At 60.2% G+C, this 101,196-nt stretch overlaps 1 protein-coding gene across 3 annotated transcripts; it reads left to right on the top strand.

Moving 5' to 3' along the window:
• Positions 1-20,366: 20,366 nt before the first annotated feature.
• On the top strand, positions 20,367-90,020 carry SKI (SKI proto-oncogene). 3 transcript variants are annotated; one of them, XM_045898880.3, is made up of 7 exons: positions 20,367-21,412; positions 83,177-83,296; positions 83,409-83,524; positions 84,046-84,314; positions 84,408-84,709; positions 85,787-85,957; positions 86,802-90,020. In XM_045898880.3, the coding sequence occupies exons 1-7, from the start codon at positions 20,444-20,446 to the stop codon at positions 86,988-86,990; spliced, it is 2,136 nt and encodes a 711-aa protein (XP_045754836.1). In that variant the 5' UTR covers positions 20,367-20,443; the 3' UTR covers positions 86,991-90,020. The 3 variants fall into 3 exon arrangements, with proteins under 3 accessions (XP_045754836.1, XP_045754834.1, XP_045754833.1); XM_045898878.3 differs by having other exon boundaries at positions 20,369-21,412; positions 84,046-84,308; positions 85,787-86,017; XM_045898877.3 differs by having other exon boundaries at positions 20,369-21,412; positions 85,787-86,017.
• The last annotated feature ends 11,176 nt before the right edge of the window (positions 90,021-101,196 follow it).

Genomic DNA, 101,196 nt, shown 5'->3' with positions numbered 1-101,196 from the left:
CCCGAGACTGGGAATTGTAGGCTGGGTGTTTTCTGCCTTCCCAGGAGGGTGAGCCGACACTCTGCCCCCAGAGCGTCCCAAGAACCTCAGGGAGTGCCAGCCCAGAGGAACCCAGACTGAACTAGTCAGCCAACCCTGAGGGTGAACCAGGGGTGGAGGGGATGGAAGTCAAGCAGAGACCAAGCTTTGGGGATACTGGGGGTTAAACAGCGTTGAATGAAATTCCGTGTCTGCTGGGAACCTGCGACTGTGACCCAGTTTGGAAGCCAGGTTTTCGTAGATGGAATCTGGTTAAGATGAGGCCATATTGGATTAGGGTGGGCCCGCGATCCGGTCGGACTAATGTCCTCCTAAGAAGAGGGGCGCTTGCACACAGAGCCACGAAAACACAGAGGCAGGGCTGGAGCCGTGCAGCTGGGAGTCCAGAAAGCCGGAAAGGGCAGTAAAGACCCTCCCCAGGGCCTTCCGAGGGAGCAGGGAGCGTGGCCCTGCCCACACCTTCAGTTTGGACTTCTGGCCTCCGGTTTCTGTGGTTTCAGGCGGCCAGTCTCAGATCATTCGTGCAGCAGGCCCAGGACGCTCTCCAAGCCGCCAGCACCAAGTTCGGTCTGGTCATCACGGCGGGGAGGGGAGCAGCTGGGCATCCCGAACCCCCCCACCCCTGGTCCTGCCAACCACCCCGCAAAGCAGAGAGTGTGGCCCAGAGCAGAGCCAGCTCAGCTTCAAACCCATGGCTTTCCTAGGAAGGGCCCAGGATGGGCGACCCTGGGCCGGAGCCCCTCCGGGACAGCCTGGCTTCTCGGCTCCATGGGGGCAGCTCTGCCCATCGGCTGCCTGCTTAGGGCAGATCTCTGGCTGGAGCCTCGACTTCCTGAGATGCCAGGAGGTCCCTGTGCCTTCCAGGCCCCGGACCGGGACCGCAGCCCCCAGGAGCCCCGGCTGTGTCACCCCCATGTCTGTGTGTGAGAGCTCGGACCTGGAGAGGTCCCATCCCCTCCCCTGGAGGTCCTTGGGCTGGCTGCCCGCGCACCTGCTGTGGCCCACAGTGCGGGGTGGGGGTGGGGGGCTCTCCGTCAGAGGAGCTGTTGGGCCCCAGCCTTCCCTCCTGCCCCCTCTCCCTCCTCACTCTCCCTGCTCCTCCCCTTCCCTTCCGCCTCTTCCCTCTCCTCCTCCCCTCTCCTCTGCCCTCCTCCTTTCTCCCTCTTCCTCTCCCTCCTCCCTCACCCCCTCCTCCCCTTTCCCCTCTGTCTCCCTCCTCCCCTTCTCTTCTTTTCCTTCCCCTTCTGTCCCTTTCCCCTAGTTCTCCCCCTCCTTCCTTTCTCCCCCCCAACCCTAACCCTCCTCCTCTGCCCCCTTCTCTCTTTGAGGGCACAGAAGCCTGGGCCCCATGTGGAGACACAGAGGCTGGGTCAGGGGTCAGTGGACTTTTATTTGACCTCTCTGGCAATAACAGGTAGAGGTCTTTGGGGGCAGGGGTGGGGGGCACAGGCGGGGAGAGCTGCCTCTCTCCTACCCCACCCCCAGGAGTTATGGACCTGGAGTAATTTCACTGGCCTCTGGGTCTTACTGGGACCCTTTGGCCAACCAGAAGGCCAGGCTGCAACCAGGGGTCACAGGGTCATCAGCCTGCAGCACAATGAGGGACACCAGTCCCAGCACAGGGTCTGTGTCTCCCCTTTCCACTTGCCAGGTTTGGGGCAGGAAGCTGGTAGGGACATAGCCGGTTTTTGTCTGGTTGGGGGAACCGGGCTGGCGTTCTGACCCGAGAGAGACCCTTGGCTTCACCCTCCAGGAGGCAGGAGCAGCGGGAACCTCCCCAGGGCCCACCCACCCGCGGGGCTTCTCCTGCTGCCCACCCCTCAGGCCAGAAGACAGCCCAGCTTCCCGGGGATCCCGTCTGAGGCCTGCAGGGGCCGTGTGGCTGGTGGGAGCCTGTGGACTCCCCAAGCAGGGGGTGGGCACCCAGGCAGGCAGCTGCCCCAAGCCCCCTTGAGCCACTGAGATGGGCCTGCCCTCTGTCCTGCTGCTCAGTCACCCCTCGCCCCTGCCTGGGGGCCTCCAGCCCCTAAGCCGCTCTGCAGACCTCAGTGGAGGAGGCGTGGGGGAGGGGTCCCGGCCAGAGCAGCGGCCCCTGGAGACAGCCAGCCCCCCAGTCCCCGAGGCACCTTTGGGCCCATCTGGCCACTCAGAAGTAGGAGGAGGGACTGGTTGGAAAAACCCAGAGGGGAGGGGGCGGAGGGAGGGGCCTGCGGAGGGAGAAGGGCGCTGGGGTCTGGAATGTGGGACCTGTTTGGGGTTGTTCTTGGGACTCGAGGATGGCACAGGCGGCACCCCCACTCCACTCCAGGGAGTCCCCCACCCCCACCCCGCCCCCAGTCAGAGCTGGAAGGACGGACAGAACCAGCTGGACCACCGCAGAGGCCGGGCCAGGCAGCCCCTCTCCTCCCACGCTGCTTCCCTCGTTTCCCCAGGGAATGCTGGGGCTTCCGTCGCCCAGACTCTCCTCACGCACACGGCTGGTCAGGTCTCTGCCGCTGGTCACCCCACCCAGGCCAGGGCAGCTGCGCCCGGCGGTCCGGCGGCCGCGGCAGACGGGGTCACCCTTGCGGGGGCCGGCTTGCCCTGGCACAGTCCACCCCTTCAGGGAGGGGACGGCGGCCCGCTGGGGTCTGAGCAGCCCTGTCCTCCCAGCGGTGGGGCTGGTGGGCCCAAGGCCCTGCCTGAGGTGGAAGTGGGGACAGGTCCCTGCTTTCTCAGAGCCCTGCCAGGTGGCAGAGCATGAGGCTGTGGCAGGGCTGGGTGGGCGAGAGCTGCTGGGCCTGTCCTCAGTGAGCCGCTTCCCCCGCACCCTGCCCTGTGAGCAGCCACACTGAGGGGCCTGGGATCTCAGGCCATGCTCACATCCGGGGCCCAGCCCGATCCAGCCCCATTTACAGACAGGCCCGCCGTGGCCCGGGGCCATCTGTCCCTGTGTCCTAGACCACAAGACCGTGAGCACAGAGCTGACGCTTGAACCCAGCCCTCCGTCACTGCTGCCTGGGCTCCAGGTCTCGCTGACTCAGGGGCAGCCAGGGCCCTTGCATAGGACAGGTTGAGGTCACAGCGTGAAGGGAAGCGTGGGGTGCTCTGAGTACCCAGGAGACCCAGCCCAAGGCTGGGCAGACCCCAAGGCCCACTCCTGTTTGGGGGCTCCTGAGCTTCGGAGGTCCCCCTGCCACCCCCCAGACCCTTAAGGGGTGACTATCCCCCCCGGCTCTGCGCCCACCCCCAGTGGCCCTCTCATCTGCCGCAGTCAGCCGCCTGAGGCCCTCGCCGGCAGCCCCAGCTGCCCAGGGTCTACTGACTTGCAGCCCACGAACGTGGCTGACGATCCTCCGGCACGCCCGGCCCTGGGGGTGGGGGGCACTCCTCCTGCGAGTCTGTGCTGGCTGGGGCTGCAGTCTGCAACAGAAGACCCTGAAAGGAGTCGAACTAGCACAAGCAGCCCCGAATCTCCTTCTTGAGGGGCTGCCCCACTGGGATGTGCGCTAGGATGGTCAGTCCCCCCGAGGAGCAGCTTCTCTTCCCCACGGAACGAGAGCATCTGGCTTGGGGGGGGCGGGGGGGGCAGAACAAGGAAAAAGCCACCAAGCCCAGTGGCCAGGGAGATGCTGCCGAGGTCCTGGTCCGCCAGGGCTTTAGGCCATGGGGCCCCTGTGGGGACAAAAAGAGGCCCCGGAGGCCTGTCACTGCCCAGCAGTCTCACGGAGGGCCCCAGCCCCAGGCCCCCCGAACGCCCAGCGGGCCCAGGAGTGGGTGGGCGCATGGCAAGGTGACAGCGGGGGTGGGTTCCTGCTGCCCTTGTCCCCACTGCCCCGCGGTTTGGGGAATAGCGGGGATGGATCTGTTTGCCCCTGGCCACTGACGCCCTGTGGCCAGGAGTCTGTGACATCAGCCTGGGCCACACCACTTCCGCCGCCGCCCCGGCTGTCACCTGCAGGCCCTGGCCTCTCTCTGCTGGTCACTTGTCCCTGACCTGCCTCCTGACGCGCCCCTTCTCAGACCTGCCCTTGCCATCCCGGCCTTTGCTGCCCCAGGTCGCTGGGTATTTACAGCAGCCCCGGGAAAGCGTGAAAGGAGGTGGGTGCGGTTCATTGTAACAGTGGGGGTCGTTGTAACCCAACATGCCCAAAACATCACGTTTCGACAAGGAACTCACATACAGATGATTAGCATGTTGTCGCCCCTTCTCCGGTTCACATGAGACGCCTAAATCCAGTGTGTGCTTGGCACATGGAGCGCAGCTCCCATCGGCCACGTTGCAAACGCTCAGGGGCCACGTGTGGTGGGGGGTGGCTGTGGACGGGGGGGGGGCAGCGGCATGAGGAGCCTGAGGAGGCTCTTGCCACGTGCCCACTGGAGCCCGTAGTCTCCCTCCGGGCATTTTCTGCCACATCGAGGCTGCAGGCTCCAGCGAGGGTCTCCTGACTGTCCCCCAAATACCGTATCAACGTGCGGGGATGCTTGCCCCCCATCTCGGCCTTCTGTACCCCACCTGCTGGTGGGCCTGGGCCCTGGAAACGCCGTCCTACAGGAAACACGGGAGTCCTGCTGGCCTCAGTTTCTCCAGAACTTCTCAGCCTGGCTGAGAGCTGGCGCCATGGGAAGGGGTGCGGAGCCCAGCTGTCCCGGTCGGTGTGGGTTGCTGTCTCAGACCGCGGGGGCTTGTGCCCCACAGAAACGTCTTTCTCACATTCCGGAGGCTGCAAGTCTGAGACCAGGGGGCTGGCAGGGACGGTGAGGTGGGGATCCTCTCCTGGGCGACATGAGATGAACTTCTTGCTGTGTCCTCACATGGAGGGAGGGCCAAGGGAGCTCTCTGGGGTCCCTTCTGTAAGGGCAGTGATCCCACTGTGGGGCTCCCCCTTATAACCTACTCACCTCCCACAGTCCTTACTTCCCCAGTTTTGGAGTAGGCTTGGACATGTGCGTTTTAGGGGATGCACACATGCCGACCATCTAGCCGGCTTGGCCCCAGGTACTCTGCCACCTCCCACTCAAGCTGGGAGCAGGACCCCTAGGTCCAGGCGTTGATGCGCAGTCACACGCACATTGTGGAGGGAATATCCTTATTCTGTCCAGGCCCTTTGCCAAGCTCACAAGGCAGGTCACGAATTCAGAAATCTCAAGGAGAAAGTTCAAAGCGAAACAGTTTATCTTTAGTGAAAGGACAGTGGCCGAGGTGGGAAAGGGGCTCCCTTTGAGCATCTTCTATCAACTGGTATTACTCGGTGAGGGCGAGCCCCCCACTCCACCTGGTGCTGGGGGGCCCACCCAGCAGGTATTCAGGCCCCCCAGGGGTAGAGCCAATCAGAAAAAACTCTGAGGTTGGGGAAGGGTGGATTTTTCCCTGGGAAAATGCATATTTGTGGGAAATACATTATCTTAGATTTGCTAAATGGGTGAGGGGTGGGGGCAGCTTCTCACCTGGCGTGAGGATCTGGGCCCTGAGCGCAGGGCAGTGTTCTGGTGGGGGAGACAGGCAGACCTCATGGAACATGGGGACCCAGGGTGGAACAGAAGGCCTCTCCCCTTGGCCATTCGGAGTGGAGCCCTCCCCCAGCACCCCTCAACCTTCTGAGGTGTGGCTGGCGGACCCCTGGAGCCGGGAGACTGCAGGGCGGGAGTTCGGGGGGCCCTGTCCTGGCTGCGGCCCCGCCCTCCTGCGCCCCCGACGCCCGGGGCTTCATCCTCGCTCCCTGTGTTCAGGCCTCAGCACTGCGGGGGCTGAACAGCCACAGATGGGGTGTGTGTGTTCGTGTGTTCACACGTATGTGTGTCCTTGTGTGTGTGTGTCTGCATGTGTGACGCGATGTATGTACATGTCTTGTGCTCTCTTCCCCAGACCTGGATCCCAAGGTTCCTCCTGACCAGGGTGTTTCCCACAGGGGAAACGGAGGCTGGAGGGGCTCAGCTACGTGTCCAGTATGTGTCTTCCAGCCATTTGGCCTCCAAGCTCCTGCTCCCATGGGCTGGGCGCTGTGGTGGGGCGCAGGCTCTCAGGGCAGGTGTCCGGGGGAGCCTCCCTGGTGAGAGCCAGCCCTCAGACCCACCTCCTGCCCCCCTTCCTCCCTCTCAACTGTGCCCTCTCTCCCTGCCTTTCTCCCTCTACCCTTCCTGGCAAGCAGATTGCAATCCAAACTTGTTGTTAACTTCTCCCCTGCAGCCCTTCCAAGTTAAACATTACTCACGGAGATGAGAGCCGCTGGGCAGCGCTCGGCCTGTGGAAGTCTGTGGAAGGTGCTGGGCCGAGGCCAGTGCCAGGCCTGTGGCCACAGGACCCTCCCTGCGGTGTCTGTGGGGCTGCAGGAGGGGGTGCTGAGGAGGTGGCAGGCTGGGCAACCTGCACCCTGTACCCACATCCCTCTAGCTGCTCACCCAACTTTGAAGGTCAGGGGCAGGGCCGTGGGCAGGGGGTCCCTGGGCCAGGTGGGGAGGGGCTGCCCGGGACCACCGAGGGGCTAGGCTCGGGCCAGGTGAGGGCCCTCCTCTTGGCTGTCTTTCCAGCTCCGTGCCAGGCTGGGGGCAGGACTGGGGACAAAATGTTCAGAAGAGCCGTCTCGGCTGCTTTGAATCGATTCTCTGTACCCAGGCCTCAGTTCCCAGCAGCAAAGTGGAGGCAGGGGGTGCTGTTTGCTGAACTTCCCTCCCATTCACCCCACCCACAGCTGTTCTGCCCCAGCCTGTCAGTGATGGGGCTGTGGTGCTGGAGGCCTCTCAGGCTCAGAGCAGTGCCACCCAAGACCCTGTCGTCCCCTGGAGGAGCTAAGCTGGGGGTGAACAGCAGGCTTCGTGTCATCTAAGGGCCCACCCCAGCCCTCCTCCTTACTCCCCTGCTCTGCCCCTTCCACATGGACCCTGACCCGAGCTCCTGCCTCCGGGCCTTTGCACCTGTGGTTCTCTACCCAGAATGCTCACCTCTTACCCATTTTAGGACTCTGCTGAAGTGGACCTCATAAGGAGTCTCCTCTTGACTCGGCATCCTGCCCACCTCACTCTGGTCCATTCTTTGTAAGAGTACATGTTGCATCTCATATAGACCATACGGAAATTTCATTTTCCGTGGTCTCCCATGAAACTGTAAGCACTTGAGGACAAGAACTTTCTCCTGCTCCTCTCCCAATAAACGCAGGTAGGTCCTGGATAAACTTGGTGGAAGAAATCAATTCCACATCCACACCTGGCACGGGGCCTCCCCTGTGGACACCATTGCCCCTGGGGGCCAGAGCCCCCTGACCGGCACCTGGATCTCAGCCTGGGCAGGACACGTCTGGCTGACCAGAGCTCAGCCCAGGGGCCTCCCGTGGGGCCTGGCAGGGGCCCAAATGCTCGGGTCAGGAGGAATGGGTAGGGGCAGTGGTGGCCCCAGGAGCCTGTGCGTTACATAAACCTGCAAGGGGGAAGAGCAGAGCCACACAAAGTCCGGGCACGGCTGCCTGCAGGTGCTGGGGTGCCCTCACCCCACTGTTCCAGGGCCACGAGCTGCTCATCTCGAGTTTCACACCCTTCACGTGAAGTCTGCTCTCCTGCCCTCCCTGTCCAACAGTGCCCCAGACCCAGGGTCCCCCTGCCTGTCCTCCGTCTGGACAGAGCCTGCTGGAATAGGTGTTTTGCTGGACGAGCCTCATCCACCTCCCACTTCGGGGGACAGGGCAGCCTGGAAGGGTCTCCAGGCCTCCCCCGGCTCCGCGCCCCGGGACGGGCCGTAGGACGGCGAGCCCCTGCGGGCGGGGTGGGCCAAAGGCCCACCTGCACAGCCAGCTGCACCCTCCACACGGCTTTCCGCGAGTGTGTCTGTGTGGGGCTCTGGAGACAGGGCCGCCCACCTGTCTGCCTCGTGCCCGGGCCTGCGAGCGTGCCTGCCCACGTCAGACAGGGGCGAGTTGGGGCTTCGTCCCTCCGATGGAGCAGGAGGGCAGGAATGTGAGCCTCGAAAACACCTTCCAGTACCGTTTCTGGGAGGAGAGACGGTGGATAACAACACAGGGATGTTGGCAGGATGGAGTGTGGCCTAGGCCAGGGGCTGCACCGCCCCCCAATGCCCCCTCTGCTTCGCCTACTCCACTCCCTTCTTTGAACCCCAAGGCCCGTGTCTGCTTTCAGGGAGGGGGGAGGCTGCTGGGGGTAGGGCTGGGGTTTATTTTGTTGTGGCCCCTTGGGGTGATGGGGAAGAGCAGACTCTGCTTAGGGATGGGACCCCGGCATCCCGGCAGGCAGGTGGCAGGCCCGCCCAAGCCCGTGGGCTGCTGGCCCGGAGGGAGAGAAAGGTCCTGGCCCCAGCAGGGGGTGGTACCCCCAGGCAGAGCTTCCCACCCCCGCAGGCCACCAAGGATACTTCCAGCCACTTCCACTGGGGAGAAAGTGAGTCCCCAGCGCAAACGAAGCAAGCCCCCGGGGTGAGGTGCTTCTCCAGGTGGGTGCCCACGACTCAGGTAGCCCACACTCCCACCCGGTCCCAAGCGCCCTCGTACTGGGTCGGGGCTGATGACAGACCCCACGCTGGGTGTTACAGGGACGGCTGGGTAGAGTGTGGCCCAGACAGACACAGCCTGGTGACCAACTGTCGGGGGCCTGGGCCCCGGAGAGCAGGCCCCAGCCCCCAGTGCAGCTGCCCGATCAGGACCCAAGTGTGGAGTGTGTGGCCTACGACAGGCCTGGACAGGGCGGCCCCCATGCGGGAGGGGGCCGGATGCCCACGGGCACAGCCGCGGGGCTCAGCGGACCAGGCCACAGGCCCTCTCGGCACTCCAGCCACCTCCGAGGCCCTCCGCCATGGTCACTGGTTTCTGATGAGGGAGCCACAGGGGCTTCCCAGGCCAGACAGGCGGCTGCCCCGGCAGCCAGCAAGGCCTGGCGCCGGCCTGCCCCTGCCTCCCCAGCAGCTAGGGCCCACGGCAGCTCCCACAGGGCAGCCAGCATGGCAGGGAGCCTGGAGCAGGAGGGAGGGCCGCCCCTGGGCCTGTGCCCTCTGCCACGGGGCTCCAGCAAGGCCACGCCATGGGAGGGCCAGGGCCGTGGCCACGGAGGCCCCCCCTTCCACCGCCGCCACCGGGCCAGCAGGGGACGGGAGAGGCCTGCGGCCAGGGGGGTGGGGGTGGGGGTGGCGGGGGGTGGCAGGGGGGGCTCGGCCTGGGGCGCCCAGGAGGCGTGAGCCGGGGTCCAGCGCGGCAGCGCCTGGGGGCCTGGGCGGCAGGAAGGGGAAAGGTGACGTCATTGCCGCCTGGAATCTGCTGTTTGGAGGCGTCGCCATGGAGACCGGAAGGCTGGGGCGGGTAAAAATAGCAAACCCAAGAGGGTGTGCGTTCCAAGAACTCGAGTCTCTGAAAAGAAAGGAGCCGTGGTCTTGTTTCTCGCGGGGACAGAGGCCCTGGGGCGGGGGCCGGGGAGGGGCCGCGGCGTTTCCGGCTCCCCGTGTCCCCGCCGCTCTGGGAGCTTTGTCCCCAAGCATGGTGCGGGGAGCGACAGGCTCAAGGCACGGCCATCTGGAAGTCCCAAGCACGCGGGTTCCCTGCAGGCGGGGGCAGGGGACGATTAGCTGGGGACTCGGCTTGGCTGGGTTTCCTCCCGACTTTTCCTTCGAGGCAAGAGGAAGCGGAGGGCTTCCCACCCCATCCAGGCCCAACCCCGGGGCCCCTGGCCAGCAGCCCCCAACGGGGCAGAGAGCTCAGGGCACCCCAGTCCCCCCCAAGCCACCGGCCCCCGATTCTCCTTACAGGTGGGGCCGTGCCCTGCCCTGCTCCTAGCCAGGCCGGGAGAGGGCTTGGCCACCCCTGAAATGCCCGGCACATCCTGCCTGCATGTCCCTTCAGCTGTGTCCTCTGGGGGTCCACCGTGCCCTCATGGGTCACCCTCAGTCCCAGTCACAGAAATGAGGCAGGGGGTCCAAGGTCCCCGGGCCCCTCTCCTCCAACAGCTGAGGATAGAGAGTCCTGGGAGGAGCCCCTGCAGCCGCGACGGGCTCCCTGGGCTGGCGCCCACCTCCAGGAAACATAGCTCTCCTCTGGGCCGTTCCCCGGGGGGCCTCTGTCCTGACCAAAGTGAAATCTGGTTGTTGCTCCTCCCAAGAGCACAAGTCCTGGCTGAAATGTGTCTGGGCTTCGGGTCATGGCTGACCCAGGTGTCCTCAGAGGAGCCAAGAACACTGGGCAGTGGGTGCCAATGGGGGCGACTCCCAATCCAGAGAGACAGGAAAGCCCGTGCTCCCCCTGGGGGCAACGACAAATGTTGCCCTGGGGAAATCCCTTCCTTTATTCCTGAGGCTGGGGCGGGGCTGGGCTGGCACCCACTGCCCTCCAGGGTGCCATGGCAGAAGGACCTGCAGTCTCTTCTCTGCAGAAGACAGGCTTGTTCTCAGAGGGGTGTGGGCTGGGACCGGGGCTGGGCAGCCCCTCCCCCTGCATGGGGCGAGGGGGCCCTGGGAACATGGGGGTCTCCGCTCTTAGGCCCAGACCCCCTTGGCTGGTGGTGGTTGGTGGCTGGAGCAGGAGAGGGGAAATGGAGCCCCGTGCAGGGGGAGCTCATTCCCCCAAGAAATAGCTCACATGCCTTATGTAATGAGTGAGCTCACTCCAAGGCCTGCCAGGAATGACGGCAGGAGGGCGGGAGGGGGCCTGCTCAGGGAACCAAGTGTGTCTCTGATTTACAATTTACAATTTTCAGGGAGAGAAGCCTGCAGCCTTGCCTCCAGGAGAGAGGGGCCCCGGGCCCTGGGGCCCAGGGTGGGAGATGACAGGCCTGGGTCCTCCTGGTGTGGGAGGAGGCCCAGCAGGGGCCCGGTGCTGTGGCCAGGCCTGGGGTGCAGGCCCTGCTCCCCCCACCAGTCAGGTGCTGACAGAACCCCCGTAAGTCATCTAAAATTCTCTCGGGAGCATCTCAGGGAGCCTTGGAGGAGTGGGCACTCTGCCCTCGCCCTCCTGCACTCCCTCCTCGTCATGGGACGATGCTGCTTGGAGGATGTCTTCCTGTTTCTTCCTTCCCTGCCGGAGGCCCAGCCCCTCCCCACCGCATGGTCCCTCACCTTTGGTGTGTGGCCCCCCCGCCTCCTCTACGCTGGCTCGAACCCTAGAGCCAGCCCAGCCGCTCTGTCTCCTGGAGGGGCTACCTCGGGCCCGGGGAGTAGAGGCTGTAAGGTAGCTGCAGGGGGCCCTGGTGCTTCTTGGGGCTTGGGGGTCACGAGCTCAGTGCCTCTCAGCCAAGAGGGAGTTGGGGGTCACCGGCCACACCAGTGGCTCATCTCATCAGACTCTGTCGGTGGGTCAGTTAGTTCACCAAGATGTAATGAGCGCTGTCCACTCGCCGCTCGCTGCTAGAGTGACAGAGCCCCCGACAGGCGGAGGGCAGAGAGCACCAGGCAAGAGGAGGCTGGCTCCAGGGCCCCAGCGGGGGGCACAGGGGGGCTGAGGACAGTGCTGGGAGCCCAGGAAGTATGGCCGGAAGGACAGGAAGGGGGCGGCTGGAAGGGCCGTGGGCCCACGAGAGGGAAGATGGGGCTATGTCCTGGTGCTGTGGGGAGGGGCAGATGCGGGAGAGAGGGGACGTCGTCATTGGTGGGTGTGGGGGCCCAGGAGGTGGGACTCCCTCTGCATGACGGGAAGGTGGGCTCCGTGCCTTACCCAGCTGCTGGGCAGTAAAGTGGCTGTCTGGAGGGACGGGCCTGCATGCAGGGGCTCCTTGCTGCCCCTCCCTGGATGCTGGGATCACTGGGGTCTGGCCCTCAGAGCGCCCACCGGCCCCTGCCTGCTTATCACAGCCTACCCGTCCAAACCCTGCAGCAGGCTCCCACCCCCTGACCACATGGCGTCCCGGGCAACTCCCAGGCGGCCCTGAGCCTCATCGGGCTCTGTTTTGACAGGGGGACTGTAGCACCCCCCGCCCAGTGCTGGGAGGGAGCCATACTTGAGTGGGCTCACAGCCTCTGGCACCCAGATCCCACCTCTTCTGACCACATGGCCCTTCTGTTGTAACCAGCAGTGTGGCTGCTCCAGCCCCTGGAGGACCATCTTTGGAAGGTGCTGGTGGAAAACTTCATGCAGGCAAGAACTTGCCCTTCCTGCCCCATCGGGTTCCCCATACCCACCTGGTGGCACTCAGCAATGTCTGTAGGACAGAGATAGCGGGGGATGGGGTGGGTGGGGGAGGGTCCTTGAAGACCACTGGAGATGTCCAGGCCCTGGCCTGGCCCTGACTTCCCCGCCTCCCTGCAGCCCTGGGCCCCCACCCCTCACGGTTTACGTGGAGGATGGAGGCTCAGACTGTGGGTCGTGAGGCGGCCACCCTGTGTTCGGTGCGGTGTGGCCAGAGCCCTGGGCAGCCCATGCCCAGCAAGGTGCACATTCCAGAGCAGCACAAGATGCTTCAGGGGACAGGGTCCTGTAGGCGGGGGTGGGGCCGCAGGGCAGACCGCCCACACAGGCTCTCTGTGCACCCCCCCAGGCTAAGTCCTCTCTGGACTGCCCCACCAGCTGAGGACACATGCCCAGAGCCAGGCTAGCAAGCCCCTGAGCTCGGAGCCCTGGCGGGAGGTGTGGGGGGGGTTGGGTGTCTGCTTCCCTCCCTCATTCCTGCTCAACTCTCCTGCTGTTGCTGCTCAGCCTCCAAGGTGCTCTGTGCTGGCCGAGCTCTTCCTCCCAGGAGAGGGGGTTCCAGAACCAGCCTTGCCTCTCCAACCTGCCTCCTGGGGCCTGGGCCAGGCCCCCTTCCCCCCCGCCAAGTGTGGGCCCAGAGGTGGGAGCTAGCAGCCACCTGGCTCCCAGGCAGGACTGCCCAATGCCCTGCCCAGGCTCCCAGGAGCCCCATCCAGTTTCATCCAGCAGCTCCGGCCAAGTCTGCCATGGTGGGGGGCTGCCAAGGTGACAGAGCCGTGGAGCCCCGGGATAGTTGTTTGGCATGGGAAAGGTACCCCGCTTTTCCCTCCTCCCACCTCCAGGAAGACAAGGGCAGCTCCTGGGCAGCGGACAGGCGCATGGGGGTGTTGCCCACAGAGGGAGATGAGCAGGATTTAGGGGCACAGGGTGAGGCATTCAGCCCCTGCAGCAGTGTTCTGGGCTCACCTTCTCATTCCCAATGGCAACCAGAGTGGGACTCCCATGTCCCATGCTCAGGCGCTCTGCTCAGCTTCCCAGGTGCCACCTTGGTTGACCCCCATAAGGCTGGTCCTAACTGCATGCTGGGACCTATGTGTGACCCTGTGCAGACCCTGGGCCCCACAGGGAAGGCAGACACACACCCTCAGCCATGTGGGATGAATGGGCCATGAGGCTGACCCCACAGAAGGTCCTATAGGGAATGGGGTGGAGGGATCCTTCCTTGCCAGTATAGTCCAGAAGATAGAACAGGGAAGGTCAACAAAGCCAAAAGCAGCTTCTTTGGAAAACTAGAAAAGTGCAGGTCGGCACAAAGAAGAAATTAAAAATATCTATAGTTCCCTCACTTGGCAAAAACTATTATCTTGTTTTCTGATATAGGAACTGAAGGCTATAAAAGTCTAAGTACCATGTCAGCTGCATCCAGGAATTTCGACTGACACTGTTTTCATTATCATTTCACTTTAAAACATTTTGTAATTCCTATTTTAATTCCTTCTTTAATCAATGACTTATTCAAAGTATGTTCTTTAATGTCCCAAACTGTGGCATTTTGTGGAGGGAATGTGAATTCATTTTTCTTTGTTACTTATTTTCAGAGTTCTGACTTGTTTGCTTTAATTCTTACCAAAGAAAGACAGATACATAGATAAAAGGAACAGAAAGAATCCAGAAGGTTAGGATACTTTCAACAAGTCTGTAGTGGTCCCTGAGCCCCCCTCCAGACTCTGGGTTCAATGGCCTGGTGTCAGCCTCTCTCAAGTCTTTCATCTGTTTCTTGTCTGATTTTTCTCCACATTTTAAAATTATGTGCTCTTGCTTTTTTTAAAACCAGTTTTAGACATTATGGGCTATCACTGGGGGAGCTCTCACCTGCATCCTTTGCTCCCATCTACTTTCTTTTCTTTCATCTTCCCAAGTGAGCTATTTCATAATTTTTCATATTTCATAATTACATAAAAATATTTCATAATTACTATTGTAATTATGTAAATGCTGTTCACTGTTGATCCAAGTAGTGAACTCTGTTTAGATTTTTTTCTTTGTTTTTCCTGGAGTTAATATTTGCCTTTATGTTTTCACATGCTGAGTTTTCTCTGTGCCTATAGGTAATCCCTCCTACATCTTCTGACAGGCACTCCATACAGTTTTTGATCTAGTTGAATGCATCCTATCTTCCATTGGTTCTGTGTTTTCCTGGCACTCTCTTTCCAGTCCAGGCTGGTTTCTCCCTGGATGCTGCCTCTAGGCTGGTGAGCAGAGTCTTGAAGTCCCCTTCATAGAGTGGACAGCTGCTTCTTTTTTTTTTTTTTTTTTAAAGATTTTATTTATTCATTTGAGACACAGAGATACAGAGAGAGAGAAAGAGAGAGAGAGAGAGCATGAGCAGGGAGAGAGGCAGAGGGAGAGGGAGAAGCAGGCTCCCTGTTGAGCCAGGAGCCCGAATGTGGGGCTCGATCCCAGGATCCTGGGATCATGACCTGAGCCGAAGGCAGACGCTTAACCATCTGAGCCACCCAGGCGCCCTGGACAGCTGCTTCTTAACTTGTGTTGTCATGACTCGTTCCAACTCCCATTTCAGAAAGGGCCTGTGACCTCAACTCTGTCCCACGTTGGCCTAAACTCTCAGCCCACAGTGGGTGTAAGGCCAGCTCCAAGCCTCATGTAGGCTGCTTGGTCTCCACTCTACTTGCCACCGTGGTTCATGTTTCCAGCTCTGCAGAGCTTCCTTTCCTGTGCATTTTCACGGAACATTTAAAGAGCATGCCTATATTCTCTGACATACTTTTGTGTTGCACTGGGAAGGGCTCCAGCTCCTCTGCCCTCTTGGTTGAAGTTGCAGCCTATGCTCTTGGTGTCCTGCTAGTGTCCCCTCAAGCCTCACTCCACAGGCACAATGGTAAGACTTTTAGCTGCCTCAGGCTAGAGCCTGCTCCACTGGGCAGCCCAAGCTAAGCAGGGCTGAAAAGAGAATTTTTTTTTTTTAAAGATTTTATTTATTCATTTATTTGAGAGAGTGAGAGAGAGAGAGCACATGAGAGGGGGGAAGGTCACAGGGAAAAGCAGACTCCCCGCTGAGCAGGGAGCCTGATGCGGGACTCGATCCTGGGACTCCAGGATCATGGCCTGAGACGAAGGCAGTCGCTTAACCAACTGAGCCACCCAGGCGCCCCTGAAAAGAGAATTTAAGCTTCCTTCCCATAACATTCTTAAAATATATTTTGTATTTTCTAGCAATCTCAAACTTACAGAAAAGTTGTAAGACTAGTACAGGAACCGCCCCCCCCCCCCCCCCCTGACCTCCCGCAACCCTGGAGCATTTGCAATGGCTGACCTGATTCTCTATCACACACCAAAACAAGGATGTTCTTTGACATAACCATAGTACCTCGTCCAAAGCAGGGTCACTGTCATCTAGTCTTAGACCACATTCAAGACTTTCTGGTTGTCCCAATAATGTCCTTTGTAGTAACAAGATCCAGCCCAGGGCCACATGTCACACTGAGTCATCATCTTTTTAGTCTCCAAAGGTCCAGGACATTCCTTGGCCTTTCCCTGACTGCTGAGACCCTGACACCTTTAAAGGTTCTGGGCCCATCCTTCTGTATAGTCCCTCCACGTGGGTGTCTGAGTTTCTGTCCTGATCAGAGGCAGGTTATGCTTCTTTGGCAGGAGAATCACAGAAGTGATGTATGGTCTGCCCATCCTGCCCTGTCAGTGCTGCAGGACTGCGATTGATCTGAGTGATGGTGTCCACTTAGATTCCTTGGTTACAGTGGTGTTCACCAGTATCTCCCCTGGGAACCTGCTCTTCTTCCCCTTGTGATTAATGGGAACCTTGTGTGAGGAACTTGAAAACTAGGCAAGTAGCCTATTTCTCATCAAACTTTCAACTTACAAATACATTTATTTTGGGCGCCTGGGTGGCTCAGTCGTTAAGCGTCTGCCTTCGGCTCAGGTCATGATCCCAGGGTCCTGGGATCGAGCCCCGCATTGGGCTCCCTGCTCCGCGGGAAGCCTGCTTCTCCCTCTCCCACTCCCCCTGCTTGTGTTCCTGCTCTCACTATGTCTCTCTCTGTCAAATAAATAAATAAAATCTTTAAAAAAACCCAACCAAACAAACAAAAAAAACAAATACATTTATTTTAATAAGTATCTAAATATGCATGGACTTGTGGTTTCCTATTTTATTCCATGATTACAGCTCATGCCTGTAATTATGACCTCTGATTTGCCAGTGGGGGGCCCCTTTGAGCTGGCACACATCCTTCTGATATGTCTCTGTTATGCTTTGAGCCCTTCACGACTTCCGGACACAGGAAGGCGTTCCAGGATTGTCCTGCACTCTCCCTGCCTGAGCCCCGAGACCAACCGTCTTGCCAAAGAACTCTGGTTCCTGCTAGTGGGGGATGGAATTTAGAAACCAGGATGCAGGTTCTCTGTGTGCTCACTGCTGCTGGGGTGTCACTCCTCTAAGACCCTCTCACCAGACAGAGCAAGGAATTATACGGATGTTTGTACAAACATATTTACATCTATAGTTTTTCTCTTTGTTTATAAATATTAAAACTTGTGGGTTCACACTGGTATTGCTAATTCCAATTCAATATGCACAATTTGTTCATCCCTCTCCACATCTTTAATTCCCATCTCTAACGGTGAGAAACCTGACTCCCGTGACCCCTCAAACCTCCACAGGACCCGAATGATCTTGCTTCTTTACTAGCAGATGCGTCAATCCTTTACTGGTCTTTGGACAAGAGATGGAAGTCATGTGGGTAGAACTTGCTCTCTCCCCTTGTTGGTGCCAGTGCTTAGCTCTGTGCCTGCAGGGGTACGAGCTTCACAAATGTGAACACGCATGAGCTGCTGCCCACAACCATCAGCCGGGGGGGGGGGGTGGCACACAGGTGTAGTGGGCCCCTGCCCCTGCCCTCTGATGTGGCTGTGCCTGTGGCCTGGACCTTCTACCTGCCAGCCTGGTGCCTGGCCAGTGGCAGGGGGACAAGCAGAGGAGTGAGCCACCCCACCGTCTAGCTGCAGGAGTGCATTGGAGGTTGGAGGGAGGAAGGACAGCAGGGTTGAGACCCCCCACTGGGCCAGGGAGAAGACAGGGGGCCTGGTTGGCTGTCTAGGCATGGCTAGCCTGGCCCTTGGTGGGTGAGGGGGGCTTGATTGCTCCAGAGACTCCAACATCTTTTGGGGTGGAGGCCTCAAAGTCCACTGAGAAGGAGAAGTTTTATAGGCAATCCAGTCCCTTCCTGCTTCTCAGGGCCCTTCGCTGCTCACCAGTCCCCTACCACATGCGCCCTGCAGCTCTGGAAAAATGTTGCCCTCTCCCCCTCCCTGGGACCCCTCTCCAGAGCCCTACAAAGCCAGAGGATGTAGAGGGAAGTGGCCCATTGGATCCAGGCACCACCCATCAAGGGGACCACCGGCTCCGGGCCCCCGTGGGAGTGCCTGCTTAGCCAACAGAGCCAGGAGAAATTCTGTGCTTGGCTGGAAACCCTTCCCAGCCAGCCCTCTGGTGCTCCAACCACCTCCTTTGGATTACAGGTTGCCTGCGCTGTATGGTATTCAAGTCCACATAGAAGGAACTAACCGTCTCAGGGCGCATTATAAATAAACTTTTTTGGTCTAAATGTGGGCCAAGAGAATGATACCCCAAAACAAATAAGGAGTCCCTTTTGTTTGGTTTTTAAATACCCCTTCTGAGTTTTATGTTTGCACACAGAAAGAAGCCTCCTGTCGGGGCTCAGAGAGAAGAGTGGGAGGGACAGCCCTAGGACACAGGTGAGCGGAGAGGAAGGTTCGTGCCCATGGAGGGGAGCGGTTGGGTTTTCAGACACAGAGCACTGCACCCTGAATCTCAAGCCCATCCTGGGTGTCTCCCTGTGCCTGCAGCCATGCAGGGGGTGGGGTTGCTGCCCATCCTCGCTGCCTCTCCTCAGGGGCAACATGGGCCTGTAGAGATGCCTGGTCAGCCCCCCAGGGCAGGCGCCACCCCCTAGGAGCTCTGGACTGGGGCCAGGTTCAGCCTCCACGGGGGAGGCAGGAGCAGGGGGTGAGAAGCTGAAGTCAACTGAAGGGCACCCAGGCTGAAGTGGGCACGGTCCTCTCACCTCTGCCCTGCGCTGTGGGTGTTCCTCACGTCACCCAGTGCCCAGGCTGGCTTGGGTGCCCTTGTCCTGTGGAGGAAAAGGTGCCACTGCCTAGCTTGGCTGGACTGTCCTTCTGCATTCGGGTTGAGCAGACAGAACCCTCCCTTTGATTTTGAGTCCCCACCCCCTAGGCCTCAGCTAAGACGCTGCCTCATCTGGGGGCTACCTAGCCAGTCCGACTTTGAGCCCCTGGTCTTCTCCCACCCTGCACTTTCTGGCTGCTCTCTCCCCCAGGACGCAGCCAGTTCCTGGAAGGACACACAGCGCGGTGTCTCCCCAGCTCTGCCCCAGACGCCCTCCCGACGTGTAAGTGGCTCTCCCGCCAGGGTGGGGGCTGCAGCATAAGGGTCAGGCCACCTGCCCAGGCAGGAAGGGGCCAGGTTCCCGAGGACCCCCCAGGCTTGGCCCTGGCCGTGACCTGGCCCATGGGCACAGCGCACAGTCCCCAGACGGGGCTGTCTCTCTCAGGCACAAAGGCCCTGCCCCGTGGAGCTGGCAGTCCCGCACTGGCGCTGGTGGCCCTGCTGGCCGTGCGCGGCGACCGGGGCGCGGGGTCACGGGGTGGTCGGGGCAGCTCGGTCAATCGGGGGCGGGGGGCCGATGCGCCGCCCCTGCACGGGTAGGGGCCCTGGGACGCGATGCATTGTGTGTGTGCCGGTGCGGGGTCCCCTCGGGGGCAATCCTAACGTAGTGAGTGACCCCCTTGGCGTCCCCGTCATTCTATGGAACCCGGGTCGTGCTATGTGGCGTCCCTGTCGTGTGCGGGGCTCCCCATGGCCGCGTGGCGTGGCGTCCGCGTCCTGCCGGGTCCGCGAGGTGCGCGGTGCCGGCTGCGTAAGCCCCCGTCCTGCCCGCCCCTCCGCGAGTCTGCGGTCGTGGCGGGGCCGCGTGTGGGTTTCTGGGCCCCGGCGGCGGCGGCGGCGGCGGCGGCGGAACGGGCGCCTTCCCCGCCGCGCAGGAAGCGGCCTCGGCCGGAAGGGGGGGGCCCCGGGCGCCGCCGCTGCCCCCGCCGAGCGCCCTTCCGGCGGGCTGGCCGAGCGGAGCCGAGCGGAGCCGAGCGGGGCCGAGAGGGGCCGAGAGGGGCCGAGTCCGGGGCGGGCGGGGCCGAGCGGAGCCGAGTCGCGGCCGAGCGGAGCCGAGTCCCCGGCGGACGGGCCCGAGCCCCGGGCGGGGCGGTGGCGGGGCGGGGGGAGCGCGCGTTCTTGGAAGAGCCAGGCCGGGAGGCGGTCGCATTCCTGGCCGGCGCTCGGCTGAGGCGGACGCGCGGCTCCAGACGGCGCGAGGGGCGGGGCGGCGGCGCGGGGCGGGGCGGCGCGGGGCGGGGCGGCGGCGTGAGCTCAGCGCTCCGCGCTCAGTCCGAGCCGGAGCGAGCCGCCGGGAGGATGTGCGCCGAGCCCCGCGCCTCCGCCGCCGCCGCCGCCGCCGCCGCCGCCGCCGCGCTCTGAGGGCCGCCGCCACAGGCGCTCCCGCCGTCCCGGAAGCCGCGCGCGCGCAGGCGGGCGGGCGGGCCGCGGAGCCCGGCGCGGGCGGCGGGGTGGGCGCGGGCCGGGCCGGGGCGGCCGGCGGCGGGCGCGACGCGGCCGGCCAGCGCCGCCGGGACGAGCCGGGCGGGCGCCGCGCGGTGGGAGGAGCGGGGCGGCGGCGGCGGCGCGCCGCGCGAGGACGGCCCGGCGGGCCCCGCGCCCGCGCCCCCGCTCCTCCCGGGCCCCTCGGCCTCGGCCGCCGCGGCGATTCGCGCCTCGCGGCGCCGGCACCTGCCCGCGCGCCCCCCGCGAGCCCCGGGCCCGCGAGCGTTGGCGTTGGCGTTGGCGGCGCGCGCAGGGGCATGCCCCGCGCCTAGGGCCCGGGGGGCGCGCGGGGGGCGCGCGGGGGGCCCGGGCGGCGGCGGCGGCGGCGGCGGGCGCGGCGCGGGGCGCGTGGATGTGGCGCCGGGCCCGGGTGCCGGCGGGCTCCAGCGGCGGGACCCCTTCGCCCCGCCCGCCTACCCCTTCGCGCCCCCGGGCGAGGCCGAGGCCGCGGCCGTGATCGGCCGGGAGCCGGCGGCGGGGGGGGGGCCGGGGCCGGGGCCGGGGGCGCCGCCGGGGCGCGCGGGGCGGCGGCGGGGGCCGCGGGGGCCCGGGCGCGCGGGAGCGGGAGCGGCCCGGGGAGCCGGAGCGCACCATGGAGGCGGCGGCGGGCGGCCGCGGCGGCTTCCAGCCGCACCCGGGGCTGCAGAAGACGCTGGAGCAGTTCCACCTGAGCTCTATGAGCTCGCTGGGCGGCCCGGCCGCCTTCTCGGCGCGCTGGGCGCAGGAGGCCTACAAGAAGGAGAGCGCCAAGGAGGCGAGCGCGGCTGCGGTGCCGGCGCCGGTGCCCGCGGCCGCGGAGCCGCCGCCCGTGCTGCACCTGCCAGCCATCCAGCCGCCGCCGCCCGTGCTCCCCGGGCCCTTCTTCATGCCGTCCGACCGCTCCACCGAGCGCTGCGAGACCGTGCTGGAGGGCGAGACCATCTCGTGCTTCGTGGTGGGCGGCGAGAAGCGCCTGTGCCTGCCGCAGATCCTCAACTCGGTGCTGCGCGACTTCTCGCTGCAGCAGATCAACTCGGTGTGCGACGAGCTGCACATCTACTGCTCGCGCTGCACGGCGGACCAGCTGGAGATCCTCAAAGTCATGGGCATTCTGCCCTTCTCGGCGCCCTCGTGCGGGCTCATCACCAAGACGGACGCCGAGCGCCTGTGCAACGCGCTGCTCTACGGCGGCGCCTACCCGCCGCCCTGCAAGAAGGAGTTGGCCGCCAGTCTGGCGCTGGGCCTGGAGCTCAGCGAGCGCAGCGTGCGTGTGTACCACGAGTGCTTCGGCAAGTGTAAGGGGCTGCTGGTGCCCGAGCTCTACAGCAGCCCGAGTGCCGCCTGCATCCAGTGCCTCGACTGCCGCCTCATGTATCCCCCGCACAAGTTCGTGGTGCACTCCCACAAGGCGCTGGAGAACCGGACCTGCCACTGGGGCTTCGACTCGGCCAACTGGCGGGCCTACATCCTGCTGAGCCAGGACTACACAGGCAAGGAGGAACAGGCGCGCCTTGGCCGCTGCCTGGACGACGTGAAGGAGAAGTTCGACTATGGCAACAAGTACAAGCGGCGGGTGCCCCGGGTGAGTGTCCCGTTGGCTGTGGGAGTGGGAGGACCCTGGGTGTGCTGGGCCCCAGGGCCTGGAAGCTGGGGGGCCCTCCTGGGCCATGGGCTCTGTCTGTGCAGTTTGGGGCTTGTCTCGGATTTGGATCTATTTCAGGGAAGTTCAGGGTAGCATCGTCATCCCCACCGACAGTGTAGGAAGGTTCTCTGGCTCGACCCCTGTGATGAGCCAGCTTGCTTGGCGTGGGTGGCCCCAGTGGTCGGGGCGGGGGGGGGGGGTGGCTGGCTTGGTGGGTGGAGAAGCCTTCCTGATGTCCACAGCCATTGCGCTGATGGGCCGGGAAGGGCAGCCTTCAGCACTCAAACAGTCTTGCTCCGAGTCCTGGGAAGTTAGATCTGGGCTGGGCCCAGGCTGCAGCCTCAGGCCTAGGTCTTCCTCGGGGGCGGTGAGGAGGTGTGCAGACCGAGGCCTCCCCCCCCACCCCCTGCCGACAGAGGGGTTCTTGCCGGTGGTCCTCAGCAGACAGAACTGGACCCGGTGGGGCCTGTTTGTGCCTTGAAGCCTTGGGAGACAGCCTCAAAAACAAAGCCAGGTGTCCAGGCCACGGTGGCAGGGGGCCGAGACTCGGCGACTCCAGCTCAGTGTGTTTCCCTGCGCCTGCCAGGGTGTGAATCCCAGAGTCCCCCAGTGTGGGGGCAGGGGCCGCTTGGCCCTGGGCTTGGGGCCTGGTCAGCGGGCACCTGGGGCCCTGAGTAGGAGTAGCTCATGGCCTGTGATTTGTTTTGGACACGCCCGTTTCCTTGTCTCCCTCTTTCTGAAACGCTGCCGGGCGGGGGAGGGCCGCTGGCCCAGGCTCTGTTGTTTGCCAGGCGAGGATGTGTGTGATCCTGCTGGGTAGCTGGCTGGGTGGCTCCCAGGCCACTGGACCCTGAGGCCGTCCACTGGGGTCCTCACCAACTTTTCATGGTGTCTTCCCCTCCCCAAGTATTTGTAACTTTTATTTTAAATATCCAGGCTTATTAAATTGCATACACAGAATGCTGCATTGGCTCAGCTATTCTGAGGAGGCCTAATTAATTCAGCTACTGCATCAAACTTTTTTTTCTAAATCTGTGAATAGATGCTCCCGCCCGGTTTTATCCGGGCGCCCCTCCAGAGGAGTGTCAGAGTCTCGGTGAGCAGAGGAGGGGCTGGGGATGTGGGGGCCTGTTGCCTGTGCTCGGAGGGGGCTGCTGTGTGTGCGCGTGCACATGCTTTCGGTGGCATTTCTGCCCTCAGCTGTGTCGCTGCCCAGGTGGCAAGCTGTCTGCAGACTGTGGGGCAGGGGTTGGGCGGGAGGGATGGTCTGAGTAGGGGAGGATGCTGCAGGAAAGGCCCAAGCCTTTGATTTCAGATGATTTGGTGGTGGGTGGCGAGATGGGCACCCTGTGGGAACCGGGGGCTTTTCTGTTTGGGGTGCCCGTACCTTCCACGGCCACTGTGGCCTGCAGCTTGTGGCCGAGCCGTGGCAGGCCACTTACCTCCAGCACAGGTGGCAGAGGACCTTGTGTGGCAGGGTGTGTCTGTGTCGGTGTCTGAGTCGGGCGTGAGGGGTGTGTGGTGGGGGCTGGCCCTTTGTCACAGCCGTAGACCCGGGCCCGGCTTCTCTCGGAGCAGGCGCCGTGGTTGTGGGCGCGGCCGTCCTCCAGCTCAGGGAAGGCCCAGCCTGAGCGCTCAGGCCCAAGCACTGCCTAGGGAGAAGCAGGACTGGTCCCTGCAGTCCGGAAAGCAGAGGCCAGAGCCTGTTTCTGCTCCGGCCTTTTCAGCAGATGATCAGGGCCGCCCTTTCTCCTTCAGTGCCTTCCCTGATGCTGCTCTAAATCTCATTGACTGATGAGACAAAAATTTCCCCCGTGACGAGGAAAAGCTGCTCATCGTAAGTGGGTGGGGTCTCCAGGCCCGAGTGTCAGCCAGCCCGTCCTCGTGGTGGTGACCTGGCCTGCGCGCCCGGCCCCAGGCTTCCTTGAGCTCTCGAGTGCTCTCCTGCTGGCTCTGCCACCTCGTGGGGCGCTTCCGTTGCCAGTTTTTTCTGCTTGTCCTGTTCTTGGGGCTCTGCCTGCTTCCTTGGCTCTGTGACCACGCAGTTGGGAGTCCTGGGGTGCATCGTTCTCTTTAAATCTCCTAGCAGAGCCATGTGCTCGTCTGTCTACATGCCGAGGGCACCACGTGAGGCAGGTATCAGCTCAGGGTGGGCGGAGATCCCCAGCTGCCCAGAGCCCACTTGCTCCGGATGGAGCTGCCTGGGAAGACCCCCCCCATCTGCGCCCCCCCCCCCCCCGAGCCCTGCCTATCTCTCATTGCTCCTTGCACTTGCCTTTGACAGTTTATTCATGGAATCGATCTTGAATTTTTTCAGTTGTTTGTTAGGTTAGTTTAACATTTTTGATTTACTAAGGATGAGGACAGCAGGGAACAAAGAATGTGCTGGAATCCTCTGTGTAGGGCCACGGCTCCCCTAGGGCCTTGGGTTCTGGTGAGGCCACGGGAGCTGGAGCGCGTTCCAGGCTGTGGAGCTGAAGTGCTGCCCCAGTCTCCTGCCAGCCAGAGACCAGTCAGCACTCTGTTGCCACCTCGGCCAGGAGGGGCCTCCGGAGTGCTGGGGCGCCGCCTCTGAGCCCCTTCCCCCCAGGCTGCTGTCCTGCAGTGGGCCAGTCCAGCTGTGGAACCCCATGGGGCTGCTCCCGTAGCCTCATTACATCTCTCCTGGCTGTGTGACCTCGAGCCAGTTGCTTAGCCTCCTGTCTCTGTGTTTCCTCGTGTGAAATGGGGACTGTAGCAAGCGGTGTGATGGTGACGTTTTATTTCTTGAGGGTGTTCAGGTGTCCAGTGTCAGGTGGGGTGGGGATGTGTCATTTTGTTGCTGGGGGAACACGTGGCCAGGAGGTGGGGACTCAGAGCCTTCTCCACTCTTGTTCTGCCCACTCGGCTCTGTCCCTTCCTCTTGGGCTTGTCTCATGGTATTTGGACTAAAGTGGGCCAGTTGTCCGGCCGTGTAGATTGCCGGCAGAGGGGGACATCCGTGCTGCCGGCTTGGCTGCTGCTTGGGGCCTGGCTCCTCACCCCGCAGGACGGCTCCTTGCTGGGTCACCAGGTGTTTCCCTTTTGGGCCGACCACAGGGCGGTGCTCTGCCTCCCCGGGGCCCGCGCTCCAGAAACTGGTTCCGTTCCTTGGAACTGCTGTTTGTTCTGCGGGGTGTCCTGATTCTCGGGTTGGAGAGCCTGGCCTGGGTTTGTTTATCGTACCCTTGTCTTTCAGACACCCGAGTTCTCAGAGGGGGCTTGTTGTGTGGGCCGTTTTGCTCCAGGGGCCCGGTGTGGCGTGAGTGCCCACGACTGGATTTGTCTGAATTCCTGACATTGGAACAGTTTTCTTCATGTCATCTGAAACTTTCCCCTGGTCACAGGGCAGTGTTTTCTCAAAGCAGAGACCCGGCCGGCAGCACTGGGGGCATGGAGTCTTGTGGCCCCTGTGGGGGAGTGACTGCAGCTTTTAAGTCCACAGGCCAGGAAGGGGGTTCCATCCTGTGGACACTCCCCTAGTGAGATGTGGTTTGCTCTTTTAAGCTGAAATTATCTTGGGAAGGAATACTATCAAGAATGTTCCATCAGGCTGGACACAGACTCTGACCTGCATGCTTCACCTGGGACCCCTCTTTCATGGGGGGACTGGCTTTACCCTGATGCCATCTGTTGTGCCTGCAGAGATTTAGAGGGTCAGTTGTCCCTTTGTCCCCTTGTTTTGCTGTAGGCTTTCGTGGGGTTCCATGGTGATTTCCTGGTTCCAGACGTTTGGCTGAGAAAGTGGGGTGCCATCTCAGGTGATGCTCTGAGACAAAGTTCCTGGACGGGCCTTGGCCTCCCCCCGCCCCGGCCATGCAGAAGGATGGGGTCTGCGAGTCGGTCTGGTCGCCAGGTGAAGGCCGCAGAGTGAAGGTTGGGGAGTCTTCTCAAATGGGGGATACGACAGCTTGAACAAGGCCTCCGGTTTCTCGCTACGCCCTGTAGTGGGGCCGTGCGAGAGTGAGTAGGGCCTCCCTGCTGGCCGGGTGCCTCGGCCTGGCTGCATGTGCAGAGCCGTGTCTGGATGGTCCTCCAGGTGTGGGCTGCCTGCCCATCTGTCTGTCTGCTCCTCTGTTGGCTGTCCTGCCACTTTCCAGGACCCCTCTTTGGAGCTGGGCCAGGCCCCTAGCCTCTTGGGGTTTCCTCAGGGCGGCAGCTGGCCGGGGGCAGCAGGGTCATTGGGTGACCTTCGCCTCTGTTCCTGCTCCCTCACCGGGGTCCCCCAGTCAGCACAGGGCTTCGGGAGTAGGGTCACGGACTCTCCGCGTCTCGGTTTCTCAGCCTTCCCTGCAGCCGGTTTGTGTAATGTGTGTCTGAGATGTCGGGCGAGGGCAGACAGGCCAGGAGCAGGAGGAAGTCTGGGGGAGTGTGACCGAGCCCCGCCCCACAGCCCTGGCTGCGGGGAGCTGCGGGGGGGGGGGGGCGGGGGAGGTGGTGCTTCCGGGGCCAGCCCTGGCTGTCTGGCGGGAGGTGACTGCGGGAGGTGGCGGGAGGTGGCTGAGGCCGGCGGCCGGACTCTTCGTGGCCCGGAGACTGTTACACAAGCAGCAATTATGTGTCTCTTTCTAAGGATTGCGAAAGTCGGGGAGGATTTCTCCACTGGAAGAATTATGCAAGTTTCAACTGAAATGTTTTTAAAAAGTTTCTTTGTTTTGAGTCAAAATATAGAGGCTGAATTATTTCCTTCAGGTCTGTGAGAGCTGCAGTGGGAGAAGGCCTCCATTCTTGCTCAGGCCCTCACCCTCCTGGTTTGCTGTCCCTGAGGAAATGGGAAACCAGGGAAAGGCGGGGGGGGGGGGCATTGGGATGGAGCCCGGGCGTGGTCTGGGGGCCATGCCCATTGCTCCCCACTTTCTGTTTACTGACCGTCTCAGGTGTGGGGGGCGGATCAGAATTGCAAAGAAGGGACTGGAAGTCATTTCCTGGGGGTGTGGGGCCGTGTGGCGGGTGGCTCCTCCCTGCATGGCCTCGCGTGGTCTGGAGCAGGTTTCGGGTGGTGTCGGGTTACCCGTGGGAATGCAGTGGCATGGTGGCAGGGATCTCAGGGGGCTACGTATGTGGTCCCGTTGCGTGTGCGAGCGCAGCAGAGGTCCTCGCCCTGCCCCACCTCTCCGAGGCTGCCCTCTCCCCCAGTAGACCAGGTGCAGTGTGTCCAGGCAAACTCGGGTCATGCTCAGGAAGCCTCTAGCCTGTTCCCAGGGCTGGTGGTGGGGTCAACAATAGTTCTTAACGCTGCTCTTCTGGGAATAGAGGGTACGATTCTAGAGGACAGACTGGATGCCCGTTTTGCTGCATTAGACTTACTGTGTTTCTAGGCAAAGTCATGCAAGAGGCTCAGCGAGGTGGGGTGGTCTTCCTGGTCACAGAGCTTGGGAGCTGGTTTGAGAGGGGGCGGGGGGAGGGTTTTTTACTTCTGGGACTGGCCACTTCTTGTGTCTCCTTATTTACTGATGTGAAGGACTGGACTCAGGCATGAAATCGAAATGAGGTGGTGGGGATGAGAGGAACATCGGAAGAAGGACCAGAGTGGCTGGGGCACCTGCAGGTGGGGAGAGCCTTCTGGCTGTGTGCGGGCCTGCTGGTGACCGCGGTGCCCGTTTCCTGCAGTGCGGCCTGTGTGCTGCCCTGGTCTTTGCTAGAAATTCTTGTTCCTTTGGGTAATCCTTGTGTCTTCCGTGCTGGTGAAACAGATGGGAGGCTTCAGGAGGAGTCTTGGCATGAGCCTGTGAAACAACTGAGGTTGTCTTGGTATGCGGCGTTTGTGTTTTATCTGATGTAACTGTTTTGACTTGGAAGGAATCAAAGGACGCGACGACTTCTTGATTTTGCAGCTCTAGGTAGTGATTCAGGAAGTCTCCGCGTGAGCCTCTGGGCCGCGCAGTGCGCAGTGGTCGGGCCTTCCCCCGGTCTTGGTTCTCTGGGCTACCCTTGTTGCGGTGGGCCTGGGATTGGTGTGTTTGTGGTTGTGCTGTCAGCCTCATGGAGGGGGCAGGTTGTCACGGCTGAGTCCCCAGTTCCGGGCCCGGAACAAATACTCCTTGAATGATTCACGGAGGCATGAAATCACTAGTTGTTGGGGGTTTCTGGGCAGCTCTGCTCTTGACAGGTCGAAAAGGAAAGGTGTAGGAGCTTTCTCAGGAGCAGAGTTACGTCCCTTAGGTGTCATTCGTCCTGGTCGTGTTGTGTGTTTTGAAGAAGGTGGCTTGCTTAGGCTTATGGGGGGTGCTTTAAACCCGGTTTGAGCCCAGAGGCTTGGCCACTGCTTTGGAACGAAGGTATTCTCGGCTCTGGAGCTGGACGAGCCTGGCCGTGGTGCCCGCCTTGATTGGGCTTCCGCTGGGATATTAGCTGGCTATTCTGAAAAGAGACAAGCATGTCTTGTTGAGAATAGGCTTCCCGTGGGACCCCCTGTGTTGCTTGGTGCAGAGGAACCCCGCTGTGGTGGGGGGAGCGGCAGGCGCGTCAGCCCCAGGGCTGCTGTGGCTAGGGCAGCCCCGGCCAGGGGCTCATCCTGCCCTGACTAAGGTTAGCCAAGTCGTGGGGGCCTGAGGTCCCAGGGTGCCAGTGGGGCTCTGGTGTGGCCCTTCTTCTCCTGGCCCGACCCCTGAGCCCCCAAGTGAGGTGGCAAGTGGGGGTGACAATCACACGATGGTAGCTCAGTCGTGTGTCCCAGCCCCTGGGTCTGACCCTGTGGGACGGGGTGGCGTGAAAGAATGGGGCTGAGCCCGCTGGGAGCACATGAGACGTGGGGGTGCAGGTGGTGGATGTGTTTTGGGGTCCTATGCCAGCTGTCAGGTTGTTCCTCTGTCCCAGACCTGCCTGGAGCCTGGGCCTGGTGGCATGTTCTCTTCTGCACCCTACTCTCCCCAGCTGGGCTGTGCAGCTTGTGGGGGGAAGACTGAAGGTCTGTCTTTCATGTGCAGGAAAGGACGCCCAGTGCTGCCCCAGCCCCACACTCTGGGGGAGCACAGCCACGCCTAGCGCCGGTAAGACCAGCGGGCTGCCTGGGTCTGAGGCTGGGGCTGTCTGGATGACCTGTGAGTCCCTGTTATTGGGGGGCCCGGTCTGCATTCCATTCCCTTGGGAGCAGAACCAGCTTCTCATGCCCTGTCCACGTCTGTCTGCGGTCAGCTGTTCTTTTTGTGATCCCAGCCCACGGTGCCAGTCTGTGGCTCTAGCCTGACTGGTAGGTGAGGCCTCCACGGGACAGGCGAGCTGGCACCAGGCCGTGCCCCCTTCCCCACCTCAAGTGTGCTCACTTTTCACACCCGTCACGGAGTTTGCTCTTGGAGCTGCTTCTGTGGGTGGCATTCGTGGTTCTTGGGGCGCTCGTGGTGGTGCTCCCTCCTTCCGCTGAGCCGTGGCTGTTCGGGCACCCCTCATGCTGTCTGCCCATCCCTGTGGATGCCTGCTTCTAATTTCCTGACGTTCTCCTTTTGAACCCCCTCACCGCTGCGCTGAAACCATCAGAACAAGAAGTGCCTGTTGCCTCTGCAGACCCCTGTGTGGTCCAGCCGTGGGGACGAGGGCAATGGTTTGTGGTCTTTACGTAGGCTCTGCGCTGAAGGTGACACAGAAACCCCTGTTTGAAAGACCCATGGCCCTCTCATCTGCCTGGGCCTCACGGTGCCCAGTCTGGATCCCTAAGCTGCCCTGGTCAACCGAGGTTTCTGTGAGTCGTGCTGATGTCGACGTCTGTCCTCCCCTGGGCCCCAGCGCTGGTTGGGCCCCCGGGCATAGGGAGCTGTGTGTTTCTTGAATGGGAGGGCTGGCACTCGGTGAGCACGCAGAGGAACCAGGGAAGAAGGGGGCAGTCAGCCATGCTGCCGGCAAAGCTGGGAACCCTCTCCCTGGAGGAAGGGACAGGTGAACACATCCCACACGTGGTTCTGGAATCTGCTGGGGGCTCCCCGCTGGGGAGGTCGAGGCAGAGGCACTGGGTAGTAGTGAGGTGCTGTCATCAGCCCCGGCCGCGGTGGGATCTCCATGCAACTCTCCTCCCTCCCCCCCGGGGCGGGGGTGCTGGGCCGCAGCGAGGGAGTGCAGGCTGGCCAGCCCTGGCGGGGGTGGGTGGCCCCAAGCCTCGTGTCGAGTCTGTGCGGTGTCGGGCTGCAGCGCCAGTTGCCTGGCTGGACGCGGGCGGGCGGCCGAGTGTGGACGCGTGTGTGCGGTGGGGGCTGCTGGCCCCGCCTCACCTGCTGCCTCCCTGCTTCCTGGCGTTACAACTGTGTTGCCCAAACCATTAAAAAAATTGTGCTCCCAAGTTGAATGATATGCAAATGTAGTCAATTAAGCGAGGGGATTTTAATTAGCAGTTTAAGTTCATGTGTGAAGTGCCTTGCCTTAATTACTTGACAGTTTTGTTGTAAATTTGCTAAGTTTTTTTTGCAGAACTATCAAAACTGTGATTTTTTTTTTTTTTAACATTCTTGTATGCAGTAAGTGTCGCCCAGCCTGCCTGACCTTAGCCGATTTTGCCTCAATTTAGGAAGCTCTTTAAGCTGTAAGAGCAAGGTAAGCCCATGGGTTGCCTCAGTGTGGCTCGACGACATGTCCCGTGTTTCCTGGAGCTCGGGCTGGCCGTGGTCGTCCAGGAGCCCTTGGCAACACCCAGGGCCGGGGCAACGTGCCTGGTCCTGGAACGGAGGTCTGGAAGGCTCTTGACTGAGGGGACCACAGAGGACCAGCGGCTACAGGCCTCTGCGCCTCGACGGGCCTGCAAACTATGAGCCTGGGTCCCCGCATGGCCGAAGTGCACACCCTGGTCCCTGACGCCTGCCGAAGGCCCCGGGGAATTCTGAACTTTGAAGCTCCTTCCTGGCTCTGCAGCAGGAAGGTTTCCCTCCTGCACAGCCCCCCTCCCCCACCCCCCAAACCAGAGTGTGGTGCCCACCCTGTGGGCTCAGCCAGGGCTGGCCTAGCGTCCATTTGCTGCCGCTGGGTGGGGGGGGGGGGGTCAGCGCACGTGTCCCTTCCTGCTGGGTTTGTGTTGGAATTTCCTCCTGTTTATGGGAGAACTTGCTTAATTTCCTTGTCACTGCTGTTGAGATGGTCTCGTTACTGTGGTATTCAGAGCACTCCTAGATTTAATTACCTGATTGGACTTGATGTCTCTTGTGCAGATAGGCTTTTTATTTTCTCACTTAAACATTTGTATTTGAATTGTGATTTCTTTGGTAGATCTGTTTTCTCTCAGTCTCTGACAAAGGCTTGTGTCTCGGTTCCCTCTCTGATCCCTGGCGGCTGAGGACGACAGCGGGGACCTAGCCAGGCAGCCCCACAACATGGCCTGCTCTCCCTGTGGCCCCAGCCTTTTGGAACCTTGGCCAGTGTGGCCCTGTTGGCAGGTGTGAGGGGCCGGAGGGCTGCGGGGGGGGGTTCAGGCAGCACCAGGGGCGCTGGGCGAGGGGAGCGCAGAAGCTTGGTGGCGCCCCGGATGCTGGGGCCTCAGCCGTTGTTGCTGAAAGTCGGCTGGACGTGTGGAGCAGGGGCCCAGGGAGGCTACATGGATCCCGTCCTGTGTCTCCCAGCACCGTGATGGCGGGAGTTCCCTGTCCCTGTCCCCTGACGTGGGGTCAGTGGGGGGTGCGTTTCTTCCTGCGTCATTAGGACGTATGTGTGGATTTGTGAAAACATACTGTTAAGATGGGAAATTTCAAGCTGACACTGAAATCGGGAGACTGGTTCTCGGAGCCCACAGGCCCAGCCCAGCAGTTCCTGGCGTCTTACTTGTTCCATTTCATCTGACTTCTCCCTCCTTGTTTGTGCTATGGGGCTGTCATTCTTTTCTAAAGCAAATCCCAGCATCTATTTCATAGTTCAGCATTTCAGTATCTAACGTATCCAGAGTTGTGGAAAGTCTTGACCTTGGTGCGGTTGGCGTACCCGGCGGTCGTGAGAACTCCTTCCTGCCCGTGTTCAGATCCCCGCTGTCTCAGAAATGGCTCTTCTGTGGTTGCTTTGCAGGATCCAGGGCCACCTTGCTTGTGGCGACGGGCCTTCCATGCACGCGTGCCCCTGTGTGCATGTGTGCGTGCCCGGGTTTGCGCCTGCACAGCCAGAGCATTTGCAAGTGCTCTGTGGTATTGAGGGCTCTGGAGTTCACCTCTGGGGCACGCACTGTGCGTGACTCCAAGTGGTGCTTTAGGGAGCATCTTGTCACTGATGCTTCACAGAAGCCTCGTGCGGCAACGTGGACGAGCAAGGAATGCTGGTGTCTGCAGGCTGGCGCCCGCGTTGTCCCCACCCACACCCAGGTGAGGAAATGCACTGTGCCCGAGTGCCCCCAGGGATGTCCTCCTCACGGCCTCCCGTGTCCGGGCCCGTGTCCGTGCGTAGCTGGCACGGCCCCATCAGTACTCTCATCTCTGCAGGGCTCTCACCCGGTGCCCTTGTCACTCCTGTGTGCCACCTCATTGCTGTGTGTCCTGTTCCCATTCTTGGGTTAGTGGACCTTCTGGCTTCCCTTGTGGATGCCCATGAATGATCACTGCAGCTTGTTGTTGGCCCACGTGTGTGCGTGTGTCTGGAGCGTGGGCTGGGGTGGAAGGACTGAGTCAGAGGGCGTCTGGACCACGCTGAACAGGTTCCTGACGTGGCTTCACTGACTGACCAGCCCCCTGCAGGGAGGGCAGCTCCTCTGTCCCGTTATGGCTGAGGTCTGCTCCCACTGTAAGTGCATCTGCTTGGGCACTTGTGAGGTTGGGTGGGGGTGAGTTTCTTATAGAAGAGTCTGCGGATCAAAGGGGGCACGCACACACGACATCCACATCTCTCTCTCTTCTGCATTGTGAATCCCGACTGAGGGGCGACTCTGGGACGTGTTCTGACCATTTCCGTACTCCAGCACTGGGAAGGCGTAGGGCCTTTTCAAGGGTTCTTTTTTCCTTAAGATTTATTTGTTTATTTATTTGAGAGAGCACGAATGAGAGGCTGAGGGAGAAGCAGACTCCCTCCTGAGCAGGGAGCCCGACGTGGGGCTCGATCCCAGGACCCTGGGATTATGACCTGAGCCGAAGGCAGATGCTTCATTGACTGAGCCACCCAGGCACCCCTCAAGGGTTCTTGATTTTACTTGTTACTGAAATTCTTTTTCTACACGGCTCACCAGTTCACATGCCCACAGAATTAAACACGTGCCCATTTTCCTACCCCCTCACACGTTTGGTTACTGTCATTCAGGATGTTTCTGTGTAACTTGAAAGGTGAAAATCTCGTTCGATTTTTTTCTAGTGGCATTGGCTATTGTGTTATTATTCTTAGTATTTCTGTAATTTGCCTTGTGTGTTTGTCTTGTTAAGATAAAACCTACATACCATAAAACTTGCTATCTTCGCCATTTTTTTTCAAGTAAGCTCTACAGCCAACATGGGGCTTGAACTTATAACCTGAGCTCAAGAGTTGAATGCTCTACCAACCAAACCAGCCAGATGCTCCCCTTAAGTTTTTAAGTGCACAGTTCAGGGGCGTAAGTACGTCCCCATCGTTGTATGACCATCACTATCATCCATTTGTAGAACCTTCCCATCTTCCCAAACCGAGAGTCTGTCCCCATGAAACACTCACTCCCCCTCCCCGCTTCCAGCCCCTGGTGCCCACCCTTCTCTCTGTCCCCGAATCTGACTTCTTTAGGGACCTCTTAGAAGTGGAATCCTATAGGATTTGTCCTTTTCTTTCTGGTTTATTTCATCAAGGTCCATCAAAGATGGACTAGGTGTTAGCATTTCCTTTCTTTTTAAGGCTGAGAACCATTCCATTGTATGAATGGACCACATTTTTGTTTATCCATTCAGATGGTGATGAATACTTTGGTTGCTTCCATCTTTTAGCTCTTGTGAAAATGTGGCTTTGAACGTGGGTGTGCAGATATCTCTTTGAGCCCCTGCTTTCAACTTTTGGGCATATGCCCCAAAGTAGAATTGCTGCATCTTCCCGTAATTGTTTTCATTGTTTGAGGAACCGCCGTCCTGTTTTCTACGGTGGCTGCACCATCTTACGCTCTTACCCACCGTACACGAGGATTTCAGTTTCTGCACATCCTTGCTAAGGATGTTGATGTTTGTGTTTTTTGTGTTTTTGAGAAAGTAGCCATCCTGATGAGCGTCAGGTGGCCTCTCATGGTCCTGCTGATTTGCATTTCCCGGATGCTGAGTGATGGTGAATGTCATGTATGCTTATTGGCCGTGTGGATGTCATCTTTGGAGAAATGTCTGTTCAAGTCCTTTGTCCTTTTTTGAGTCGGGCTGTTTGTTCACGTGTAGGAGTTGTTTCTGTGTTCTGGATATTAATCCTGTCACACTGTGGTAAGCGGTGCTCTGGTATCCTGTCTCCTGTATGTAGTGGGCTCCACCAGCCCTCTGTTGGTACGTCAGAGGCAGGAACATCTCTGTGCTGGAGATCCATCTTTTTTTAAGTAGGCTCTCCACACCAAGTGTGGAGCCCAATGTGGGCCCTGAACTCACGAACCTGAGATCCAGATCTGAGCTGAGACCACGAGTCGGATGCTCAACCGACTGAGCCACCCAGGTGCCCCTTTCCTCTCTTTCTTAAGTTTGCACCCTGCCAGTTTCTGTAGAAAGTTCTTGAAGACAGAAGTGGATTCACTGGGGTGCCTGGGTGGCTCAGTTGATTAAGTGTCTGCCTTCGACTCAGGTCATGATTCCAGGGTGCTGGGATCGAGCCCTGCGTCGGGCTCCTTGCTTAGCGGGGAGTCTGCTTCTCCCTCTCCCTCTGCCGCTCCCCCTGCTTGTGTGCATGCGCACGCGTGTTCTCTCTCTCTCTGTCAAATAAATAAATGAAATCTTTAAGGAAAAAAAAGAAATGGATTCACTGAAAGTGATGCCTCTCACCAAAGATCTGCCTTTCTTTTAATCTCATCAGCAAGTGTGGGTGGCATAAGGGACCCAGAGTGAAGAGACACCAGACAGCTTGGGGACAGCTCAAAGCCCGATGGCTTGACCCTGACTTTCCCCAGAGAGTAGGAGAAAAGAAGCCTGGGGCTGCTTTTGGGTGGCAGGATGAAGGGAGATAGGCACCTGAGCGCCCAGAGTGGGCTCAGGGAGTGTGCATGTTGGCTCTGCGGCCAAGGCCAGCTCAGCTTTAGAAGAGTTGGCAGCTTGAGGAGCACATGTCCGAGACTGTCAGCCACTTTGCTTCCTCTCTCCACCTGTGAATGTCATTTCCCATGAGGCTGGTGGTCGTCTACGTGTGGCTCTCGGTCCTCTCACTCGGACTTTGAGGTCCAGGCCTGTTCTTGGCCATGGTTTGCACTAGTTTGCTTCCATGGGTTCCAGGAGGCTGGGGGTGACAGGTGGCCTGGGGGATGCTGGTCCTTCACACGGGCGACACGCTGTTGTGTCCTGGCACCTCGTGGGGAGGTGAGTGTGTGTACGTGACCATGGCTGTGAGGCTGACGGGGTGGCCGCGTCCCATCTCCCGGGTCCGGTGGGCCTGGCCCGCTGCCTCTTTGGGCATTGGCCCTGGAGGTCCTGGAGTGGCTCCAGGGGCCTGGGAGCTTATCTCAGCCGGGACACGCGGTGCCCCCGCTGTCCGTGTCCCCATCCCTGGGGCTGTCCTGACCGAGCCAGTGACTCAGCTGCCAGCAGCCGTTCCCGTTATTTGGTTCCCCCATGGCCCGGTTGGCCTTCTGTGTCTGGAGCACGCTTGGAGCTGGGACCTGAGGTTCCTGGTCCAGGTGGCAGTTCTGCCTTTTTGTCTGTGTTAAGGAGGGCAGGGGCGCTCTGGAAGGGGGAGGATCCTTGACTTTTGTTTTGCAAATACTACTGGGGCCCCCACGTGCTGGATGCTGGTCAAAAGGAAGGCCTGGCAGCGGGAGCCTGGGGGGGGGGGGGCCTGTGACCTCTGTCAGTGAGGGTGGCTCTTTGTGTTTGGGTTAAAGAAAAACAGAGTTGGAGACCTCCCTGAGGCTGCTTGTCTGCCTCGTGTGCGGCTCCCTGTGAAGCAGTTGCCACTGTCCCCGAGTCTGACGTTATCCACCCCGTTTTCTTTCCTTACCTTCTCTGTGCAAGCAGGAGTCACTGAAGCTTTTTGGTATTTCTGGTCAAGTAGGAGTTTCTAGAAGTTCGGAGAGAGAGAGAGCTTCATGGGTGGTCCCTGGGCCCAGGTCCTGGCTTGGCCACGTCCTTACTCTGGCGTCCTGGGTCATGCCACTTCCCTGGGCCTCAGTTTACCCTTCTGTAGTGGGTGATGAGGGTGCGTGCTGTGCAGATTTGCACCTTCCAGTTCTTCCCAAAGCCAGGGCATCTGACGGGAGGCAGCCGGGCCTGACAGGCTGTCCCAGGAGCCCAGTCAGGGCCGCATGCGGGCACACGAAGGCTGGTGTGGTGGCTCTCCTCACAGCTGGCCGGGCCAGTCGGATGGACACCGGCAGGCGCTGTGAGCAGAACACACAGGGTGCGCCAGGCGTGGAGGCTCCCTGTGCCCTCAGTGGGCACATCTGTGTACCGGAGCCTGTGCTGTCCATCGTTGATAACCCCTGCTGGCTGTGCTCCTCCCTGGGCTTCCGGGGGGCAGCGTTCCCTGTGGGACATGCGATGGAGTGTCTGACCTGGGCCTCTGTGTGGCCGAGTCCACATGATCCCTAACTCACCTGCTGGGATGCTGGGAGCCACCCCTGTCCTTGGAGCCAAGGGGGCGCAGGCTGAGGATGTCCCAGGCTCCTGGGCGCTGTGCGGTTGAGGGTCGCTGCTCACAGACGTGCCCCAGGCAGTGTCTGGTGGTAGGCTTGTAACCAGGTCGATCTTTGGATGACTTCCGGCTGGAGGGAAGGCCAGAGTCCTGTTACAGAGCAAGTCTGGAAGGGTGTGTCTGTCTGCCTTCCTTTCTTCCTTCCCTCCTTTAAGCTTTTATTTATTTGCCAGAGAGATCTCGAGAGAGAGTGAGAGCATGAGCAGGGGGGATGGGCAGAGGGAAAAGCAGATGAAGAGCAGGGAGCCCGATGCAGGACTCGATCCCAGGGCCCTGGGATCCTGACCTGAGCTCAAGGCAGAAGCTTCACCGACTGAGCCACCCAGGCATCCCAGGATGTGTTTTTCAAGTGGGACAGCCTTTGATAATTCTTCAAACAGTGATTTCGGTAACTGAGCCAACCGTGGTAGCCTCATCCACAGCCTTGATCTGAACCAGGTAAAATTGACCTCAGAGCAATTTTTTTTTTTAAGTGGGCTCTACACCCCACTCAGGACTTGAACTCATGACCCCAAGATCCAGAGTTGCAAAAGCTCTACTGACTGAGCCAGCCAGGCGCCCCGGCCCCAGAGCAGTTCTTCCCTGGAAAGGTGAGGTTTCTCAGAAAACGAAAACGAGGCCGTGAGTAGAGAACCAGCTTTGGGAGCCGCGGTGCCCTGTCCTGCTCATGCGGGGTGAAGAGCTGGTAGAACGGACGTCTGCAGGCGTCATGCACCTTAGCTGCAGGCTAGGGTCTTGGGGTCTTGGTTCCATGCTTGACAGGCCTGGCTGGACCGAGAGTGCTTCTCTCAGTCTTCCTGCCGCCGTTGGTCCAGGCCCACAGGCACGTCGGATTCCTGCGTGGTTGTACCAGGGAGCTGGACTGGAATTTGGTACCCGTTTTTATAACCGGGGTTTGTTACAGTTCCAGAGACCTGGGATTTTTAGGGCTAGGTGTCACGTCATGTTGCTGTTCCACTGCAGATGCATCTGGCTGCCGCTGAGCGGGCTCAGGTGTTGAGGGAGTTCGTTGTCTTGCACAGCCCACGGCTCAAACGTGGCACCTGCTGGGCCGTCCTGAAGGTGCCTGACGTCCCTCCTCGGCACGTGCCCTCCCGTGTTCCTATGCATCCTCCAGTTACGGGTGGCCGAGGGAGGAGCAGAGACCAGCCTGTCTGTAAGCCTGCTGCTTTTCCTTGGCCTAGGACTTTTGTTTTTTTTTAAGATTTTATTTATTTGACAGTGAGAGACACAGCAAGGGAGGGAACACAGGCGGGGGGAGGGGAGAGGGAGAAGCAGGCTTCCCACCAAGCAGGGAGCCCGATGACGACTCAGGACTCCCAGGACCCTGGGATCACGACCTGAGCCGAAGGCAGCCGCTTAACCGACTGAGCCACCCAGGCGCCCTGGCTTAGGACTTTTTATTCTGAACAATCTTCAGACCTCCAGTGGAGTCATGAGAGCAGCGCTCACCAGGGTTCGCGAGTGTGGACACCTTGCCGTGTTGGCACACCCTCTCATTGGCGAGCGTGCGTCTTCGGTGTTCGTTTTTTGCACATGATGGCCTTGTAGTGTTAGCACAGCTTGGCGACCACCACGGAGCAGCCCGCAGCCCCATCCTGCCCAGGACCCACCGGGATGCACCTCTCTCCCCGGGCTGCTTCTCTTCGGGGTCCCTCCCCTACCTTTGGTCCTTCGTGACATGGGTGCATTGGGAGGGCCTGGGGGCCATCCTGTGGGTTATGCCTCTACTTCCAGTACCTGGCATGCCCCCTGGTTGGATGCAGGGCCAGCATTTTGGGTGGGAGCCTGGTGGGGCCACTACATCCTCCCCAGTGCGTTGTGGCTGGAGGCCAGACGGTGCACGGCAGGCCGGGAACTTTGATCGTGCTCGTGGGTGGGGTCCGCCTTTCCCCTCCGTAGTTAATAAGTAATTCACGGAGGACTTTGGACCTTGTCAGCATCTGCTGTGATGAACTTTCTCCCAGCAGGGTCAGCGTCCCTGCCCCATCCCGCTGACCCAGTTACGGTGGTCCCTGCGCCTGCTTCTCCCGGAGCGCCTCCCTTCCCCTCTTCCTGCCATTGAGTGTCTGTCTGTCCTAACTCAGTCTGTTACAGGGTTGCAGTCCATTCTTGTCATTATTCTCTTGACTAAATTGCCCCTCTTTTGGCCACCCACTGGGACTCAGTCCCTCCTGATGTCTTTTTCCTGAGACCCCCTCACGCTGTCACCCCCCCGTGGCAGCGTGTGCGGCTTGCGCATTCCTGAACTGGGTCCTGAGAGAACCAGGTCAGCAGGGTGGGTCAGACGCACAGAGACCCGTCCCCGGATGTGGACACGTCTTTCTCCCAGCCAGAGCCTCTGGTGAGTGTGGGGTTGGGTCACCACAGGGCAGATGTAGATGGCAGAGGATTTTTCTGCACGTGGACGTTGGCCATTTTTCCACATCTCTTTGCCATAGGTCATTTATAGAAACTGAGCCGCTTCCTTCCGTTCAGTGGTTTTCTCTGGCTCCTGGCTCTGGGGGCCTCCCACGAGGTGGTGTCTGTTGACATTTCCCTGTCCCTGCATCTGTGTGTCTGTCAGCTGTGCCCGGGAAGGCCATGGCACGTGGTCACCCACATTCTTCCTTGCTCAGAATGTTCTCCTGTGCTCACTCCCTGTGCTGGGAGACTTCCCTGGAGGCCTGGCCACCGGTCTGTGTTGTCCCTTGTGGTGAGTGGGGGCAGGAGGGAAAGGAAGCCAGGGCCAGGCCGTGGCCTCCTTCAGGTGCTTGTCCCCTTATTTTGGGTTGGAATGAGAGGATTGAAACTGTTCTTATGTCCTTTTTTTCTTTAATCTTTGTATTATTTATTTGAGGGCACAAGTGGCTGAGGAGGGGCAGAGGGAGAGGGAGAGAGAGTCTGTAGCAGACTCCCTGCTGAGCGCGGAGCCCGACATGGGACTTGATCTCACGACCCTGAGACTGACCTGAGCCGACATCAGGAGTCAGACACTTAATGGACTGAGCCCCCCAGGTGCCCCTTTATCTCCAGCCTTAAAACAAATCTTACCTTCACCTCAAATTTCTGGAAGCCCTGCAAGGTTAAAAAGCAGACAAAGAAAGGTTTCATTTTCAGCTGCCCTGAGAAGGATGAGCGTGTTTTTAGAGTAAGGGCCCCTGCGCTAGGGTGGGGGTGGCCAGCCCCCGCCCATGCCAGCACACTTGGCCTCCCGGGCGCAGCCTGTGCCCCGGGCCACAGGCTCGCGGTCAGCAAGAGTGGGTGTGGTGGTGTGCCAGGGTCACCCCAGGCCTCCTGGGCTCAGGTCCTCTTGGAGGAGGCTCCTGAGGCAGTGTCTGGACTTGGGTTTTTCCTGTACCCTTTGTTTATGCCCCAGGGGCCAGGCTTTGAGGAAACAGTGTGTAAACCTGAATTCTCCCAAACCCTCCTGCACATGCGCGCGTGCGCGCACACTCTCTCACACTCCGTTCCGGAGGCTTTGGCTTCTGCCCGGGGCCTCGCTTTCGTTGACGTGTTCCACCGTGTGTGTGTGTGTACCACCCGACTCCGTGCTCCACAGCCCGGCAGCGGGGGACAGAGGTAGGAGCGGGCCTTCTTGGAGGGGTAAGGAGAGGGCACCCGCGGTCTGCAAGGACCGGGACGGGGGCCTTGTCTGGGAGGGAGTGGCTGGCCCCCCAGGGCGTTCCCAGACCTGATGCTGTTAGCTGATGTCCCACCCCCCTGTCAGGGTCTGTGTGCTGTGTGTTGCCCAGAGGCCTCCCTTCAGATGCTTGCGGGGCTGCGGACTGGAGCCCGAGCCTAAGTGGGAAGGAACCCCACAGCTTCAGGTGGCAGTAAGGGTGGTGGAGGGTGGGTGACGTGGCAGCAAAGGCCTTGGCCGGGCTTAGTGCTGGTGATCCCTGCACATTATGGACCAGAGTAGACATCACGGACAGAGTGCTTACTGTTGAGGAAGGTTCTCCATTTTTCTAGATACTTCGTATTCGTGAGTCATGCCTACCCTCTTGGTCCACGTTGAGGGGTTTGCTCTGACTGAGGAATCATCCCAGGCCCCCCACGCACCACATCACGGGCTTCCATTTTGCTGACGTGGCCTTGCCCTCGCTGAGGGAGGTCACCCCACCGCTCTGCAGTCTGGGAAAGGCCTCTCCCGGAGGTGCTGAGAGCAAAGACAGCGGACCCTTCTTTGGGCCTCAGAGACCCTGGCTATGACAGGAGGCCAGGGTCACCTTGCGCGTCCTTTGGGGCTGTGGTCCTGTAGTGTTGGAGTGCCTTCACTGGCCTGGAGCAGTGCTGAGCAGTGCTGAGCTGTGCTGTGTGTTCTTTGTCTCAGACATCCCAGCTGCATTCGTCAGTGGCCTCTGGGTGGGCCCAGGGGGACCGCTGATTCTCTGGGTCCTTTGGGTCCATGCTTGTTCATCTCCAGATGATTCTGAAGTCTGGAAAGTCTGCCATATAGATTAGGCCGTAGCCTCGCTGGATGTGCTTGCTTGGAGTGCTGGCAGTCTGGGCCTCGGTCCCTCCCACTGCCGCACAGGGCCTTGTCCTCTGCCCGGCACCTCTGCCCCGAGACGAGCCACAGGGAGCCTGGTGACGGAGGGATCGCAGATATGGGTGCGACGGAAGAGGCCTTCCTGCTTCACCCCGGAGCGCAGCAGTGCCCCTCCCTGGGGACTGCATCTCCTTTGTCATGGGTGCTTGGGGGATGCCTGCCCCACCGTGGGCCATCTCATCGCCTCCCTGTCCCTTGAGTGGCCCTGCAGTGACGCTGCCTCACCCAGGAACGACCAGACAGAAAGCTCAAGACCCCATTTAGATCTTTATCTGGCTGCTTTTTTTTTTTCTTTTTTTAAGATTTTATTTGACAGAGAGAGACAGTGAGAGAGGGAACACAAGCAGGGGGAGGGGGAGTGGGAGAGGGAGAAGCAGGCTTCCCGCCGAGCAGGGAGCCCGATGCGGGGCTCGATCCCAGGACCCTGGGACCATGACCTGAGTTGAAGGCAGACGCTTAACGACTGAGCCACCCAGGCCCCCTGGCTGCTTTTCATTTTAATGTACTTGGCCCTCAGTCTGGACATGTTGAACACGCACCCACTGGCCGTCAGGCTGCCGTTTTGTGCGCACCCGGCTGTCACTGCTGCCTCTGGGGGTGGGCTCTGGGGACCAGGGGGTGGGAGCAGACTTGGAATCTGCTCTGTGCTTCCTACACACCTGCGGCAGCTCTCCTTCCTCCAGATGCCCGTTCCCGTCTGTGGGGCTACCCAGCACGGCCCGCTTTGTTGAGTGACAGAGACGGGGGCGGGCGCCCCTGCTCCCTGGGCGGGGTGATGCCAACTCCGCGTGCCTGCTGTCTTCACCTTTTGTTGCTGCCTAAGGAATCCGTGGACAAGGTCTACAGCTAAAGGGTGAATGGCACAAACCCAGCATCCCCATCCCGTCCTCTCCACTTGGCCTCGGGCAGGGACTTCCTGTTGCTCACTGTTTATCCCGTTGACCTCCTGTTTCTGTCACCTGCACCGCCACGTCCCTAGTCCTGCCTCGGCTGCTAGTCCCCTGCAGCCCGTCCCCGCCACTCCCCGGGCCTGCCCACATCATCGTGGCTCATGTCTCATGAACCCAAACTTTGTGCTTACTCTATGACTATGTGGTCGTGTTCACCCCGATCTGGCATCCGATGCCTGCCCTCGCTGCCTGTCGGCCCCACCCCGGGGCCCTTGTTCTGACCTCACTTCCTCTCTGCTCTGGGCCCTGGACTTGGTCGCCTCTGTTTCCTGCTCGCTGGCTGGCGTGTTTTGCCTCTGGCCTTGGCCACCTGGCTGGCCCCCAGTGCTGAACTTGGTGTGTGGCCCGCCTCTCTGCTGTCCTCTGGCTCCCAGTGCCTGGAGGGTGGGTGAAGGGGGCCTGATCCGGGCATCGGTGTGGTCCTGTGCAGGCCCCATGCACCCTTGTCCCCAGGAGGCCAGCCCCCGCTTGGGGTTGAGCTCCAGGTGTCTCTGGGGCGCTGCCCTCTGGGGTGCCTCGGGCTGTCCGGGCCTGGCACGGCCTCGGTCCTTCTCATTCTCCGTCTCTGGTGTCGCTCTCCAGGGCTTTCCTCCGCTTTATTGCCAAACTCTGTTTTCTTGTCTACTTTCAGGTTTTGTGATTTCATTTGTAATTTCTAAGATGGGCTTTGTTTTTGTTTCTTTTGTAACCGCTTTCACCTGTTCTTATGTCATGGCTCATGGCTGTATGGTCTCGTCTCCCGCCCCCGGGGATGCCAATGCTGCTTTCCTCTGAAATCCTACTTCTCTCCGTGCTTGATGCCTGACTGCTCCTCATGTGGACTTGCAGGCGGTCCCCGGTTTTGCTCCCTTAAAATCTCCCATCCACCTCCTCTGGCATCCGGCATCTTCACACCCCGAGCTTTCCCTTTTGGTTCCTGGAGCTCTTTCTCAGCAGCTCTCTGGCCTCAGCCTGCCCTCCTCCTCCTCGCCACCTCCCACCCTCCCACAGGCTCAGGGTTCACAAGCTTCCTCCTTCATTGAAGAGCAGGGGTTTAGACAGCTTTTTTATATTTAAGATTTTATTTTTAAGCAAATCTGCACCCAGCGTGGGGCTCGAACTCACAACCCTGATATCAAGAGTCGCACGCTCTACCTTCAGAGCCGGCCAGGCACCTCTTGGTGATTTTTGAGAGAATGGGGTCGAAGCATTTTTGTACCTCCATCTTAAAACTGGTTTTCTTTCCTCAAATGATGCATTTTAATTATTTTATTTTCTTGATGTGTTTTCTGGATTTGCAGAAGGTCTTGGCATTTTGAGCATTGAGGAAGGAAGGGCATAAAGAGTTGCTTTGAAAAGGAAAATAGAGTAATGCCGGTGATTTGTGATTTTACCCAGAAGTAACCCTCAGATAACCAGGATTTATTTTCTTGGAATGTCTTATTTCATGCTTGTGTGTGTACATGCGTGTGAGTGCATGTTCACAGACGATTCACTGTCCTGGAAGGTCCTCAGTGTCTGTGGCTGAGTATGGTCTTGACTGATATTTGGAAGAATGACTCAGATCCCCTTAGTGTAAGATTTAATCATCCCCAAGGAATGACAGAGTTCCAGATTCTGTTGAGTGGAATGCAGAGTGAAGGAAGAGTATGAGCTAAGACATTCTAGAACTGTTTTTTTTAAGGCAGGTTGAAAACTCTTTGTCAAGAAGTGAAAGAACCAGCAACGGCCCTTTAGTAATAGAGGTTTGTCAGGAGGAGTCTTTCTCTTGAGTGCTCTTAGTCAGTAGACTTTGTTTTATCAGACGGCCCAAAGGCCCGGGGCTGCCTTCTCTGGGGAGTGTGGTCTGTAGCTTTCTGTTAAACATTTGCTTTGGTTTCTTCGTTCTTGGCTCTGGATCAGTCCCTCACTCTTGGTGGTTTTCTAAGCCAGTAGTTTCTTAAACTTGAACTTCAGAATTCTTAAGAATGACTAGCTTCCTGGTCTCATGCCTGAAGTGTCCGATTCCTAGGTCTGAGATAGGCCCTGAGCATTTGCACTTCTGGTAAGGTCCCAGGTGATGTTGCTGCACTGTGGGGAACCCCTTGGGAGAACCCCTGATCTGCAGTGCTGCCTGCTCTGGCCCTAGGCCAAAGCCAGCCCCCACCCAAGTTTGCAAATAAAGTTTTATTAGCTCTCAGCCACGCCCATTTTTGTTCACGTTGCTTGTGGCTGCTTTTGTGGTATAGCAGCAGCTTTGAGTAGTTGTGAGTGAGAGCGCATGGCCCTCAAAGCTAAAAATACTTAGGATTTGGCCCTTTACAGGAAAAGCTTGCCAATTCCTGATCTAGAGAAATTATTTTAATGCAGTGCTACTGTATTTTTGTGAATTTTTAAGGGAAGGAAAAGGATATGTTTGGGATCAACCGTAGAAGAAATAGTGGCCTTATCCTGCTAGTTTACATTTGTCGTTGACCCGTGGAAATTGCTTAAGACCATAGAACAAATGAATCCTGGATTATAAAGGGTCTGGTTGGGATAACTGCTGTATAGTTATTTTTTAAAACAGCTTTTTAAGGGTACACTAAACATAATAAGCCGCACGTAATTAAAGTGTGCAGCGTGATGATCTTGACACACGTGTACCCGTGGAGAACCGTAACTAGAGTCACGATAAGGAGCCTGTTCTGCATCCATCAATTGTCCCCGTGTCTGTCGCTGTTTCCTCCCTCTGGCCCCTCCCCACCCCCACCCCCCCGTAGCCACTGTCACTAGAGATGAATTTGTCTTCTCTGGAGCTTTATATAAATGACATTTCTCTGTGTGTGGTTTTTTTTTGGGGGGGGGGGTCTGGTTTCTTCCACTCAGCAGAATTATTCTGAGGTTCTTCTGTGTAGTTGTGTGTGTTTGTTTAACTGCTGGGTAGCGTTCCGTTGCCTGGATTTGCTACGTGGTGTTCATGCGTCCACCTGTCAAGGTGCATGGATCATTTCCAGGTCTCGGCTGCCCTGGGTCCTCTGCCTTTCCATGTGCATTTTAGAATCAGTTTGTTGTTTTTATGAAGAAAAATCTTGCTAAATTTTGATTAGGATTGCTGTGGGTATACAGATGGATCTGGGAAGAACTGACAGCAGTACTGAGTTTTCCAAACCATGGTCAGAGTGCTCCACTCCATTTAAGTTGTTTGAAAGTTCCCTCTGTAATATTCCATGGCTTTCAGGGCACAGGCCTTGATGCCTTTTGTCACGTTTATTGGATTCTCTCCAGGTTTTCCTTGTTTGGCCTTACTGTCAGTAGTACTGCTCTTTATTTTTTATGTTTTTGTTCTTTTATAGTTTTAAGTTTTTATTTCAATTCCAGTTAGGTGTGATAGTAGTTTCACATAGTACTGCCCTTTTTTTTTTTTTTTAAGATTTTATTTGTTTACGTGAGAGAGAGTGAGAGTGAACAGGAGCAGGGGGAGCAGCAGAGGGAGAGGGGGAGGGAGAAGCGGAGCCCTGCTGAGCAAGGAGCCTGATGCGGGGCTCGATCCCAGAACCCTGGATCATGACCTGAGCTGAAACCAAGAGTCGGAGGCTTAACTCAACCGCGCCACCCAAGCACCCCTGCTGCCTGATTTTAGATGCCAAATAAACTTCCATTCCTCGGACACGTCTCCCTTGGTCGCAGTGTATTATCCTTTTATTGTTGTTGTTATCGTTCTCGTTAGGATTTTTAAGGTAAGCTTTGTGCAGAGATCAAGAGTTGCATGCTCTGCCGACTGAGCCCGCCAGGAGCCGCGATATATTGTCCTTTTATAATATTATTGAGATTGACTTAGTAAAATTTTGTTTGTGATTTTTGCATTTAATATTCATGAGGGCTATTGGTCTGTGGTTTTTTATTTTTATTTTTTGTTCTTGTAATGTTTTTTGTCTAGTTTTAGTATCAGAGGAATGTTGGATTCATAGAATTATTTGGGAAGTATTCCCTCTTGCATTTTCTGAAAGACATTTCTTTTAAAGATACCTGGAAGCACTTAACCGTGGAGGCCCGTCCCCGTCTGGAGGGCTTTATGGGAGGGTTTAACGAGGCAGGGCTGCCCCTGCTGCCTGTTCTTGCCCGAGAGTCTGCTTGTGTGTGAGTGATTGCTCGCTCTGAGTTGTCAGCTTTGTTTGATGAGGTCATTCATGATGTTCCCTTATTTTTTCTAAACAGCTGCAGAAATCGGTGCCACCTCTCACGGTCCTGATGCTGACCATTTCTTCTTCTTTTCCTGATAAATCTGGCTAGAGGCTTATCAGTTTTACTGATTTCAGAGAACCAGTTTTGGTTTCACTGATTTTCTCTGTTATTTTTCTGTTTCCTACTTCATTGATTTCTGTCTTGATCTTTATAGTTTCTTTCCTTTGGCTTGCTTTGGGTTGAATTGGTCCTTTTTCTAGTTTCATAAGTAGGAAGCTGACTCATTTATTTAAGACTTTTCTTTTCTTTTTTTTTTTTTTTAAAGATTTTATTTATTCATTTGAGAGGGAGAGAATGACAGAGAGAGAAAGAGAGAGCACATGAGAGGGAGGAAGGTCAGAGGGAGAAGCAGACTCCCTGCTGAGCAGGGAGCCCGATGTGGGACTCGATCCCGGGACTCCAGGATCATGACCTGAGCTGAAGGCAGTCGCTTAACCAACTGAGCCACCCAGGTGCCCCTAAGACTTTTCTTGTTTTCAGATACAAATATTTGGTTTGGTTTTCTCCTAGGTCCTGTTCTAGGGATTTCACACAGATTCTGTTATGCTGTGTTTCCATTTTCATTCAGTTCAAATACTTTATAATTGCCTTTTGATTTTTTTCTTTGATATATGGGTTGTTTAGAAGTGTGTCAGTTTGCAAATACTTGGGAATTCTCCAGAGATCTTTTTATTACTGATTTCTAGCTGAATTCCACCTCGGTCAGAGGACACACTCTGTGATGTGGACCCTTTTAAACCTATTGAGACTTGTATTCAGCCCAGAATATGGTCTGTCTTGGTGAATGTTCTCTGTGCACTTGAGAACGACCTTTGTTGGGTGGGCAGCTCTGTAAACACTGGTTAGGTCAGGGTGGTGATGGGGGTGGTGTATCTTTGCCGATTTTCTGTTTATTGCTCTGTCCAGTTTGGGTGGAAAAGGGTTGACATCTTCTAGTGTAATTGTAGATTTGTCTCCATGCAGTCATATCAGTTTTTGCCTCATGTATTTTGTAGCTTTGTTATTTGGGGCATTGATGTTTACGCTTTTTCTGTTTGATTACTTGACATTTTATTGATATAATCTTCCACATTGTCCCTGGTTAATATTCTTTGCTCTGAAATCCACTTTGTCTGATATTAATATAGCTATTCCAATTTCATTTGGACATTTGTGAGCATGGCATATCTGTTTCCATCCTTTTTTTTTTTTTTAAAGCTTTTATAGTAATCGCCACACCCAGTGTGGGGCTCAAGCTCATGACCCCAGGACCAAGAGTTAGTTGCACGCCCCCCCAGACTGTGCCAGCCAGCTGCCCCTCTTTCTATCCTTTTACTTTAACCTGGGTCCTTATTTTTATTTTATTTCATTTCATTTTATTTCATGTATGTGTGTCTTTATTTATTTATTTATTTAGGTATTTTTCTCTGCCTTTTGATTGGGGAGTTCACATGACTGACATTTAATGTGATTATTGATAAGATTAGGTTTCGGTCTTTCATCTTTTTTTTTTTTTAAAGATTTTATTTATTTGAGAGAGAGAGTGAGAGAGAGAGAGAGAGAGAGAGAGCACAAGAGGGGGGAGCAGGAGAGGGAGAAGCAGACTCCCTGCTGAGCAGGTAGCCTGATGTGGGACTCGATCCCAGGACTCCAGGATCATGACCTGAGCTGAAGGCAGTCGCTTAACCAACTGAGCCACCCAGGCGCCTTGGGTCTTTCATCTTGCTGTCTGTTTCTGCTTGTTGCATTTATTTGTAGCTTTCTTTCTTTCTTTTTTTTTTTAAAGATTTTATTTATTTATTTGCCAGAGAGAGAGAGAGAAAGCACAAGCAGGGGGAGCGGCAGGCAGAGGGAGAAGCAGACTCCCCACTGAGCAGGGAGCCTGATGTGGGGTTCGATCTCAGGACCCTGGGATCACGACCTGAGCTGAAGGCAGATGCTTAACCAACTGAGCCCCCCCCCCCCCCGGCGCCCCTCGTAACTTTGTTTTTAACAGTTTCCTGCTCTCTTTCATTGAATCAAATGCTGTTTATGATCCCATTACCAGCCCTCGCTGGCTTGTTTGCTGTATTCACGATTCCTCTGGGGTTTAGTGGACACAGGGACATGGTGGTGCGCATCTCCTCTGCCCCCACCCCCCTGCAGTGCTCTGTCTGGAGGAGTATAGGCTTGCATTACCACGCAGGGGGATCGGCCAGTGCTCGGGAGCTCTGTAAGGCATCCTTTCGGTCTGTGCTTCTTAAAGGTGTTTAAGTGATAAGAAAAAAGTTCTCTCATTTACCTGTATAGTTAACAGCTCTGGTACCCTGTATTCCTCTGTGTAGACGAAGATTTCCATCTGGTGGCGTTTTCCTTCTGCCTGAAAGATGTCCTTTAATTTCTTTGGTAGTGTGGGTCTGCTGGTGATGAGTTTTTGTGTGTTTAAAACCTCTTTATTTTCCTTTCATTTCTGAAAGATATTTGCAGTGGGTATAGAATTCCAGATTGTCAGTTTTTCTTTCTTTGATACTTTAAAGAAGCTGACATGCTATGGTCCTGGTTTCTCTTTATATGACGTCTTTTAAGATTTTTTCTTTGTCACTAGTTTTGAGCATGTTGATTTTGATGTACTTTATTGTAGTTTTCTTTAAATTGCACGTGTTTGGGGGGGTTATTGAGACTTTTGGGTTTATTGTTTTTCTTTGGAAAACTGCCTTCCTTCCTCCCTTTCTTCCTTTTTTGTTAAGCAGGCTCCATGCCCACTGTGGAGCCCAGTGCAGGGCTTGAACACATGAGCCTGAGATCAAGACCTGAGGTGAGACCAAGAGTCAGACACTCAACTGACTGAGCCATCCAGGTGCCCCAGCTAGCCACTATTTCTAAGACTCTCCTCTCCCCCAGCTCTTGGCACCTGGCTTACACTTGAAGTAGCACTCCCAGCTCACAGGTGTTCTTCTCATTCTTTTGTGCCCCTTTTTTCCTCAGGTACTTTCTCTTGCTGTGTGTTCAAGCTTGAGAGTCTTCTGCACATCTCCACTGCCACCCCGCCTAGTGGAGCGTGCGTCTCCACAAGTGTGACTTGGGACGTATCTTCCACATCTCTCTTTAACTTGCCAAACGTGTGGAATACAGCTTTAAGAATGGTTTTAATGGGGGCGCCTGGGTGGCTTAGTCGTTAAGCGTCTGCCTTTGGCTCAGGGCCTGATCCCAGGGTCCTGGGATCGAGTCCCGCATCGGGCTCCCTGCTCAGGGAGAAGCCTGCTTCTCCCTCTCCCGCTCCCCCTGCTTGAGTTCCCTCTCTCGCTGTGTCTTTCTCTGTCAAATAAATAAATAAATAAAATCTTAAAAAAAAAAAAAAAGAATGGTTTTAATGTCCATTGTGAATTCTTACGTCTATGTCCGTTCTGGTCAGTTTTAGTGGATGATTCTCATTATGGTTCATATTTTCCTGCTTCTTTGGCTGCACACATTTTGAAATTTATGTCTGGGTGCTGAATGTTTCTGTGTTCCTCATAAATCTTCTGGAGCTTTGTCCTGAGGTGCGGCTAAGTTACTTGGTGATCGTTTGATCCTTACAGGTCTTTTTTGATTTGTTAGGTGGGTCCAGAGCAGTGCCCCTTTTGGGGCTGACTGTTCCCCAGACTGTACAAAACCTTTCTGAGTGTACAGGACCCCATGAATTCAGAGCTTTCCCAGCCTGCCTGGTGGGAACAGGGCTGCTCCCATTTGGGTGCAGGCCCCAGGTCCTGCTCCCACTAATCCTCTCAGTGCTTCTTTCCTGGCCTCATGCACCGTCCTGGCACACATGTGCTCCTCTGTGCTTACAGACATGGTGCCTCTCTGCTACTCTCCCCTACCGCGTGTGTCCCTGGACAGCCAGCTCCGTCTCCCCGACTTAGTCACTGGGCCCGCCCGGAAACCCTCCAGGCCGTAAGCTGGGCTGGCGGGGACTCACTGCGGTTGCTTCTGTATCTGGGGGTCACTGTGCTTGGTCGCTGGAGGGTGGGTAGCTCCTGGGCCTTGTCTGGGTTTTGGCTCCGGGGGCTCCTGAGATGGTGGAGGGGTCATTGGCCCCTTTGACGCCATCTTGGCTGCAGATGGGTCCTCTCATCTCAGTGTGGTTGTTACCCAGCTAAAGTCGACTTTCTGCTTCAGACGCTCTCTTCATAAGTGACATTGGAAACAGATAAAAATAAGAGTTGCTGTTCTCTTGCTCGGTGCGGACATCTGCAGCATGGGTGGGGGGGGGGCTCCCCTGCGCAGGCAGAGGCTTCTGGTGTGTCCCTCTAGGACTGACTGCTGCAGAAATAAAAAATAACTCGACTTTGAATGACAGATCCTTGGGGGTAATCTTCACTGTAGGAAGGAAGGTGAGCAAATCAAGCTTGGAGGTAGAAGGTTTTAAAAAATCGCTGAATTGTGCTGACTGGCATGTCCATTGTGAGCAGATATGTTTTCCTTTTTGCAATAATTTTGGCTGCATTAAATTCGTTTTGTTAACATCTTCATTACTGCCTTTTCAATTTTAGTCGGAATTGATTATGAACAAAGTACTATGATTTTGACTATTCAGACTAGCAGCTGCAGCAAGCCGGCGCTTAACCGGTTTGGTAACAGGCTCGTGTCCATGAGCTCTTGGTGGCACCTGCAAGACCAGGGTTGGTGTCCGCGAGTTCTTGGTGACACCTGCAAGCACAGACAGCGCTAACAGTTGAGGAGCTGGCTATTGGGGAAAGGGTCTCAACCCTCCCCTTGAAGTGCCACTCAAGGTTCAGCTTGAGCAGAGTTAGAATGGACTATTTTGGCTTGTTTATACAAATTTATGGACAGTGTGATGCCCCTACGAGTGAGGAGGTGGCAGGTTTGTGACACTGCTCAGGGTGGGGCAGAGCAGTAAGGATGACCTGGGTTCCCTTGCATGAGCAACGTGGTGTTGAAATACCACATCCATTTAGAGCCTTCTCTTAGGGCTGAAGGCATGGTTAGTCATGGCTTGGGGTCTTGGCCAGGCCTGAGGGTGGTGCTGTGTTCTCATGAGCTGCCTCGGGGAAGGGGGCTCTCGGGACCACAGGTCAGCGCTGCTCTGCGCTCATCTGAAAGGCGTTGGGTGCGTGGAACAGGTACTGGGCTGGAGCACCGGAGAAAGGCTTGTTCTGAGGAGGGGACTACCCATCTCAGACCCTGCGCCTGAGCGGCACCAGGGACATGATGGCCTGGGCATCCTGGTGCCAGGTTGAATTGTGGACTTGGTCCTCCCAGACAGTTCTCGGTCGCAGGTCTCCAGTCCTGCTGCCGGTGAGCGGGTTCTCTGAGTGAGCGGAAGCACCTCTCACTGCTGAGGACTTGATGGAAGCCTCTCGCGTTGATTTATGCTCAGAGCTTCTATCAGAGGCCACTTCAGGCTGGAAATTCTACTGAGCAGCCTGGGCGGGCCCCAGCTGTGGTCTGTTCCGTGCTCTGTGGCCGGCTCCATGCCCTGTGGTCCGCTCCGTGCCCTGTGGTTCGCTCCGGGCTCTGTGGTTGCTGTTCTGGCACAAAGGGGATGGGGGCCGCCCTGGCTGCGTGGACGAGGCCTTGCAGGTTCAATGACTGCCACACCCTGCCGCTGCCCCTCAGTGGACATCGCTCACTCCTAGAAACTCTGTCCCAGGGCCCCGCCACTGAGGACCCTTCTCAGGGCGCCCCACAGAGCTGCTGTCCCTCCCCCAGGTACGCCCCTCCCCCAGGTACGCTGGACAGCCCCCATCCTGGACCTTCCGGCACGGGGCTGCTGCCCACAGGACACGCTGTTTGGTCTCAGGCCCAGGAAGCTGTACCATGTTGTCTATACTGACGTTCTGGGTCTTTCCCGGAGCCTCGCTGCTTTTGGACAGCTGTAGCCAGGTACTGGATCCGTGCCTTGAGTGCGCACACCTGAGTGTTGAGCGAGGGGGCCGGGGCTCCTGCTGGGAGTCAGGGCCTTGACCACTGAAGGTACCTGAGTGTGGAACAGTGTCCAGCATGTGGGGTGGGGAGAGGCCCTGGCTGCGTCTCGGCTGCTGAGGGGCGTTTTGCTTTCTGCGTGGGCTCTTTGCTGCCGCAGCAGGACCCTCACGGGTTGGGTACGCGGGGCCCTTGCCCAGCTCCCCCGGGCAGTGCCGGTGAGGCCAGGGACGCTGCAGAAGACGGAGAAAGCAGGCAGGGCCCAAGACTCTGGCCCAGTGTCCACCCACCCATCGGGAGTCGCAGAGCCCAGGTTGCTCAGAGAGGACCATCCTGAACCACATTTGATTTGGTTTTGGAGGTGGGGGTGAGTTTTCCTGCTGGCTTCACAGCGTGGTTCTCTCCCTGGCCGTGGGGTGTTTCACCTGATTTGCTTGAGGGGGGCTGCAGCGCAGAGGGGCTGAGGGGCCCTGCCTCAGCTCGGGGAGGGCAAGCAGGGGGCGTGGGGGCCCTGCCCACCCTGGTGCTCCCAACCTGGAATCTGCTCCGGAGCCTGCCCTGTTGGGCTGTAGGCCGTGTGTGGGGAGCCGGCCTGAGTTCTGTGGTGGTGGGGGTCCACCCACCACTCAGGACTGTGACCTGCTTGTTGCTGGCTCCGACGTCCCTGCCACCCTGGGGCCTTGGTGTGGCTGCGCTGTTGGGGATTGCAGGAGCGCACGCACCGGACGTCCTGTGGGCCTGGGCCTGCCGTGACGTCCATCACGTACCTCTGGCCGGCACAGCCCTCACAGGCTGCTGCCAGTAAATCCTGAGGAGGCCACGTAGAGCCGCGGGGGCGGGGAGGCAGGCTGGGGCAGGCCTGGCGAGGGTCTGGGGGGCTTCGGTGCTTTGTGAGAGGGCCTGGATGCGAGGTTCTGCTCCCAGTGCCCCGAGGGACTGTCGAGGATAGTGGTGGAGTTGATGGTGACGTGGAAGTGAAGGGGAGCTTGGGGGGAGTGCGGGGCACCCGCACTTGGCTGTGTGACAACAACGCAGGGGGGTCATCCTGTGGAGGAAGGAGGCTGTGGGCCCGCGCCCGCCCCCGGAGGGTTGGGGGGTGATGGCGGTGGCGCCCTCACCAGGAGACAGCGGGTTTGTCCTGCTGGCGAGCGCTGCTCGGGGCACAGAGGCTGGCGGCTGGCTCGCCTCGGTTTTCCTCCTTGCCTGTGCCAACTGGGGAGTGGCCATGATCATGGGCGTGTGAATCCGTGAAGACCCACCCGTGTCCCTGCATGTCCCCCTCCCGTGGGGGACGCATCCTGGGCTGGCGGTCACCACTCCAGAGTGGGGGCAGTGGCTATCTCACTGCAGGGGGGCCCACTGGGGTCGGGTGCCGGGTCATCGGCTAGTTGGCTGTCATTTGGGACCTCTGCTTCTTTGGTTTCGGGTTCTTTCTGGTTTTCAGCATGAGCAGGTCTGAGAGATGCCGGTCACTCTGCCCGATGCCAAGGGCTGGATGCAGCCTGCTGACCTGCAGCGGCCCCCCGGGAATGGGGGTGTGGCCGTAGGTCCTGGGCTCTGTCCCCATTTACGAGAGGTCAGGCGGTCACAGAGGGTGAGGAGGCCTGTGGGCCCAGGGCCTCCATCTGGTGATTGTAAAACGGGCAATACACATTTTTGGAGGGGGGATGGTGGAGGAACACACTGCTGATGGTGTCAGGGGCCACCCCCTTCCCTCATCCCCCCCCCCCCCCTCCGGCAGACACCTTTGTAGCCCTTTTCTCCTGATGTCTGTGCTGAGGGGTGAAAAGTTCAGGCTGTCCCGTCTCCAAGGGGAGCTGGGGTGGGGCAGAGCCCATGCCCGCTTTCCCTCCTTCAGGTCCCTGAATTCTGAGGGTCACGGGGCAGGGCTGGTCTGACTGGGGGAGACCCTTGAGCTGATGGCGCAGACCAGCTTGCACCCTGTGGGGGTCTCGGCTGGGTCAGCTGTGGGGCCAGGCCTGGGACAGACAAGTTCACCTGCGCTCCCTCTTGCGTGCCATCCCTGGGCGGGGCCGTGGGGACCCTGGGGACTGCAGCAGGGTCACTGTCCACTGCCCCGTGCTCTAGGCCCTGGGGTCAGGCTCGCCCTCATGCTGCCCCCTTCCCTGCCAGTTTTCCCCGACTGATCCAGGTGGATGGCACCGGACCCCCAGAAGTCTGCTGGGGCTTTGGGGGAGCTTTGGGGAGATGTCCTCCTTCCTGGGGGGTGGGGCTGCATGCAGCCTCAAAGCCTCGTGGGGTTGGCTTTCCTTACAGGAGGGCCTGTGTGGTGTCCCATTGCCCATGACCGCTTGGGGGTGAAGGGTTAGTTTGGGGACTTGCCCCACACGCTGCCACCGCTGTAGCTGAGGGCTCTGTGCTCTCTCCCTGCCCTTCACTGACCCAGACAATCCCTTGATGTCGAGCGGCGCCTGCCCCACAGAAACCTTCGTTCCTTGGAGCGTGCCACTGCTGGGGCGCACCTCGGCACTCCTGCAGGCCCCCGGGGCAGGGATGCAGCCCCTGTCCCTGAGGGGCTCATAGGTGGTTGCCTGGCCCTCGGGAACTCGGGGACCCTGGGGCACCTCTCCCCTTATCCTGGCTGGCTGCTGCAGGGCCAGGAGGAGCTGAGGACAGATGTCTTAGCTGGTGAGGCTGATGTGGGGGGAAGGGCTGCCTGGCCAGGTTGCTAGAAAGCCACTTCTTGAAAAAGGACCTGGTCCCCAAAACAACAGGCAGTATTCCCTGGTTCAGGGAGGCTGGGGGTGGGGGGCGGGTCATGCCTGTCCTGATGACTTGTTTCTTTTTCTCCAGGGGGCAGTGGCCCCACGGGCAGGTGCAGGGCCATCTGAGCTGAGGGGCCTGGGGAGGGTGGCCTGGCTGTGGGGGCGCCCCGCCCCCAGCCCCCTTGTAGGCCCTGCAGAGGGCCAGGTCGAAAGGTCACTGCCCTGGTTTTTGTTGCCGCCTCTCGAGTTCCCACGACCCTCGCCCTCAGCACAGACGGGCAAGGCTTGGAGCTTTGACAGGGCCTTTCAGGGGATGAAAAACATGCCAAAAGGTCAGAATTGCAAGCCACCAAGGTGAAATGTTTCAGTAGCTTGAAAATGGCATCAGAAGTTGAGAACACACACATACAGGCCTGGGTTTCAGGCAGGTGGAGACCAGGGCTGCTTGGGGCAGCAGCCTCCTCCCAGAGCGGAGTGCTCCGCAGAGAAACAGGGCAGGCGGCTGTTGGTGGGACGGGCTGTGCGCCTGGGGCTGGGTGTGCCGCTGAGGGCCACCAGCCCGGAGCCTGGCGTCTGGGAGCGTTTGGGCCAGCGTCACCGCTTACACCGGCTCAGGCACGGGGACGTCCTTTGTGACTTAAAAAAAACCTTACTGCTGGTGAGTTAGTTTGCGTTTCTGCCTGTGCCCCAGAAGCCCTTAAATTGGACACTGCCTCGTCTTGTCAGTGTTGTCCTTGCTGTAATTGTGTGTTTTATCAAAACCAAGACTTCCCTGTTGCTGTTTGGACGTGTGGCCTGCAGGCTTGGCGTCTCCTTTCTGCCCGCCCTCTATTGTCCACGGTCCCGGCCCCTGGAGCAGGTAGGCTGCTTCTGCCTGCAGGCTGCCAGCCGGTGCCGTGCCCTCCGTCTGACCAGCAGCCCTGGACTCCAGGGGCCCCCCACCCCGCCACGGGGCGCTGTGGCCCAGCCTGGCCTTACTAGAGATGCTTCCTCCCAGGGGGCGGGGCGGGGTCTTGAATCAGGGACTACCCGTGGTAGTAAGAGTGAGCACGGCCGGGGAGCACCTGAAAACACAGGCTGCTTGTCCTTTCCGCCAGGAAGTCATTTGTTACGTCGCCAGCAGCCCCGAAGCCCAGATGTCTGTCCCAGGTTTGCTCTTTCTCAGCTGACCCCTAGGGCCATCTGGCCCTTTACTGGTTCCAGTTGCAGGTCCACGGCATGCACCTGGGACTAAGGTTCAGTGGGCTCTGCGCCTCAGGCTGGTGGGCGCTGGTCTCCTTATTGGCCCCACTTTTCCATTTGCGTCATTCTAGTAGATTATGGGGTGTGTTGGTGTAGACGGGCGTGAGCCTGGCTTCTTGTGCTCGTGTTGTGGGTGAGACGCAGCCAACGCACAGACCCGTCTGTGGGATGCGGGACAGCCAGGCGGGAGCAGGCTGCCTGTCCCTCTCTGCTGCCTGCAGTGGGGTCTAGGGCTGGCGGCTCCCTGCAGGCATCGGGCTGCTGGCCGCCTGCGCCTGGCACTCCTGAGGCTGGGGTGCACGAGGGGTGACAACACGGTTCCTGCAGACCTTTCTCCCTGGGCGGTGGGTGGCTGGCCGAGCTGAGTGCAGGCTTGGCGGCCAGGCCTGCTCTGGGCAGTCGTCCTTCTGTGGCCAGGTGCCCTGGGAAGGAGGCTCAAATGAAGGCATACGTGGTGTGGTGAGGAGGTGGCTGGGTGTGGCGCTTGTGGCGACCTCGTGACCCTGGTCCCTCAGGCATGGCGTCCTGAGGGCCGAGGCCTGGTCTGGCCCTGTGCCGTGACTCCCAGTAGGCCCCTGACCCTGGGATACCTGCAGGGCAGAAAGGCTGAGGGGATGGCAGTTGGGGCAGGGTGTGCAGGGATCGGGGAGCAGTGCTTCGACTCCGCACCCCCCTGGCGCACCCTTTGCCCAGAGGAGAGAAGTGGAGGCGGTGGGGCCTGGCTCTGGAGGAGCACTCCAGCCACTTGCCTGCAGAGCTCCGTGCCGGCTCCTGGTCCCTGGAAGGGGCTTTCGCAGCTTCTCACTGTGTGGGGCCTGGTGGCTGGGAGAGAGGGGCTGGTTAGGCCCTAACGATGGGGGTCACCGCAGAGGCTGGCCTGGGCGCTCCATGCTCCAGAGAGGGGAGCGCACAGCCACGGGAAGGAGGAGGGGCAGGGGTTCTGGGGCTCTAGTAAGGGAGGCATGCTCGGCGTCCTGAAGGGGACCCTCCTATGGATTGCCTTGGGGTCATTCTCCAGACTCGGGTGTATTTGGCAGTGGTGGGTGGCCTTCTGGTGCTCAAGGTAACAAGAGCGTTCTGGAAGGGCCGGACAGACTCACGGCCTGGGCAGGGGCAGTCATCTTCCCTCCTTCCTTCCTGCAGCTCAGCACCACCGCCCCCCGACCCCGTCCCCCCCGGCTCTGTGTTCTGTCCTTGCGTTTTCTGTGTTTGTCAGGAATGGGAGATTGTTCACAGGCTGAAGTGCTGAAGTATTTGGGGAAACCGCCCTCACATCTCTGTTCTGGTTTCTTCTCTGAACTCAGAGTGTTTCTGCTATGAAGCTTGTGAGCACTTCCCCGTGATGTGGCGCAGATGGGTGCCACGCACTCCCGTCCCTCCGTTTGCCCACGTGACGCCAGGGGTTCTGTGCCCACGCTGTGGCTGTGTGTGTTCTGGCATGTGGACAGCCTGTGTGTGCCCCCCGGGCCACCTGGCTCGGGTCCATCCCGCCCCACGGCGGGCAGCCCCTCTGAGGCCAGCGCAGGGGCCCAGCAGGTGTGTCGTGGGGCTGGAAGGTTCCCTGTGAGAGAGGCCGGCTCCCCGGGCAGCGCAGGCCTCTGACTCCTGTTGCCATGTCTGTTTTTTGTTAGTTTAAAAAAAAACTCCAGTTAACATACAGTGTGATGTTGTGTCCTGTGTGCAGAATAGTGCTTTAGCGCTTCTCTACAACCCTGGTGCTCCTCACAAGCACTTCTTTCAGCCCCATCCCACACACCCTCCTCCGATGACCGCCAGTGCATTCTCTGCAGTAAGTCTGTTTCTTGGTTTGTCTTTCTCTCTTTTACCCATTTGCTTGTTTTTGTCTGTTAAACTCCACATACGAGTAAAATCATACGGTGGTGGTTTTTCTGTGACTTATTTTGCTTAGCATAATACTCTCTAGTTCCGTTCACGTCATCGCAAATGGCAAGATCTCATTCTTGTTGATGGCTGAGTAATACTCCATTGCGTACAGACCACGTCTTTATCGAGGGACACCTGGGTTGCTTCCACATCTTGGCTACTGTAAATAATGCTGCAATAAACATACGGGTGCTTACATCTTTTCAAATTAGTGTTTTTGTATCTTTGGGTAAATACCCTGCAGTGGAATCCCTGATCACGGGGTAGCTCTATTTTTAACTGTTCACAGAACCTCCACACTGTTTTCCACAGTGGCCGCACCAGCTTGCATTCCCACCAACAGTGCATGCAGGAGGGTCCCCCTTTTTCCATATCCTCGCCAACGTCTGTTGTTTCTTGTGATGTTCGTCTGAGCCATTCCCACAGGTGAGGTGGTATCTTGTCGTGGCTGTGATTTGTCCTTTGCTTTCTGATGGCGCAAGGTCCCTCCTGGGTCAGATACCTCTCACCCACCTGGGCAGGAGGAGCTGTGTGGGAGACGCCAAGGGTCTTTCCAGCCAGCCGGGATCATTTGGGGGCCCCACCTGTGAAAGGGGCCATAAGAGATGGTGACTGGCCTGGGGCAGGGTTAGGAATCCAGTGTTGGGGTATGAGAGAGGTTTGGGGCCCTTGATATGCAGAGCAGTGGGAAGGACACTCACTTGGTCTTGGGCGGATAGCTCTGCCGATTCCCCACTTGTGAGGCTGTGCTTCCTGTCACCACAAAGCTCCCCGTGTGTTTTCCCACGAGGAGGATGCCCCTGCCACCTTGGAGCCCAGTGGAGGTGGGCTCTTTGGAGACAGGCGTGGTGGGATGAGGGGTACACAGCGGCCTCCCGGCCTGCATTCAGGCTGCGGTCTGAGCTTGCATTCTCAGGTTGGGGGGCTCCTTCTCCCTGTGATCTTGGAAGGGTCTGGCCAGGATGCTTGGGCAGCTCTGCCTTTGGTCTCAGCCCCCCTGAGCCCTGGGGCGGGAGAGGGGTGTGGAGGGCTCGGTTTTTCCATGACCGTTCTACTGGATCTTTAAATGTTGGCCGGAAGCTGCCGAGGGGGCCTGGCCTGGCCTGGCTTGGGGTGGGGGCGGGCCTGTGAAGCCACAGCCTGCCCTTTCCCTGGTTCTGTGGAAGAGTCCTGTGCGCGCACGCGCGCGCGCACACACACACACACACACACACACCAGTCCCCCGGGACACCATGGCTCCCCCCACACACACACACACCAGTCCCCCGGGACACCATGGCTCCCGGCCATGCCTTTTGCGCCTGGCCTGCCCTGATGGCCTGTGCATGAATTTTGCAGGTCCCATGTGCCCGGGAGGAAATTGGGGCTGGGTCCTGGGGGGAGGCAGCCTCTCTGCACTCCTGGTATCCTCTTGGGGCGTGCAGACCCTGGGATTGAACAGTTTCATCTTGTTCATCTTGCTGTTTCAGGCTTTCCTCTCTGAGCCTGGGGACGTTGTCCTGTGAGAACCTTCATCCACAGGAGCCCCCCAAAGCCTCCTGCCCACAGCCCAGGCACAAGGCCAGGGTCCCATGTTCCCCCCGTTGAGCTTCCTAGAGGTGGTGTTGCCCTACCCTGCCCCTGCGCTGGGTTACCAGTGTTTTTGGGACCAGGTGCCCTGCCCCCAGCACCAGGACCCTTCTCGGCTCTCTCTGAAGGTCCCCTGCTGCAGTCAGAGATCCTCTAAAGAAAGGAGGCTGTGCAGGTGGTCTGGACCCCAGAGGGAGGTCGGCAGCCTAGAGGCCACCTGCTTCTGCAGCCTAGGGGTTCTGGGGTGAGAAGTGTGGGAGCAGTGGCCTGGGTGGGGTCTGCCCTGGAGGGGTGCTGTGGTGTCCTGTGTGGAACACCTTGAGCAGGGCGGCCTGAGGCCAGGAGGCGGAAGGCCGGTAAGGCGGCTGCCTCTGCTGGTTTTGTGTGGAAAGGATGAAGACCTCTTCCTGCAGCTTCTTAACATGTTCATGACCCCGGCCTTTGAGGGTTTTCTCTTTTGTTCTGAAATTTGGGGGGGTCCTGGGGCCCGTCTCCCCTGGTGTGTATGTAATGGGTGTTCTTTGCTTCCCTGGTAAGGAGCGGTGTGGGGGTGATTGAAACACAGGGAGACTCCATCAAAGGGATGGGGGCGGGGGGCAAGACCAAGTGCCCAGCGTGGCCTGTGCTTCTCTCCCTCCGGTGAGTGAAGTCTGGAGGCAGGAGCTCTGGGCAGATTGACGCTGCTGGTGTCCTTGCCCCCCGTCCCTGTTACTGGCTCCCTGCCGCTCCTTGCCGCTCCCTGCCTCGTGGCCCAAAGTGGCTGCTCCAGCCAAGTCTTTGCACTCAATACACCCGTAGGCCCCTGCTCTCGAGACGGGGTGCAGTCTGTGGCTGCACCTTGTTGCATAGAGGCTGGCGGTGCAGTCCGCTAAGCTGGGCAGCAGTGGGCTGTCTGCAGGTCTGGCCACGTTGGCTCGGGCGCTAGGTTCGGTTGGTCCTTGCCAGGAGGCTGTGAAGTTTAGCAGCTGACACAGGGGCCCTGGGGCCAGACTGGTGGCCTTTGTGGGGGCCATTCGCGAATCTGCATTTCTAAACCTGATGTGAAGGCAAGTCCCGGTGGAGAAATCCCTATGTGGTCCCTCACTGGGACGAAAATGTGTCCCTTCACGTGTGTCTCTCCCTCCAGCCGTGCTTTGTCCTCAGAGCAGTGGGCCTCTCCTTCCTGCTCCAGAGATGGATGTGCTGGGCTCCGTAGGCTTGAGGCAAATTGGGAAGGGACTGAGCAGAAGGCCGGGGTCCTGGGGAGCAAGGTCAGCAAGTGTGAGATAAGCTGTAGGTTTTCCACGTCCAGAGTCCTAGCCGCCGGCCACCATGTGGCTCTAGTTGATTAGTTCTTGATAGATGCACAGTTGACGTCCCAGCAGACGCGCCAGTCGGGGGGGATGGCCCCCAGCCGTGTCCCTCTTCTGCACCTGCTGACTGGGTGCAGGTGTGTTCAGGGAGTGGGCGTCCATGGAGCTCGGCCCTGGCCTTGGGGTGGGGACCCGGATTTGTCTAAGCCAGACTGAGCTGGACTTCCTGTAACAGCTGGGTACATCCAGCTGTCCCAGGGAGAAACCAGCCAGGCCTCCCCAGGGATTGGGCACCCACTGGAGGGGCAGTGCTGGTCGGGCTCCCAAGGGCTGTGTTCCCAGGTCCTCGGACCAGGAGGCGGTCACCACGGTTGCAGCCATTGCCTTGACCCCCCGGGAGCTCAGGCCCCAGGGGCTGAGGTGCCTTGAGACACCCAGGGCCTCATGGCAGCATTTGGGGAGGGTGCCTTCGGCACGGCGTCCTGTGGCCCTGGCGGCAGTTGGGAGAAGGCACTTCCACCTTCTCCTGGAGCCTGCTTATGCTCAGGACGGCCTGGCTGGCCTGGCCTCCCACCTACTCGCACTGCAGATGTTTCTTGAGCAGTTGCCATGGGCCTAGTGTCCTTGAGGCCCCAGGGCTACTCTAGGGGCTTCCTCCTAGCCCAGCAGGGAGCTGAGATGCTGAGGGAGGCTGGCAGCGCCCCCTGGACCCCCCCCCCCCCGGTTCCATGACCGTGTGGGGTGACTTAGTGGCCAATGATTAGACAGTCACCTGAAGTCCTGCCCACCTGGCTCTCTGTGTCCCAGAGGGTCACCCCAAAACCAGGCATGCATTTCAGCCATTGTCCTGAAATCCCTGCCTCCTGCCTACTTGGACGCCTGTCCACCCACCTGTCTGCCTGCCCATGCAGTGTTCCTCCGGCATCTTTATGGGGAGTGTGGGCCTGGTGGATGCTCTAGCAGAAGGGAAACTGGTTTGGAGAGCAGAACCGCCCCCCCTTCTGCCCCATCGGCCTGTGAGCACTTTCTCTGGGCGCTCTGTCCTCTATCTCCCCCATTTGTAGTCCTGTGCGCCTGGGGGTACACCCGGCCCCCTCCCTGTTCTTGCTGCCTTCTCTTCTCTGGGCTTGCCAAGAATGTTGGGAAATTGGGGGGGGTACAGGAAATGCCTCCTTCCCTCTGAGGACAGCTCCAGCTGCAAGTGGAGGGAGCTGGGGGAGGGGCACGGGCCAGTGGAAAGTTGTCCCCCCGCCAAGGCAAACCCGCAGTCCCAGCCCGGCAGACAGAAGGGCTCTTTCTCCCTAATTCTGGTCCATTGTGAGTGTCCTGGGAGGGAGACCAAGGGCCTGCACGTCCTGCTCTCCCTGCTTCCCTGCAGCTCTCCTGAGAGAAGTGAGCTATTTCAAGTGGGGTCTTTTAAGAAGCAAATGAAGCGGTGAGCCCACCCCAGTCCCTAGCCGTCTGTGTTCTCGGTCATTGAGGGGCCGCGTCCAGTGTCACGAGGCCACTTCCCACCCCACAGCCCCTTCCCAGGGAAGCTGCCCGTCATGTCACCAGAAGAGGGGCCTGGGTATTGTCCCCCATCTTCATTGTAAGAGCCTGACTTCCTGTCCTCCGTGCTCGCTCGGGTTCCCCGCCTCTGAACCACCTCCGTGCTTTTGGGTGCGTGGCCTTTCTTGGTGGCCTGTAGAAAGGGCTCATCCTAGGAGCGTGCTGGAGGCTGGGTACCGCCTGGCACCTCACGCAGACGCCTTCAGATACACTCGGTCTGCAAGACAGCCTGGAAGACACGCTACAGCGCGAATATTTAAGGACAAAAACGGGAGCCCCTGATGAGTCTAATGAGTGTAATTGGATCATTGGAACACAGCCTCAGAGGAAGTGAGGGTCAGGGCTCAGGTGGGGCCAGGGTGGGCCCCCATCCCTGCAGTGACCTTGGCCACAGTGAGCAGAGCGGGCCACGGACGTGGTGCTGGGGTCAGCCTCGGCTGTCTGTGGTAGGTGTGGCTTTCCAACACCGTGGCAACCCTTGTTTTCCATGAGCCCACCAGCTTTAACACTGTCCCCCGCCCTCCACCCTTTATTCCAGGGTCTGTGGAGCGGCTGCCGGTCACCCTCATCCTCTGCTGATGAGAAGGTGTGGGAGGGCTCCTGGCCTTGTTCTCTGGCTGGGCTGGTGCTCTGCCAAGTTGTTTCCTGGGAGACCCCACCCTTCGCCATATTGTCTTTGGCTTCCTGCGGTCAGGGGGCAGCTGCCAGGCTAGGGTTGGCCAGTGGGGCGGTGGGTGGTCAGGTGCCAGGCCAGGTTCCCCAGTGCAGGGATGTCGTCTGGACGCTGGCCTGGCAGCCTCGGCTGGGACCTTGGTGCCCCTGAGCCCAGGCTGCCTCCATCTGCCAGGCCTGCGTCCTCTCTTGCGGGGACCGGGGGCTGGAAGCCTGTCCTTGGACCCTCAGGAAGAGAGCCTGGGGGTCTTGGGCCTACTGGCCAGTTTGCGCATTGTGAACAATTCTGCAGTTTAGGGAGGTGTCGTGTTTTAGACACTGTGGTTCCTGTTGTATGGGGGGCCGGGTTTGGAGATAGTGGTTTCCGGAACGCCGCCACATTCCCTCTGCCCTTGGCGGCTCTGAGGCAGCAGAGCCTGGTCACCCCAGTTTTCAGAGGAAGAAGCCGGTGTGGCCAGAATCCTTTGCCCAGGGCCCCTGGCCAAGGCCGCTGTGACGCACATCGTCCTGGCTCTCCCCCGGGTCCCTCTGGGCCCGTTGTGACCCACACAGCTACCTCTCTGGCCGCGAGCAGCGCGGGCCCAGGGCCTGTCCGAGCCTCCTGTCCCCTGCCCGGCTCCACCCACCTGGCAGTGACCGAACCTCAGCAGGAGGGGCTGGATGCCCCTGGAGACCTGGCTCCCAGCTTGCCAGGGTGTGAGAGTGACGCGTGCATTTGGCAGTGTGCCGTTTGTTTCCTGGGGAGAATCCGCATTGTTGGGGACCCATTCTGGTGGCTCTGCCTTTCTGGGCGCCGGCCTGAGCCCTGGAGCTGTGGTGCCGGCTTCTGGGCTCCGGCTGCCCGTGTCCCCATTCAGAACACACTCCTCTCTGCGGCCCCGTGAGCCTTCCTTCAGCCCGGTGCTGGGACACACCAGTGCCAACTCTGCGGGTCCTTGGCCAGCCTCCCTGCCACAGCCCGGAAGTGGAGGCGGCCCTGTGGTCCGGGAGCGCCCCCGTCCCCTCAGCCTGTTGTGTCGGTTTCTATGGAGAGAAAACAAGGCGGGCGCTGCTGGGGGGCGGGGGGGGGGGGCGGGAGGCCGAGGCGCTGAGGAAGCAAAACACTGCCGGCGTGGGGGCGGGGCTGGCCTCGCGTTTCCACTTCCTGGCCGGGAAGGTGAAAGTGCGCCAGAGCCGCCCTGAAGGCCAGACCCGCTCCTGGAGGCGGAGGCGCGCTGGGCCTCTCCTCCACACTGCGGCCTCCTCGGCCTCCTCCGCCGCCTGCCCTGGGGGGGACCAGCCCTGGGGGGAGGGAACCTGCCCTGGGGTAGGGGGAGAGACTCGGGGCAGCTGCAGAGTGGAGGGCAGCCACCCAGGAACCCCTGTCGTGTTGGCAGGACTGTCCGGCTGGGCGGAGACCGTTAACAAGGGCTGGGGCCTGGTGCACCGTGGTAATGAGCAGGCCAGGGTCTGTCTGCCTTGCTGCACACGCTTCCCCTCAGAGCCTACCTCCCACCCTGCCTCAGCCTCCTTGCTTGGCTCTGGGTCACCCTGCTTTGCTCGGGGTCATTTGCATGTTCGGGTATGACAGCCACTGTGAAGGTAAGGGCCCCGAGGCTGTGTCACCCTGCTCGTCTTCCCTTCTCAGAGCCCCTTCAGGGCCCAGGCCCCAGGCCCCCAAGCAGCACCTCCCTTGCAGGGGGCAGCCCCTTGAGAGCAAGACCTGCAGGCAGGCAAGGTCTCCTTCTGACCCGAACTCATGCTGCGAGATACCTCCCCTTTCATTCCCTTCCACCCTGAGAGGTCTGGAGGTGGAGAGGTGGCATGGACGTGGCCGTCCTCTGGGGGCATGTTGGCATGACAGGCTGTGTCCCCAGGCTGAGGGTGGGGTCAGTGCCCAGGGTGAACTGTAGAGGTGGCCAGTGTAGAGAGGGGAGTTTAAGGGTGATGTCCGTGCGTTTCTTTACAAATGCACCCCCAAATTAGGCCTTCCTGATGATCAAAAGAATCAAGAAACTATTTTGCTTTTAATTTGAAGTGGGAGCCCAGAAGCCCTTTTTGATCTTGCCAATGTGTAGTTTTATTCCTTTGTGGACCTACTGGAATATTCTTGAATCTTGGGCAGTTTGGTGACGTGTGTTGCCCTCCCACGCCCATTCAGAGATGGTGGGGAGTCGTGTTCATGGAAACATGGCCTTGGGTGTAGCAGAGCTGGGCTGCTGTGGGCGGGTGTGGTCTCTGCCCCCCCAGGCTGTGTGGCTTTGCTGAGCGCTCTCTCCAGTGAGTACCATCTTCCCTGACATTGGCTGGGGTTTTTTGCATGCGTTGCAAGGTGTTAACAGGTGGGCTTAAAACTCTTCCTTTGGAAGATTTTGTTCTCTAACAGATTAGCAAATGGCCTTCCCGTCCCGTGTCTGGTGTGAGGGGAGGTCCAGCTGCGAGGCTCTTGGCTGGGACGCCTCTCGGGTGACAGTTGCAGGTGCTTGTGGGTCCGCTGGAGTCTGCCCTCTGTGGGAAGCCTTTGCCTGGCTTCCTCAGGGACCACGTGTGGCTGCGGCTGAGGTGGCGTGACTGCAGGGTCCACAGCGGAGGTGTCAGTCAAGGAGGGTGCCGGGCCCTGGTTCTGGGAGGCACGAGGAAAGTGCGGAAGCCACTAAAATGCAAACATTTCCCTTTTCTGCAGTCTTTCAACTTGCCATGGTGGTTTTTATTGCTATTTAATGGCATTTCAAGTAAGAAAAAATGGGAAATTTAAATTCCTGCCCCAAGTTGTACTGTTCATTTTTATATTGTGCGGTGCCAGTTTTAAATGCAAATGCAAGAGCGTCTCACTCGGATGCAAGGCCACTGGAATCACACGGTTTGCATTTTGTGCCTCGAACAAACGTATGTGTTTCCTTCTTACCCGGAACAGTGGAAACACAGCACAAGCTGACTCGGCTGTTTCTTGGTCACTTCCTGCGATGCGCACGTTCCACCAGCCCCCTCCTGTGGGGAGCGGGCTGAGGGAAAAGAACTGGGTCCTTGTCCCCCCCAACACGTTCAGCTGGGCCGAGTGCTCCAGTCGGGCCCTGGGCTGTGGCTGTAGGGTGGTCAGGGGAGCCTCCTGGGGCTGGGAGTGCCGTGCTCCTCCTGGGTCCTCACTCCTCCCCTTTACCTTCCTTGAGTCTCCCTGGCTCCATGCACGCTCCATTGTCCCATCAGACTTCACTTATAAATAACATTTTCCCGAAGATGAGATTATCAAGAATTCTAGGACGGCGACCGCAGAGCATTAAACCACGTGTGCACCCTGCACGCCCACGGAGCCAGCCTGGGGAATATCTTCCTTTTGGATTAAAAAGTCAGAGAGCAGAGGCCCAGCTTGCGAGCGCCCAGAGGGCAGGCCTCCTCAGACCCCCTTCCCACCATCCTCCTTCCTCCAGAGCTGCTGTGGAGGTCAGATGTCCTCCAGGGGCTCTCAGCTCCTTGTGCAAGGGTTGGGCTCTGGGGGGCCTGGTACACTTTCCTGTTCTGTGTGGAGACAGACTGCATGTCCTCTCGCCAGTGGACACCACTTGGGGATATTTTTATTTCAATTTTGAAGACTGAAAAGTGTTGGTCCTTCGCAGGAAAAGTTCCCTTGTCTGGGAGAAATGGAAATCTCCCAGTGTGGGCAGTTGAGGCTCTGTGCCCATGGGCCCCACCTTGAGGTGGGTCGCTGGGGCTGCTCCCCATGGACGGCCGGCGTCATAAGGCGGGGCCTGAGCCCCCCTCCCCTCCACGGGGCATCTCCCCCGAGTGCGCGCGTGTGTGTGTGTGTGTGCACGCGGGGGACTACGGGCCTCCTCGGGGCGCGGGGGGTGGGGGGGCAGCTGGGGAGGTTGTTTTGGAGCAGAGATGCCTCCCTCCTCCCTCTCTCCCGCTACCTTTCTTAGAGCCCCTGCTCTTGGCGGTTTGCGGGATGGATTGCCTGCAAGGTCAGCCCTGAAATGCAGGTCCGGTTGGGGGGTGCCTGGAGGCCACTGTTGCCCTTGTGTGTCTCCCGGGGTGCCTGGGGTGCTCGGAGTGGAAGGTGTGGGGCTGGGGCCTGTGGCGCCCTGTGTGTCTTCCAACTACCCCCAGGGGGCCTCTCCCACCATCGCACAGGCTAGCAGCGGCTCTTCCGTGCTGCTTTGATGGAGTTGGGGTCACAGCAGGGCCCTCGGGACTCAGGTGATAGCCAGCCGGGATCTGGGACCCGGAGGCGGGAGTTTGGGGCCCTAGGTCCTCCGAGCAGCTCTGCACCGGTATCAGGCACACGTGCCGATGGCGGCCGCCCTGCTGCGCTGGGGGTGCCTCCGCCGTCGCCTCTAGGATGCCAGCCGCCAGGCCCCCCCCTCCCCCGCCTGGGCCCCCACGCTGGCCCTCCCGCGGCTCTGTCATAATTGAGCTGCTATGCATAATTCATCGAGGGCGCTGAGCCTTGGAGCCTTTGTGCGTGGGAAGAGGGGCTGAGCGGATGGGCGGCTTTCTTTGCAAGGAGGCCTGGCAGGCTTGGGCTTGCTAGCTCTCTGGTCCCAGCTGCTCCTCCTGCAGGAATGGGTGATGGGGTGCGAGAGCACCCAGACAAGTGTGGGGTCGGTGTCCTCTGGGGTAGGAAACTGAGGTCGGGCCACGTGACAGTGCTCGACCACCTCTCGTGGTCCTGTTTACCTGCTGATTTCTTCCTCTGAGATTAAACTCCTCTGCCAGGCACCTGGGTGGCTCAGTTGGTTAAGCGTCTGCCTTCGGCTCAGGTCATGATACCAGGGTCCTGGGATCGAGCCCCGCATCGGGCTCCCTGCTCCGCGGGAAGCCTGCTTCTCCCTCTCCCACTCTACCTGCTTGTGTTTCCTCTTTCACTGTCAAATAAAATCTTTAAAAAAAATAAAGACCTCAGCTCTGCGCCTGGCCAAGGCTCCGGGGGGTGCACCCGTGTCCCAGACCTGTGGCTGGCTTTGGATTCAGAGTTTCAAGGAGCGAGAAGGCCTTTTACTGGAAGGCGGCCAGAGGCAGGAGGCCCCCCGGTCCCAGAGGCCTGTGGGTGTGGCTGTTGGCTGGGTCTGAGGCTTCAGCGGCATCTGGGTCCACCCCTCGGCCAGCATCGGGGTTGATGTTCTGTGGGGGAATGGGGGAGGTCTCTCTTCCCAGGGCCACCAGGGACCCCGTCCCTGCCAGCCCTACTGGATTTGTGGTTGGAAGAAGTTTCTTTTGGCATTTTGCTCTGCAAAAGGCCCCCTAAGCCCCTGGCGTTGGGGCAGAGCTGACAGGATCCCCCTTGTTTCAGAGTGCGTCACCTGCACCCCGTATCGACTTCCAAAGTACCCCCTTGCCCGGTGCCTTTTCTCGGAGGCCTTCCACCTCTGACAGATGACCAGTCACACAACAGCCCACACGACACATGCACACACCCCGTGTGCCTGCACGTGCTCTGAGCACAAGGTCAGGTGATGGGGGCATGTGGGAGGGACCCCGCAGGTTTAAGGAGAGCAGCTGAGGGCTGCCTGGGGTCCCCACCGTAGGCAGGGTGTGCAGCTCCCCGAAGGTCAGAGGGTCACCAGGACCTGCAGGCGGGCGCTGTCCACATGGGAGGCGCTGGAGACCGCACAGAGGTGGTGAGGAGGCCAGCACCATGGGAGCCCATGCACCTCCTGATGGCAGGTGTGGGAGGCAAGAGCAGGGGCCAGCTGTGTGGGCCCGGGGGGGTCAGGAGGCGGGAAGCAGGTGGCCACTTCCTGGTGCCTCTCTCTACCTGTTTCTGGCTGCATGAGAGGAGCAGAAACTGCAGGCTCTTGCTGGCACATCAGAGGGAGAGCCCAGCCCAGGGCAGCCAGGTGTGGCAGTCAGCCGGGGTGTCTGCAGGAATGTTCCCGGTCAGCTGCCGGCCATGCTGCCCGTGGCCCTCCCTCCGAAGAGCAGTGCCCCTTCCTGGGCCAGGCCCGTTAGGGCCCCTGAGTCTTGCCAGTTCTTTGTGTGGAGGCTTGTGGGGGAGGAGGGGTGGCCGTCCTTCCAGAGGGGCCTTCATGGGGCAGGGGCCTGCCGTCCGGTTCTTGGCCAGCCGGTTGTCCGGAGTGGAACTGCGGCGGCCCGCACTGTGGCCTGCGCTGCTCTGAGCAGTGCTGCTGACGCCGGACGGGTGAGGGCGCGTTTGTCATCTCTGGCCGGGGCTGGAAGCGAACTGTGACAGCTGGACAACGAGAGAAAGACCGTCCTGCTCCCCACTTCTCCAAAACACAAGAGTACCATCGATTCCCAAAACAGCTTCATTGTTCTGGGAGTTCTGTTTTGTTGTTTTAGTGCTTTTTAACAGTTACTTGCCAGTGACTGTCAAGGAAGGGAAAGATTCTGTTCCACCCCACGTTGTCCCTTTGGGGACTTCCCACACATTTTCTGATGCTGAAAGTAAGGTTTTGCAGGGGCATGGGAGGCCTTGGTATCCAGAGGGTTGGTGGCGAATCCATGGGATGGGGTCAGGGTGGACATCCAGTGTCTGCAGTGAAACCCATTCTCAGTCTTGGGTCTAGTGGACACCTCTGATCGGGGCCCCAGACCCCCTGGCCCGGTGGAGACGAGCCTCTCCCTCTCCTCCTGAGGGTGGCTGGGCCACAGGAATCATGTATGTGTCCCCACCCCCAGAGTCTGCAGAAGGGCTGGGGGGTGGGCCACCCCAACCCTCCCCCTTACACCCTCTGCTTTCGAGGGGTTTTTTGTGTTTGACAGACAGGCTGGTAGGTGATCTCCAAGCCCAGTGATGCAGCCAACCCCAGGGGGCTTGTCCTTTTGGGAGCTGGAGCCTGAAGTGTCCTTCCACTATGGTGTGCAGGCCAGGAGTGGCAAAGGTCGGGGGAACTTGGGGAAGGAAGGTGAGTGTCAGAGCCCTGGCTCAGGAGCATCGTTGGCCTCTCATGAGGTCTGATTCTTGGGCGAGAGGGCATGAGACCCAATAGTCCATGACTACGTGTCCTTAGAGAAGACTTGACTTACTCTCAACAGTGTGGAAGTAACAGAGAAGATGACCTACTTAAATTTTTTTTAAAGATCAAGGTGAATCTTTAAAATTGCTATTTTCACTTCATTTTGGGGTTTGGCGTTGTCTTGCAAATTTAATCTGCTTTCTCTGTACCACAATAATCAGAAATAGGTTAATTTAAGCATAATATGAAACATGAATTATCCTGTGGAAAATATTAATGGTACTTACAAAAATAGCTGTGCGGTTTCTAGAACTGTAAAATCTTCAGGAACGGTCCCTAATGCAGGGCTTCGGCTGATTTAGGGTGGCTCTGAGCTGGGGATTTAGAGTCTACCTGTAGGAGACAGCTGGACTCTGTCACAGAGCATCTAGCATCCCCAGTTAGAGGACGCTGGGGACCGGAGGCCCTGCCCCTGCTGGGGCCGTGCAGAGTCTCAGGCTCATGGGAAGGAGGACGCTGTTTGTGCTTTCCTGCTGGGCCTCTCACTGGGCGGGGGGCTCAACTCCCTGCCCTGGGGGCTGCTCCTGCCTGTTGTCACCATCACCAGGGCCCAGCATGCCCCACAGTGGGGAGGGGGCGCGGTGTTCAAGCCACTTGGGCCTTGTCCTTGTGCTCAAGAATGTGCAGACCCCCATCTGAGGGTGGGAGGAAGGAAGCCCCTGCTGCCTGCCCTGGGCAGTGAGAGTGGGGGGGCGGGGCGGGGGGGGGCGGGGCGTGGAACGACACATTCGTTCCAGAGGCTTTCAGGACCTAGCTTCCGTTGTGGGGATTTGCCACATCAGACACTGAAGCTGAGGCCTCATGGCCCAAGAAATGGGGCGTACACTTGAACTTGTCGGTGGTGGCATGACCTTGAATCTGAACCTGAAAGGTCAAGCTGCCATTCTGGTCCCTCCTCTGCCTCACCTCTGAAACCTGAAGGCTTGCTTCTCACCAAATCCAGAAGGTTCTTGGCCACTGTCTCCGAAGGTTCTTGGCCACTGTCTCCCTACTCTCTCCTTCTGGAATTCCTCCTCTCCTCTTTCACGTCTGTTACCCTCTCTCGTGTGTTCATCTCATTTTCCTCTGCATTGCATTTGAATAATTTCCTTAAGAACTGTTTTTATTCTGGAAAGTTCTGCTTTTTTTCCCAATCTGCGTGATCTTTTTTGATGTCTTACTCTTTTCTCACATTTTTTTCTGTATGTGTTTACTCATTTTGAGCTAGGTCTCTTTTAGCATTTGTACCCGTTGCTCTGTTGGATGAGGCCCTGGGGTCTGGCCCGCTGCCTGCGTGCAGGGCCTGGGGGTGTGTGCTTGGTGCGGCCCCCCTGACTCTGCTCCTCTCAGCTTCCACTGTGGGCTCTGAGAGGTCCGTGTAGGTCCGTGGTTACGTAACAGGTTCTCTGCATCCCCGGAGTGGGGGGCGGGGATCCTTGACCCCTGGTGGCCATGGCAGGCCTCCCTGGGTCAGCATGGCTGACACGGCACGTGGTTTCCCTCCCCTTTGGTCCCGGTCCCTTGGGCTTTTCCTTTGGAACTCAGCTCCTGTCAGGGATGCTGGACAGCCTTTTGCGTTGTGTGGGGTGGTTGTGGAGGACGACACCTGGCCTCCCGACGCGGGCTGAGAAGCAGACGTGGCAGGTGCCCCTCTACCCCGACCTGTTCTTCAGGGGTCACGGCCTGACAGCGTCGCGGGGTGGGCTGCTTTGAAGGCCTGATGACATTTCCGTGAAAAGTTTTCACCTCTAAATTTATGGTCTTGGCTATTTTCTGCCGACCCACTACATGAGTGAAATTACGACATGAACACTTGGGCTGTTGGGCCCTCTCTTCGAGTGTCACAGGGAGACCTCCAGCACGGCCACTGGCCCTGCCCTGTGCACTCCCCAGAGTCCCGGCCTGAAACCTGCCGTCTTTGCTCTGGAGGATGAAACCCACAGGTTCGCGCTCCCGGGGCCGTGGCCGCCTGCATGAGGTTGGTGAGACCAAAGGTTCCGGGTCACCTGGAACCTGTGGACCACCTAAATGCTGGGTCCTGCCTGCCCCAGTTCTAAACCTGCAGTGGGTTTCTAACTTGGACATATCACGTAGTGGTTGAGTTCTGTGTTAAAATCTGCCAAACCATGAGAAAGAATTGCTTTTTAATTTAGTCTCTAAGTTAGGAAATAGATGCATGTATTCAGACCCCTAGATGTGGTTTTTCTATGACATCTCTACCTGTTAAAAGTGCTCACTTGTGCTCAGACACAATGGTGCTGATTTGTGAGAACTCCTCCCACTTGCCTTTCCAGGGCCTCAGTCTGGGGGGCACAGGCTGGCTCTCTCAGTGGAGAGTCCCTGAGGTTGGGGGGGCAGGGGTTGCTTTGTCTTCTGAGTGGTTCATGAGACAGTGGTGGGGCTACAGATGATGCCAAAGTCGATCCTGCTGAACAGGGTGCCCCCCCGCCAGGTGCCACGGTCAGGGATCAGACGAGCGAGTGTCAGAGCATGCGTACTGGTGGGGAAGGGGAAGGGCCTAGATGCTGACACGATGGCTTGAGAGTAGGGATCTTGGGTCGGTGCAGGGGGCACGGGCATGTTCGCCCAGGCCCGGCGCTGTGGGAGGTGGTGGTCTCAAGCAGCACCACCTGCCCCCATCTGTGAACTGGCACCAGGTTGAGAGAGCCAGCTGGGGTAGGCCTCCTGTGGTGCCCACTGCCCAGGACACCGGACCACAGGACTTAGGGAGGTGGGGGCCAGGCGGGCCTCAGGAACCACACGGACGCCCCCCTGCCCTGAGCCCGTGTGTTTGCATACAGCCACCCCGCCCCCCAACCTTGGCCGGGGCCACGTCGTCACCCTGGAATTGCCCTGGCTGCCCAGCTGGGCACTGAGGCCTCGCCCAGGGCTGACATAGGATGCCTGTCCCTTGCCTGGCATGGAGTGGCTTCTAGGAGCCCGTGTCCCCATGTCTCCCCCGAGCCAGCTGCTCTTCACACTCTCCTCCCCTCCCGAGGGCTGCCTACACTCCTGGCGGCTCAGCCCTCCCCCACCCCCACGCTGCTGGCCAGTGTCTTGGCACCAGTGGGAGCCAAGCTCAGTGGGAGCAGGCTGGGGTCTGTGCCAGGCCAGGCCCCGCCCATCGTGGAGTCCTTGCCGCCGCTCACCCCACAGCTTAGACCGGGGCGTCTTGTGGCCCGGGATGGGGCCAGACCGGAACATTCCCTGACCTTTGACGGGGCGCTCCTTATGGGTTTTGTGTGTGAAACCTGACCCTCCGAGGGAGCCTCGTGGTATTTGGTGGTGGTGCTGAAGAACCCACTAGTCCGTGTGTCTCACCGCGAGGGGCCGCTTGGTGGCTCAGGTACCCACCTGCGCCCTGCTGGAGGCAGCTCTGGACCGCTCAGGCGGCTCGCTTCCCTGGTTTTATAACTTTGCTTTCAAATAATTATGGTGTAATTGGGCTTTCTCTCATAATTGGAGAAACTGGAGAAAGTGGGTATGGGCCTATGATCACAGGTCAGTGGTTTTAAAAACACGTAATGAAGTTTACAATACTGTATTATGAATAGGACTGTAATCCTGTATGAAGCCTCTTTGCCGGGAAAGCTTTGTAACGGTTCACGTGTCAGCGGATCGGTGAGGCTACCAGAAGGCGGTCCTATCGCTGCTTCGTTACCAGCACGTGGAGTTACACCCGTAAATATGTACGAATTTATTTTTCACGCCATCTTTTCATTTTTGACGTCCGTGTTAGTAATGTGCACCATCTCCGGTGTTTCCTATCGTCCGTACGAGACAGCATTGGCGTATGTACCGAGGGACAGTTCGTCTTGTAAACAGACCCAGAGGGACAGATACGGTCCTGCAGGTGTATTTTCTCTTTCTTTTGATTTTCTCTGTAACACTTTGTTTTCTGTAGCTTACTTTGTTGTGAGAATACAATGTATGTAACACACAGAACATGCAAAATGTGTGTGGATCAACTCCCTCTGTGACTGGCAAGGCCTCTGGTCAGCAGTGGCTATTAGTCATTAAGTTTTGGGGTGCCCACTGTGGGGGGGGCTGGTGCCCCTCACCCCTGCATTGTTCGGGGTCAGCTGTTCAGATGTCTGGGTCCCTCTTCTCAGTTCTGGGTCGTGACTGAGGAGCGGCCTCCCTTCCAGGACGGCTGCACTGTTTCCATCCCCTCCCACGTGCTTGAGGCCCCTGGCCCCCCTACCTCCCAGGGTGGCGCCTCACCTCGTGGTTGGTGGTTGTGTGATTTTGGTTCTGTCTGATCACAGCCATCCTGGTAGGTGTGAAGTGGTCTCTTGCTGCGGTTTTGAAGTGCGTTTCCCTGCTGTTGAGGGGCGCGGCCTCCTCGGGTCTAGCCCCGCCCTTCGCCCCTTGTCATAACTGAGGTTCTGTTGACTTGCACTGATGCAGGTCCCTGCGCGGATGCCCGATCTGCACGTTGTTCCTCCCAGTCGTGGTTGTCTTTCCACATTCTTGCCTCCTCTGAAGCACAGGAAGGTCTCGACTTGGATGAGTTCCCACTTTCCTCCTTGAGCGTTTGCTCCTCGCGGCAGTGTGGGTCGTCGCGGCAGCCGGGGTGGTGCCCGTGGCCCCGGCCCCGTAGACGCTGAGTGTTCGAGTTTGCTCTGTGATGGTATGAGGAAGCACTTGTTGGTAGAGAAGGCGCCCACAAGCAGTCTTCGCCCTGACAGGCCTGAGGGGGGCCCCCCACGGGAATGCTGGTTCTTGCGGCGCGGGCGGCCCCCACTTGGAGAGCATGGCGAGCACACGTGAGAACACACGCGAGGCTTGGGTCATCTCCCTTCAAGGAGCCACTGTTCAGCCACGTAGGAAGCAAGCCAGTGGTGGGAGCGGCGCTAGAATAGGGGCTTAGAGAGGGGCCAGACCGGCAGCAGGGTCTCAGGCCACACTTGGCCACATTTGCCTGGGACTCGTGGCCCTCGGGAGGGTCGGCACAGGCTGTGGCCCTCGTGGTGGCCCTTCTTTCCATTGGAAGAACTCGGGTGTGTGGGTGACCCCACGAGGGCACGCTGGTCCCCAGGGGTGCCACCCCCCAGTGCTGTCACGTCGGCCCCTGGAGGAGGTCGCTAGTGCGGCCGGCCAGTGACCTCACTCCCAGGCCTCAGCCTCTGCGGGACACACAGGTGCCATCTCTCATGTTGGCCTCGCCACTTCGCAGAAATCCTTCCCCTGAAATCAGAACAGCTTTGGATGTTTGATGAACCGCTCTCCCTAGCTCCTGGCGTGGACCGGTCTCGACTCCCTGACTGTGCCGACGAGTGCTGGTCCGGTCGGAGGCCGGCGGGGCCGGCACAGGATAGGGGGTGCAGGGCAGGTGTGTTCTGCAGGAGAGCACGTACACCCAGCTCTGTGAGCTTCGGGGGGCCCAGGCTCATCTCCTGGAACTCGTGGCTGCTCCGTGCCGTTCACTTGTCCAGAGTGGGAGCGGCTCCGTGCAGAGGCTGGTGGTCCTCCCAGTACCCGACTGCTTTCCCGGCGGCCATCTCAGCCGGACACGGCCGTGCTGCTCGCAGGGCTGCTGCAGCAAACCCTGGCTTCGCGCGGGCGCCCGGTTCGCGGGGGGCTGAGGCCGAGTGCCGGGGGCAGGCCGCGCTTGGCTCCGCGTTGCAGTTGCCCTGGTGCGGGAAGTGGTGGGGGGCGTTGCTCCAGGCCCTCCTCCACGTGCCCTGGGTGGGTTAGGTTTCGCCTTCACTCGTGGGCCGGGACGTGGCATCTCTGGCGTGGCCGCGGCGGTGGCCTGGGCAGAGGTGGGACGTCTGTTGGCCTGGCAGCCCCTTTGCCAGCTGCTCTGTCATTGGAGCCCCGTGCTGTGCTTCCTTACCAGTGAGACTGTTGGAGGTCTGATCGGTCAGCCTCAGGGTCAGGCTGCCTGAGGGCCAGGCAGCAGGGTCTCAGGAATGGATTGATGCTCCCACTGAAGGGGGCCCTGTATTTGCTGATAAACAAGCAAGAAGGAGTCCCCCCTGTGGCCGCCTTTTCCACCATCTGGCTGTATCCTCCTTGGTGTCTAGGCCTTTTTCAGGGACCCCACCCCCTTTCTGGGAACCCTCTGCCATCTCCCTGCAGAGCCGGCGCCATGGGTCTTTGTGTGAGGGTGCTCACAGATCCGGGTCCTGCTCCAGGACCAGCACCCCTGGCTGGCTTGGACAGCTGTCTCTGTGGGTGTGTGGAACTGGGAAGATCCACCTCTGAGGCTGGGCCTCAGAACCCAGGTTCAGATGCTGCTTCTCTCTCTGGGGCCCGGGTGGCCTCCCCCAACCAAAACACCCTGCTGGGAACATGACTGTGGCCTTCCAGGGCTCCTGTTCTGTGGGGGACAGACTGGGGGATTCTTCTGGCACCAGCCAGCTGGTCTCTTGGACCAAGGCACGTAGCTGACCAAGATCTTGTAGGACTTGCTTGAATCTCCTAAGACTAAGAGGATGTGAAGACCAAAGTGGTGGAGTCCAGTCCCTCTTCCTCATGCCACACCCCTCAGCCACGCATGCGCCCCCAGCCTTGACACCACGAGAACTTCATCTGTGCTCATTCCGGAGCTTGACGACCGTGACCCCCCCGTGTGGCTAAAGCTGCCTGCTCCGCGCCAGGCCAGCAGGACCCCTTGGGGGGCACTGGGCTGGCGTGGAGGCTGGTGTCTGGTGGTGTTTTGTTTTGCTTTTGGGTGTAAAAACCGTCTCTGTAAAGTTTGATTCAGACCCCTTGTCTGGAAGTTTCAAAGCAGGGACCCATCAGCACCAGATTGGCCGTGAGAGGGAAAGGGGCTTTGGTTCAAGACCTGTTGTTTGGCTTCTAATTAGTAATTAATTGGTAATTAGGCATTAACAGCCGAGTAGATGAGCAGTGTGGAGAGCACGAGGCCGAGGCCCAGCAGCTGGGCACTGCCCAGAGTGACTGTCCCTGTCTTGGGAGCCCCTAGTGGACAAGGCGATGGGGTTTGCCCCTGCTCTCCTGTGTGGCCCAATCTGTGGCATCCCTCCGTGGGCCTGTGAGGGAGTGGGGCTGGGCTCTGCTGAGGTGCGAGGGCCAAGGCCACGGGGGAGGGGGCAGGGGGGGCTGCTGCAAGGCTCTCGGCCCCCTGACCATGGAGCTGTCAGCTGTAGGGCATGTAGACCTATAGACCGGGCTCAGCCTGCTGTGGGGTCACTCATGGCCACTCCTGCCCAGCTGCCAATGACCCACCGTCTGGGTGTGGCCAAGATGCCGCGCTCCCTGTGGAGGATGCGTATGGTTGGAGGCCCCGAGTAGCTACAGGATCTGCTAAGTCCACCCCCACCGTGACGTCTGAAAGGGGTTCACGTGCTCCTGAGCCCTGGGGAGCCTCTCCTAGGTCTGGGTCATTGGTCCTTTGTCCTCCTTGGACTCTTTGCAAAGGTCTGGCCCACAGTGATCTGGGGGTCTTGGGAGGATAGGATTCTGCTCTTCGTCCCACCTGTGACTTTGAAATTCTCTTTCCTGATCCCTGGGGAATTGACCAGAATTCAGCCCCAGACCGCCTGCATATTGGGCAGAAGAGGGTCTCAGATGGGTCTTCCTGATGTTTTCTGCCCTGGCGTTTGGCTGAGGGCTGTGGTTCTGTTGTCATCAGCTTGTGCTGGGGCAGCTGGTGCTGCTCCCCGGCTCAGCTCTCCTGTCCCCGGCCGGGGGCCCCGGCCTCGACCTGGTTGCTGCTGCTTGGGCACACACGCCCGGAGAGGCTTTCTGGCCCCAGGGGCTATGCCTGACCCTCACCTGGGCCTGGTGCTGCTGGGGGAGGCAGATTGCTGCTGCTGAGCCCCTCCCTGGCTCCCAGCCTCGGCCCAGCCACTGCAGGCTCAGGGACCCGGGCTCTTTTCCTCTGTCTGGATGCCCCCCGGCTTTGCCGAACCTCAGTGGGGATCCAGAGCTCTGGGCCTGCGGACGTGCACAGTGACTGGCCGCAGTGAGGACGCTGGTCTTCTGTCCAGGGCCACACTCCCCCGTCAGTGCCCAGGCATCTTGCTGGGCGGGCACACTCACCTTTTTCTCCAGCCATGGTGCTCAGCACTGTTGGGCCACAGGGGACTTGGGTGGCAGTTGATGTCAGCCCCGCTGTGTGGCGCTCGGGGCTGCACATGTCCCTGGCTTTAGTCCACGGGGCCAGAGCGGGCGGAGCACCTTAGTGTAGTAAGAAAACAGAACCAACACAGTTCTCATCTGCTGGGGGGGTGGCCCTCGCTGTGCCCGGTTGTACGTGCGCTCCCAGGTACCAGTGACCTTTGTATCTGTGAGCAGCCTGCACGACCGAGCTGAGTGTGCGCTGGCCTGGTGCCACGTGCCAGGGGTGCCCAGACAGGGCACGGGGAGAGAGGGGCCTGGTGGGGGACGTCGCAGAGAAGGGTGGGGGAGCCGGAGGTGGCTGCCACTGCCGGCCAGCCCTCAGCAGACGTTTGCTTTGGGACCTCGGCTCGCCTGGCAGAGCTGGTGCCCCTGGTTCTGTGAGCGTCCGTAGCCCCAGTTCTAATGACAGAGTCTTCGGACCGTCATGTTCAGTCCTCAGCCCAAGGCCCACATGTCCCCCAAGTGCGCGTGGATGAAGTTTGGGGTCCGTGGACCTGGGTGCAGAAGGTGCCTGTATTCCCACCGACTTAGAGGGACCTCTTCCTCCTGCGGGTCTGCCACCCAGGGCGGCGCCCGTCCCCCCCGTGTGAGCTCAGCGCCGCCGTGGCAGGTGTGGGGGTGCACCCCCGTTGCAGCTGGCTCTGTGTGCACACGGCGTCTGGTACGTCCGTGCACGCAAGGTGCTGGCACACGGTGCAGACCTGCCCGGCCTCGCTCTCCCGGACCGGTGCTCTCCATGCGCGTCCTGTGCTCGCGGCTGGGTGTCCCTCCTTTGGGCCGTCTGGGTCTGCGACGCGTGGCTGTGTGCCCAGCCGGCCTCTGGCTCCGCCTGGCAGGTGGGTGGGAGCTGCCCCCCTTCACTGCCAGTGTCACCCCGAACCGATTCCCTGGAGCAGCCAGAGCTCCGTGCCGAAGTTGGGGTGTGGGCCTGGGCCTCGGGCCAGTGCCATTAGCCAGCATCTGGAACATCTTTTCTTCCCCACTCTGTTCCCCCATGTACGGTTTTTCTTTCTGTTAGGTGTCCGGGGCGGTGCACAAGGAACCGTGCATGAGAGGTGGCGGGGCAGGCCCTAGGGACCTCTCCTGGGTTCATCCCAGGGCAGTCTTGGGAGGCGGAGTGGTAATGAGCTCATTCCCCCAAGAAAATGTGGGGTACTGCCAGTGGCCTCTCTCCCAGGAGTCTTGCATCTAGGGGTTCCCAGCTGCCAGGTCAGGGCCCACACCCAGGCCTGCTGCCCTGCTGCTGGGACATGGGGTTCTCAGCAGAGCGTGGGGGAAGGGACTCAGAAGGCCAAGGTAAGCCGCTGGTCTCTGAGCCCAGAGCCCTCCTTCCACCCTGCCCTGCTTCTTGGCCTTGGCATAGGCTGTCCCTCTATGCGTTTGGGGCTCAGGCACAGAATGAAGTATGTCCTTTGTGAGCACGAGGCCCCAGGGCTGATGCCAGAAGCTGCCCCGGCTCCTGGTGGCCGCTGGCCGTCTCGTCTACCCGGCTTTTCCCTGCACTGGCCTTGGGTGGTGGCCACAGCCCCAGCAACCACCCTGCCCCCCACTCCCCTTGTATCTGATGGAGCCTCTGACATGACGGGGCCCCGCGGCCCAGCTCGATAGAAAGGTCCCATGGGAAAGTCACTCCTGCGTCATACCCCCACATCCTTGCAAACCTCCCGAGGCCCCTGGGCAGAACCTCATCGCGGAGTGTCCTCTCTGCTCTGTGGGGTGCACACTCAGCTGCTGGAAAGCCCTGGGTGGGCGCCCGGGTGGTCTGCAGCTAGCTCTTTTTCTTTTTCTTTTTTTAGAAACATTTATTTTTAAAAATTGTGTTGAGGGCGCCTGGGTGGCTCAGTTGGTTAAGCGACTGCCTTCGGCTCAGGTCATGATCCTGGAGTCCCGGGATCGAGTCCCGCGTCGGGCTCCCTGCTCGGCGGGGAGCCTGTTTCTCCCTCTGACCCTCCCCCCTCTCATGTGCTCTCTCTCTCTCATTCTCTCTGTCTCAAATAAATAAATAAAATCTTTAAAAAAAAAAATCGTGTTGAGATAGAGACAATGTAAAAATGTACATTGTGAGCATGTGAAGCGTACAGGTCGGGAGCAGTAAGTACATTCAGTTTTGTGCAACCATCACTTCCAGCCATCATGGAATTTTTTTCACCTTGTAAAACTGAAACATAACTTCCATTCCTACCTCCCTTCAGCTCCTGACAAACACAATATTTGTTTGAACTTACTAGTTTCAGAGGTAGAGATCAGTGATCATCAGTTGCATATAACAGCCTGTGCTCATCACATCACGTGCCCTTCCCAGTGCCCATCCCCCAGTGACCCCGTCCCCCCACCCATCCCCCCTCCACCAACCCTCAGTTTGTTCCCTAGAGTTAAGCAGCGTCTCGTATGGTTTGTCTCCCTCTCTGATTTCGTCTGGTTTCATTTTTCCCTCCCTTCCCCTATGATCCTCTGTCTTGTTTCTCAAATTCCATGTATCAGTGAAATTCTGTGGTATTTGTCCTTCTCAGAGAGACTTATTTCGCTCAGCATGATACTCTCGAGCTCCGTCCACGTGGTTGCAGATGGAAGATGTCATTGTTGTTGATGGCTGAGTAGTAGTCCAGCGTGTATAGACCACGTCTTCTGTGTCCGTTCATGTGTCCATGGACGTCTGGGCTCCTGCCACAGTTTGGCGGTGGTGGACGCCGCGCTCAGCCCTTCAGCAGAGTGGCTGCTTCGAGGCTGGCAGGGGTCCCAGAGGCTGTGCGTGTGCTGCGCGGGGGCGTGCGCGTGGGGGGGCACACTTGTGCGTAGTGCCACATGCTTTCGCCCTTGTGTGGGGCGACGCTCTTCTCTGCTGGAGCCCCACGGTGAGTGTCTGCGGGGAGTGGTGTGGCCTGCTGTGGTAGCCGTCCACGCGGTGCGGGACCCTCGGCAGGCTCTTGGCCTGAGGCTCGGGGGAGTAGGCCCAGAAACCCGCTGCCTCCTTGAGGGTCGTGGGCCCCCATGATCCAGCTCGGAGGCCTTGAGAAGGATCAGAAACCAGAAGTGACTGTCTTGACCTGCTTGCTGATCTCTTGTGGAATGGGGATGCCACGGGCTGTTGCTGGGGCTCAAGTGGGCCCTGCTAGGAACAGTGGCCTTCCAGGCCCTGAGAAGCATGTCCTGCCAGGGCTTTAGATCGCTCTCAGGTGAGAGGGAGCAGCAAACCTCCCTCAGGGCCTGTGTCCATGTCCTGGCGAGGCTCCCCTGCTGGCCCCTTCCTGCTGCTCTCAGAAGGTTCTGCTCATGGGGTTTGTCCTGCTATAGGACTCTCAAACGCGTTACTCCAGCTGCCCGAAGACCCATCCCCATCCTAGGGTTGACAAGCTTGGGGTGGGGGGCGGGAGCGTGGGGGAGGCTCAGGCCCTTTCTCCAGAACTCACAGGCTCGGTTTAGTGCTCCGTCTTTGCAGGCCAGGTCCCTGACTGGGGGCAGCCTCACTCCCCCACCACACGGATGGGTGCCACAGCCAGCCACCATGTGGGGGGGGGGTGACCCTACAGCCTGAGTCGCGTGCACCCCCCAGGAGTCTTCCTGAACCTGCGGGAGCCGGTGCCAGGCCTGTGGCTTTTCTCTTGGTGAGAACTCAGCTTGTTTCCTCTCCTCCCTGCTTCCTATCTGCTCAGACAGGAAGCTCCACCCCTGCTGGCGTAACCGCCCCCCCCACCCCATTGCCCGGCCGCCAGCCCCCCGCTCACCCGCTTGCAGGAGGTGTCCAGGCCGCGCGGGCAGACGTCACCGGACGCTCTCCCCTAAAAAGCACCAACAAACGGGTCTTTCTTTCCTGAATGATGGTTTCATGCCTGAGCAGACCGTCCACAGTCGTCTGTGGGTACCCCCCGAAGCGCCTTCTGGAGCTGGGCATGGGTCTCTGAGCTGCAGGGCTCCGGGCCTCAGGGCAGCTGCTTCTCTGTGAAGACAGAGGCTAGTGTACCCTGGACAGGGTCTGAGGTCCTAGTATTTCCTCCCTGGGTCCCGAGGGCTGCCTACGTCCCAGAGTCCTCGACCCTGCGTTTGTCCCCCGAGAGGGGCTGCCATGGGGTGGGGTGCGGTGGGGTGGGGTGGGGCCCCGTGAACACGCGTGCATACGGACATGTGCCAGGCTTGGTCGGGCCCTCTGCCCAGGATCCCGTCTGTCCTGTCTCTGGAATTTTGTGATGACGGCCCTGGGAAGTGAGGCACCTCCATTGACCACTTGCCTCTCTGCTCTCTTCCCCTCCCAGGAAGCCCGTGTCCCCCCAAGGGGCCAGGTCTGTGACACAGTATTTTCTCCCAAGTGTTCCTGGAGGTGGGAGGAGCCTTTCTTCTCTCCCCCCACCCCCCATGACTGGCCTCCCCTCCAAGGCTTCCCAGCTGCCAGCAGAGCGCCCCCCGCATCTGCTCCCTCCTCCTGAGGTCAGGCCGGGGGCAGTGACAGGGCATCGTCCTGTTGGCCCCTGGCCCTAGGTGGGTGATTGCGCGATGGCCTGTGTGTGGCCCCCAGCACAGCTGCCCTGGGCGGGGGCGGGGCACTGTCCATCCCCCAAAGGCGGTTCTGTTTTCTCGGGAAGAGACCCTGTCTGCCTCAGGATCCTGCGCCATTGGGTTGGGGGACTTTGTTCTCCTGACGCCAGTTCTGGAGGCCACTCTGACTAGTGTCCCGCAGACACAACTTGGGGCCCCTGGGACGCTGGAGGAGAACACGAGCGTGGCCTTGGTCCTGAAGCCCTGGGCACTTGGTGGAGGGGGTCGTCTCTCTCTCGCTCTCTCTCGCTTTTTAAAGATTTTATTATTTGAAAGAGAAGGAGAGACGGTGAGCGAGTACGGCAGGGAGGAGAGGGAGAAGCGGTCTCCCTGCTGAGCAGGGATCCCGATGCGGGGCTCGATCCCAGGCAGGCGCTTCGCCGACTGAGCCACCCAGGCACCCCAAGAGGGTCGTCTCTTATTTGGAGAATGCCTTTCTCCTGAGATCTTGCCAGACGGATGCTCTGGCTGACAGCTAGTTGTCGGTTCTGCTTGGTGGAACCCAGAACTTTGGGGACCTGGGTGGAACCCCCTGATGGAGGGCACCACACTTAGCCAATGAGCCTGCCCGCTGGGCTGCCCCTTCCCCGTCCTGGCATGACCACGGCGGGGAGGCCAGAGTCCACGGCTCCTGTCAGCCATTTTGGCACCAAGTCGGCAGCGCACAGACGGAGGGGCTGGGGCAAGGGGCTGTCCCCTCGAGTCCCCGCCTGGAGCTTGGCCTGGGCGCCCTAGCCTGGGCCTTCTGCAGCGGTGGGGTGAGGTCCCAGCGTGGCAGCCCCACGGAGCACTCGGGGAAGTGGCTTGTCCTGCCCTGGGGTCAGGGTCTGTGCGTCACTGTACGCACCTCGTGCACGGTCGGGTCTGCTGGCTGGAGACCTTGCCCAGAGCGCGGATCTCTCCAGAGGCGCCAGCAACAACTTTTGTGTTTCCCACAGGTCTCCTCCGAGCCCCCGGCCTCCATCCGGAAAACAGATGACGCCCCCTCCCAACTCCCTACGTCTTCTGAGAAGGACAAACAGTCTGGCTGGCTGCGGACCCTGGCCAGCTCCAGCAAGGTTGTGTGGGGAGTGGCGGGGCGGGGGTGGGCTGAGCACGTCTGCGGGGTGGGGCGGCTGTCACTGAGGCTCCACACCCCAGCCTCTCACACCCGCGCCTCTCTTCCCGCAGAGCCTTGGCTGCGTTCACCCTCGCCAGCGCCTCTCCGCTTTCCGACCCTGGTCCCCTGCGGTGTCCACGAGTGACAAAGAGCTCTCCCCGCACCTCCCGGCCCTGATTCGAGACAGGTGGGTGCCTGCCATGCTGGCGGCCAGTGGTCAACACAGGCCTAGGGACGTGGGGCCGGGGTTGGGTTCTGCCCCCAGGTGTCTGTAGTCATCTGCTGGGTGAGACCTTTCCTTTACGGGGTTGCCTAGAGTCTCTCAAAGTGGACACGATCCAAGAGAGGCTGTCGCTCTGCGCGTCTCAGGACGGGCCTCCCCCCGTCCGCGGGGCGCTCCTTCGGTGGCCTGAGTGCACAGTGAGGCGGGCTCTGCGTGGGCGGGATGAAGTGCCCGGAGCTGTGGGGCCGCATGGCCAAGGGAGCGGCCGGGGAGGCCGGCCACAGTCACCACGGTGCTGTGGTCCTTTAGACGGTGTCAGGTGCGGCCAGCTACCCCGCAGCTGCTGGCTTGCATCTCCTCCTTCACACTTTCCAGGGGGCAGGTCCCCCGAGGAGCCTTCATGTGCTGGCCACGGTGGGAGGGGGGCTTGGGGGGGAGGGGCAGACGCCTGTGGCCCCAATGCCCCCCCCCGCCGTGCCCCGCAGCTTTTACTCCTACAAGAGCTTCGAGACGGGCGTGGCCCCCAACGTGGCCCTGGCACCGCCGGCCCAGCAGAAGGTTGTGAGCAGCCCGCCATGCGCCACCGTGGTCTCCCGGGCCCCTGAGCCTCTGGCCACCTGCCTCCAGCCACGGAAGCGGAAGCTGACTGTGGACACCCCCGGAGCCCCGGAGACGCCAGTGCCCGTGGCCGCCCCAGAGGATGACAAGGACTCGGAGGCTGAGGTGGAAGTGGAGAGCAGGGAGGACTGTACGTGTGAGTCGGGGTCCTTGCCCGCCCCTGGCACGGTGCTTCACGGTGGTGTGCTGAGCACCCTGGTGACCTCCACTTCCGTCTGTGTTTCCGCAGTCACCTCCTCCCTGTCCTCGCTCTCCTCCCCATCCCTTACCTCATCCAGCTCCGCCAAGGACCTGAGCTCCCCCAGTGTGCACGCCCCGCCCGCCGCGCCCGCCGCCCCCGAGGCCGCGGCCCCTGCCGACACCGCGAGCGGCGGCCTGGAGGCCGAGTTGGAGCATCTGCGGCAGGCCCTGGAGGGCGGCCTGGACACCAAGGAAGCCAAAGAGAAGTTCCTGCACGAGGTGGTGAAGATGCGCGTGAAGCAGGAGGAGAAGCTGAGCGCCGCGCTGCAGGCCAAGCGCAGCCTCCACCAGGTGAGGCCGCCACGCCCCCGCCCCCGCCCCCGCCCTGGCTCTCCCTGCTTGACGCGCCCTGCCCCCGGCTCGGGCCCTCGCGGGGCTGGCCTGTCCGTCGGGGGGCGGCGGAGGCTGGGCTGCTCTCAGCGGGGAGCCCGGGCCGGTTGTGGGTCCTTGGCGTGCCCGCAGCAGCATGGCCTGGTGTGTGCAGGACGCGGCTCTGAGGGCCCCTTCCCCGCACGTGGGGTTGTCTGAGGTGCAGCGGGCAGGTGCTGTGCGGCGAGTGTGCAGGCCGGACCGGGGGGCTCCAGGACAAGCTCACACGGCCTGTGCATGCACGCTGGCTTCTGGCTGATTCCACGGAAGTGACTGCTTCCTTTTGAAGAGGGGGCTAGAGGCCTGAGGGTGTCTGGGCCCCGCCTGCATCCGCCTCCCACCTCAGTGGGGGCACGCCGCAGGGCCAGCCCCCAGGCCCTCGGGCTGTGGCGTCCTCCACGCCACCTTTCCTCCCAGGTGGGGGAGGCCCAGAGTTGGCAAGGTCGGGCAGGGCGGCGCCTCCACAGTGGGGCTGTGCGGCCTCGCCGAGGCCCGCCCGGTGTTGGCTGAGTTCACCCTCTGCGGCTGGCGTCTGGCAGCTTCGCACGTGGGCTCCTAGCACGGCACAGCCTTGCCATCCTGAGCGCTGCGGGGTTTCAGACGTCTCCCCTAAGTGTGTGTCAAGCGCTCGCTCAGGACGCCCTTTCCCTGGTTCTGGGTGGAGGTGTGATTTCACACGTGCATCCCCCTGAGCGCGTCTGCAGCTGGGGCGGTCGTCACTGAGGACGGGCGGAGGCCGAGGCGCTGAGGAGGGCGGCCCGGGAGCCCGAGCCGGGGCTCTGCCTCGAGGCGGTCCCGCGGGCTCTGTGAGCCGGGCTGAAGCTTGCGCGGCGCCGCCACCCCCTCAGGCCGTAGGCTGGGGAGCGCTGGGCCGTGGGACCCTGTGGGGACGGGAAGGCAGGTGGCAGCCTGTGCGGAGGCGGCGGGCAGGGGCGGCCGGGAGGGGGCACGGGCTGGATGGTGACCCCGGCCTGCGGGGTGTGCTGCCCGCCCGCCCAGGAGCTGGAGTTTCTGCGTGTGGCCAAGAAGGAGAAGCTGCGGGAAGCCACGGAGGCCAAGCGCAACCTGCGGAAGGAGATCGAGCGCCTCCGGGCCGAGAACGAGAAGAAGATGAGAGAGGCCAACGAGTCCCGGCTGCGCCTGAGGCGGGAGCTGGAGCAGGCGCGTCAGGTGCGGGTGTGCGACAAGGGCTGCGAGGCCGGCCGCCTGCGCGCCAAGTACTCGGCCCAGGTACGGGCGGGGACTTGGTGGCGGGTCTGTGGGGCACCACTTGGGGGCAGGACCCCGGGCCTGGCAGGGGGAGGGGGGCACGAAACACCGCCTGCGTCCGGACTCAGCTGTGTGGCAGGTCCCGGGTCTGGGCGGGAAGTGGCCGGTGCTCTGTTGGCAGCTCCGGGACGCACTGCAAGCTCGGGGGGCCGTGGGGGCCCAGCAGGCTGACCTGAGCACTGCACACTGTCCTGGGCTTCGGCGGTCCGTCCTCCACAGGGGGGCGGTCCCCTGGCCAGTCAGGACCACCGCGCGGGAGTTCCGCACGACTGTTTCCCTCCTGGCCATGCCCTTCCGTGGTGGCTTTGCTTGAGGAGCCAGCTGGGAGCCAGCCCCGGGGGTGCAGACGAGCCCCCATGCAGCCCCAGCTTCTCCTGTCCTGGGGCCGGGGCCGCAGCCCGCCCACCGTGTGCGGTTATGAAAGTCTCAGCACAGCCCGATCAGCCGTCCTGCCCGGCCCAGAGTCCTGGATAAGGGGCCAGAGGGCACCGAAGCCCCTCCTCCTCCGGCTTTGCTTCTGCTTTGAGGGCCTGGCCTGGGCCGCAGGCTCTCGAGGGAAAGTCTGGCCTCAGGAGGTCAACAGGGCACCCCCAGGCCGCTGCTCTTGGGGCGCGTGCCATGTCCGGACGCGGGCCATGCTGCCGCCCGAGAGGCTCTCCCAGGCTCTGCTCGCTGCCTGCCTCTCTGGAAGGAGGCTGGGCCGGGCCGGGGAGCGGGGGCCGCTAACGCCCGGCGTCCCTTTCAGATCGAGGACCTGCAGGTGAAGCTGCAGCACGCGGAAGCGGACCGCGAGCAGCTACGGGCCGACCTGCTTCGGGAGCGCGAGGCCCGGGAGCACCTGGAGAAGGTGGTGAAGGAGCTGCAGGAGCAGCTGTGGCCGCGGCCCCGCCCCGAGGCTGCAGGCGGCGAGAGCTCGGCCGAGCTGGAGCCCTAGCGGAGCCCACTGTCTGCCGCCGAGGTGCGGACGCCGCAGGGAGCGGGCGGGCGGGCGGCCCACGCCAGCGGGGGCTGGGGGGGCTCTGCGCGCCGGCGGGCCACCCCCACGTCCACATAGCACAACGTCTTACTGTGCCTCTAACCAAGCGAGTGTTTGGAACCACATACTTTTGGAATCCACTGCAAAATTTTCTACTGGCCAAGTTCAAATGCGCAAGCCGGGTTCCTAGCCGCAGCCGGAGCCAAGGGCTCCGCGCCTGCCGCGGCCCTCTGCTTGCTGGAACGTTCTAACATTTACATTTTTGTTATAAGCTATTTAAAACCAATAAGAAGACTTGATACTCAGAAAAATCAACAGGTTTTTTTAATGACTAACTTTTAAAAGCCCCACCAACACGTGATGCCATCCGAGGACCTGCTAAGGGAGCCGGGGTGCAGTCGCCCCGCCCCGCGAAGCCATCGCAGCTCGTCCGTGGCCGCAAGAGGACAGGGAGGGTTTTCTCCAGAGTCTATTTTTTCAGCGATGAGGACCCAGGCCTCCTGTGCCGCCGCCGGGAAGAGCAGGGAGGGCACGGCGAGCCGGGCCACCTGGCCGCCCGCCCGCCTGCCCGCCAGGCAGCCCCGGGGGGCGCAGTGAGTGCCGGGCCTGCTCCGCCTCAGCCGCCCTCCCCGGCCCGCTCCTGTCGCGTCGGGACTGAGGCTGCAGCATTGGAACAAAACAGCATTACTTCACTTTTTTTTCTTTTTGTTTGTTCATTTAAACATATATTTAGAACTGCACTTTGTCAAAAATCTTCCCTTCTCTTTTTATTCCCCAGTTAACTGAGGTTTTTACTTTTCAAATATTGCAAACCCATTTATAGAGCAGTCCACATCCTAAGTGCTCGAGTGTTTAGAAACCCCCTCTGGTGCTTGGTTGAACAAGGGAATCACAAAACGAAAATGCAAAAACTGAACTTCGGGGGGTAGTTCTGTGCCTTCCAGCATCTTGTACAGCAAATCCTGACTCGTCTTTTTACCCCCGAGACACCTGTCTTCAGACTGAATCTGCCACTATCAGAATAAGTTACTTGCATTTATTCCAAATAATCTCGTTTACTCTCAACTGTTCATGCAAATTGTATAAGGTTTTTTATGCCCAAGCTTGAAAAATGATTTCCCAGTAGACGAGAGGCGGCTACCCATCCTGAAATTACGGTATTTATGTACATGAGAAAGATCTTACCAGAATTCTTCGCTTGACCCCGTTCTAACGCCGAGGCAGCTGTGAGCGCAGACCGAGGTGGAGACTGCTGGCCCAGGTGCAGGCGCCGCCCGCTGCCGCGACCAGCAGAGGCTTGGTGACCATGTCATCTGCAGGGTTCTCGCCCGTGGTTTACTGGGGGGAGGGGCGCAGGTGCTGCTGGACCCCCCTTCTAAAGTGCAATGCAAAAGGGACACCATATATATGCAGCGTTTGTTTGGATTCTTTTTTGCTTTTGTTTTTTTGCAGTTTTGAAATCTGTATGCATGGAATGTTAAACCTCTGCCGTCTGTATACCCGTCGATGGGCATTATTACCGGGTCCTGGAAGGGGCTGGTCATGCTACACAACACTCAGAATGCTGTGTTTAGCCTTGTTTTTCCAGAGTTGTGTTTTTTCAGTCATTTCTTCAAGGGAAACTAAATGATTTCGTCGGAGCAGGCTTTAAGTGTGCCCTCGTGCTTCTGGGCTGCGGTGCTCTGTTGCCAGGAGAGATCAAAGGGCCCCTGCGGCCCGGCCCCCCGGGGCCACCCGTTCACTTTTTGGTTTGGGGCCCCAGAGGGCGGTGAGCTTCTCTTGAGTTCTGTGCAGGGGCCCCGCCTCCCATCGCCCTCGCCCTGCCCACCTCCGGTCACCCTCTCGACTGCTGGGTCCACGCCTCCACTTGCCAGCTTCGTCCCGGAAGGTCCAGAAGAGCTGGACGCGCCGCGGCCGCCCGGGCCCGCCCCTCCCATCCCCACCCGTCCCCGCCCGAGGGCCCGCCCGAGCGGGGGGGGGGGGGCGGGGGGGGGGACGACGACCTGCCGTCCCCGGCTGCCCGGGCACCAGCAGCTCGGGCCCTCCTGGGCAGCTCCCCGGGTGAAGCTGGGGGGGTGGGGGCGCAGTCGGCTCGTTCTGGCCGCTTCCATCCGAGGGGGTCCAGGACCTGGCTTTCGTTCGTGCAGCTGCGGTTCAGTTTCTCTGCAGAAGGGAGAAGAGTCTGTCTTGTCGGCTGCTGACGCTCCCTGTGTGTGATATCCATTATCCAGATGATTGTGTATTCAGTTTAATTGCTCATTATTTCTATGCTGAAAGAGGACTTTTAACGAAGGGAAGAACAACAGCAATAACATTCATGTCCTTGGAGCAGCTAACTCCCGTAACACCCTGCTTTTCGTACGGAACTAGCCCCCCGTAAAGACAGTCCCCCGGAAGTACCGTTCCTCGTCCTGTCTTAGGCGCATACGGTGGCTCCTTTCTCAGAAACTCGTTCCTTACCGGGTGGTTGTCTTGTTTTCCGGGTTGTTTTGAACTGAGGAAGAACAGCTCACCTGCCCGAGGGGACGGGCCCTCCGCCAGCCCCCATGGCACCCCTGCGCCCCCACCCCCGGGCTCCGTCCTCCCCACCCCTGCCCGCCCGCCTGCCCGCCCACCTACCTACCCACCGCGTTGCGTCCACCAGGCTCGAGAGGCCGTCTTGTTCTTGCTTTAAGTCAGGAGTCACAGGCGACATTTTTTTTCAATTAAGGAAAAAACCCCACAGCTCTACCTTCACATCCGCCAGGAGCGTCTGCATCGCTGTCCGCGTTCCCTCCTTCGCTGCTGCTAATGACAACAGGATGACTTACTCTACTATCGAAAACTATTTTTATGTAATTAATGTATGCTTTCTTGTTTATAAATGCCTGATTTAAAAAGAAAAAAGAAAAAGCTTGGCATATTTATCTACTTCGCTGTGTACCCGTTAGTCCTTTGGCGCCCCTCCCCCAAACAGATGACATTGTACAATAAAGGACTTTGAGAGTATGCCTAGGACAGCGTGCTTGCCCCCACCCCGTCCCCCCGGGTCACCATCTGGGCCTGAGCCCAGGGAGGGCACGGGGGTGTCTGTCTGCCTGTCAGACTGCGGACCTTTGGTCTCCATCGACCCAGAGTGACGTGGGGCTTCGGTGGGCAGCGCCCTGGCTGGGCTGCTGTCTGTTTAGGTCCCACCCGGCTGTGGCCCACGGATAGCAGCTGGAGGGGACCGTGCCCGGGGCCTGGAGACCTGTCCCCCGGGGTAGATGGCCAGCTCCCCTCAGGTGGTGCAGGGGCCCTGGGCCCCAGCGTGCCATCCTGAGGGAGCAGCATGGCGATGCCACGGTGCCGGGCGCTGGGGTGCCGCCTCTCCCAGCTGCCCGTCCCTGCCCGTGTCCCGCCTCCCAGCTAGCTCCACAGCCGTCCCTCCAAGGTCACGTGGAGGTAATTTGGAGAACCGGGCGGTGGGAAACCCAATGTCCAGCCCCCGGCTGCACACGCAGCCCCAGCAGTCCTCAGGAGCCCCCCCGGGGAGGGGTGCAGGGTTGGCTGGGGTATGGACCACCCCACCCAGGCAGCCTGGAAAAACCCACTCTACCTGGGCTCCAGGCTCCTGCCCAGGTCAGGCCTGGAGTGGGAACAGTGGGGACCAGGAGGAAGAGCCTCCACGCCCACCCTCGCCTCTGCCTGTCATTCATGGGCTCCCCGAGGCCAAGATCCCAGCCACTTGTGGGGTGCCACCTAGGGTCCGACACAGAGGCTGAGTTGGAGGGAAGGGAAGAGGAGGGAAGGCAGACGGTTTATAAGCCGGGCCCGAAACCACAGCCCCTACCTCTGTCCGACCTCCTGCTGCTTATCAGGCCCTGGGGCCCTGCCTGGGGTGCTGGGCTCGGAGGCATGGATGACAAGCTTACCACAGTGGGACTCAGACCCCAAGAGCAGAGCCCAGCCCCCTCCACCACCGCTCCTTTGATCACCTGGGTGTCACCTGGGCCTGGCTCCCTGTTCCTCTCGGGGCTGGTCTCCCAGGGAGCTGTGGGACCATTGGCCAGAATCTGAGTGCCCCTTTCCTGGGTAGGGCTGGACACCTGGGGTGTGGGCCCCCTATTACCACCTCTGCCCAATGTCCAGGGCGCTGTCCAGCACTCTGTTGGGAGGGCTGCCCCTTGCTGTCTTCTGGGATCTCCTAAGCGGACAGTTGTCCACTGTGGCCTGCTGGGGGTCCCAGGGCACCCCTGCAGCCATGGGTGTGAGCCGAGGGCTGCAGCCAAGGCCCTACCTGTGCCCGGGGCCAAACACTTGCCCCTTTCTCGGCCTCACGACCAGGCCCACCTGGATGGGCAGCAGGACCTCGCGTGACCTTGCAGACTTGTGCAGACCTGCCATCCCCATGGGGCATCGATGCCGTCACTGATGTCCCCTCCCCAGGGCCTGCCAGGCCTCGTCCTTCCCCAGAGCATCTCCTGCTGCCGCTGCTTGGGACCCGTGGGCTCTTGGCCTCCTGGCCTCCACCCCAGTTCCACTGTGAAGGTCTGCCTGCCACTCCAGGCCCCGAATGTGGGAGGAATGAGGGTGGGAGGCAGGAGGCGAGAGAGGCAGTCCCGGAGGAGGGCAGGAGGCCCATGCTGGCCGGGGAAGGAGAGCTTCCCCAGGGGGCAGGGCCGGTGCAGGCCGTGGGTGCACTGTGTGGCCAGCGTGGGGCTCGGCCCGGGGGGGCCTTGGCGCTGAGCTGACGGCCGACTCAGGAGCGCGGGATGCCGGCCAGCACCTCCAGGGGGCCGGGGCTCCACTTTTGGGTTCACTCTCGGGTGTAAATTTAACTTTAAAGGGCCCTGGGTTGGGGCACCCGGGTGGCTCAGTCTGTTAAGTGTCCGACTTGTGATTTTGGCTCGTGGGTAGGGGGACGGAGACCCGCGTCCATCTGTCTGTCCTGGCTCCGTGCTCAGTGGGGGGTCTGCTTGAGACTCTCGCTCTCCCCCTCCCTCTGCGTGCTCTCTCTCTCTCTCTCAAATCTGTCTTTAAAGGGCCCTGGACACCCTGATGCAGGGCAGACAGGACAGAAGCTGCCTGGTGTCAGAGCCCCCTTCCCAGTATTCCTGGCCACACCCTGCCTCTTCGCCCCACCTCTGGGTCCCCTGGCTCAGGACCGTCCACACCACTGGCATGCCGGCCAGGCTCTCTTCAGGGGCCCATGAGGCTGTCCTGCTGCTTGGCCTCCCTTGCCCAGAGCCCTGGCCTAAGCCAGGGTCCCTGTGCCGGCAGCTCTGGGGCCCTCCCCGCATGGTGCTGCTTTCCAAACCGCCCAAGGCCCCAGGGATGCGGTGAGCCCGGGGCAGAGGGGGTGCTCCCGGGTGCCTACTCAGGTCCCAGGTTTCTGGGCCTGCCCTGTGACACCCCCCGCCCCCAGCTTTCACTTCTGCCTCTGTCACCAGCAGCCAGGGCCCCACCCGGGTCCCCTGTGCACTCAGCTGTGCCTGCCCGTCTCTGTCTTGGGATCTCCACCCCTCCTCCAGTCTGTTGACCCCAGAGCCACAGTCTGGCCCCCCAGGCCCCACCCAGCACCCTGTGGTCAGGGGGGCTGACCGCAGGCCAAGAACTCTCACCCTTATCTGGGGAGGCGGATGCCAGGCGCACCCTCCGTGGAAAGAGGAAGCCGCCTGCCCATTTACAGTAACAGCTGGTACGGCCCATCCTCCCCTGGGCCCCCGGGGAGGACTGTGGGGTCAGTCCCTGGCGTTCAGTATGGTCCCCAGCCTCCACCCCACCCACACCCCCAGCTGCAGCCAGCAGCCCCCTCCCTGGCTCACCCAGCCTGGAGCCTGACCTGCCTCTGCTCCCCACTGACACCCCTTTCCCTCTCCCTCTCCGCCTGTCCTGTCGTAGGTCACCCCCTTCTCGCCGGCCAGGCAGGGACAGGCTGGAGGGCTCACAAGATTCCCAAGGCCCCACACCCACACTCTGCTGGCCAGGGGCCCAGCACACTCTGGGTGACCACCGCCTGCAGGAAGGCAGGGGTCCTGTAGGGAAGATGGGCAGGAGAGTCCCGCAGCGCAGTGCGTGCCCTCAGGAAAGGGTGTGCCGACCCCAGCCTTGGAGGGGGACCCTGACCCTCCCCACAGAAACCCACTGTGCTCTGTGCCCTCCTGTGTGCCCTGCCCACTGCTAGGCAGCCCTGGCATGGGTGGGGGGAGAAATTTGGGGGCCTGGATGCCTGCCTGCCCACCCCCCCACCCCCACCCCCTCCCCACACACAGCGATGACGTGAGCCTTGTAGGCCTCACATGCGCGGCCATCTGTGCCCAGACCCATGCCAGGGGCTGGGGGCCGCGGATGCTGGGGCTCCCAGCCCTGGAGCAGGTGGCCCCTCTGTGGGGGGTGGTACGGACAGGCAGGTGGAGCGGCCTGGCTTGTCTTTGGAGCGTCCTGTGCCAGGCAGGGTCGGGCCTTCCTGCTCCAAGCCTGGCCCAAGAGCCCTTCCTGGCAGGAAGCTTGGCCCAAGCTCTTGCCCAGGTCACTCCTCCTGCCACAGAAGCTTGTTCTGGAAACCTCCAGGGACAGGCACCTTGTGAAGGATGGAGCCTGACGTCAGGGCTTGGCCCCCACCAGAGGACACCTGAGTCTAGCTCGGGGCCCAGGCAGGGGTGGGAGAGAGGAGAAGGCAAGAGAGGGCCCAGCACACAGGGTAGAGAGGGAGGGCAGTGTCCAGGTCCCCTCTGCAACCCGGGTGGGCCATGGACATGGCTGTGGTGTCTGCACGCTTGTGTGCATGGGAAAGCCAGGCTGACTTGCACATAAGCCGGCAAGTGACAAGGTGCCCACCAGGCCCCCTCCCTGTCCCCCACCCCTGCGCTCCCTCCACTTCCCTCCAACCACCCCGCACCCCATTTCATCCCCACCCAGGTAGACGGAGGTATCCTGGACCCTCCTTGCCTTCTCTGCTCCGGCACCAGGGCTTCCCTCGGGCACTGGGGGCTGCAGGCGTGGGGCAGGGTGGTGAGTTCCCCTGGGGTCCAACTCCCCTCCCTTGCCCCTGGTGGGTCCTTGACCCAGGGGAGGTGTGGCCCACACCCCCGATTTCCTGTTTCTAAGAAAAAAACAGTCCCAGCAAAGGCGCTGGGGGTCTATGGAGACTACTGGCCAAGGTCTGGGGAGGGGCGGGGAAGGAGTTTTGTTTTGTCCAGAGGCCCTGGGACCCGAGGAGGGCTGCAGCGGGTGTGGCCAGCCTGGTGTCACTGGCGGGCCATCTGCCTTCCCTGGACACCTGCTTCCCCAGGCAGGAAGGCAGCTGTCAGCTGGGACGGGCCCAGGTCAGGGCTCCTCCGCCGAGGCGCGGCCACCTCGGGTCTAGCCTCCCCCTAAGCACCCTTGTGGGGATGCAGGCCACCCACCATCCTGCACCCCCATGTTTGGAGTCGGCTGCGAGCAGGGGTGCCGGCTCCTGCCCCCAGCCCGGGTTGACCACCCCTCCCAGTCGGATGCAGATGAGGCTCCTCTCCCGCAACCGCCCCCCTCCCCGCCCCTGCCCCAGGGGGAAGGGCAGGGGCTGAGAGTCCTCCCGGGAATTGGAACACTGGTTCCAAAACATTCCAAATTCCTGCTCCTTCCGGCCGGGCCGGAAGCCCGCGTGGGGAGGGGTGGGCAGGGCGGCGGCCGCGCCGTCCCCCTGCCCGCCCGCGGGCCAGGGAGGCCGGGTGTGCCCTCCGGGGCGCGGGGGCCCCTGGCAAGCCCTTCTGGGGCGAGCCTAAGGCCGGCTGCGGCCGCCCGCACGGATCTGGGCTCCGGGTCCGGGGTCCAGGCCGCGGACTCTGGGGCCCGCAGTGCCCGGCGGGGGGTGGGGGCGTCGCCCGCGGCTGAGTCAGCGCGAGGGCGCGCCCCTGGGGGGGCGGGCAGGCCGGCCTGTCCCCGCTTCCTTCCGCGGAGTCGCCCTCTGGGGTCTGGTGCGGGGCACGAGGGCCGAGACGGAGGAGGGGTGCGCCCCCGCCCCGCGGCCTCAGTTTCCTATTACGCGTCTGGCAGGAACCGGCCTCGATGACCCCCGGGGCTGCCCCGCCGCCCGGTTTCACTTCCCCCGCTCCCCGCCGGGCGTCGTGTCCGAATTCCACCCGCAGCCCCGCGCGCCGACGGTGGGCTGCCCCTCCCCCCGCCCCCGCGAGGGGCGGCCCCGGGCCCCGGCCGCCGGGGGCGCGGGGGGCGCGGAGGGCGCTGGGGTTCCCCGAGCCCGGGCGCGCGCGCGGGGTCCGGGGGCGGGGGGAAGGCGGGCGCAGGAAGTGCCCCCTCTGCCCCCAGCCTGCGCCCCGGACGCGGTTAACCCTTCCGGTCCCTGCTTGGGGGGGGCGGGGGAGAGGGTCTGGAGCTGGGGGACCCCGCGCCCAGCCGAGCCCCGGCGGGCGGGACGCGGACGTGTCTACGTGTCGGGAGGCGGCGCTGACCGGCGGCCCCCGGCGGCGGAGGCCGGAACTGCAGCCGCGGCCGGGACGGGGCCGGAGCGCGCCTGGGGTCCGCGTCCCCGTGGGGCCGGCGCGCGAGGGAGACCGGCTCCTTCAAGCGCCAGCCCCCTTCCTCCGCCCTGCACCGGGGAGGCGCCTGCCCGCTGGTGGAAAAGCGCCCCTGCCGCCAGACCTCTGCGCCTTCCGGGGCTCCGCAGAGGCCCCGGGCCCTGTCCCCCCGCACTGGTCCACATCGAGGCTCCGAGTCACTGCAGGGGGACGCACGTCCAGGGCCCAGCTGCTCTCTTTGGGCCCCGTTTACCCGCCTCCCGCCCCCGCCCCCGTGGCTTGGCCCGAGTCCTGGGGACACCGTCAGGGCCCTGGCTGGGGAGTGGGGTGCCGGCCTTGGCAGGTGTGGCCACTGGAGACCCCAACACCCATGGAAAGCCACATGGTGACCTGTGGGCCTCTCCTGCCTCTCCCTTTCTCCTCTAGAACTGGCCCCCCTGCGGCGGGCACTCACTGTCACCAGGATGTTGACCCCCTATCCACACATCCTGCTTCTCCCCCAAGCTGCCCCCCCAGTTGGGATCCCACTTACCTAACCCCCCAGTCCACATCCAGGCCTAGCCCCCACCCCCAGCTGCTCGGGCTTCTCCCTCCTCCCTTCTCTGCTATAGCGCAGAGCAGGCCCCGCCCCCCACACCTGGCCTCATGTTCCCACCACCCCTTCATTCGGACTTCAGTGAACCCCCTGGTCGGGAGCTGATCCGTGGCCCACGTGTGCCCCCAACCCTACCCCGGGCATCCACCCAAAGGCCCTCTCACCTCCATTTCTGCTCCACCTTTGCCCTCCTTCCTGGGCCGGGGGGGCGTTGCTCTCTGAGAGGGGGGCTCACTAAGGATTTGCAGAGGGAATGAGGGACCCCTGGAAGGCCGCCCCGCCCTGACCTTAGCCTGTGCAGAGGCTCCTGTGGCTTCCGTGGCCTGTGGCCAGCACCTGGGTTGCAGGCAGGGCCAAGGAGGGTTTGAAGGCTTGGGGGAGTTGGTAGCACCCCTCCCATGCCCTTCCCCAGGCCGCCCAGGAGGAAGGCCCCACAGACTGGGGTCCCCCCTGCTGGGCACTTGTGGGGGGCACTTTGTCCTGGTTTCTCCTGCCTGTTGTCCAGGATGCAGGACTGGGGGGCGGCTGGCAGTTCTCTGAACCCCTGGGCAGAGTTACCAGGAGGAGCAGTATCTGGAGTTTTGGGGAGTGTCACCATCTGGGGGTCACATGGGGTGGGGAGGGCTGGCCTGGAGGCTGAGCCCAGCACATCTGGCAGGCTCTGTCAGGCTGTCCGGCTGCCCGGCCGGCCGGCCGATGACAGCCCTATTTATAGTCTCCATCAGAAAACGCCCGTGGCCATGGCAGTGGGGCGGCCTGCCTGCTCCTCGACACCCAGGGCCTCGTGCCGAGAGGAGCCCGGGCTGGGGCAGCTTCGGCCAGCGCGGGTTGCGTCCTGGCCCACTTCCTCCCCCTCACCCCCTAGGCTTGCGGGGGGACCACAGCAGTCCCCGGCCTGAGACTGTGGGGCCCCCAGGTTACCTGATGGGCAGGGGACCCAGGGCAGCTCCTCCTCACCTGCTCAGGCCCCCCATCTGACTCCTAAGGTGTCCTGTGCCCCCTCCGTCAGAGAAGCTGTGGGCTGGCTCTCAGTGGCTGTGCCCTGCCTTGAGGGGACGGGGCCCCATGCGGCTGTGATCGTTGCCAGCGCTGAGGGCTGCCTGCCCCGCCATGGTCTTGCTGAAGCAGGCCCAGGGCTGAGGAACCCCAGGGTGCGGGGGGCCACCTGGGGCAGGCAGGGGGCTGGCAGACTGAGCCAGGCCGCACAGGAAGCCCTCAGGAAGCCCTGCCCAGGAGGAGGGGCTCCACACTTGGCCTTGCCACCCTCCGGGCACCGAGCCCGGGCGGCCTGCCCAGGCTTTGTGGAGGGGAGGCCTCCCCCAGGAGCGTCCTGGGTGACTGGCCGGCCGGCGGGAGAGGAAGCTGGGCGAGCTGTCTGTGCCGGACGCCAGATGAGGGGTGGTCTGGACGTCGCACTTGCCAAGGCTCTGCTGGGAGGTGGGCCACGCAGAGAGACGGGCATCTGAGCTCTCTGTCTCCCCAGTCTCTGAGCTGTCTCCCCGATCTCTGAGCTCTCTGGACTCTGGCTGGAGAACTCCTCATGAAGAACGAATATGTTCTCTTCGAGGCTGAGCCTGGCCAGGTGCTCAGTGTGGGGTTGGCACCCTGCCAACGTCCCCTGAGCAAGTGCCCGGCAGGCGGGAAGACTACCGCGGAGAGACTGGCCAGGAGAGGCGGCTTTCGGTTGCACACTAGATACTGCTGGGACCAGAGCCTCCTCCCCAAGCCTCCTGGGGGCTGAGTCGCTTCTTGGAGTGTAAGGCATGTCGGGGCCGCCTCCCGCCACCCCCTCTACCAGCCCCTGCCTGCCTGCCGGTCCCAGCGAGACCCGGGAGAAGCCTGCCGTCCTGGAAGGAGAAGGCCCTTGGGTCTCTGGGGAGGCCCTGAGGAGGCTGTCTATGCTGGCTGTCAGATGGCCCCTCGGTCAGGACCCTGCGCATAACCCCCCCGCCCCCCAGCCTCCTAGCCCGCTGGGACAGCACCGATGCGGCCCTGCCCTGACTCGGGGGGCGCTCCCCAGCCCCCCACCCGGCTGCCCTACGCCAGGACAGGTCGCCACGGGCGCCGTGCTGCCCCAGAGGGCCCAGGCCACAGTGCGTCTCCCCCGCCCCGCCCGGCCGCTGGCGGATCTGACGGCCAGATCAGTGTCTGCGGCCAGGCCTCTGTGGACCCTCCCTCTTGTATCTTGAGAATTCAAATTTCTTGTGGATTTGTCTGTGGGACACGGTGCGAGGACAGGGGTCAGGTCAGGGTGAGAGCAGCTGCCCCTGGTGTCCACCCAGCATGGCTGCGCCGTTGGCAGACGTGCCCGCCAGTCCCAGGGCAAAGCCCCGGGAAGGGCTGGTAGGCACTGGTTCAGAGGTGCCCTCAGCCAGGCGTCCCGGCGGGCGGGAGGTGGGGGGACAGTGGGATGGGCCGGGGAACCCCTTCCGGCCCAAACATGGGTCCGTGGGGGCTGAGCTCTCCCCAGGCCTCGCTGAGTGGCCCCTGCCCCGCCAGGAAGCCGGTGGGGGGCGGCAGTGGGGAGAGCCTGCTCCCGGGTTTGCTCGGACGGCCGGAAAGTAGCAGGTTTCACGGGCCGTGTATCTGCAGGCCTGCAGAGCTGGCTTCGCTCCATGTCTGCGAAGGGGCCGAGGGGACAGACTCCCCCTCTCTGCCCATGTCCAGGGCTCCGGGGGCCTCCGTCTGCTAAGGGGGCGGACTCTGAACTTGTGTCCTGGGTTTTGTGACCGAAGCCTGCGGTGCTGATTTGGAAAGAAATACCGAAGGACCCCCGGACAAGCTGGGAAACACAGCAGTGTCTTCTCTGCCCAGCACGTTTTTCTTCCTAAACTCAAACATCATTTTCATTGTTTTTTTGACAGAAGTGTGGCTTCATCTAGAAGAGAGGAAGGAGCCTCAGAGCAAGTTGCCGAGCCTCAGGGGCAGACCCCGGCGGATGGTGAAGCTCAGACAAAGCTGGGGGACTCTGGAATGTGTGGCCCTGTTGACCCCTGGTTGTCCACGCGGGGCTCGGCCCCCATGTTGACGCGGACACGTGTGGGTGCAGCCCCCATCTGCCTCCTTGCACTTTGGGCAGGGCGCAGCCCCTAGGGCCCAGGCACTCTGACCCAGGAGTCTGTGGGTCCCGGGAATGGAACCTTTCTGGGGACTCACTGCTGGGGACACCGGCAGTCTGTCCCTTGCTAAGGGCCAGTCAGAGGCAGAAGCCCGGCTGAGCCAGGCCGGCAGCATCTCTGGCCACCTGAGCTCTTGGAACCAGAAGGCTGGCGGATGCAGCTTGCTTCCCACACGTCAGGCTCAGAATTACCTCAATTCCCCAGTCGTGGAGGTTCGGAAGCCCCTTTCCCTTGCTGGCTCCCGTGTCTCCCCGTGGCCTGCCGCTGTGGTCAAAGCTGGCTCTCTAGCGTCAGCTCCACCAGCTCTGGAGGCCGGGACTGAGCAGGGGGGAGGACCAACTGGGATGACCGGTCTGCCAGCCATGAACTGGTTCAGTGCTGTTGAGGCAAAACTGGATGGGAGACCGACGAGGGAAGAGCAGGAAGGGCAAAGGGAGGGGGCGGCTGCCAGGGGAGTGATGAGAAAGGCTCTCTGGCTTTGGGTTGGTTTTGATGTAGGGTTCCTTTCCTCCTCTGCCACTTCTTGCCTTTAGTAAGAGCACAACTATTCCATGTGAGCCTATCACCTAACGACAAACGAACCTCTGCTCCATCCATCCGTAATTACATCCATCCCCCACCACGCTCCCACCGGACCACCCACCCGTCTATCTGTCTGTCCATGCATGTACTCATCCCTCCGTTTATCCACACTCCCATCCATTCATCCACCCAACCGTCCATTTGTCCATCCACCCATCCAACCATCCACCCAACCATCCATCTGTCCATCTACCCAACCACCCATCTGTCCATCCATTCACCCATCCACTGTCCATCCATCCATCCACCCATCCACCCATCCAACCATCTACCCAACCACCCGTCTGTCCATCCATCCAACCATCCGTCCACCCATCCACCCATCCACTGTCTGTCCATCCATCCATCCATCCGTCCATCCATCCATCCATCCATCCATCCATCCATCCACCTAGCCCTCCTTCCAGTTATTCCGCTACCCATCTCCCTGCACACCTCCTCTGCCCAATTTGTCTCCAGTGCCTCCCATTCTGCCTGGCACAGAGTAGGTGCTCCACATTCACCCATTCATTCAACAATTATTTGCCAAGGGCCTCCTAAGGGTCATGCACTGTGCTCGATGCTGAGGTTATACAAGTGAACAAAACTGACCAAATGCCTCCCTTTGGAGGTTGCAAACCAGACAAGTGAAGTGCATCTGTGCAAAGGACGTGAGCTGGGGAGGGAGCAGGGAGTGTTTGCTGGAGGGGGGGTGAGGCTTCAGAGCTGGTGGCCAAGGAAGGCCTCATGAGAAGGTGGCATCTGGGAGACGAGCAGTGTAGGCAGAGTGAAGAGCATATGCAAAGGCCCTGAGGCAGAAACATGCCTGGCAGGACGGAGGAGCTGTAGGGGCCGGTGTGAGTGGAATGCCGGGAGCCAGGGGGAGCAGCAGGAGGTGAGGGCAGTGAGCGTGAGACCAGCTCTGGTCAGCCTGGAGGTCCTGGCACAGACTTGGGGGATGAGCCCTGACAGAACTGCTGTGTGCAGAAGCTGCAGGGTGTGGGTGGATGGAGTCGGGCTGGGGATGCACTTTGAAGCAGGACGGACAAGACTTGCCGTGGACCACAGGGCAGGAGTGAAGCAGAGGCGGAAGCCAAACATTTGTGCCTGAACAACGAAGACTGCAGGGTGGGGGCGTGGGGGGTGCCCCAGCGCGGGGCCGTCAGGGAGCTGAGGGGGCAGCCGCTGTGTGGGTGTGGGGACAGTGTGTGGTGCTACGAGGGCGGGGTGGGGGGCCCCATCCTGGGGGGTGGGGGGCAGGGTGCAGACGCAAGTGTAGGAGGGAAGTGGGTGCTGGACGGAGGGGTGCGGGGTCTGTAGGGTTCCCGGGATGGGGAGTAGCAGTGTGCTTCTCGTGGCTGGGGCTGGGTGCTCCCCGCCCCGTTCCTCATTCCTCAGAGAATGACGGAGAAGAG

The sequence above is a fragment of the Mirounga angustirostris genome, unplaced genomic scaffold (assembly GCF_029215605.1).
Source record: "Mirounga angustirostris isolate CCGP_5_RB_7025 unplaced genomic scaffold, mMirAng1.0.hap1 SCAF_4, whole genome shotgun sequence".
Classification (NCBI taxonomy): domain Eukaryota; kingdom Metazoa; phylum Chordata; class Mammalia; order Carnivora; family Phocidae; genus Mirounga; species Mirounga angustirostris.
The sequence above is the reverse complement of the archived record's forward strand: the minus strand, read 5'-3'. Positions and strand labels throughout refer to the sequence as shown.

Excerpts from the sequence above, each read along its gene's own strand:
- SKI (XM_045898877.3), top strand. The coding sequence starts at position 20,444 with ATGGAGGCGGCGGCGGGCGGCCGCGGCGGCTTCCAGCCGCACCCGGGG. Across the intron at positions 21,413-83,176 it reads ACAAGCGGCGGGTGCCCCGG|GTCTCCTCCGAGCCCCCGGC; the intron begins GTGAGTGTCCCG and ends TGTTTCCCACAG. Across the intron at positions 83,297-83,408 it reads CCCTGGCCAGCTCCAGCAAG|AGCCTTGGCTGCGTTCACCC; the intron begins GTTGTGTGGGGA and ends CTCTTCCCGCAG.